The sequence below is a fragment of the Neomonachus schauinslandi genome, chromosome 7, assembly GCF_002201575.2.
Source record: "Neomonachus schauinslandi chromosome 7, ASM220157v2, whole genome shotgun sequence".
Taxonomy (NCBI): domain Eukaryota; kingdom Metazoa; phylum Chordata; class Mammalia; order Carnivora; family Phocidae; genus Neomonachus; species Neomonachus schauinslandi.
Window position 1 is genome coordinate 38,563,337 of NC_058409.1, and position 108,881 is coordinate 38,672,217.

Here is a 108,881-nt window from a genome sequence, read left to right on the forward strand (position 1 = left end):
TGCACATGTAATATTGCTAGATACTGACAAATTCCCTTCGCTCAGGACTAGGCCATGGTACCTCACCAACAGCAATGCATAAGGGTGTCTGTTACCTTGCAGCCTCTCTGATACATTATCAAACATTTGCCATTTTAATAGGTGAAAAATTATATTTTAGTTTAGTTTTAATTTTCATTGTTCTTGAAATCAAGCATCTCTCTATTTTTTAAACCATTTTGTTGTTGTTGTTTTTGAAAGATTTTATTTATTTGACAGAGAGAGAGAGAGCACAAGCAGGGGGAGCAGCAGAGGGAGAGGGAGAAGCAGACTCCCTGCTGAGCAGGGAGCCCCATACTGGGCAGACTCTTAACTGACTGAGCCACCCAGGCACCCCAGCTTCTCTCTGTATTATAGATATTAATCCTTTTTCTGGATTATGTTGGAAATAATTCGTCCCAGTTTTGCCTTTGCTATTTATTTTTTTGTCATGCAAAGTTTTATTTATTTATTTTTAATTAATTAATTAATTAATTAATTTGACAGAGAGAGACACAGCGAGAGAGGGAACGCAAGCAGGGGGAATGGGAGAGGGAGAAGCAGGCTTCCCGCGGAGCAGGGAGCCCGATGCGGGGCTCGATCCCAGGACTCTGGGATCATGACCTGAGCCGAAGGCAGACGCTTAACGACTGAGCCACCCAGGTGCCCCCAAAGTTTTATTTTTAATATTTATGTAGTCACACTGTATAAAATTATTACTTCTGGATTTGAATTGTAGGTAGAATGTTTTTCCAAGTATAGAGGAATTCACTGTTTTCTTCTAGTATTTGCAAGGTTTTATTGCTTTTACATTTGAATTTCTTATCCTGTTATATGGTGTGAAAAGCAGGTCCTCTTTTATCTGTTTCCATATGGTTGTCCAGTTATATAGAGAATATTTTTGTAAAGAAGAAGTAGTCAACGGTGTCAAGGATTGATAAAAAATCTGTTAGTGGGGCGCCTGGGTGGTTCAGTCGTTAAGCGTCTGCCTTTGGCTCAGGTCATGATCCCAGGGTCCTGGGATCGAGCCCCATGTCGGGCTCCCTGCTAAGCGGGAAGCTTGCTTCTCCCTCTCCCACCCACCCCCCCCCGCTTGTGTTCCCTCTCTCGCTGTGTCTCTCTCTGTCAAATAAATAAATAAAATCTTAAAAAAAAAAATCTGTTAGGTTAAGAATTGAAAACTGTCAGTTGGTTTTAGAAACAAGGAGGTCAGTGATGCTATTGACCTTGCCAATATCTATGAAGCAGTGGGGCAAAAGCCAGATTGCAATGGGTTCAGGACTGAAAGATGGGGAAGTGGAAAAAGCAAGTATAGGTAACTCCTTGTGAGTTCGTAAATGAATAAAGTCTTTTTATTAAGCACCACATAACAATTTTACAATTCTAGATTTTAAAAATCTAGAATTTTTTTTAATAAGAAATAGTTTTATTTCAAAAAGTATATATTGAAGGCATCCTAAAATCTTAAACAGGATTCTGGACACCTAGGCCTATAGAACAATAAATAGGCAAATCTACTCCCCCTCTGGGGTTGGAACTAGATGTTGGACACCGAAAACGGTATGTCCTTTAGTACATAAGAGTCTCTGAAATCATATAAATATAGAATACTTTATAGCAAATCAGCATTAAATAAAAGTCACTGAATTTTCATAACTTAATTTGTCTCATAGACCGAAAGTTCTGTACATCCAACACACAGACGGCCCCACCCCCAGCAGGCCCATCTCTGACCCATTTCAGAGTATTTTTCAGTAAAATCCCTTTATTGGTCAGGAAAATAGAAACCATTTTAACTATGTAAAATAGAGGGAATTTGACCTTTGCAAGAATGAGAACATGGTACCTGATGTGGATACATGCCGCTCTGCAGGTACACAGCTTGGTAGGTGGTGTGTAGGCTGAGTTCAGCTCCTTCTTGCCTCTTAGCTTGGTGCCTTTGTTCAGGGCCTAACCTTCATAACTCTATCTGGTGGCCCTGGTTATCCCCATTTTAGAGACAGAGTGATTAAATAACTTGCCCAAATTCCTATAGTTAATAAATGGATAACTAGAGATTACGAATACTGACTTCTCAGTGAAATGCTAGTAATTTCTTCCTCCCTGTTTGAAAGCTCCAACTCTTTAGTCTTAGTAAACATAGGTAGAAAGAGCTTTATCCCTGGCTGAGGTTCATTGACAGGACCTGGTCACTACTTCTCTTGAGGTGAAATACTTCCCTCTTTTATACCCAGGAAGATTGACAGTAATGACTTTCACAAATCACATTGCCTTGCCATTTGGGACACAGAAAAGTCAGCTTTTTTTTTTTTTTTTTTTTGGTTAGGTATAGCTAACATCTAGTGGGAATGGAAAGGGCTAGACTTTGGTATACTGTGTTTTCCTCGTGACTGTTTACCATACTCCATATGTACTCCATACATAATTCACTGATGAAACACCATTTGACAGTGAAGGGCCAAGAAGACCCCTTAGTCTTAGGAAGGATTGTTCAATGTACCCTGACACAGTATTTGACTTGTATCCTTCACTTACTTCTAGCTCTCATTTTACACTTGTAAAAGTACTTAGGGACTACTGAATATATTATGTCCTCTAGAAGGTCTGGTTGATTATAATCAGGATCTTTCAGGAACACTATTTAAACAAGACTGATATCTAAACTAGGCTCTCAATGTATTCATTCATAATGGGGAGCAAGTAAGGCTTACATGTCTTATCCACTGCACCTCCTTTCTTAGTATCAAAATATTTCGGGGAAGTTGAATTATTAATTAAGAAGTTGCTAAGTGAGCATAGAATCAGAACATGTGCTGATGAAATATCATTACCTCATAATAGAGAAAACCTGTCTAGTGACCAATCCCCATATCCAAAGTCTTTCCATTTGCACCAGTGTTTTCCAAATGTTAGTCATTTGAATACCACCTTCATGATTTTTGTCATTCCTGCATACCATTAATATATACTTTTTCTTTAATTGAACACACTTTTTAAAAACTTAACTATTTAGCTTCATTCTAAGCAATTATATTTCTGAAATCCCAGGTTTGCTATGATTGTTAGTTTTTTAAAACATTAAAATTAATATTAATTATAATACTCAAATAACTATTAAAATGAAAATTGTCCATAAATTGCCTAAAATCAGTGGTATGTGTTCCCCACTTTGGTAAATATTGCCTTAATTATTATCGGAAAAATAAAGAGTTTCGTCTCTGAATCCTGCTTAGTATGCTGAAAACCCCTCTTTGATGACTTTCTTCTTTAGATGTGTTACTAGCACCATAGTATCTTAGCGGTGCTATAAACCTACCCCCTCCTCCATTTTGTGTTGATTTACAGGGCTCCAACCTGTTTTATTTATTTATTTATTTATTTATAAAAGATTTTATTTATTTGAGAGAGAGAGCGCGAGCATAAGCAGAGGGAGCATCAGAGAGAGAGGGAGAAGCAGGCTCCTTGCCCAGAGGGGAGGCTCAAGGAGCCTGCTACAGGGCTTGATCCCAGGACTCTGGGATCATAACGCCTAACCAACTGAGCCACTCAGGCGTCTCTGTAATATTTATTTAAAAAAATTCTTTTGTGTGGTTATGTGCATAGTAAGAGATTTCTCAGATATTTTCAGTACCTAGGAGTGAATATCTATTTTCCCCCATTTGAGGTGACCCATTTTTGGCCTACTGGTAGATTAAAAGAAAAATTTAACAGTCTTGATATGATACTAGGCACAGTTTACATCAATTAAAAAATCATTTGAATAATGTGGAAATAATACTGAAAACATAAGTCTAAAATGTCAGTTCTCTTTGGAGAATTTAATGCTTCTTTCTAAAGTGTAAAGGATATTAACTGCACACTTTGATTCTAAACGGTAAAAATCTTTGAGAAAATCTTATTACATGGGATGTACAGAATTTGGATAAACTGTATATAAGCTTTCCAGTGAATCTTCTGAGACAGAAATCTTAGAGTTTTATATTCCATTAGCCACTGCCGTTCTTTTTCCTAGACTGTTTCTTGAGAAATTGGCTAATTTTACTTGTAGCACTTAGCATAGTACCTGGCATATATTAGGTGTTCATTTAAAGCCTATTCAATAAATAAATGAATAACTAAATGAATTCCTGCATTTTCCCTATGTTGCAATTTAGTACTGTCACTAATTTCAGATCTGTCAGAAGGAACACAGAAAATAGAACATACGGCTGTCCCCCACTATATCTGAACACTATAAGAGTGTTCTTATGAAACCTTTCGCAGGTCACAATAGTATAAAGTAAAGAAGCAATTACCATGAATTTCTATGAAAAAATTTTGACACTTCTCAGACCAAAAAATGACCTCTCTTATACTTTTCTTATACCTTAGGACACATCTTGCTAATGGATGCGCAAAATAAATTGAGTTAAATCAAAGATGCTCACAAACACAGTCCAAAGCAACAGTGGTATGATGCTGAGATGCTTAGTTCTTGGGGAGGGAGCTTGGTGCCACTCGCTGCCTCCATAAGGCATCACTGCAGAAAAAACACTGAATGCTATTTTTGCTTTTGCTTTTTCGTAAAAGCAGAAATCCTCTTTGGATTTTTGGTTTGTGAAAACAGGCCCAAATGTAGGTCTTTCACAGAAGCAAAGTGGCAGAATGTGAGCTTTCTAAACACGGGAGATACCCATACTGGCTTTACTTTCTTGGCACACACATCATGGAGCAAGTATTTACTTAACTGTGTTTGTCTTTTTTCACTGTTTATATTCAATTTTTGAATTGTATTATTTTCATCCCTTATTTATCCTTTCCTTAATATTGAACTTAAGTTCTCATTAGAATTTACTTTATATTAACCAGGGATAGCTCCCCAAAATTATATAGAATGTTTCATAAAGAACTGCTTAATTGCAATACCTGAAAGCAATAACAATCTGTTTGTTCTAAGACTGAATAGCAGAAAATATTTGCTAAGTGTTTTCTTTAACCCAAAGAAAATGAAAACACTAATTTATAAAGATATATGCAACTTTGTTTATTGCAGCATTATTTACAATAGTCAAGATATGGAAAAAACCTAAGTGTCTATTGATAGACAAATGGATAAGGAAGTTATGTATGTATACACAATGGAATATTACGCAGCCATGAAAAAGGATGAGACTGGCGTTTGAGACAACATGGATGGGCCTAGAGAGTATAATGGTGAGTGAAATAAGTCAGATTGAGAAAGACAAATATCATATGATTTCACTCATATGTAGAGTCTATAAGGGAAAAAAAGACAATAAAAAGCAGAATCAGACCTATAAGTACAGAGAACAAACTGATGGTTGCCAGAAAGGAAGGAGTTGGGGGGATGAGCAAAATGGGTGAAGGGGAATGGGAGATACAGGTTTCCAGCTATGGAATGAATAGTCACAGGAATAAAAGGCACAGCATAACGAATATAGTGATGTATGGTGACAGATGCTAGCTACACTTGGGGTGAACATAGCATAATACATAAACGTGTTGAATCACTATGTTGTGTATCTGAAACTGATATAACAGTGTGTGTCAACTATACTCAAATTAGAGAAAGTTATTATCTTTAGCTCAATTCTGAAAAAAAGTTCATTTTAGAAAATATCTCCCAAGTTTTCTGTACCTAAAAAGAATCTACTTGGTTATTCTGTCAACGCAATTTCATATCTTACTCTTTTTGCGTAATATTTTCCCATGACATAAAAAATTTTGAAAGAACACATTCAATTCAAAGTGAGTTAAAATATGTTAGAGGGCCCCTTTTTACAGATTCAGAGCAATGGGAGTATTGGTGGCTCTCCCATACACACGTAGTGATTTAAGGTACTAGCCTCCTCAAGGGTAGGATGTGAAAATTTGGTTTAAAAAGAGGAATTATTAAAAATGACAGTTATGTTAAAATATAATCTGGGTTTATCTTTGTTAAATATAATCTTTTAAAAACAATCCACCTTGAAAATAGTGCTAACTAGATAAATATTGACATATTCTTGGTGGAAAAGACAAACAATAATGGTGGTTCTAAAGATGAAAACTGTGAAGCTGAACCCAAAAAGTGTGTCATCCTCTATGTCTGAGTGTCAGCTTATGTTGGGATTTATATTACTGAATGAAATATTCAGGTATTCCTTCAAAGATTTAGAGAACAGAAAATGATGAAAGTAAAAAATGGAACCTATACATTCAAAGCATCCCTTTGTTAGGCTTTTTGGTAGAATGGGGAAATACTGAGAAATTTATTTTTTGTGAGGCAAAACTAGAATATCTGCTTGGTGAGAGCATTAAGCATGGAAATGACCCTTGGTCACTCTTAGGTTTGGCTAGTATCCCTAGGGGTATAAACCTGCGGACCACAATTTCAAGCCTTGATGAACGACCTACTCTAGCACAATTTTCGTATTCCTTCTGCATCAGAGGGCATCTCTTTCCCAAAGACGTGGACCCTTGACTCTACACGACAGGCTTTCTTTACAACAGCGAGACAGAACCTCATCCCAGCCGTCACTGGGAGGAAAAGGAAATCTGCCAGCTCCATGGGCCTAAACTATATGTTGAAGCAGCAAAAATCTCCAGATGTGAAGTAAGCGCCTCGGAAACGAAGAACCAGAGGGGCCAACTGCCAGGGACTGCAGTAGGAAAAAGGAAAGAGAAAGCTCAACAGGTTGAAGGGAGGGCATTACCCATCTTCCCTTTTATTTTTGGTGTTAGAAAAAGGGAGGTGGACATGTTTGGCTTGCAATACTTGCGCAGAGAGTATCTAGGGCATCTCCAGATTGAAGATCCCACCCAAGAATCTAGAGAGAAGTGGCTCATGGCCAGCCTTGTACCCACAGGCCCAACGGGCCACTATGGGAACAAGACAGTGGGTCTCACCACAGCGACCTCAAATGCGAGCAAGTAGGGAACGCGCGGCGTTGTTGGGGCGGGGCGACGCCGGCTGCCTGAGCGCTGATTGGCTGGTGGCGCCCGTCGCCTGGTGCCATTTGTTGCTGAAGCTGCGCACCTGACGCAGTCGACTGCGTCCTGCACGTGCAGCCGTTTAAGCGGCGTCGGCGCCTGCGAGGACCCGGGAGAGCAAGCAGCGGAGAGGTGAGTTGCCTGGCGTTTCTCTTTCTTGCGCGGGCCTCGACCTGCCCTTTCGGGCTTCCCGGTGGCGGTAGTTTGGGCTAGACAAAGAATAGATGGGGCAGGTGGGGCTTGGGGCCGTCCTATGGGGCTTTTCCTTATCCTGCCTGTGTAGGTCTTAAAGTCCGGTGGGCGCCCGAAGGACTCAAGGCCTACAGAGGAGGCAAAGGAGCTTTTTTTTTGCCCAGCCCCTGTGCAGCTTTTTCTCTGAACAAGAATGGCCCTGATATTTTCTGTGTATGCACGCTCCTTGGAGTAACTGGTTGTCCATTGTTGGAAGGATTTGGGCCATCTAATCCATGTCTCCTACCCCACTAAACTTAAAGGCCTTGGCCCCAGCTCCCTCTCTTCCCTTAAACTATCAAAGATAACCAAACGTCTTTACAAAGATGTGTGAAGAGAGAAACTGAGTAGTAGTTGAAAATTTTCCCTTGCCCTTAATATCCAGTAAGCTGTCTGGGGACGCTTGGAAGACGAGGGTAAATTCAATGAACAGGTTTTAGGGAAAACCCTAAGCATCAGTAAGGACATGATGATTACTAGGATGATTAAGTTGTTCAACTCATTTTTAAAGGTAAAAAAGATGGGTATAAGGTAAGAAACAAAACTTCCCTCTTTTTGGAAACACTTTTGGGGAAGATCAGCAGCTAGTTCAGTAGTTTCAGGAGGTGTATGTGAAATTATGATAATTTATGCTTTTAGATATATGATTCTGATCTAATAGGCCAAATGTGTGTGTGTGTTGTTGTTTTGTTTGTTTGTCTTTTTAAGATAAAAATAGAACTGGAAGCCACCATGGGAGATGAAGATTGGGAAGCAGAAATAATCAAACCTCATATGTCTTCCTATGTTCCTGTATTCGAGAAGGTAGTAACAGTGAAAGTTTGTGGTTATTAAATGCTACAGATTTTATTGAAGTTGAAAAATCACTGTGGTGGGAATGTTATAAATTACAGCCTGTTTCAGTATGCTGTGCTTATCTTCATCCGATAGTTATTAACTATCTTAGGGACAATGAGGAAGAGGCACTCTAAGCCTCAGACAAAATAAAATAGGTAATTTGATAATTAACTAAAATAAATGTCATATTACTAACAATTTAAATGTTGGTGATTTAGGACTTACTGTGGGTGGAAGCAGGCTGGTACAAATGTGGTTGAATATGTCTGAGAGACACTTGTATTGAAAATTGAAAAATACAATTTGGTGTTGGGTGATACTTTGAATTTTGAAAATTGGTTTCATACATCTTCTTTCAAGATGAGTCTGTTAGGCTGATTGAGATGGTATCAGCACCTTGCTTTTCAAATGTACAAATCTTCCGGTCTTTTTCCTTAGTGGCTTTTGGAGAGTTACATTGTAATTTACAAGAAGAGGCCTTGGAGTAGGTTTTTGGCTTTCAGTTCTGACTTGAAACTTGACTTTAAAAATTCCATTTTAGAAGTTAATATATATATTTATTTAGAAGTTAAAATATTTTAAGGGATTGTTTTTTGCATAAGTGTAATCTACTTGAAAATGTCTCCAAAAGTTGATTTTCTTTTCTTTCTTTTAGAATTTCTAGTTTGCATTTATGCATTTTGTTGATCAGTTTTGACAAACACGAACATTTATTTTGAAATAAATTCAAGTGATGTCTTTGTGGAAGTTATTACATCACACAAACATATGAAATACATAATCCTATATTTGTCTTAACTGGATTTGGTCGGTATGTAAAGTTTATTTCAAAATACCGAAGATGATAATCTGAATTTATCATGTTTCCTTATTTGGAACTACTTTAGAAATGGCATCTTTTGTGTGTTACTTTTTTTATAGTCCTCTGCCTATCATAAAATTCTATTACAACATTGGGAAAAGAGGAGAAAAATCATTTAACAGTCTTATTAGCACAAACACCCTTATAAATTTTTAGTAAATTTTCTTCTTTTTTTCCCCCAGTGATATACATAATAGTATTTTTGATTCCAGCTTTTTCACTCTTCAGCACTATTCCATATTATTACTAATTTCGTAGAAGTAATTTCTTATGGTCACATAGTATTTCATGGAATGGATCTACCATAATATAATTGATTTTCTGTTGGTGGGAATTTAAGATGTTAGCTTTTCACTGTAATGTTGTCATGAATATCTACAGCTTATTTTTTGATCAAGTAATTCCAATTTTGAAAGAAAGTACTCGGTCAAAAAATATTTTATGGTTCCTTTTACCCCTGGTTCTCAGGTTTATTATATTACAAAGTTTAATTCACAGATACAGACTTTTTCACTTGAACTTTAACAGTCACCTAATTTTTATTTCTTCTTAGTCTGAGATTTTTGTCTTCATTAAGTATTCTTCAAAACTACACTAGACTGTAGCATGTTGTGCATGTTTATTGCATAGGATGTCTGAAATTGGGGATGGTTGACTGTCAGAACTTTCAGTTTACCTTTCTTGAAATATATTTGCTATTTAGTAACCTACCTTGTTTCTTAATATTAGGAATACTAAGTTGAATGTTAATGCTAATTTTACCTTATGATTCTTAACACGTTTGTGTGGGGCCAATTTGTAATTTTTTTGCATTGTCTGCAAACTTAATTCCTGGTGCTGGTTGTGCAATTAGTTATCTGGCCTAGTTGACTTGAAGGAACATGGTGCAATCAATGGCTTTGTTGTTTGCCTTGGTTGATAAAAAAAAGTGCAGAAAGTGAGGATGAATATATGATATGTATGTGTGGGAGAGATCTGAGGTCTTTTATTCAGGCTAGTTTCACTTAAAGGTGCCATTTTGATTGGCTGTTCTGAATTTCTATTTTAAGAGACAGCTGGGCTTTTGTTTTTTAAAATTTGTCTTGGCTCTGCAACTGTCTTGGATTGATACCAGACAATATCTGATCAACCTTTTCTGAGTACTTTTCAGGATCTTTTTTTGGAGATTTAATATTTACCCATGCTTTTATGGGTATATAATTTTGAACTAATAGGCCACTGTTCTGATAGCTGTTGGAACTTCCCAAATACAGATTTTGAAGTTGGTGTACCACCTGGGTGTGGAACAGTGAAAGATGTGAGGTTAAGAAAAATTTGATAATCTAGTAATGATGTAGTCCATACATCTCAGTTGTTAGGCAATGGCACATTGCATGTAAGCTTTTTGAGATGAGTGTTGGAGTGGATAAGTATGGTGAATAACAACGTACTGGATTTGCTTACTAGCTGTGTAATGAATACTGCTTGTTAGATGACCATAGGAGTAAGTCTCCACAGTGATTGCTTCTGTCTCATCTATCTGCCTTTTTGGTGGCACATTTCAGAAGGCAAATACTCTTGGGATTAAAGCAAACCTAGCTTGAGATAATTGGTCCATCCACAATTAAAAATTTTTTTTTTAAGTAGGCTCCATGCCCAGTGTGGAGCTCAATGTGGGGCTTGAACTCACGACCCTGAGATAAGACCTGAGCTGATATCAAGAATCAGGTGCTTAACTGACTGAGCCACTCAGGTGCCCCCACAATTATAATTTTATTAAGCAGCAGTAGCAAAGTTTATAATAATTGTCTAGATAAGAAAATAAAGTTTGGGGCTTCTCTCTTCACATTTGCAGTATGGTTCTGAAGTAGCAGGAAAAAATGTGGCCCTTGGACATCATTGAGTTGGCAGAACTAAGGAAGCTGAAATGCTAGAGCCTGAGGAAGATTGTGAGCAGTTTCTGCTTATAATTACCACCAAGATGTGGGAGGATATTGTGTGTCTTATTAGAAAGCAGAGAAATTCTTGTTTCTTGCTAAATGCATGCAACTTGTGGAAGTCAGTCAAAATAGTCATCCAAATAAAAGTCCAGGTGGCAAGCTTGGAGGAAAGATCTGTGACTCCTCTTTAAAATCTAAATAATGGAGTTGAGAATAGAGTGATAGAAAGGTAGGAGAAGGCTGAGGAGAAGGCTAAAGAAATTGCAAAGATGGCAGAAATGTTGGTGGAGCAGGTCTGGAAGATAGAGAAAACTGAATCCTTTTGAAAAAGATCAATAGCTTACAGCCAATGGATTCTAGTCAACTGATTGATTGTCTCATTCCAGAGAGAAGGTGAAACTAGAGAGCCATTTGTTTTCTGTTTTTCTCTGTCTATACTCTGTCCTCATTTGCTCTAGGTTTCTCTCATAATATGGGGTAGATGATTTCACTATCAGTTTTGATTGTTAAATGTTTTTGTTTGGGGAAATAACTTTTATTTGGAAAATGCTCTCACATATAGACATTAGGGCCTAGATTGTGAGCTCTTGCAGCCGTCACATTTGTTCCTGGCTTTGGTAGTTATCTCTAAATTTTGAGGTTCTTTGCTCTTTCTGTGACATGCTAGCTCTCTTGAACTTTGGATATGTGTGTGATACGTGAGACTCAGGAGTTGGGAGTTCTTCAGCTCTGGAAGTGCTGAAGTAGCTGCAGTAATTTTAGATGTTTTCATGTAGCAATTGCTGAAGAAAGGGAAAAAAGACCAGACTTCAACTGGGGTTGTATATAGGGCTGACATAGCTAGGACTGATCAATCAGAAGAAGGGATATAGGATAATATTGTCTGTATTTTGGGACTTTAATTTCTGTGTCAGACCAAAGAAGGAGACATGCTTTGTTTGAAATTTAAATTTTTAAAATTTTATGCAGCACACTATCTGACATAACCTGTGTGGTCTGTTTATTTGGACAACCTGTCTCAGCTTTATTTGACATGGAACCTAGAATAGGAAATGAGATCTTGGTATTCTGTATAAATTGATAAAATACTCTGATGCATTTCAGGGGATTCTGGGTATAAGATGAAAGAGATATTTGCTAAGAACTTGAAGGGTCTGGGGAAAGAAAACATGGAACTGTCTGCATTGGACCCCGCATTGGACAGGGAAGAGGCATCTTCAGGGTTCACAAACTGTTCATCTGTAAGTTCATTTGGATAGCAGACCTGACAAGTTTTTGAGATCAAAGCCTTACCACGTTAAAAATCAAACAAAACCTTACCATGTTGATGGAAGTATTCATTGGCTTAAAAACACAAAAGACAAAAAAAAAAAATGTGATATTCCAGAATTGAAAATACTGAGTACATACAAGGTCAAAAGAAATGTGTTCACCAGAATGCAAATGGATTCTTTGCAGCTGCATATGAGAACCCTTATGTGTAAAACATTTTGAAAATTCTAACTTGGCTTATCTGAATCATCCAATGAATTTTTATTGAGCCCTATTAGGTGTTGGGGATAGTGGTGAACATGTTAGATAAAGTGCATAACAAGGTATTAGTTTTCCAAGGCCAGAAGGTAGAAATCTGGGTGTCACCAGGGCTATCTTTCTTCTGTAGGCTCTAGGAGATATGCCTCCTCCAGCATTCTGGTAGCTATAGGCGTTCTCTGGCTTGTGGCTCCATCTCTCTCTACTCTGTCTTCCCATAGCTGCCTGTGTGTCTCTCAACTCTTTTTGCCTCTCATAAGGACACTTGTGGTGACATTTAGAGCCTACACAGATGATCTAGAGTAATCTCCTCATTTCAGAATCCTAAATTTAAGTATATTTGCAACAACTCTTTTTCCAAATAAGGTAACATTTACAAGTTTCAGGGTTTAGTACTTAATGTCTTTGGGTGGCCATATTTCAGCCCACTATAGATAGTATGGCTAAAGTACACTGAGATAAGACAACAGTGGTAGAAAATGAACTCAGAGAGGGAAAGGGAAGAGGAGAGGGAGAGGAGACTGAAAGTAATTGTGGACTTAAGAGTTAATAGGACTGGCTTGACCGGATATGGGGAGTGAAAGAGAGTAATCAAGGATGATGGCTAAGTTGTTTTTTTTGAGAGAGAGAAAGAGATAGAGAGCATGAGAGGAGGGAGGTTCAGAGAGAGAAGCGGGCTCCCTGCCGAGCAGGGAGCCCGATGCGGGACTCGATCCTGGGACTCCAGGATCATGACCTGAGCCGAAGGCAGTCGCTTAACCAACTGAGCCACCCAGGCACCCGATGGCTAAGTTTTTAAATTCTATTTATTTTAAGGAAGTATAGTTGAAACACAGTGTTACATTAGTTTCAGGTGTACAGTAGTGATTTAACAAGTCTGTATGTTATGGTGTGCTCATTAGTGTAGCTACCATCTGTAACCATGTAATAGCATTACAATACCATTGAGTATATTCCCTATGCTGTACCATAGGTTTTTTAAATTTAAGCAACTAGATGGATGATGGTGCCCTTTGCCGAAATGGAGGATCTGTGAAAGATGTACAAGCTTTTTCTCTTTTTTTATGCCCCAACATTTTATTTGTATGTATGTATTTATTTATTTATTTATTTATATTTTGTTCAGTTAGCCAACAGATGTACAAGCTTTGGAGGGGTCAAAACAAAGAATGTTGTGTTTGTTGTGTTCAATTTGGGTTGCCTATGAAAGCATAAGTAAAGATACCAGTCAGTAGGTTATATGAATTTGTTGCCTAGAAGAGGGATCAGGGCTATAGATATAAATTTGGTAATTATCTGCGTATTAATGGGATTTAAAGCTTTGAGATTGGGTAAAATTGCATGGTGTAAAACAGACTTAAAGGGATTTACCGTGGGTACTCCTGACTTGAGTGGCTTAAACAAAAAATGTATAAGAAAGTGGAGGCAGCAACTGTTGACATTTTGCTTTAAGAGGGGCAGAGAAATGGTACAGTAGCTAAGGGGAATATGAAGTTAATTTATTTTTAAGGTAATGAAAAAGGTTAAGGTTTTTTTTATGATGTTTTATTTCAAAATTTGCCTTGAAATTTTTAAATTCTGTGTATGTGGGATTTTAAATTCCACAGCTTGAAGATTAATACTAATAGTTTTTAAGTTCTTGAATGCTAAAGTGCCTCGTTACCCTTATTAGCTTTATAACACTTAAACCAGCCCTTTTTTGGATTCTCTTCATCCAATAATACTTTGGCCACTAGAAAAGAAAAAAAAAGTCTTCAGAATTTCACTTTAAAGAAGGAAAACTGGATCACTCTTCTTAATGGTTTATTTAAAAAAATTTTTAAACATGCTATGTCTTGTATTCTGACTTTCTAGTTCATCACAGTCAGGTTCTTAAAAACCTAATTATCTCACAGGATATTTGTTTCAATGTCTATGGTAATCATAAATTGGAACTTTTTACTGTAGTAATTACCAAAAGCCCAAGGCATTTCAATGATGGTGTATTGCCTTTCTGTTCTGAATAACTCAGAAAATACTTGGATGACTCTTGAGCTTTACAGAAGTAGTTTTTCAGGTCATTTAGTGTTTTGTGAAAGAAATTTTAGAAAATAAGTATGACTAGTGCACTACCTCTAGCTTTTGGTTTATTTAAAGGAACTCATTTGAAGGAACGTTGTGACTTCTAATGTTGTCATTTAATTAAGATATCATCTGTAAGTTTGAGGTCACCTGTCATTTTTAAATTACTGAATTCTGCTTTTCATGTGCAAGAATTTGGGAGTTCTGTTCTGTAAGTTTTGTCCTAAGTAGAGGAAGCTTATGTGAGGGGAAATTAAGAAGTCAGTTAATGATGATAAGGGCATCCTAGGAGTTCCAAGTGAGAAAAAAAAGTTATTCAAGTTGTTGTTAACACAGAGATACACTGAAAAATGTTGAAAGATTCCCAGATTAATTTGACATTTAGCTGTTGATTTAATAACAAAAGTTGAATTTTCTGAGCCTCACAGAAATGCAAATATGCCACTGCAAATGTAATACATACGCAATAATAGCAAATACATTTTTTGGAGACTAAGGGAAAATGGGACAGCCAGTATTTGAGAGCATCAGCAACAGTCTTCAACTGTTGCTATGACAAGTTTGATTAAAATTAACTATGAATATTCTGTAACTGACATGAACCACTTCTTTGTTTTTATACTGTACTTGGAATGTGTATATATATAGGTATATTGTTTTTAGTGCATCAGTGATGTTTTCTTTATTTTAGAATGAACTCCTTTTTAAAAACCATGAACACATTAATTTGTTTCCCTTTATATAAACACAATGGAAGTTTCTTTAAAAAAGATTTTATTTATTCGGGACAGAGTGCATGCACGCGAGGACAAGTGTTGGGGGGGGAGCAGGAGAGGGAGAAGCAGACTCCCTTTCAAGTGGGGAGCCCAATGCAGGACTTGATCCCAGGACCTTGAGGCCTTGAGTTGGTGACCTGAGCCGAAGGCAGACACTTAACCAACTAATACTAATAGTTGAGCTGCCCAGGTGCTCCAACACAATTGAAGTGTTTTTTTGTTTTTTTTTTTTTAAGATTTTATTTATTTATTTGACAGAGAGAGAGTTCGCGAGAGCAGGAACACAAGCAGGGGGAGTGGGAGAGGGAGAAGCAGACTCCCCGCCGAGCAGGGAGCCCAGTGTGGGACTCGATCCCAGGACCCTGGGATCATGACCTGAGCCGAAGGCAGATGCTTAACGGCTGATCCACCCAGGCGCCCCTTGTTTTTGTTTTTAAAGATTTTATTTTTATTTATTTGAGGGACAGAGACAGATAGTGACAGAGATAGCGAGAGAGAGCACAAGCAGGGAAGAGAGAGACAAGCAGGCTCCTGCTGAGCAGAGAGCCCAATGTGGGACTCGATCCCAGGACCCTGGGATCATGACCTGAGCCGAAGGCAGACGCTTAACCGACTCAGCCACCCACACGTCCCACGACTGAAGTGTTAACAATAAAAACCTGTAGTACTTTGCTGTAGAAAATGTTACCTCTTAATCTCCTTCTATGTTCTACTTTATTCTGTGCAGTATTATTGAGTATACTGTGAAATACTGAACTTTAAAAAATATATTGTATATTGGCAGGCATTGATTTAGTCAGTGTTACTTTGGTCAGATTTTATTTATTTAATAATAATACTTAATTATACTTTTCAAGTATATGGGGGTAGACTTTTAAGTCAGATGTCAGCAGACTCTTCCCATAAAGGGCTAGATAGTAAATATTTTATTCTTTGCAGGCTTAATGATCTCTGTTGCAACTTGGCTATTGTGGTGGGAAAGCAGCCAAAGACATACCTAGATGAACGAGGGTGGCTATGTTCCAATAAAACTTTGTGAAAACTGGTGGCCCACCAGATTTGGCTCATGGCTCTAGTTTGCTAATCGCTGTTTTAAGTGATATGTTAATATGCTATGCATTTGGGGCGCCTGGGTGGCTCAGTCGTTAAGTGTCTGCCTTCTGCTCAGGTCAAGATCCCAGGGTCCTGGGCTCCCTGCTCAGCGGGGAGCCTGCTTCTCCCTCTGCCACTCCCCTTACTTGTGTTCCTTCTCTTGCTGTCTCTCTCTCAAATAAATAAATAAAATCTTAAAAAAAAGTGCTATGCATTCAGCGTTAAAGTGAAGAGATTTTGGAATAATTAATAAAGTAATGAGTGACCCGGAAATCTTAGTCTGCTTTGTTTTGTTTGGAACAAAGCCCAGTTATTAAAATTTTATAGTATTTATGATGATGCATTTTTATTTTCAAAATAGAAAATGAATCTTTTCTTCCCTCTTACAGGATAGGTATTCTTCTGGAGCAAATGGAGACACTTTTAATAGGACTCCAGCTTCATCATCAGGTATGGGTTAAGGCAAAAAGATGGAACCCTTTTTAAGGTAAATGGCTTCATCTAGTGAATGAAGAGCAGATTAGTAGACATCTTGTAAAGAGTGTTTGTTAAATTTCTGTGAGAATTTATTGTTTGGATGTTTTAGAACATTGTTACTTGGAATGCGGTTGACAGACAAGTAGCATTGATGTCACCTGTGAATTTCCTAGAAATGCAGAGTCTAGGGGTGCCTGGGTGGCTAATTTGGTTGAACATCTGACTTTGGCTCGGGTTATGATCTCAGGATCATGGGATAGAGCACTGTGCCGGGCTTCCTGCTCAGCGGGGAGTCTGCTTCTCCTCCCTCTCCCTCTGCCCCTCGGGCCCTGCCTTCCCCCGCCCCACTTGTGCAGGCTCGCTCGCTCTCAAATGAAAAAAAAAAAATCTTTAAAAAAAAAATGCAGAGTCTAATGGTCCACCCAGAACTACTGCATCGCGGTCTACATTTTTTTTTAAAGATTTTATTTATTTATTTGACAGAGAGAGAGGGAACACAAGCAGGGGAGTGGGAGAGTGAGAAGCAGGCTTCCCGCAGAGCAGGGAGCCCGATGCGGGGCTCAATCCCAGGACCCTGAGATCACGACCCGAGCCGAAGGCAGTTGCTTAAGCGACTGAGCCACCCAGGCGCCCCCACAGTCTACATTTTAACAAGATTCCCAGGCAATTCTTGTGCACGTTACTTTCATAATTACATTATCTCTGGAAGACTGAACATTGATGATTTATAAATGTTTAGTTTTTGAGCTACCTGGGATAATGAAGGGGACTAGAAGTTAGGACAGCTGGCAGCCCTAAATACTGAGAAGTTGTTTCAGAACTTTTGCCACCAAGTCTTTCTCATCTTCCCTTTCACCTTGGGTTAAGCGGATCACTCTGGAGAAAGGATGGAAGATTACAAGAGAACTAGAGCTCATAGTGAAGTACCATAGTTCTTTGTTCTTTTGCTTGGGGGTTAAATATGTGGATTTTTTTTAAGTTGTTCAAAATTTGCTTCTCCTTCCTGGATCTGGTCCAAATGTGATTATATGTGGGACATATTCTTTGGTCATTTAGTGGGAATTGCTTTCATTAATCTAATTTCATTTTAAGTGGAGTTTATTTTTATTTCTTTTGATTTGTTTTGATAGGCTTCAGAGCACTAAAGAAAAATAGCTATACTTCATTTATTAGTATCATGGACTTCTTTAACTGATATTTCTCTTACTATGTATTTATTATGATGGGAATTGAACCTGATAAAATTCAGTGATGCCGTATCATTAAATTCATGAAAGTGAGAGCAGCAATCCCTAAAATGATTAAAAAAAATTAACTGAAAGAGAGTAATTTGCCTATTTCCTCTTGACTGTATGCTAATAGCAAAGAAGACAAGATGGGTTAATTCTTTATTAGAACCTTCTATTTTTGGACCATCATTTTAAGACTCTACGTTGAGCTTTTTAAAAATTTTGCATGCTGTTTTCTGTAACTCCTAAAAATATTGTACCTGTCCTCTGTTTTACTTTTCAAATTTGAATGACTAATGGGGTCTTTTCCAAAATTATTTTTAACTTCGTCCTCTGATTTACCATCTGGAGATGGCGAGGTGCTTCTCACAGATTTACTGTAGAGAATGTGTACAGGTCTTCAATAAGTAGGTGTTTAAGTCTGATAATTGGGTTCAAATTGAAGTCCAGGCTTCATACTGGCTGGATGACCTTGGTGAATTTGCCTAGGTTCTCTAAACTATGTGTTTTCTCATTTTTAAAATGAGGATAATACCTTTTATGTTTATATGTGTTAAATAAGCTAGTTAATATATATAAAGGCCTAATGTAGCATTATGCCTGGTATCTGTGGTCCTAAAATGATAATTTTCTTGCACACATCTAGTAACAATTAGCTATCTTGAATTGATGGTAATAAACTCCTTGGATCTTAAGTTTTTCTTTTTGGGTGTTAGCTTACTCTTCTTTTTTATGTCTGCTGTTAGTTCACATAATTTAAATTGTTTTTGGAATGGGTATAGATGAGCACAGTTTTGAGATGGAAATCCTGCCTTCTAGACCTAGCACCTATAGGTTCTGTTATGTCGGGATTTTTACTTAATTTCATTTTTTTCTAAAAACAAACTTGGCAACACCTACCCTGATTCCTAACAGGGTTGTTGTAAGGATAAAGATCAAATGAGGTATAAAGTCATTTTGTAAAGTGTAAAGCTGTATACCAATGTAGAATGCTTTTGTTGAAGGAGACAGTACTTTGTGTTGTTTGATTAGATCTATTGTACTTTATTTTATTTGGCCAAACAGGTCATATAACTGTTGGGGAAATAAATTACGTATAATGAGAATTTGTTTTTCTCTCCAGACATGGTTGAAAATTTATTAAAATAGATGAAGCCATATAGGAATATAACCATATCAGGTTTTCATTCTCAATTCCAAGTGTGGCTAAGGCTTGCATGATACAGCATCATAGGCGTTTTAGTTAAGCAGTTACAGTGCTTACAAAGCTTTTATACTCTTGACCCTTTCTTTACTAATAGGCATAATACAGTATAGCTCGTACATGTTTAATTAAATTTGCTTGACTTGAGTGAGGTTTCATAATACAAGATTCCATGCTCTTATTAGGAAATCATTTATCCTCTTGCCTCCCCCACACTTATTTCTATGGTAATTTTAATTTTTGGCCTTCTATCTTAGTATTTGGGTTTTTGTCATAGAATTTGGGAGAAGTGTGGATCTAGATACTATAGTAACCAAATGGACAAGTATCATGTGGATCTTAAGTGCAATATGGGTTAGATGAAGAGTTACTTGAAATTATAGCAGATGAAGAGAGAGAAAAAAAATCAGTAGTGGTGAAGTAATATAAATGTCAAAAGATAGAAGAAATCCTGGGAAACATATACAGGAATTTCAATTAATTGAGTAAAGGATATTTTAGTCTGTTACTTGAGGGTAAAACAATTCCTGTTGACTCTTAAGAGCTTGCAGTGTCTTATATATGTTACTTTCTTAAGTATTTGAGTACCACTGTATTGAAGTCAGCTTTATATGCTGATTCAAGATGGAAACATGACTGAACACCTTACTCCTTTTTCCATTGGTATCTTTATGCCACAGCTTGGGAACTACCAATCTTAGACCAGTGCTGTTCATTAGAACTCTGCAGTGATGGAAATATTTTTTAATTGCACTAATATAGCCACAGGGTACACTTGAAATGTGACTGATCAGTACAACTGAGGAATTGAAGTTTTGATTTTGCTTATTTTTTTTTTTTTTAAAGATTTTATTTGAGAGAGAGAGTGAGAGAGAGAAAGAGCACAAGAGGGGGGAGCAGGAGAGGGAGAAGCAGACTCCCTGCTGAGCAGGGAGCCCGATGCGGGACTCGATCCCGGGACTCCAGGATCATGACCTGAGCCGAAGGCAGTCGCTTAATCAACTGAGCCACCCAGGCGCCCGATTTTGCTTATTTTTAATTAACTTAATTTTGAATTTAAATGGCCACATATGGCTACGGATGGTAGTATTACACAGCATAGCTTTAAAATTTGAACCAGCTTAAGCATGGCTGTTCTCATCTTGTATATTTGGAGAGAGCCTGGCAAACATTAGAAGTTGGTGTTTAGAGAATTGCTAATTTTTCTGGCTGTGTCCTTGTCCTTGTAATGTCACCTTCCCTTTCCTGTTTACTGTGTGCCAAAAGCTAAGCTACTTTTAAAAAAAAATTTTTTATTAACATATAATGTATTATTTGTTTCAGGGATATAGGTCTGTGATTCATCAGTTTTAGGCAATTCACAGCACTCACCATAGTACATACCCTCCCCAATATCCATCACCCAGCCATCCCATCCCTCCCACCTCCCTCAACTCCAACAACCCTCAGTTTGTTTTCTGAGATTAAGAGTCTCTTAGGGTTTGTCTCCCTCTCTGGTTTTGTCTTGTTTCATTTTTCCCTCCCTTCCCCTATGATCCTCTGTCTTGTTACTCAAATTCCTCATATAAGTGAGATCATATGATAATTGTCTTTCTCTGATTGACTTATTTTGCTTAGGATAATACCCTCTAGTTGTATTCACGTCGTTGCAAATGGCAAGATTTCATTTTTTGATGGCTGCATAATATTCCATTGTATACATATACCACATCTTCTTTATCCATTCATCTGTTGATGGACATCTAGGTTCTTTCCATAGTTTGGCTCTTGGGGACATTGCTGCTATAAACATTGGGGTGCAGGTGCCCCTTCAGATCACTACATTTGTATCTTTGGGGTAAATACCCAGTAGTGCAATTGCTGGGTCGTACGGTAGCTCTATTTTCAACTTTTTGAGGAACCTCCATACTGTTTTCCAGAGTGGCTGCACCAGCTTGCATTCCCACCAACAGCGTAGGAGGGTTCCCCTTTCTCCGCATCGTCTCCAACATCTGTCGTTTCCTGACCTGTTAATTTTAGCTATTCTGACTGGTGTGACGTTTTGATTTGTATTTCCCTGATGCCGAGTGATGTTGAGCACTTTTTCATGTGTCTGTTGGCCATTCGGATGTCTTCTTTGCAGAAATGTCTGTTCATATCTTCTACCCATTTCTTGATTGGATTATTTGTTCTTTGGGTATTGAGTTTGATAAGTTCTTTATAGATTTTGGATACAAGCCCTTTATCTGATATGTCATTTGCAAATATCTTCTCCCATTCTGTTGGTTGTCTTTTGGTTTTGTTTACTATTTCCTTTGCTGTGCAAAAGCTTTTTATCTTGATGAAGTCCCAATAGTTCATTTTTGCCCTTGCTTCCCTTGCCTTTGGAGACATGTCTCACAAGAACTTGCTGTGGCCGAGGTCGTAGAGGTTGATGCCTGTGTTCTCCTCAAGGATTTTGATGGATTCCTGTCTCACATTTAGGTCTTTCAACCATTTTGAGTCTATTTTTGTGTGTGGTGTAAGGAAATGGTCCAGTTTCATTCTTCTGCATGTGGCTGTCCAATTTTCCCAACACCATTTGTTGAGGAGACTGTCTTTTTTCCACTGGACGTTGCTTACTGCTTTGTCAAAGATTAGTTGACCATAGAGTTGAGGGTCCATTTCTGGGCTCTCTATTCTGTTCCGTTGATCTATGTGTCTGTTTTTGTGCCAGTACCGTACTGTCTTGATGATTACAGCTTTGTAATCCAGCTTGAAGTCCAGAATTGTGAAACCACCAGTTTTGCTTTTCTTTTTCAACATTCCTCTGGCTATTCGGGGTCTTTTCTGGTTCCATACAAATTTTAGGATTATTTGTTCCTTTCTTTGAAAAAAGTGGATGGTATTTTGATGGAGATTGCATTGAATGTGTAGATTGCTCTAGGTAGCATTGACATCTTCACAATATTTGTTCTTCCAATCCATGAGCTTGGAACATTTTTCCATTTCTTTGTGTCTTCCTCAATTTCTTTCATGAGTATTCTATAGTTTTCTGAGTACAGAATCTTTGCGTCTTTGGTTAGATTTATTCCTAGGTATCTTATGGTTTTGGGTGCAATTGTAAATGGGATTGACTCCTTAATTTCTCTTTCTTCTGTCTTGTTGGTGTTTAGGAATGCCACTGATTTCTGTGCATTGATTTTATATCCTGTCACTTTACTGAATTCCTGTATGAGTTCTAACAGTTTTGGGGTGGAGTCTTTTGGGTTTTCCACATAAAGTGTCATATCATCTGCAAAAAGTGAGAGTTTCACTTCTTCTTTGCCAGTTCGGATGCCTTTTATTTATTTGGGTTGTCTGATTGCTGAGGCTAAGACTTCTAGTACTATGTTGAATAGCAGTGGTGATAGTGGACATCCCTGCCATGTTCATGACCTTAGGGGAAAAGCTCTCAGTTTTTCCCCATTGAGTATGATATTTGCTGTGGGTTTCTCAGAGATGGCTTTTATGATATTGAGGTATGTACCCTCTATCCCTACACTGTGAAGAGTTTTAAACAAGAAAGGATGCTGTACTTTGTCAACTGCTTTTTCTGAATGTACTGAGAGGATCATATGTTTCTTGTTCTTTTATTAATGTATTGTATCACATTGATTTGCGGATGTTGAACCAACCTTGCAGCCCAGGAATAAATCTCACTTGGTCGTGGTGAATAATCCTTTGAATGTACTGTTGGATCCTGTTGGCTAGTATTTTGGTGAGAATTTTTGCATCCATGTTCATCAGGGATATTGGTCTGTAGTTCTCCTTTATGATGGGGTCTTTGTCTGGTTTTGGGATCAAGGTAATGCTGGCCTCATAAAATGAGTTTGGAAGTTTTCCTTCTATTTCTATTTTTTGAAACAGTTTCAGAAGAATAGGTATTCATTCTTCTTTAAATGTTTGGTAGAATTCCCCTGGGAAGCCATTTGGCCCTGGGCTCTTGTTTGTTGGGAGATTTTTGATTACTGCTTCAATTTCCTACTGGTTATGGGTCTGTTCAGGTTCTCTATTTCTTCCTGGTTCAGTTTTGGTACTTGATACATCTCTAGGAATGCATCCATTTCTTCCAGATTATCTAATTTGCAGGCGTATAGTTGCTCATAATATGTTCTTATAATTGTTTGTATTTCTTTGGTGTTGGTTGTGATCTCTCCTCTTTCATTCATGATTTTATTTATTTGGGTCGTTTCTCTTTTCTTTTTGCTAAGTCTGGCCAGGGGTTTATCAATCTTGTTAATTCTTTCAAAGAACCAGCTCCTAGTTTTGTTGATCTGTTCTACTGTTCTTTTGGTTTCTATTTCATTGATTTCTGCTCTGGTCTTTATTATTTCTCTCTCCTGCTGGGTTTAGACTTTATTTGCTGTTCTTTCTCCTGCTCCTTTAGGTGTAGGGTTAGGTTGTGTATTTGAGACCTTTCTTATTTCTTGAGAAATGCTTGTATTGCTATATACTTTCCTCTTAGGACCGCCTTTGCTGCATCCCAAAGATTTTGAAGAGTTGTGTTTTCATTTTCATTTGTTTCCATGAATTTTTTTAATTCTTCTTTAATTTCCTGGTTGACCCATTCATTCTTTAGTAGGATGCTCTTTAGCCTCCATGTATTTGAGTTCTTTCCGACTTTCCTCTTGTGATTGAGTTCTAGTTTCAAAGCATTGTAGTCTGAAAATATGCAGGGAATGATCCCAGTCTTTTGGTACCGGTTGAGACCCGATTTGTGACCCAGGATGTGAACCATTCTGGAGAATGTTCCATGGGCACTAGAGAAGAATGTGTATTCTCTTGCTTTGGGATGGAATGTTCTGAATATATCTGTGAAATCCGTCTGGTCCAGTGTGTCATTTAAAGTCTTTATTTCCTTGTTGATCTTTTGCTTAGATGATCTGTCCATTTCAGTGAGGGAGGTGTTAAAGTCCCTTACTATTACTGTATTATTGTCAATGTGTTTCTTTTATTTTGTTATTAATTGGCTTGTATAATTGGCTGCTCCCATGTTAGGGGCATAGATATTTACAATTGTTAGATCTTCTTGTGGGATAGACTCTTTAAGTATGATGTAGTGTCCTTCCTCATCTTTTATTATAGTCTTTGGTTTAAAATCTAATTTGTCTGATATTTTGGTCTGTTTGAAGAAACTGTATCCCAAAATTTTAAAGAAAGAAAAACTTATATGTACACAAAAAATAAGGTTAAATACCATGAAGGGATAAAATGACTGTAAAAATGAAAATTAAAGATTTTAAAAAAGGAATTGATAAGATGTTGGCTGAAAAGGGAAGAAGAAAAATTCAACTAAAAAAATAGAAATAGAAAAAAATAAAGAAAATTTTAAAAATTAGCTTTGAAAGACTAAGAATCATGGGGAAAAAGCCATGAATTATTTTTTTAAATTTTTTATTGTTATGTTAATCACCATATATTACATCATTAGTTTTTGATGTAGTGTTCCATGACTCATTGTTTGTGTATAACACCCAGTGCTCCATGTAGAATGTCCCCTCTTTAATACCCATCACAAGACTAACCCATCCTCCCACCCCCCTCCCCTCTAGAACTGTCAGTTTGTTTTTCAGAGTCCATCGTCTCTCATGGTTCGTCTCCCCCTCCAATTTCCCCCCCTTCCTTCTTCCCCTCCTGCTATCTTCTTTTTTTTTTTTTTTAAGATATAGTGTATTATTTGTTTCAGAGGTACAGATCTGTGATTCAGCAGTCTTGCACAATTCACAGTGTTCACCATAGCACATACCCTCCCCAATGTCTTTCCCCCACCACTGCATCCCTCCCACCCCCCACCACTCCAGCAACCCTCAGTTTGTTTCCTGAGATTAAGAATTCCTCATATCAGTGAGGTCATATGATACATGTCTTTCTCTGATTGACTTATTTCGCTCAGCATAACACGCTCCAGTTCCATCCACATCGTTGCAAATGGCAAGATCTCATTCCTTTTGATGGCTGCATAATATTCCATTGTATATATATATACCACATCTTCTTTATCCATTCATCTGTCAGTGGCCATCTTGGCTCTTTCCACAGTTTGGCTATTGTGGACATTGCTGCTATAAACATCGGGGTGCATGTGCCTCTTTGGATCCCTACATTTGTATCTTTGGGGTAAATACCCAGTAGTGCAATTGCTGGATCGTATGGTAGCTCTATTTTCAACTTTTTGAGGAACCTCCATACTGTTTTCCAGAATGAAAGCCATGAATTCTATGTGCTATAATCCCCTAGCTCTGGGGTTTTGCTGTTCTCATTGATTGGTAAACTTGGTCTTGGCTGGCTGTTCTTGCTGATCTTCTGGGGTAGGGGCCTGTTGCAGAGATTCTCAAGTGTCTTTGTTGGAGGCAGAATTGCCCTGCCCTTGTCAGGGGCCAGGCTAAGTAATCTGCTCGGGTGGGTTTGCTCTTGGTAGCTTTTGTTCCCTGAAAGCTTTCCCTACAGATTTGGCGGTCAAGAATGAAAATGGCGGCCTCCCAATCTCTGCCTGGGAGGAGCCGAGACCTTGGGGCCCCACTCCTCAGTGAGCCCCCAGATAGAAGGAGTCAATCACTCTCGTCTCCCCCGTCTCCGTCGCACTCCGTGCTCACCTGGCCTGTGACCGAGTGTTTCTTCTCTGGCACATGACCCCGTGTGGAGTCTCCAAACCCAGCAGATCCCTGTGGTGCGTTCCTGCGCTGCTCCTCCCTGGGGAGGAAGGGGGGTCTCCCCGGATCTGCCGCTTGTTGGGTCCCTGCTGGAAGAGCAGTGGCCCGACTGCCGCGGATCATGGTTTGTGGCACCCCGAGCTGAGTGCCCACTCCTTGGCTCCGTCTCTGCAGCCGGCTTTCTCGCTCCGATACCTGGGAGCTCTGCCCCACTCTGGCACCCCCAATCTTTCTGTGATTGTGAGGGTCCTGAGACCACACTGTCCCAGTGAGGGTTCCACCACCTGCTTAGCCACTGGAGCGACGTCCCTCAGCGGAGCAGACTTCTAAAAGTTTGGTTTTGAGCTCCACTGCTCTATCACTTGCCAGAAGTGGCCATCGGCGGCCCCCTCCCCCGCCGTCTATCCCCGAGAATATCACCTCTGATTCACTTCGCCGCACGTCCTACCTTCCAGAAAGTGTTCGCTTTTCTGTTCAGAGAGTTGTTGCTATTCTTTTCTTTGATCTCCTGTTGAGTTCGTAGGTGTCCAGAATGGTTTGATCCCCATCCAGCTGAATTCCTGGGACCAGACGAAATCCAGGTCTCCTACTCCTCTTCCTCCTAATTATAAGTTTTTAAGTCATAAATCATGTTGAGTTACTTCATGTACTTTTATCTCTGGAGATACTTTTTTTCTTTTTAATATGTTAATATTGTTAATTACCTTTTTAAGATGTTGTGTTGTTAAAATACTCTTGCATACTGGAATAAACCCCAGTTGGTCATAATGTTTTATCTATTCAGTTTCCTATTGGATTTGTTTTCCTAATAATTGTTATGGAGATTTTACATCTCCTTGTGAGTAAGAGAGATTTTCTTCTGTTCTTGACATGTCAAAGTTAGGTTGACTTGGTGGAATGAGTTGGGGAATAAGTCCTCTTTCTCTTTCCTGGGAGGGTTATATGTCATTGGAATGATTTGTTCTTTGAGAGTTTGGTAGAGCTCACCTATAAAACTATATCTAGGCATGATACAGAGATTTAAGTACTGATTTAGTTTCTCTGTGACAATTTGGTTTGTTTATCCAGAGGAGAAATTAATATACTTTCAAAAAGTATATTCTCTTAAAGCTAGGATCAAGATATAGTTTGTGGCTTTACTATAGTATATGATTTGTGCTTGTTTCCCTGTGTCCTTGGTGGTTTTTGGTATTAGCAAACTTAAACTGTTTTCCAGTCAATCATATGATTGAAAAAAGCTATCTCCTTCCTTTGATTTCCATTTTGTTTAACTGAGTAAGATTTAGTCACCATTTATTTTTCTTTTGGAGAACTACCTTAAGTAGGCTACTAGGCTGTTTGTCTTTCTTATTGACTTATAGAATTCTTCGTTTGTCATGTGGGATGGCCCATTGAAAAGGTTTAAAGTTTGTGTACCACCAAGATACTTACTTTGACTTGCTTCAAATTGTTACTTGATTTAGAAATGGATGATGGACCTTCTCGAAGAAATCATTTCATGAGAAGTGGATTTGCCTCTGGAAGGAGTATGGGAAACAGAGGTAAGTATCTTTGTCTTTCCTGAATCTTATCAACTTGAATGGTGGAAAGAATAGAGACTATTATGACTGTTTAGTGCAAAGCTAAATCTGTTATAAATCACCGCACAGTAGATTTTGGAATAATGAGTGTATAATTTTTTCAATTAACAGTTTGCTTTTTGCTTTTTCCTTTTCTGGGATAGTAGGAAATAGTTAAATTGATAAAATAGATGGGTTTAATTGATTGGTTAAAGATAGTTGCTTTACAGAGCTACTTCTTAATGTGTTTATGATTACTGATATCCAACAATTGGCATAGGAGGAATGTTTGTAAAAGCTTCAGAGATCTGGGTGAGGAGAATCTTTTTTAAGCTTTTATTTCTCAAGAAAAGGCAATTTGGAAGCATTTCTGTTAGCTTATTAGTATTAGGAGGTTATTTTCCAAGCTTGGAACTTTTTATTTTTAGAACAACCAGTATTTGATTTGGCAGATAATGATATAGCAAAATACCTTCCTATAGTCCATTTTTAAATTTGATAATAAAATGCTGATAGTATTCTGCTTTATATTTTAATATAGTGCTATAAAATATTAGAATCTCCAATTTATTTAAAAATCCATATGACCACTTCTTTTATAATGCATAAGTTAGGGCTAATTGGTAGTTTTAAATACATGTAACACTTATTCTTGAATTCATAAGATGTTAATTGAAAAACTTTATTTCTAGGTATTTTTATTCATTGGAGACACTAAAGGTTTGATGTGTGGTATTTCTTTCGATACTTGGAAAACTTAATTTCTTGTTTAGATTCAGTTAACACAGATGTGGATCTATAGATATATGTATTTTTCAAGATTTTATTTATTTGAGAGAGGGAGAGAGAGCCATAGGGCGCACATGTGCTGGGGAGGGGCAGAGAGGAGAAGCAGACTCCCTGCTGAGCAGGGAGCCCCATGTGGTGCTCCATCTCAAAACCCTGAGATCATGACCTGAGCTGAAATCAAGAGTCAGATGCTTAAGCTAGTGAGCCACCCAGGCACCCTGAGAAATGTTTTAAATTAATTAATTAAATTAATTAGCTATTTTTAAATTTTCAAATTCAGAAAGTATATTCATATATCTTGTTTAAGTTTTACATTAATTGAAGATGCTTTTTTTTCTTCTTTAAAGATTTTATTTATTTATTTGACAGAGAGAGACAGTAAGAGAGGGAACACAAGCAGGGGGACTGGGAGAGGGAGAAGCTGGCTTCCTGCGGAGCAGGGAGCCCGATGTGGGGCTCGATCCCAGGACCCTGGGACCATGATCTGAGCTGAAAGCAGACGCTTAAGGACTGAGCCACCCAGGAGCCCCTTTTTTCATCTTTTTTAAAAAAAATTGAAGTGTGGTTGACACAATGTTATATTAGTTTCAGGTATACAGCATAGCTGTTGCACAACTCTATAGGTTATGCTATGCTCACCACAAGTGTAGCTACCATCTGTCACCATACAACGTTATTAATAATACTAATGACTATATTTTCTTTGATGTATTTTTTATCTGTGTGACTTATTCATTCTGTAACTGGAAGCCTGTATCTCTGAATAAAGGGTTTTTAAATGAGAAAACCATCACTGAGACAGATTTTACTACACATTGTTAAGTCCATATGTTTAGGTTGAAAAACACATTAAACTTCTGATCAAAACTCTTGGTTGAATGTTAATACTTTAAAAAGTTACCATTGCTACATATAATCTTGGAAATTCATAGACCCATGAATGTAACTTCTTTCCCTTATTGTTAATGTAATATTTTAGTTTTAGTCTCTATGATAACTTTTTCTCAGAGCTTTTGTAGCTAGTAATTTGTTTTTGAAATTGACTATTAATTGCTTATAATATAGAATTGATCACTTTTCATGTTCTCCAAGTATGACCTAAATAGTTTTAACTTCTTGAATCACACGCATCTTTAGAATTTGATGAAAATATGGATAATTGCTCATACGTAATTTTGCACATGGCTTTAGGAGTTTTGCAGATCCTTTAACTGCCCTGTATTAGGGTATTACACAGTTAGATAAGACACAATTTATGAAGACCACAAGATAATGCTTTAATTTTTCTAGTGATAGTTTGAAGTGGCAGTTTATGTCATTTTGGACGTCTTTTGTTCCAGTTTTTTGTTTTAAATAGCCATGCTTCTTGCCGTAGCAACTCTGCTCTCAAAATTCTTAACTAGTGGTAGAGAAACACATGGAAAGAAATAAAGAGAGAGTGGGAATGTGGAGGAAGGATTGATTATGACTTGAGGTCTGAAAGAAGACTTCATAGAGGAGGTAGCCTTTGAACTGGGGTTTTGAAGAGTGAAAAGAATTTTGATAGGAAAAATAGGAAAGTAGGGAATGCCATGCTTAAGAAACGGTGTATAGGAATTTTCAAAAATATTTGAAGTTCACAATGTGGAGTAGGGAAGTTGTTTGGTGTGAATTAAAATGTTGGGTGCTCACCGTTGTGTAGTGGGAGATAAAGCTCACAAGGATAACGTGAAGAAAGACCCTGGAGGGGTGGAGATGTGACTAAGGGAGTGGTAGTTGCAGCTTTTATTTATTATGTAGTTCCTTCCTAACTTGAGTTTTAAAAGTGGAAAGATTGAGAGCAGTTTAAATGCTAATAAAATGAATAAGTAATAATTAAAAATAAGACAAGCGTATAAAATTTTCAATAGCAGGACTTTCATACAGGGGCATAAGTAGCTGGCTCTAATCAGGGTGAGGTTTTAATATACAGAAAATCACAGAGTTGTATTTCCTGATAAAAGGTCACTAGTAAAATAAAAACTAGTAGAAAGCTGTATTTTATCAGTAGTATGTTTATGTTTTTATATTGGTTTTATAATTCAGGAGTTTTTAAATAGAAGTTGCAGGATATTTTATCTTTATAAGTTCCTGTACTTCTTTCTCCCCCATCCTTGGAAGTCCCTTTATGTTGGAGATTCATTCATTCATTTAAAATTTTTATTTTTAAGTCATCTCTACACCTAGCATGGGGCTTGAATTTACCACCCTGAGATCAAGAGTTGCATGCTCTACCAGCTGAGCCAGCCAGGTGCCCTCCCCTACACTTTTTTTTTTTCCCCCTCCCCTACACTTTTTAAAAGATTTTATTTAAAAAAAAATTTTTTTATTGTTATGTTAATCACCATAAAAGATTTTATTTTTAAGTGATCCCAAAGATTGGTTTAATTTCTAGTTTTTGATGACACAGTTAATTTTATGTTTTAAAGAGTTTTAACTCTATCTGAACATTTTCAGATGCTGGCGAGTCTAATAAAAGAGAGAATACATCCACAATGGGTGGTTTTGGAGTTGGAAAGAGTTTTGGAAACAGAGGTAAACTGCTTATGATATCTTATAATCACAATTTGAGTGAACCCTAGTTTTTTTTCCTTTACTCAAGACTCCCTTCCTCTGTGCCCTGCAACAAGAGATCCATCTTATATACTTCCAAAGGTAAATTTCAATCTCCATCTACTTGAGCAAAGAACCAGTAGAAGCTTTGAAGTTCTTTTTTTCCTTAAAAACTTTAAAACTGTATATCAGAACTGGAACAGAATTTAAGATCAAGACCAGTAATGTGTAGGTTGAAGACTTCTGAAGCATTTTGGAAACCTAGCAGTCAAGGAGGGTAGAATGGAGGGAAGGAGCAGTTATGGAGGGCAGTAGATAGAATATAATCCTTTTCTGAACCAACTTGAAGGATTGCAAATTCTGAAATGGAACTAAATAACTCAAAACGTAGGTTTTGTGGTAATACACTCTTTCTGTACAGATTGTGTTTATTTTGAAATGATGTATCTTTTCAAGGAAAAACTTTTTTGTCATCTAATCATATATTGAGGCTTTAGGGTACTTTTGTATCATAATTGTGTATTAAATTTCTCTGCTAAAAAGGGATGTTAAAATTTTTGAACCTGAGATATTAAGTGACTTTATGTATACATTCTACATATAAATTTAACATCTGTCAGACAGTAATTGATTAGTCTCTGTATTGCAGAAGCCATGACTTAATATATTTAGTATTTTGTAGTTTAGGTTACATACTGCTTGACAGCCATCTTATAGTGACCTTTAACTTAATTGTTTTTATTTTTTTTAAGATTTCATTTATTTGTCAGAGAGAGAGGAAAGAGAGAGCACAGCAGGGGGAGCAGCAGGCAGAGGGAGAAGCAGGCTCCCTGCTGAGCAAGGAGCCCCATGTGGGACTTGATCCCAGGACCCTGGGATCATGACCTGAGCCGAAGGCAGACGCTTAACTGACTGAGCCACCCAGGCACCCCAAAACAGGCCATTTATTTATTACTTATTTATTTTATATTTTTAAAATTTAATTTTATTATGTTGTTAGTCACCATACAGTACATCATTAGTTTTTGATGTAGTGATTCACGATTCATTTTTTTCATATAACACCCAGTGCTCCATGCAGTACGTGCCCTCCTTAATACCCATCACCGGGCTACCCCATCCGCCCACCCCCCTCCCCTCCCCTCTAAAACCCTCAGTTTGTTTCTCAGAGTCCATAGTCTCTCATGGTTCGTCTCTCCCTCTGATTTCCCCCCCTTCATTTTTCCCTTCCTTCTCCTAATGTCCTTCATGCTATTCCTTATGTTCCACAGATAAGTGAAACCATATGATAATTGACTTTCTCTGCTTGACTTATTTCACTTAGCATAATCTCCTTCAGTCCCATCCATGTTGATGTAAAAGTTGGATAGTCATCCTTTCTGATGGCTGAGTAATATTCTATTGTATATATGGACCACATCTTCTTTATCCATTCGTCTGTTGAAAGGCATCTTGGCTCTTTCCACAGTTTGGCTATTGCGGACATTGCTGCTATGAACATTGGGGTGCATATGGCCCTTCTTTTCACTACATCTGTGTCTTTGGGGTAAATACCCAGTAGTGCAATCCTGGGTCATAGGGTAGCTCTATTTTTAATTTTTTGAGGCACCTCCACACTGTTTTCCAAAGTGGCTGTACCAACTTGCATTCCCACCAATGGTGTAAGAGGGTTCCCCTTTCTCCACAACCTCTCCAACATTTGTTGTTTATTGCCTTGTCAATTTTTGCCATTCTAACTGGTGTAAGGTGGTATCTCAATGTGGTTTTGATTTGAATTTCTCTGATGGCTAATGATGACGAACATTTTTTCATGTGTCTGTTAGCCATCTGTATGTCTTCTTTGGAGAAGTGTCTGGTTCATGTCTTCTGCCCATTTTTTGACTTGATTATTTGCTTTTTGGGTGTTGTGTTTGAGAAGTTCTTTATAGATCTTGGATACCAGCCCTTATTCTGTAATGTCATTTGCAAATATCTTCTCCCATTTTGTGGGTTGCCTCTTTGTTTTGTTGACTGTTTCCTTTGCTGTGCAGAAGCTTTTTATCTTAATGAAGTCCCAAAAGTTCATATTTGCTTTTGTTTCACTAGCCTTTGGGAGATGTATCTTGAAAGAAGTTGCTGTGGCTGATGTCAAAGAGGTTACTGCCTATGTTCTCCTCTAGGATTTTGATGGATTCCTGTCTCACACTGAGGTCTTTCATCCATTTTGAATTTATCTTTGTGTATGGTGTTAGAGAATGGTCGAGTTTCCCAGCACCATTTATTGAAGAGACTGTCTTTTTTCCATTGCATGTTTTTTCCTGCTTTTTTGAAGATTATTTGACCATAGAGTTGAGGGTCCATATCTGGGTTCTCTATTCTGTTCCATTGGTCTATATGTCTGTTTTTGTGCCAGTATCATGCTGTCTTGGTGATCACTGCTTTGTAATATAGCTTGAAATCAGGCAACATGATGCCCCCAGCTTTGTTTTTCTTTTTTAACATTTCCTTGGTGATTCGGGGTCTTTGATTCCATACAAATTTTAGGATTGTTTGTTCCAGCACTTTGAAAAATGCCATTGGAATTTTGATCGGGATGACGTTGAAGGTGTAGATTGCTCTGGGTAGTATAGACCTTTTAACAGTGTTTATTCTTCCAATCCATGAGCATAGAATGTTTTTCCATCTTTTTGTGTCTTCTTCAATTTCTTTCATGAATGTTCTGTAGTTCCTAGAGTATAGATCCTTTACCTCTTTGGTTAGGTTTATTCCGAGGTATCTTATGGTTTATGGTGCTATTTTAAATGGAATCGTTTCTCTAATTTCTCTTTCTACAGTTGTGTTGTTTGTGTATAAGAAAGCAACTGATATCTGTGCATTGATTTTATATCCTGCCACATTACTGAATTGCTGTATGAGTTCTAGTAATTTGGGGGTGGAGTCTTTTGGGTTTTCCACATGAAGTATCATGTCATCTGTGAAGAGAGTTTGACTTCTTTGCCAATTTGAATACATTTTATTTCTTTTTGTTGTCTGATTGCTGTTGCTAGGACTTCTAGTACTATGTGGAACAATAGTGGCAAGAATGGGCATACTTGTCGTGTTCCTGATCTTAAGGGAAAGGCTCTCAGCTTTTCCCCATTGAGGATGATATTCACTGTGGGTTTTTCATAGATGGATTTTATGAGCTTGAGGAATGTTCCCTCTATCCCTATACTCTGAAGAGTTTTAATCAGGAAAGGATGTGGTATTTTGTCAAATGCTTTTTCTGCATCAACTGAGAGGGCCAAATGCTTCTTCTCTCTCCTCTTATTAATGTGTTCTTTTTTTTTTTTTTTTTTTTTATTTTTTTTTTTCGTGAAAGTCAGAGAGAGAGGCAGAGGGAGAGAAGCAGGCTCCCCGCCTAGCAGGGAGCCCGATGCGGGACTCGATCCCAGGACCCTGGGATCATGACCTGAGCCGAAGGCAGACGCTTAACCATCTGAGCCACCCAGGTGCCCCTTTATTAATGTGTTCTATCACATTGATTGATTTGCGAATGTTGAACCACCCTTGCATCCCGGGGATAAATCCCACTTTGTCATGGTGGATGATTCTTTTAATGTATTTTTGGATCCTATTAGCCAGGATTTTGTTGAGGATTTTGGAATCCATATTCATCAGGGATATCAGTCTGAAATTCTCCTTTTTGATGGTGTCTTTGCCTGGTTTTGGATTAAGGTAATGCTGGCCTCATAGAATGAGTCTGGAAGCTTTCCTTCTGTTTCTGTTTTTTGAAACAGCTTCAGGAGGATAGGTATTATTTCTATTTGAATGCTTGGTGAAATTCCCCAGAGACTCCATCAGGTCCTGGACTCTTGTTTTTTTGGGAGGTTTTGATCACTGCTTCAATCTCCTTACTGGTTATTGGCCTATTCAGGTTGTCAATTTCTTCCTGTTTCAGTCTTGGGAGTTTATAGGTTTCTGGAAGACATCCATTTCTTCCAGGTTGCTCAATTTATTGGCATATAGTTGTTCATAATTTCTAATAATTGTTTCAATTTCCTTGGTGTTAGTCGTGCTCTCTCCCCTTTCATTCATAATTTTCTTAATTTGGGTCCTTTCTCTTTTCTTTTTTTTTTTTAAGATTTTATTTATTCATTTGACAGAGAAAGACACAGCGAGAGAGGGAACACAAGCAGGGGGAGTGGGAGAGGGAGAAGCAGACTCCCTGCCGAGCAGGGAGCCCGATGCGGGACTCGATCCCGGGACTCCAGGATCATGACCTGAGCCGAAGGCAGTCGCTTAACCAACTGAGCCACCCAGGCGCCCTCCTTTCTCTTTTCTTTTGGATAAGTCTGGCCAGTGGTTTATCGATCTTATTAATTCTTTCAGAGAACCAGCTTCTAGTTTCGTTGATCTGATCCACTGTGTTTCTTGTTTCTAGTTTATTGATCTCTGCTCTAATCTTAATTATTTCTCTTCTAATGTGTGGCTTAGGCATTGTTTGTTGCTTTTTCTGTAGTTCTTTAAGGTGTTGAGTTAGTTGGTGAATTCGGGATTTTTCTCTTTTTTTGAGTGAGGCTTGGATGGCTATGTATTTCCCCCTTAGGACTGCCTTTGCAGTATCCCATAGGAACCAATGTGTTTTCGTTCTCATTGGTTTCCATGAATTGTTTAAGTTCTTCTTTGATTTCCTGGTTGACCCAAACATTCCTGAGCAGAGTGGTCTTTAGCTTCCAAGTGTTTGAATTTCTGCCAAATTTTTTCTTGTGATTGAGTTCCAGTTTTAAAGCATTATGGTCTGAGAATATGCAGGGAATAATCTCAGTCTTTTAGTATCGTTTGAGACCTGATTTGTGACCCAGTATATGGTCTATTCTGGAGAAAGTTCCATGTGCACTCGAGAAGAATGAGTATTCTGTTGTTTTAGGGTGGAATGTTTTAGGGTGGAATAGCTGTGAGGCCCATCTGGTCCAGTGTGTCATTCAAAGCTCTTGTTTCTTTGTTGATTTTCTGCTTAGATGATCTGTCCATTGGTGAGAGTAGAGTATTGAGGTCTCCTACAATTGTAGGATTGTATTGTTATGTATATAATATAATATATATACATTGTTATGTATATAAATAATGTATTGTTATCAATGCAGCTCTTTATTTTGGTTAACAGTTGGCTTATGTAGGTGGCTGCTCCCATGTTGGGGGTGTAGATATTTACAATTGTAGATTTTCTTGTTGGATAGACCCTTTAAGAATGATATAGTGTCCTTTTGTGTCTCTAACTACAGTCTTTAGCTTAAAATCTATTTTGTCTGATATAAGAATTGCTACTACCCCAGCTTTCTTTTGAGGTCCGCTGGCATGGAAGATAGATCTCCATCCCTTCACTTTGAGTCTGGATGTATCTTTAGGTTCAAAATGAGTCTCTTGTAGACAGCATATGGATGGGTCCTGTCTTTTTATCCCATCTTCAACCCTGTGCCATTTTATGGAGCATTTAGGCCGTTGAGAGTGATTATTGAAAGATATGAATTTATTGTCATCATGTTGCCTGTGAAGTCCTTGTTTGTATAGATTGTCTCTGTAAATTTCTGTTCTGTATCATTCTTGGGGTCTTTCTCCTTTTATAGAATCCCCCTTTAATATTTCTTACAGGGCCAGCTTAGTGGTCACATACTCTTTCAGTTTCTGCCAGTCTTGGAAGCTCTGCATCTCTCCATCCATTCTAAATGACAGCCTTGCTGGATAAAGTATTCTTGGCTGCATGTTCTTCTCGTTTAGTACCCTGAATATGTCTTGCCAGGCCTTTCTGGCTTGCCAGGTCTCTGTGGATAGGTCTGACGTTATTCTGATGTTCTTCCCTCTGTACGTAAGGAATCTCTTCCTCCTAAGTGCCCTTAAGATGGTTTCCTTGGTTCTAAGATTTGCGAGTTTTACTATTACATGCCGGGGTGTTGGCCTGTTTTCCTTGATCTTGGGAGGGATCCTCTCTGCCTCTAGGACACGAGTGTTTCTTTCATTCCCCAGATTAGGGAAGTTCTCAGGTACGATTTGCTCAAATACACCTTCTAGTCCTCTTCTCTCTCGACCCCCTCAGGATCCCAGTAATTCTGACATTCGAACGTTTCATTGTGTCACTTATTTCTCTGATTCTATTTTCATGGATTTTGAGTTGTTTTTCCCTGGCCGCCTCTTTTTCCTTCTTGTCTATTAATTGGTCTCCTAAACCACCAATTCGTTCTTCTGCCTTGCTTATCCTAGGTGTTAGATTATCTAGATCAGATTGAATCTCATTGATAGCATTTTTAAGTTCTGCCAATTCAGCTTTCATTTCTGCCCTTAGAGACTCTGTGTTGCCATTAATCGATTTCTCCATTCTAGCTGTTGTCTTCACAATTGCTAGCCTGCATTCCATCTCCAACAGCTTGGTTATATCTGAATCCATTTGTAAATCTGTGGCATAAGTCATAGTCTCTGAGTCTTTCCTATTTGAGGGGTTCTTCCTCCTAGTCATTCTTTTGGTGGGTGCTTGAGGGAATGTATAGAGTCCAAATTATTGACCACAACCCCAAGCAAGATGCACCTGTTTTCTAGGGACCTTAGGGTTGCTGGTCTCTTGTTCTCCCAGCCTGTCTTCTGGGGGAGGGGCCTGCCGACTATTACTCAGGCAGCCCTGTTTGGGCAGAGTTGCCCTGCCCCCTGTGGGGGGGGATGGGCTCAGTGAAAATTGGTTTTTTGGGGCTTTTGTTCTCTGGTGGCTTTCTCTGGCGGCTTTCTGCTCTCTTCTGAGAGAGCAGAAGAGACTGTTTCCAACCCTCTGCCTCAGAGCAGAGAGATCGCAGTCTGTTCTTCAGTGAGCACTCCAGGCCACGCACACCATCTCCATTTGTGTCTGTGCTGCTATAAACTGCAGCGTCCTGGGTTGTGCGCCCCTCTGCAGCACTCCCAGTCCTTGCCTCCAGGTCGGGGCACGTCTCTGCCCTTTGTGCTTCTAAAACGACCAGCCGCCCCCAGTTCACACTCACGGCCCCGCAGCTCAGGGTTTCCATCCGGGGAGCTGCCCTAAAGTCCTTTCCCTGTTGCTACCAGTCTGCGAGTCTGTGCCCCGTCCCCACAAGGCGCACAAGGTTGTTGCTCACCGGCGGTGTAGGATCCCAGTGGCTCCCTCACCCTGCCGTTTATCCTCTGATATCTGCCCGCGGAATCACGGCTCCCCGCTTCATACCTCCAAACCAACCAGAGATCCAGATCTATCTGCTTACATCTCAGGCTGATTTCGTGGGTGTTCAGAGTGGTCTGGTAGATACCCAGCTCAATTCCCAGGACCGGTTGGAATAGGGTCCCCTACTCCTCCGCCATCTTTTCAGCATCCCCCAGAACCTATCCACAACAGGCCATTTAATAAAATCCCAGGTAGGATGACAGGAGTCCCAGCGGGCAGGCAGGCCTCGTAGAGCCACCCTGAGTCTCCCAACACAGCCCTGCCTGACCTTTAATTTTAGTGGATATTACTCCCTGACTATCTTTGCACTAAAGATCATTTTATTAAGATTCAATATTTTAAAATTTTGTGAAATACTACTGATGAATGCTTTTAAAATTAGAGATGTATCTATATGCTCCAGAGACACATAACTCTAGATACAGGTTTTTATTATATGAGAAATTTACAAGCAGAACTACAAGATGTAAAAAAATTTTTGTAAACAAAAAATGTTGGAAGAATTTCCTTATTACTGAAATGGGAAAAATTATTGAATATTAAATTATAATTTAGTTGTATTGTCCTCTGGCAGATGAAGAGATTATAAGATTTTAAAAACTTTGATATTTTGAATAGAAAGTATATAGTGTTTATGTTGATATATGCTGCTGTTCTGACCATCTACATATATATGACATTTGAGGTAATAGAACACTGGCTGGACCTTTTACCTTAGTTAATTGACACAAGGCAGAAGTCATAATGCAACCTGAGTTTTCATTCAGTGTATGTATATGTATGTGTGTGTGTGTGTGTGTATATATATATGTATGTGTGTGTGTGTGTATATATATACACACACACACACACACATACATATATATAGCTCTATGTGGTTTATTTTATTTTAAGGGGGCACCATAACTGGTAGTCCCTTTGGTTTTTGGTTTTTGGTTTACCACAGAGGTACAGGTAATTGTTTTCAGAAATTTGCATGTTTAATTTTCTATTTTGTATAGGTTTTTCAAATAACAAGTTTGAAGAAGGTGATAGCTCTGGTTTCTGGAGAGGTAAGTTCAGTGTTTTCTCTAGTGGCTTTTAAAATTTAATGTTCAGTGTACATGCTAAAGAGAAACTAAGATTAAGTGTCATGGTCTTTTTCAGTTCTAATTTATTTAAACTCAGTTTTATAAAGCAGCTGTTGCCAGAGCCTTAACCAAGAATTCAGGCATCCTAGTTTGACCTTTCTCAGCCTGCCTTAATCTATGAGGTGCAACTTTTGAATGGTTTGCTACCTTAAGAAAAAGTAGATAATGGAAAGAACATGTCAAGAATCAAAACTCCATGTCCATATATACGTGCAGTTTGGGACATGCAGGTCCCTATTCAGACTAACATAATTCTTGACAGTGGAAAAAGATTCTTGAGAATGTGGATGACTACTGAAATCAAGACATTTCTGTCAAAGGTACTGACAAACTGGTTTGAGGAATACCAGAGGATGATGTGAATAGAGTAATGTTACCAGAATATAGATTACAGTAATTAATAGTGCTTTCCTAGGAGAACCTCATTAAGTAGATTTGGGTGAGGCCTTGCAACCTGTATTAAAAAGCATCCCTGGTGACTCTGATGCCTTTTTGTTTGGTCATCATTTATCTGTGGAATCTTTTTTCTTTTTAGAGAGGAGAGGGTAGGGGCAGAGGGAAAGAGAAAGAATCTTAAGCAGGCTCCATGACGAGTGCTGAGCCCACTTGGGGCTACATCTCAGAACCCTGAGATCATCACCTAGGCTGAAATCAAGAGTTGGACGCTTAACCGACAAAGCCACCCAGGCGCCCTTATCTGTGGAATCTTAATAACATAACTTTGGAGTTGCAGACTTTGTTTCCTGTCCCTGCTCTGCGACCCCCTAGTTGAATGACTTAGAGCTAGTTGCTTAATTTCTCAGAGCCACAGTTTGCTATTCTGCAGAATGGAGGGCATCTCTATTATAGGTTGTTAGGCAGACTTAATGAAAATGTGTATGAAAATATGAAATTCAATACCAGACACATTCATGGTAAACAGTAAATGCCATCTATCTTCATTAAATATTTGAGTCTTAATTTCATTATACTCTTAATAGTGATTCTCAAAATCAAAACCAAGCTTAGACTGATCACCTTAAAACCCTTTGGAATTAGGGTGCCTGGGTGGCTCAGTTGGTTCGGCGATTGCCTTCGGCTCGGGTCATGATCCTGGAGTCCCGGGATCGAGTCCCGTGTCGGGCTCCCTGCTCTGCGGGGGTCTGCTTCTCCCTCTGACCCTCCCCCCCTCTCATGTGCTCTCTCTCTCTCTCTCTCATTCTCTCTCTCTCAAATAAATAAATAAAATCTTAAAAAAAAAACCCTTTGGAATTAGATGGGGTTTTAATATATCTACTAAAACTATTTTCCCTAAGTTATTGTTAGTCTCATTCTCCCTGATTTTCTGTGCTTTTTTCATTTTATTCAAATGAAAATGTACATAACATAGAACAAATATTTAACAGAAGAAAAAAAATGACCATTTTTTTTCTTTTCCATTTCTATTTTACCTAATCTCCCTTTTTAAAAATCAGTGAATATTCAAGATCATTTTCACTTAGCCAAGACCTTCCCCAGTTGACTCCTACCAGTGGTAGACCAGAGCACTTTTGAGCACAAATTCTAGTTTCTCATGGCACCTGAGAGAACTTTTCTCCAGAATGGTTTGCTTTCTTCCCTTGGTCTATTTTCTATATGTATATTTCTCTTTATATATATGGATTGAATTCTTTCATTCTTAAAACTGTTATTGGCAAGCCCAGAAACCAATTTTGATATCATGATAGAAGCTTTTATTCTGCACACAAATAGCATCTTTTGTGGTTGTTATTGTCCCTGCAGTCTAGTTTCCTCCATCTGGTATAGTTAGTGATAAGGACTGTTGATTTTGGATTTGGACACCCTAGGTTTGAGACCCAGAGTCTCCTCTCAGTTGTATTATCTTGAAAAAACATATTTAACTTCTGTATTTCATTTTTTCTATTTATAAAAGAGGATAATACCCACTTCACAAGGTTTTTGTGAAGATTTAAAAAGATAGTACATGTTACTCATTTAGAACAGTGCTAGACCATACTGAATTCTAAATGTGTTATTACTATTAATTATTATTATATAACATATATTTATATGAATATATACTTATATTAGATACCTAATATATTTATGTACTAAATATATATTTAATATAATTAATGTATCATATTATTTATGTTTATATTTTTAAATATTTATACTTTATACGTGTTATATATATTTTATATACTTTCTGTAATTTTTATGTAATGTAATGTGGTTGTAGCTAATCTTGGGATAGTGTCTCTTTTTTGTTGATGCTTGGCTTTATTTCCTAACTCTACAGATTTTTTTTCAATAACTGTATTTTGAAATAGTATAAGACTCATTACAAGTTAGAAAAATAGTACAGAGAGTCTCCTTCACCCCTTTCCTAATGTAATTGTACTCATCACCCAACTTCTCCCAATGTCATTAGCCTATTTTAATTCCTAGTGTGGTCAAAATATAGGTTTGTTTTAGGGGAATAACTGGACAAAGTTAATGTGAGACCTCTTTGTCCTTGTCAGGTCTCAAATTAATTTATAGGTTTTTCTTACATAAGGCAATAAATGTTAGTTGTCCTCATTATTCCAGGGCCGGCAACCTTCTTTTCAAAATTCTTTCCTTCCTGCTAAGGTCCCTTGTAGTATTAAATCCTGTTTCCCAAATAATTGTCTTGATATCAGATGACTCTTTAGGAATATTTAGTAGTTGTTGACTTCATTTCAAGTAGGAGCCTGCAATAAGAGCTCTGGGTTATTTCTTATTAAACAATATTAGTTGTTAAGTAGATTAGTACTTTTGCACAGGAACTTAACTCATAGCTTCTAAGCGGTCTAGTCACTTGATGTCATTACTATGACTTTTAAAGTTCTCAGATTTTAAACATTTAATGACATGTACAAAGGTCCCTTGAAATCATTTCTGTATTTCCCAGATGTGGCTTTGTTGGAATCTTCTAGAAAGCTTAAAGTTATTCAAATCATATTAGTAACATTTTTAAATTTTTAAAAATTACTCATTTATTGTTCTCACTCTATACTTTTAAAAAAATAAACATCTCTGGGGCTGGATTCTAGGGATCTATCTATTTAATTTTTTTCTAGGAATTTATTTTTAAAAAACCTTCCAGCTAATTCTTAGGCAGCCTTCAGTGTAGTGATCCTCATTCCATTGTTGAGAAACTGGTAATGTTACTTGATATTGTCTTAAAAACAGAAAAGCCAAGATATCCCCCAGTTGTTTCATTAGGATGATTGGGGAAAAATTTGCATATGTTTAAAAAAATCTACTAATGTCTGAGATATAGTAAGAAAGGCAAATTACAGAAATATTGACATTTATTATAAAAAGAATAGTCATGTATTTCTAGTGGCCGATGGCCTACATTTAAGAACCACTTGACTATTTTAATAGTTTAGGTATTTCTGAAACCACTTTTAGTCATACCAGTATTGATGAAATTCTTCTTCTTCGGCTTGTGCGTAGCACTTGGGAAATAGTGAATTCTCAGTTATACACTTAACATTTAGGTATGTTAAATGATTTATAGGGAATTGACTGAATAATGTCTTTATATTTCTGTTGCTAAAATTATTTCAAGAATTAAAATGTTCATATTTTAACTTAAAAATACTTATTTTTCTCACTAACTTATCCTGTGATAGTGCTATTCTTTAGATATTACAACTTTAAAGTTAATTACTTAGATGCTATTCACATGTTAAATTTTTATTCAAGAATCTAATAATGACTGTGAAGATAATCAGACACGGAACAGAGGGTTTTCCAAGAGAGGCGGTAAGGACCACATTTTGGAACGATTTGTACTTATACTTTCTAATGTCACTGGATTTTTTTTCCCCCCAAAGATCTCCAGAATGTGCTATGAAGTACAGAATAGGGACTGTGAGTTCTGGTCAGTCACAATATCTATGAACTGGGATGTCTTTGTCTCTGAATAGAATATTTGGATATATGGGAGAGTGAAGAAATTGTAGATTATTTTTTATTTAGGTCTGGCAGTGCTCTACCATACTCTGCTAATCCTGCCTCTAATAAAGTTGAGATTAGATGGTATAAACATTACAGTATTGAATTTTTTTTTTAAGATTTTATTTATTTCACAGAGAGAGACACAGTGAGAGAGAGAGCACAAGCAGGGGAGTGGGAGAGGGAGAAGCAGGCTCCTGCTGAGCAGGGGAGCCCCATGTGGGGCTCGATTCCAGGACCCTGGGACCATGACCTGAGCCGAAGGCAGACACTTAATGGCTGAGCCATCTAGGCGCCCCACCATATTTAATTCTTGATAACCTGTGGGTAGACATGTTAAAATAACAACAGTAAAACCCACAAAAAACATAGTGAACTTATAAAATTGTTAAAGTTGTGCAAATCTGCTTATGATAAAAGTTTATTCTTAGGAACCATATGATAATCAAGATACATCAGTGTTTTTACAGTAACTTGGGAACATCATTTGATAGTTAGCCCATTAGATAGTTAGCCCATTGAATACCAGGCCCTTCTTAGTGCCAATAGGACTTGTGGGGACTTCATTATAGCATTCTTAGGGAAGTGAGGTGGGGAGGAATTTGGTGGTGAAGGAGGTTTGGCTATTTGTCTCATAAATTGAGGGTTTTTTAATGATAATTGCAGGGGGGCATGTAATGATGTGGAGGAAATTTAGCTATAAGAAAAAGCCAGACTCACCTTTTAAAATTGCCTTTTTTCCCTCTTTAACAAGCAATTTTTAGCACTTAATGTTCTTAAAACATTGCTTTTAGTTTTAAATGTTTGGTTGTTTTCTGCAGAACAGTGAATATCTATCTTCCTCAGTGTTTTCTTTAAATTAATCTAATTCATGTTTAAGTGAGGCAGTCAAAAGCCAGTTGCAGCTCTATGTGCTTGATTGTGGCTTATTGACTAATACAGGGTGACTAGCAGGGAAACGGTCATTTTTGCATATCCCTGATTGCTGTTCTCTTTAGCTGTATACATTTGAAGGTAGGAAATTTGCACATGGCAGTCACTCAGTAAATAACAGATGTGCATAAATATAAGCATATTTAAGTTTATATTGAAATATGACTTGATATAGCACCAGACATGTGCATGCGTTGTACCTGTATAGCTCAGTGATATTTCACTGACTGAACACACCGGGGTTTATTGTGTTCACAAGCATCCAGATCAAGAAATAGAAATTACTGGTGCCTCTAGAAGTCCCTTTTATGTTCATTTTCTTTCACTGGCAACCCTCCCATTCCATGGTTAACTTCTATTCTGACTTTTAGCAGCATAGGTTAATTTTCTGTTTTTGTACTTGATATAAATGGTGGAATCATACAACATACAACTCTTTTGTGTCCATCTTCTGCTTAATGTATTTGTGAGATGCATTTATAGTGTTGGTTGCAGTTGTAGATCATTACCATTGCTATATAGGCTCTCTGGTTCTACTCTTATGCTAATGATGCTGTTTGGATGTCTTCCAGCTTTAAGCTGTTTTGAAGCAGCTGCTGTGGACATTCTAGTACATTTCTTTTGGTGCCATTGATATATATTCAGAAGTAAAATTGATGCCTCATGGATTTTGTATATTTTTTGCTTTAATAGCTGTTGTGAAATCTTTTCAAGATAGATACACTAAGGTATACTCCCACATCCTCACCAATATTTGGTATTTTCTTTTTCTTTAAAGTTTAACCATTCTGCCGAGTATGTGGTAGTATATCTTATTGTGGTTTTAATTTGCCTTTCCTTGATGGACTAATGAAATGTCCAGTGCTTCATAAGTTTACTGGCCATGTGTACATCATCTTTTGTGTAGTGCTGATTCCATTCTTTTGCCATCTTTTCTGTTGGGTGTCTGTTGTTAACTTTTCATTGGCAAATAATTTAAAACTTACAGAAAATTTGCAAGAATAGTAAAAGTAACTCCTGGATAACATTTATATTGGGAGTCTCTTTGCTTCCTCTTAAGTCATGAAGATAGTCTCTCCTATTTTTTTTTTTTTTTAATTTTATCTTTTGGAAGGGAAAATGAAGGGGGGGAAATCAGAGGGGGAGATGAACCATGAGAAACTATGGATTCTGAGAAAAAAACTGAGGGTTCTAGAGGGGAGGGGGGTGGGGGGATGGGTTAGCCTGGTGATGGGTATTAAAGAGGGCACGTACTGCATGGAGCACTGGGTGTTATACACAAACAATGAATCATGGAACACTACCTCAGACACTAATGATGTATGGTGATTAACATAACATAATAAAATAAAAAACGAAAAAGAAAAAGAAAAAAATAAAATTTTATCTTTTTAACTTGTACATTCAGATTGTAATTCATCTGGGCTTTATTTTTGTATATGATGTAAGATAGGGATCATGGTACATTTTTTCCTCATAAGAGTATCCAGTTGATTCCTTATCACTTACTAAAAGACTTTCCACTCTATACTACAAGGACTTCTTTATCCTAAATCAGGTGACAGTATATATGTGGAACTGTTCCTGGGCGTGGTTCCTTTCCTTTGGTCAGTTTCTAGATCTTTGCACCTTTGCTATATAGCCTAATTACTACAGTTTCATAATAGATCCTAATATCTGGTAGTGTAAGTCTTCCAAGTTTATTGTTCTTCAGTATTACTTGGGTTATTCTTTTTTTTTTTAATTTATTTATTCATGAGAGACAGAGAGAGAGAGAGAGAGAGAGAGAGAGAGAAGCCGGCTCCCAAGGAGCAGGGAGCCCGATGTGGGACTCGATCCCAGGACCCTGGGATCATGACCTGAGCTGAAGGCAGACGCTTAACCATCTGAGCCACCCAGGTGCCCTTGGGTTATTCTTAGTTCTTTGCATTTGCATGTGATTTTTAGAAGCAGTTTATCAATTTCCAGGAAAAACCTAATGGGATATTTTGGGGATTGCATTGAATTTGAGGAGATTGACCATTTTTACAATATTGAGCCTTTCAATCCGTGAATATCCCTTTTTAAGTAGGTCTTTAGTTTTTCCTAGCTCTGTGTTGCACTTTTCACTAGAGAGTCATTACACGTCTTTCTTTACATTAGTATTTGATATTTTGTGTTGCATATGCTTTTTATTTATCTAATACTCCATATAACAGTTTCACCATTTTAGAGTGTATACTTCAATAGTTTTAAATATACTCACTATATTGTATGCCCATCATCACTATTTAATTCCTGAACATTTTCTTTCTCCCCCACCCAAAATCTTGTGCCTGTTAGCAGTTAGTCCCATTTCTCTCTTATCTCCATCCTTTGGCAACCATTAATCGACTTTCTGTAGCTATGGATTTGCTGATTCTGGACATTTCATATAAATGGAATTATGTAATATGTGATCTTTTGTATGTTCTTTCACTTAGGATGATCTCATAGTTTGTCCATGTTGTAGCATGTGATGGTACTTAATTACTTGTAATGGCTAAGTAATATTTCACTGTGTAGCTATACCATATTCTGTTTATTCAACAGTTGATTGATTATTGGGTTGTTTCTACTTTTGGGCTATCATGATTTATACTGCTATCAACCTTTGTGTACAAGTTTTATGTGAACATATGTTTTAATTTTTCTGGTGCATATACCTAGGAGTAAAACTGCCAAGTTGTTTTCCACAGCAGCTGCCCCAATTTAGCTTCTTCCAACAATGCAGGAATATCCCAGTTTCTCTGCATCCTTACCAGTCTTTGTTATTGTGTGTCTTCTTGGTGGTTGTGATCCTTGTGGGTGTAAAATGGTATCTCGTTGTCATTTTGATTTGGGTTTCCTGATGACTATTATGTTGAACAGCTTTTCCCGTGTGTATTGGCTATTTGTATATCTTTTTTGGAGAAAGGTCTTTCTAGATCATTGGCGTATTTAAAAAACTGTGTTGTCTTTTTATTGTTTAAAGAATTCTTTGTGTCTTGGTACATGTGCTATTGGAAAGACAATTTGCAGATATATTCTCCTTTCTTTGTGTTACCTTCTTATTTTCTTGGTGTCCTCTGAAGCACAGAAGTTTTAAATTTAGATGCTGTCTGGTTTATCTATTTTTTCATTTGTTGGTTGTGCGTTTGGTGTCATATCTAGAAAACCTTTGCCTATTAAAAGGTCATGCAGATTTTCACCTGTTTCCTTCTAATAATTTTATTGTTTTGCTCTTTGATCCATTTTAATTTCATTTTTATATATGGTGTGAGGGAGGGGTCCAACTTTATTCTTTTGCATTTGAATATCTAGTTGTCCTAGCACCATTTGTTCTTGTTTTATATTGATAGGGTGGAGGTGTAAATCTCTTTAAATTTATCCCACTGGGAGTTGGTTAAGCTTCTTGGATGTGTGAATTTATATTTTTCATCTAATTTGAGAAATTTTCTGCTCTTTTTTTGTGGTAAAATAACTATGACATAAAATCTGCCATTTTAATTATATTTAACTGTAAGTGGCATTAAGTATATTTACAGTGTTACGCAGTTGTCACCACTATCCGTTTCCAAAACTGAAAGCAGAAACCTAAGCAGAAATCTATATCCATTATATAGTACATCCCCTTATCTTCTTCCCCTGAGTTTCTGGTAAACTCTATTCTATATTCTTTTTGAATTTGCCTCTATTCTAGATATTTCATACAAGTGGAATCATACAACATTTGCCCTTTTGTGTCTGGCTTAATTCACTTAGCATAATGTTTTCAGTGTTTGTTCATGTAGCATGTATCTGAACAAAGTACATTTCTTTTTATGGCTGAATAATTATCCATTGTGTGTATAATACCACATTTTACCCATTCATCTATTGATGAACTTTGGGTTTTTACTTACTTTGGCTATTGTGAATAATGCTTCTATGAACATTCATATGTATTTATCTGTTTGAGTCCTTGTCTTTGCACCTTTTGACTGTATGCCTAGAAGTGGAATTGCCAGGAGACAGGACTGAAGTAAGTTGAAATATGCCACAGAGTTCATTGTTCTTACTGAGAATCAGCTTAAAAAATATTCTCTGGGTTACTGCAAGTTTGATTAATTTTCATTTTAGAAAGTTAATTCTGACAGTTTTTGTGCATTTTATTTTTTGGAGTAGCAGAATTCGGAGTTTCTTACTTTGCCATTTTTGCTGATGTCAGTGATCCATATCATTTAAAAATTTTCATTTTGTTTGCTAGTATATAGAAATACAATTGAATTTTGTATATTGAAGGTTGAGTGACCTCGCTAAATTTATGGTAAGTACTTTTTTAAATGAAGAAAAGATGTTCATATTTCTTATACACAAAGTTTAAATGATTTATAAACTTACTCCTTTCTGAAGATTGTTACCAAACATCTTTAAAAGGCTGCAAGAGATTGTCACCTGTCCTTTATGAAATGCAGAATTCATGGAAGGACTAATGTCACCTTTAAAAATATATTAATGTTATTTTATAAAAAGTGACATTTAAAGTGGTAAATTTTGAAATATTTCAAAAACTCAGAAAAGCAGAGAATATTCTATTACAAACACTTGTATACCACTATCTGGATTTAACAGGAACATTTTGTCATTTATACTTCAAATATAGAAAAAAAATTACATAATTATTAGAAGACCCGTCTTCCCTTTGTATTTTATATCTCCTTTTTCCCAGAGGTAACTTTTTTTAACATTGGTGTGTAGTGTATACTTCCTATTCATACTTTTATAAAAGTTTATTAGACCTATCTTTTTGTGATTTTTTAATAAAAGATTTTACTTTTAAGTAATCTCTACACCCATTGAGGGTCTCAGACTTAAAACTCTGAGGTCAAGAGTGGCATGCTCTACCAACTCAGCCAGCCAGGCACCCCCCACTTTTTTGTGACCTTTTTTTTGGATCTAGTTCATTCATTTTAACTTTTATAGTGTTTTACTTACCATTTAACCTATTTATTTAAAAACAAATTATTTTTAACACCATGTAGGATACGTAGAGTTTCTGTCCCTACTTTCTAACAAGGAAGTCATTCAGACTTTTAATTCTGTATAACTTCATGTTCTTTTCACCTCTAGTTATAAGACTTCTTACATAACTAGAAACTGGCATCAGCTATGGAAAAAAAGAGCATGTTCATTTAAATGTTTGTGTTTCTCCTGTGTATGGAATTATTAAGCTATAGATACTAGAGATACTGAGTCATTATGTAGTCATTTGCTCAGTAGAGAAGCTAGTTTGGAAAAGGAACCAAATTGAATTTACAGAAAGCAGTAGTGAATAGATTAAACAGATTAAACAATGATGAGTAGAATAACTGAATCCAAAGATAGATCTGAGGAAATTCTCTAAATTTGGGAATGGAAAACATGAAAGCATTTAACAGTTACAGAAGACAGAATAAGAAGCTCTGTTATTCCAACATATATCTAAATATCTCCTGAGAAGAGAACAGAGAAAATGGGAGGAGGAGAGAGGGAAAAGAAAACTATTCAGAGAATAGTTGAGAAACTTTTCCAGAGTTAAGAAGGAACAAGAATCATGAGCAAATTTTAAAAAATTCACACTCTTATATGTGTATTGACATTGCAAAATTACAAAGATAAAAATATTTAGAGCTAACAGAAAAAGACCCACATATAAAAGAACAAAAGATTGGCAGCAGAACTTTTTTTTTTTCCAATAAAGGTAGAGAACATAATAGAGTAGAATGTAGAATCCTGAGGGAGAATAGTTCTGAATCGAAACTGCTATATCCAGATAACTTAGGTGTCAGAGAGAAAGAACACCATTTAGATAAAGATGGTGTTGAGTACTGTCAGGCCACTGAGGAAAGAACTACTGAATCATGTATATTAACAAGAAGGACACTGAATGCAACAAGAAGTAGGAAGCAGTGATGAGCATAACTAAATAAATACACGTTTTAAAATTGGTAAACATATTGGTAAACCTAAATAAGTATTGGCTTTAGAGGATAGTAATAATGTCATTAATTTAGGGGTTTTAGAAATAAGAAAGAACTAAAATACTAGCAAATGAAAAGACTTAAGTTCTTTGTCAGCTCATTAGGAAAGAGAACAGATTGAAACTAATTTCAGAATTTCTTAAAAATGGTAAAATTGGTATGGTAAAATATAATGTATAACTTACTAGTGGAGGAAATCCAATAGGATAGAAGGCCAGGACTTTGAGGAAGGAGACAAGGTTGAAAATAAATATTTCTTAAATATTCATGCTGAAATTGAAGGATACCAGTAAAAGCATAAAATACAGCCTTTGGGAAATCAATAGGAGGACAGAAAGGAAAACAAAAAAACATTGAAAAAAACTCGGGGAAGGGAAAACACAAAATAGGATGATTGAAGTAGGAAATTGATACATTAGTAATCATAATATATATTAACAGTAAATGTATGTCAATGCAGAGTTGAAAATAAAGAGAAAAAATGTCAGTTTAATATTAACCCCAATAGAAGTATAGGAGACAAAATAGACTCTAAAGCAGATATATTAGGAATAAAGAAATAATTACTTAATGATAAAAGTCATGTTCACTGGGAAGATATTACAGTTCGGAACATGGTTTGAACTCTAACAAGATATTCTTAAGTATATAAAGCAAAAGTAGACATAATTATATGGAAAAATTGGCAAATTTTAAACCACTAATCATGGGATTTTTTTTTTCAAGATTTTATTTATTAGGAAGAGAAAGGGAGAGCATGAGCAGGAGGTGGGGCAGAGGGAGAGAGAGAAGCAGGCTTCCTGCTGAGCAGGGAGCCCCACATGGGGCTTGATTGCAGGAACCTGAGATCATGACCTGAGCTGAACCACTGAGTCATTCAGGTGCCCCCCCCCACCACTAATTTCCCCTTAGAAAATTGATAGAATGAGCAGACCAGATGGGGCATCTGAGTAGCTCAGTTGGTTAAGCGACTGCCTTCAGCTCAGGTCATGATCCCGGAGTCCTGGGATCGAGTCCCGCATCAGGCTCCCGGCTCAGTGGGGAGCCCGCTTCTCCCTCTGACCCTCTCCCCTCTCATGCTGTTTCTCTCTCTCTTGCTTTCTAATAAATAAATAAATAAAATCTTAAAAAAAAGAAAAGAATGAGCAGACCAGAAATGATTAAGACTATGGAGACTATAGAAGTTTTGAATACCAGTTATTAAGCTTGATGTAATATTTCTGTTTGGAATAGTAAACCCCATATTATAAATTACACATTCTTCTGCAGCATATAGAAAATACACACAGTTTTACCATCTATTAAGGCCAAAATGAAGTCCCAGATAAACTGTAGAATTTATCACAAACTGTGTCCTCTTGTTAAAGTTTCATGAAAGTAGAAATCCGTAATGAAAAGCCTAACCATTGTGATTTGGAAACTGAATTTATCAATTTATGAATTAAAATTCATCTGGCAATAATAAGGTATTTAGACCTGAATGGACATTAAAACATGGAAACTTAAGGGATACAGCTAAAGCAGCTAACTTTTTGAGGAAAGTTTACAATCTTAAATGTATGTAGTAGAAAAGAAATTAGTGAGCTCAGTGTTCAACTTAATTAAAAACTCAGTAGAAGGAAGTTAGAAAGATAATAGACATGAATGAAACATACAGTGGAATGTTATTCAGCAGTAAAAATGAAGTACATTTTCACACATCAACAGAAACAAAGATGGATTAAAGAAGCAAGGTAAAGAATATATTCTATATGATTCTGTTACATAAAGCTCAAACACAAAACTAAACAATACATTGCAAAAAGTTATGTACATAGTTGGTAAAAATTAAAATAAGAGCAAGGAAATAAAAAACAATTCAGGATATTGGTTGAGAAAGTGGGGGGGAATTTTACAGGGCAAAAGACTATCCACGGGTTTCAGAGGTATTGGGAACATTCTTAGTTTTAAGCTGGGTAGTGTAGGTCCATAGGTTTTCATTTATTACATTTTAAACTTGTATATATGTTTTATATATTTTAGTTATTCATGTGCATACACCAAAGTAACATACCTTAAAAAGAAGCAGATCAGAAAGAAACTGTTTCTTGAAAAGAGATAAACCCCAACAAGGCTTATTCAAAGATAAAGAGGCACAAATAAATAATTTAGAATTAAAATGTAAATGTAATTATCGGTAGATTATTGCCAGATTGAGGATCTGTAAGTTTTAGGTAGTAGATGTATAACTCTGAATCTACCTTGAATTAACTCTGCCCTATTTTATAAATAGGTTTTGAAAAGACACATAATTCAATATCAAGAAATATATAGAGAATTTTTACCTTTATTGGTCAGTTTCTTTGGGTGTAAATAGTGGCAAGTTCATAAACTAAATCTCACTCTCTTTATTTCTGCCCAGTTGACATTTTGGTTTTGATTTGATCTCGTTCTGCTCTAGGTGGGATCAAATTTTACTTGAACTGTTAATACTGATTTTTGGTATTCAGTTGAATTAATATGTTATTTATAGCAGGAAATCAGACTTTATATATGCTTTTATGTCTGTGCTTTGAGTAAGATGTTTTACTATTTTCTATAAGGAACAAATACAAGCCTAGATTTATCTAATCCTTCTCTGCATTTTAGAGATCTTGCTAATGATGCAGTCGTGGCAACTTTCATTGTTTTACAAGTGAAACTTTTTCTTTTAGTAATTTTTAGTTTTAGTTTTTTTTTTCTTAAGTAAACTCTACTGCCAACATGGTCTTAAACTCAAGACCCTGAAACCAAGAGTCATGTATTCTATCAACTAAGCCAGCCAGCCACCCCTAGTCATTTTTAATTTTGATTCTCAAAGCAAGCAGTGTTTGTTTTTTTTTTAACTGTAGCTATGTCTGTTTATGTTAGTAAAGTTGAACATTTATAGTTCAAATATGGCATTTCTTTTTTAGTAACTGTTAATGCCTTAAAATATGTAAAGTCATTAAATTATACAAGGCTTAAATTAAATTTGGCCACCATTTCTCCAAGATTTTTTTGTTGTTGTTTTGTATTGTTCTTGTGTGTGTGTTTTAACATTATAGGCTATCAAGATGGAAATGATTCAGAAGCTTCAGGGTCATCCAGAAGAGGTGGAAGAGGTAGTTTCCGAGGTTGCCGTGGAGGATTTGGTCTAGGAAGTCCAAGTTAGTAGTGACTTGCAAATAGTGTGCTTTATCTGTTAAGTTTTATTTTTCATCATTTCCTTTTCATACATAAGGTTGTTGAGAGGATTATATGAGAACAGCTTAGCAGAGTGACTGGTACATAATCACCTACATTGTATATAACATTATTTTTTTAGACACATATCTAATTGCATACTTGTTAGTTGGAATACATGAATCTTTCTAGAAGTTTGTGTGACTCAGCTCTTTAATCTTATTTACTACTTCTAAGTGTTTTAGAGCCTTGATAATGACAGCCAACCTTAGAAAGAGGTGGCCTTCTCTAAAGTTCTCCTACCCCCCCCCCCAATATACCTTCTTTCACTAATGTAACTTTCTACCTTAAATTACTCCAGCCATCATTTCTTGGAGCTAGGGGTATTGACTTCAGAAGTCACTGTTGGATTGCATTTGTCTCTTAATGGAAGAGGAAAGATTAGTGGTTTTGGAAGTTAAAATTAAATCTCTAATAATGATTTAATAAATATATAGGAGATCAGTGAATTGTCACTTTTAAAAAAGTGTTCAGGACTTGGAAGGTTTGATCTGGCAACAGTGGGAGCAAGGGGGTGCTATTCTGGAGAATAAGTAATGAGATGATGCAATGTGAAGTTTCTGGGGTAGTAACAGTTTACTTTTTGGAGGTTATTTAACTTTTGCTTATATGATATTTTAACAGCATTGGCCCTAACTGCTTTTATAAAATAATTTTAATAAAATAAAAACTTTGAGGAAGTAATTTGTAATTAAAGGAAATGATTTGTGGAGAAATCCTTTGTATGGTACTTCGAAAAATTGCTCATTGTGATTCCTTTAAAATTTAAACTATTTTGCCTCACACATTTAACTTCTGGCACTATGACTTGATTTTCTTCTCTATACTGTATGATTTTAAAACTTCTTAAAAGTAACATAATCTCATTTTATTATGTATAAATATAGATAGTGAATATGAACAAGATGAGGGGACACAGCGCACTGGTGGCCTTTTTGGTTCTAGAAGACCAGCATTAAGTGGCGCAGGTGAGAAATAGAATTTTTCTTTCTTTCTTTTTTCCTTTTTTTTTTTTTTAAAGATTTATTTATTTCAGAGAGAGAGAGAGAGAGAGTGTAAGCATGAGCTGGGGGGAGAGGCAGAGGGAGAAGCAGACTCCCTGCTGAGCAGAGAGCCTATTGTGGGGTTGGGTCCCAGGACCCTGGGATCATGACCTGAGAGGAAGGCAGATGCTTAACCAACTGAGCCACCCAGGCACCCCAGAAATAGAATTTCTTATTGAATGTTAACAATTCATATATGCTTTTAACTCTACAATTAGTAACTGAATAGATACATTTAAGTATACTGGGTTAGCTCATGAGTTTCTCTGCTTTTTAGATCTGCAGGCAAAAATACATGGGCAGCTTTGCCTTCCTTAGAAAATTTGTGCACTGTGAATTATTTCTTCTCTCTTATCTACCAGTTAATTTGAGGTGTAAAGTATACCTTTAATTGGAGGAAGGAAAGTGAAGTTTGTAGTGGTTTCAAAGAGAACTCTGAGTTAGGGGATTTGAGGAGAAAAAGAAAAAACCCACCACATTTGTTGATAAAAATGTGCAAATGTGGATAAACTGGTACATTCAGACAATAGAATATTATTGAACACCAAAAGGAAATGAGCTCTCGAACTATGAAAAGATAAGGAGGAACCCTAAATGCATATTACTAAATGAAAGAAGCCAATCTGAATGGGCTACATACTGTATAATTTCCAACTGTATGATGTTCTGGAAAAGAAACAACTCTGGAGAAGGGTAAAAAGATCAGTGGTTGACAGTCGTTGTGGGGAGGGATGAATAGCATGGAACATTTTTTTTAGGACAGTGAAAATACTTTGTGTGATACATTAATGGTGGATACATGTCATTTTGTATTTGTCCAAACCCATAGAATGTACACCAAGAGTGAGCCCTCATGTAAACTTTGATTATGCCATGTTAGCTTAGGTTCATCAGTTGTAACAAATGTACTACATTGGTGGGGGATATTGATAATGGGGGAGGCTGTTCAAATGTGGGGGCAGGAGGCTACCGGTGTATGGGAAATCTCTGTTCCTTTCCTTCAGTTATTCTGTAAATCTAAAACTTTCTTTAAAAAGGGGGGGGGGGAATCTTTAAACAAAATGTTCAAATGAGGAAAAGATTTAAATTAAATGTAGAATTAAGAGATGGATGGATGAAAGGACCAGGAATCCTTAGCACTCAAATTTGAATAGAAATAGCTATATGGTTTATGTGTTCAAGGAGGAGAGCTGTGTTTAAAAAAAAAAAAAAAAAAGGTGAGCTGTGTTTTCTCTAAATAATCTGCAAAAAAAAAATGCATTACAGGTAATGGTGACACTTACCAAAGCAGAAGTGGCAGTGGAAGTGGACGAGGTGAGTTCTAACTTGGTTTTCCTATATATGGTTAATTAACATAGTAATCCTAATTTCATTTTTGACGTTAAAGGTAACTGTTACTGCTTTTATACATTTTGAGGAGTAGACATATGCTCAGCCTGTTTTGGAGAGTTATTTAATATTCCTCAGCGTAACAGTTCTATTATAGGAATTATATACCATAGATGTATTTGCTCAATGTATGCACAAGGGTGTTCACTAAAGCTTCATTTATAATAAATAAAAACTGAAAACAACAAAATATATCAATAAATAATGGTTTAATAAATCATATCACCCTAAAGTGGGATGCTGTGCAGATGTTGAAGATTGAAATATGTCTGTATGTACGTGTTCTTATATTAAAACAATATGTTTTTTCCTTATGAGATAGTTATTTGATTTGGTATAAGGCATAAAGAAAGCTCAGTATACATGATTTTGTACTATGAAAATTTTTTTGAGTTATAAAAATTTAATGTTATAATATAAAAATTAAAATGCTTTCCAGACTAGGAAAATAATAAAACTTACTTGATGTCTCTGAAAAATCCTCAGTGATTATTAGTAGTCTGAGAGCATTCAAAGAGACGACTCCCTTGAACTGCCTCTGTTTCCCCACCTTGATTCTTAGATTCTTCATTATAGAAAGAGGTTATTAATGGTTAGTTAAACCATATCTACAAATGTTCAAATCTTGTTGGGTAAAGGATTTCAAAACCTGTGGACGTTCAGACAAGAAAGAGAGCTTACATGTGAAAATGTATCTAGTTAGATTTTCAAATCTAATGCAGTCCTTATTCTTTTTTGTGATAATACCGGAAAGTGGTGCAATAGAGGACTAGTTATTTAAAACCATGAAGGTAGTGTATGGAAAAGAGTTAACATGACAGCCCTGACTGCTATTCTTTGAATGTCCTGCTTACAAGGTTGGTTTTTTCCCTGGTATCTGGGAAATTGGATTTGGGGAGGGTTCTCACCACCCTAACTAGTTTACGAATGGCTTACTGTGCCTGGAGTGTTTTTACAACAATGTAGTTTTAATACCAGCTTTTCTTTCAGGAGTCTGGAATATTGGTATGTGCCAGGCAGAAAGTGGCTCTAATGAGCTTCTCTGGTAGGCAGCATTTCCAACATGTTGTTACAACTTGTTGCTAGGGAAATTAAATGTATCCTGTGTGACACCAGTGGAAGAGGACTCTTGGAAGCTGGTGTCTGGTTATCTCTGGACTTTGCCCCATGCACCTTTTTCCCTTTGCCCATGCTCCCTGTCCTTTCACTGTAATAAATCCTAGCTGTGAGTATGACTATATTCTGAGTCCTGCTGAATCCTACAACCTGGGAATGGTAGTGGTATCCCCCAATACAGATGGACTTTTAGTTCATTTTAGAAAATACATTCCTTTGCTGAGGAATATAGCAACTAGGAAAGGGACTGAGCAGCTTAAACAAAAACTGATAACATAAAACAGTATCATCCACATAAAATCAGCATTTTGAATATTAAAATTGTTAAGGATTCTATTAATCGTGTCTTATTCATATGAAGGACTTTAAAGATGTCTGTCCATTTTTAGAATTTGTTCTCTTTGAAGACAAGCAATGAAAATAAAGATGTGCACAGCCTTGGATCTTGACTAATTATCAGTATGGATTTCTTTCATTAGGTGGTTACAAAGGTTTAAATGAAGAAGTAGTAACAGGCTCTGGAAAAAGTAAGTTTTACTTTAGAATAAGGTATTTGATTTTTATAGTGAAAGTTCTTACATCCCTCAATTAAAAAAATATTTATCTCTTTTTTGGGTTTGATTCCCTTTAAGATTATTGGAAGTCAGAAGCTGAAGGAGGAGAAAGTGGTGACACTCAAGGTATATTAATTTTTGTATGAGCCATATGAACGTCTGTTGTATTTTAATAAAAATGAAAAATAAGAGCAGAGTTAACCTTTTTTTAAATTTGAAGTGAATTTTAATGGTAAACAGTGGGAAGTTCTTCAGTATTTACAATTTGATTTTCAGTTTTTTTCTCTCTCACTTTTCTTCTGGTCCTTGTCATGTAAGCTCTGTCTTTTGTTTGAATCCTAAGGACCGAAGGTGACCTACATCCCGCCACCTCCACCCGAGGACGAGGACTCCATCTTTGCACACTATCAGACAGGCATCAACTTTGACAAATATGATACTATTCTTGTAGAAGTATCTGGGCATGATGCGCCACCAGCAATTCTGGTCAGTGTGATAATCATTTCTGAATTGACTATAAAGCAAACTTTGTCACGTATATGGTTCATTTCTGTAGGTTGTTATTACCGAATATGGAAATTTTATTTTTAGCAGATAATGGTTTAGGTTAGAAATTAAGAACCACATCTACCATATACTACTTGTAGAATTAATGGCTATGTTGAAAGAGTATTAAATTTCATCCCCACATTCCCAAACTGGGATGAGAACTTCATTTAAACTTATTAAAAAGGATATTTTTCCTAGGGATTGAAGATTCCTGCTTCTTAAGTGTGTGAGAAAGTCTATCTTAGGAGAATGATATTCTGAGGAGTGGGAGGTTCCTACAGTCCCCTGTTGTTAATGGGCCATTGTTACTGATCAGGATATTTATATTTTACAGGTTTTAAGGGTCCAGGAAAAAATGTCTTTAGAACTAGTGTCTATAAGGGTACTCTTTAATTCTGTCAAGTAATAATATACAGGCTGTAGATAGTACTTTTGAGTGGGGGCATATTGATAAAGTAACCTTAGTATATAAAGTGGAATTAACAAAAACTTGAGACTAACCCAAATGAAATATGTTTATGGAATGATCTGCATATGATAATATGGAATTTAATCATACCCTTCTCCCCCTTTCTTTAGACTTTTGAGGAAGCTAATCTCTGTCAGACACTGAATAACAACATTGCTAAAGCTGGTTATACTAAGCTTACTCCTGTGCAAAAATACAGTATTCCTATTATACTAGCAGGACGAGATTTGATGGCTTGTGCTCAGACAGGGTCTGGAAAGACTGTAAGTCCTTTTTTTCACATGTATTCTGCCCCATAATCAAATTATTAATAGTTTTTGAACTTTGGTTCTTCTCAAGTAGTTTGAGTCTTTTTTGTTGGATGGAAGGTTGACGATTTCAGTGAACTGTTAAAATGGGTATTAAAGAGGGCATGTACTGAATGGAGCACTGGGTGTTATACGGAAACAATGAATCATGGAACACTACATCAAAAACTAATGATGTAATGTATGGTGATTAACATAACATAAAAAAAATACTGATTTTTTTTGCTTCTGAAATCTGGTTTTATTGGGGTTTGCATACTTTTTTTTTAAAGATTTTATTTATTTATTTGATCGAGAGAGCACAAGCAGGGGGAACAGCAGAGGGAGAGGGAGAAGCGGGGGGCTCAATCCCAGGACCCTAGGATCATGACCTGAGCCAAAGGCAGACACTCAATCATCTGAGCCACCCAGGCGCCCCAAGGGGGTTTTGTATACTTCTAAAGAAAGAATTTTGAACTATTTCTAGAGTAGCATTGCAATTCATAGATGTTTAGTCCATTTTAAGACTGTTCAACTCCTCCTGGAAGATGATAGTGTCTAAAACAAAAGGGGTGCCCTGGGTAGCTCAGTCAGTTAAGTGTCTGACTCTTGATTTTGGTTCAGGTCATGATCTCACGGTTGTGAGATTGAGACCCTCATCAAGCTCCATGCTGATCATGGAGCCTGCTTGGGTTTCTTTCTCTCCCTCTGTTTTTGCCCCTCCCCCCCCTCAAATAAATAAAACAGGATGATGGAGGGTCAAAGCACCAGAGGTTATAAAATGCAGAGAAAGAGAGAAAATAAGTTGCATAATAAAGCTGATAAAATTTTGGAGTCAAAAGAATGAGAAATCGCAATATTCATTGTACCTGGTCTTTAATATGAAGTAACTTCAGGTTATGTTATCTAAAAGAACTCTGATGAGATCAGGTTGGTCTTAGGACTTACCTCTGGGGTCTGTCTGTTAAAGAGGGTTCCCTGAGATGAATCTTAAAGCCTATCCTTTCTGAATCACATGCTATTCATGCTATTTTAGCTTTAATCAGCCTCTGTGGTAGAATTGAAAGGATAATAAATGAGTTGTATAATACAGCAGCTGATGAATGACTTACACATCATTTTGGAGGTAGATTTTACTGTCTAATTTGCTTAATGAGAAAACTCTAGCACTCTTGCCACATTAACTTCACTAAGGGTGAGTAATCCAAATGAATGATTTCCCAATTTTTGCTGTTTGTGTACCACCTTTGTCGTGCATTCTGTGATACTTGTAGCTCTACTCCAAAAGGAATTCATTTAGAGTAATTGCTAAATGCAGTGATTTATATCAGGTTATGTGTACAATACCCTCTATAAATAAGTTTATGTTAAGTATTTAGAATTCGTGGGTATGCTTTTTAAATAACTGAAATATATCTATCAAAAGTTGAAGTGTTAAAAACTCACTGAAATAAAAATTGTTTTCCTCTCTCATCTTAAATTTACCAGCAAGGTGGAAGAAGAATCTAGAAGCTGTAAGGGAATAAGGAATAGGTTTATTTCTACAGGGAGAAGGATGATGTATTATAAATTTGTAAATTATGTAATTCAACTTCTAGGCAGCTTTTCTCTTGCCAATTTTGGCACATATGATGCGTGATGGAATAACAGCCAGTCGTTTTAAAGAGCTGCAGGAACCAGAGTGTATTATTGTAGCACCAACTCGAGAATTAATCAATCAGATCTATCTGGAAGCCAGAAAGTTTTCTTTTGGGTATGTACATCTGGAACCACTCAAAACAAGCTTTTCTTTATAGAGATTTTTCTCACTTATTTTGGGAAGAACTCAGTGCAGTCATGTAATTAGTGTTACTTGATTAAAGTGTACTTTTTCATAATCTTCTTTATGGAATCCCTGTTTATTTTTATCTTTAAAAGAAGCATGTTTATTTTTAAAAAAACATGCATATTAAAAATCAGATGATAATAGAAGTAGAAAGATAAAATAGTGAACATGTTGATGGTATTTTTACTGGTAGTTTTGAATGCATGTTTAATGCACTTAGGGTGTTCCTAGTAATAATCTGTTCACATGTAACTTCATAATATAGAAAATGCTTATATCATAATCACCCCAAATTTTAATCATTTTAAGATTGTTTAGGGGTACATATTTTATGTCTCTATTTTGGAGCATTTAGGTTGTTTCTAGTTTGGGGCTACTATAAATAAAATTATAATGAACAGCTTGCTAAATAAAGTTTTTCTATTTTTATGTTTTAACTATTTCCTTAGAGTAGGATTTTACAAGTTTAATCTTAAAGGGTATGACCTTATAGCTTTCACCAGTATATATTTCTATCAGCAGTATATGAGAATGCCAATTTCACTATACATTCTGCCAACATTTGGTATTGATTGCTGCCTAACAAATTACCTAAAACGTAGTTGGCTCAAAATGATAAATATTACCTAATATTTACTGGGGATAAGGAATTGGGGAACAGTTTAGCTGAGTGCTTCTGGCTTGAGGTCTGTTATAAGACTGCAGACAAGATACCAGCTAACAATTGTAGTCATCTGAAGGCTTGACTGTACTGCTCCCGTAAGGATCCTTGGTTGTCCTTAGGAAGTGACATCTGGCTTGCTTAGAGTGATGACTGAGAAGGGGCAAGGAGGAAGCTATAGTGGCTCTTTTAAAACAGTCTCAGTCACTTCTGCCATATTGTGTTCATTACTCAGCAAGTTACTAAATCTACCCCATACTCAGGACTAGCTATGTCATTTGCTGGAACCAGTGCAAAATGAAAACGCAGGGTCCTTTGTTCAAAAATTATTAATGAATTTTAAGACAGCATATAGAGAGCATTAAACCAAGCTAAGGGCTCTTCTTACCTTGGGACCCTATGTGACTGCACAGGTTGCACATGTATGAAGCCAGCCTTGCACACACTTAAGGGGAAAGAGAGTTAGGATCTATATTTGAAGAAAGGAAGGAATATGGAAGAATTTTGTGTATAACCACCACAGGTATCTTCATTTTTTTCATTTATTAAGAGGTTAAACTACTTTTGGAATGCTTAATAAATTTTCCTTGTTAATTAAACATTGTTATTTATCACTTTATCTGATATGATCTTAGTGTTTTTTTTGCAGTTTTTTTTTTAGAGCTTTCTATGTAGAAATTGTTATTAACATTTTATTTTCTGTGAATTAGTTCATTTTATTTTTTTAAGTAGGCTCCACGCTGGGCATGGAGCCCAGAGTGGGGCTTGAACTCAGGACCTTGAGATCAAGACCTGAGCTGAGATCAAGAGTCAGATGTTCAACCAACTGAGCCACCCAGGTGCCCCTGAGTCAGTTTATTTTAAAATGAGAAGAAAAAACTAAAGTTATTAAAAATCTAATGTCAGATCTGTACCTCTGAAACAAATAATGCAATACATGTTAAGAAAAAAAGGAAGAAGAAGATAGCAGGAGGGGAAGAATGAAGGGGGGGAAATTGGAGGGGGAGACGAACCAGGGAAGACGAACCATGAGAGACGATGGACTCTGAAAAACAAACTGAGGGTTCTAGAGGGGAGGGGGGTTGGAGGATGGGTTAGCCTGGTGATGGGTATTAAAGAGGGCACGTTCTGCATGGAGCACTGGGTGTTATGCACAAACAATGAATCATGGAACACTAAAACTAATGATGTAATGTATGGTGATTAACATAACAATAAAAAAATTTTAAAAATCTAATGTCAAGCTTAACAGATTTTTTTTGGAAAAAGTGGATATATATTGCTTAGGCCAGTGTACTATGTTGCTTTTAGGCTTTTAAGTCAAGTAAAAAATAACACATATTTTCTCTTTTAAAAACAAAAACATGTGCATGGTAAATTCAGATAACATGCATGCACAAAATGAATATTTGTACATGGAGATTTGTTGTAACATTGTGGCAGAAGACTGAAAAGTATCTAAATGTCTGTCATTCAAGGACTGGTTAAGTTATGGTACACTTAGAATAATAATGGTAATAACTAGGTTACTGAATCCTTAGCATTTACTAAGTTATAAGTATTTTTTATGTATACCTTATTTAGGCCTAGCAATAGGAGAAAGCAAAGAATCTGTTTAAAGTAATGAGTTTATTTAATTAACAAAGTTTTGGGGGTGCCTGGCTGGCTCATTCAGTAGAGCATGCAACTCTTTTTTTTTTTTTTTTTTTTTAAGATTTATTTACTTGAGAGAGAAATCTCAAGCAGTACGAGCCTGATGCAGGGCTTGATTCCACGACCCATGAGATCATGACCTGAGCCAAAATTATGAGTCGGACACTTAACTGACTGAGCCACCCAGGAGACCCGAGCCTGCAACTCTTATCTCACGGTCATGAGTTTGAGCCCCAAGTTGGATGTAGAGATTACTTAAATAAACTTAAAAAACAAAACAAAACATAAAATTGTCCTGTTCTCTTCACTCCCCCCCCGCACTTAATTCTCCTCTTTAGAGTCACCTACTCATAATAGTTTTGTATGAATTAGTATAGAAATAACTGGTGCACATGTATGCACTTTAATCCTCCTCTCAGCAAATGGTAGCATACTAAGCTGTTGTCACTCTATTTTTTTTAATGGTTAATGTTGGAGATAATGCTTAATCTGGAACTATACCCCTTTTCTTTTTATGAATGCACAGTATCCCTTTGGATGACTGGATTATAGTTAGAACTTTTCTACTGTTAGATACTTAGTTTTCAGTCTTTTGATCCTAAAAATAAAGCTGGCAGTGAATATTACTGTAAAGTCATCTTTCTCCATTTGTGAGGGCATACTGAAGGGTAAATTCGTACATGTGAATTTATTGGGACAAGAGAAAAGTTTTTAAATTTTAAGAGTGATTAAAATTGTGAAAGAGATTAAAATTGTGAAAGTTTATCCTTTTGAGTGCCAATTTGCCCACACCATGGCTAATGTGGTATTATTACACTTCAGGAAAAATGTGTTAGTCTTCATTTGTCTTCATTTTTGAAGTAATGTTGACCTTAAAGAAAAGTTTAAAAGCCATTTGTATTTTTTATGAACCACTTGTTCATGTTTTTGGCCAATTTTTATGAGGTGGTATTTGTATTTACTATTGTTTTTGAAGAGCCCTTTATTGGATAGATTGCAGGTTTTTTTTTTTTTTTTTCCATCATTTGTCATTTGCTTTTCAACTTCTTCCTAGGAAGAATTTAATTTTTTTCAGGTAGTTGAATATGTTAGGTTTTTTCTTTATGGATTTCTTTTTATATCTTGTTAGAAACAAATGTATGCTTTTCACATAACTAGAAAATAACATGCATTTTTCTTGTTAATAGGACCTGTGTAAGAGCTGTTGTTATATATGGGGGAACCCAGTTGGGGCATTCAATTCGACAAATAGTACAAGGCTGTAATATATTATGTGCTACTCCTGGGAGACTGATGGATATCATAGGTAAAGAAAAGGTAGGCCCTAGAGAGGTAATAAAATTGTGGATTGATTAGTAATTTTTTTGAATGGGAAAGGGAAAGTGATGCAAAGAGATAGGGGTTTATTTGAGCACCATATGTTAGGCCCCCATAGGATTCTCTGAATGCATTCTTTTTTTTAAGATTTATTTATTTATTTTAGAGAGAGCATGAGCACGGGGTGGAAGGGGTAGAGGGAGAGGGAAAGACAGTCTTAAGCAGACTCTATGCTGAGCACAGGGCTCAATCCCACAATTCTAAAATCATAACCTGAGCCAAAACCAAGAGTTGGACACTTAACTGACTGCGCCACCCAGGAGTGCATTCTTTGAATGCGTTCTTACATAATTAGTAAAATAATTCCAACAGTAGATAAATAGTATTTCCTAGTTTGTATTTGAGAAGACAATGAAATTATGTAATTTATTTAAAATCCCTCACTTAGCTCTAGTGATAGAGCTATGGTTAGAATCTGGATCTGACTGAAGTCTATATCCCATATTCCACTACACTGGGAGAAATGGAGTAAATGATTCTATCTAGTTTCATGTAAGTCGTGATGACATCTTTTCTTCCTGAAAGAAAGCCTGGTTATTAGCATTTGTCTCTTTAAGCACAGGAATGATTGTTAAATTTCTGAATCTTTAAAAAGACATTTAGGTTTATGTATTTATTTTAGGTATTCACATAACACATTATCACATCAGTAAATCAGTGCTTTAAGTTCACTTTGATGAACCTCATTTGTTTTTTTTACACTCTTCTCTGAAGGGATTACTCAAAACATGGTCTTTCTTTATAAAGATAGTTTTCTTTGGATACTTATTCAGACTATCCAGAGAAATCCACCTTGATTTCTCACTAAACAACTTACATGGTTGTACCAAATTAATTTGTTTTCCTTGAAAATGTTTGCTTCTCCTTATAGCAGTAAGTATTCATGCGAAGGTGACAGAAGTTTCTCAGTTGTTCCCAAGTGATTAGAGAATGGCGAATTTATTAAGAGTTTAAAGTGTTAGAGCTAAATTTACCACTTATAAGACATTTGAATATGTCATGCTGTTAGGAAATTTTTCCTTACATTAAAGAGTCTGATTTTATCAGATAATAAGATCTACATCTGTGTAGTCCAATATGGTAGTCAGTAGTCACATGTGGCTATACAAATTTAAAAATGATATAAAATAAAAAATTCCGTTCTTTAGGCATAGTAGCTGTGGTTCAAGTACTTAATAGCTATATATGGCTAGTGGCTAGCATGCTAGTGAAGATCAAGAATTGTTCATCAATATTTAAACAGTACTAGTGTTATCTAAGCATACCAATTCTCATTATTTTATGCATTGATTTCTAATCTTCATGCTTAAGAATTAGTAGTTGGAATTGTGAGGAACATTTTAGTTTAATATATTGATTAATATTCATTTTCTACTCTAACTCTTGAAAATATTCTTAAAGATTGGTCTCAGACAAGTCAAATATTTAGTTTTGGATGAAGCCGATCGCATGCTGGATATGGGTTTTGGACCAGAAATGAAGAAGTTAATTTCCTGCCCTGGAATGCCATCAAAGGAACAGCGTCAAACCCTTATGTTTAGTGCAACTTTTCCAGAAGAAATTCAAAGGTAACATTTTTTTCCTTCTTAAAAATAATTGTTTTGTACATAAATGCTTTTATAAGAGGAAAAGCAATGCGAATATATTATTTTTGAGGGTTTTTTTTTACGTGAAGATTTTAACATAGAAATGGATGTATTCCTAAAAAGTTTACTGTATTTTTCATCTCATTGTTTCTTGCCTTTATCCCTGGCTTTGCATTAGTGTCACAGCACCTAGCTAGGATTTAATAAGTGCTTATTAAATGAAGTTATTTTTATATTTATGTCTTCTTTTCAAACCAAAATTATAGAGCTTGGGAAAATTGGGCCTTTCTTAGAAAATTCATGTACCAATTGTTGACACGTATTGAATATCTTACTATATATACTATATGGCTTGGTGAATTCTGAGATTAGGATGACACATCCCTTCTAGAATTGTGACTCTTCTTCCTGCTCGCTGCTCCCTTGGCCACAAGGCGCCTGAAGTGATCAGAAAGCAACTTTAGCTCGTAATTCAGTAAGACTCCTCCTGTTGACTGTGACAGAACTTTTTGCTCTTTGGGAACCAAGACCTCCAAACCTGCAGAATCTATAGCTTAAGGGGGATGGGAAACACAGATTTCCTATGTGGGTCACTGGGAGTGATGGTAAGGGGGCCACTCTTGCTTTGTACCCCTTGGCTTTCAGACTGAATGCACCATATAAAGATTTCTGATTGAAAGTTACTGTGCCCTGCTGAATGATATGCTACCTTTGTAAAGAAACACTTCCAAGCTGGCCTGTGAGCTGTTCTTTAAGTGGATGTTCCACTTTCTGTCAGGCTGACAGCTTCTGAATGTTGTGGTGAAGCGAGAGAGCTAGGGTCCAAGAATGAATCTCGTGGACAAAGGAGAGAGTAAAGCAATAGGGTTTTATTAAGTAAGGATACAGAGAAAGCTCTCTAGAGTGAGAGGGGTCCCAAATGGGTTGCCACTGAGGGCTTTTAGTGGCAGTCTTTTATTGAGAACTGACTGTGAAGCTTGTGTCCTTCAGATTCTTGTGTCATCTTGGTTTGAGCAAGGACTATTGATAACCCCCTTAATGACTTAATTCTTTGAGGCTTGGTCATTTTCTGTGATATATTGTAGCCGCCAAAGAATACTCCCTAACATCCAAGGCCGGGTGGTCTGTTTCCTTATACCTTGTTAACTCTGTCTTAGCACTTCTGCCAGCCAGGAATAGTCTCAGAGCCTAGCCAGGGGCCACCTATCTTTCCCTGCCTATACCTTGATCCTTTCCTTACTCAGTGGTATGATATGACCTATAGACCTTATGGTTATGGGCCTGCTCCATTACTTCTTTTGCTGTAAAGTGGGTCTCCCTGTCTGATAGAGTGTTAAATGGGATCAGACACTTCACAAGTCATCTGATAGTGGGGCTGGCTATCGATTTGGTTTACTTAAGAGAGGTTTTAAAAAGTCTCTCTGTAAGGTTAAAAAGAGCTCTTTATTGGGGAAAACGTCTAAATAATAAAGCATTTGATCAGTTAGGATTTTTTTTCTTTCTTAGTAGTATATAAAATAATAGTTTCTTATATTAAATGGTGTCTTAAATTTGAAAAGTGGTATCTGCATTTCGTCTTCATCTTTGGCAATTAATAGTGTGTAGGTAATTACCTACCTAAATAGCAGGTAATATTCTATTGCCTCTCTGTTTTTTGATTCACCCTGAAATAGGAAGGTATTTGGATATTGGCCAGTCAAAATGACTAATGTGTACTCTCATCACTAATATCTGTTGAGTGCTTTTTATGAGCCATATTTGATTATAAGTCCTGGGGATATATGGTAAACAAAATAGAAGCCCTGACCTTGAGTTGCTTACAGTCTTAAGTTACTGAAGACTCCTCGCTTGCTTCACTCTCTGCTTTCAAATGTTACAAGTTGCCCATTGCTGTGTTGAAAGTACACTTTTATCATTGCATATGTCACTAACCCATTGCAGCATCCATTTCTGTGGCTTATGTTTTTTTCTGTAACTGTCCCAGATTTATTATCTCTATCCCTAATCTCTTTCCTGAGCACCAGACTTGAGGTTTTAACTCTTTAAGAGTATCTTCTTCAGGGTGCCTGGGTGGCTCAGTTGGTTAAGCGTCTGCCTTCGGATTAGGTCATGATCTCAGGGTCCTGGGATCCAGCTCCACATCGGGCTCCCTGCTCAGCTCAGCGGGGAATCTGCTTCTCCCTCTCCCTTTCTCCCTGCTCCCTACTCATGCTCTCTCTCTCAAATAAATAAAATCTTTAAAAAAAATATTTTCTTCTTAGATTAATTACTAGTAACTAATGTCCATTATGTCCAAAATGGAAGCTATTCTTCAATACCCTCTTTCCTATCCAGTTTTCCTTGTTGGCAGCATGGTCTTTCTAAGCCAAAATCCTTTGAATCCTATTGATTCCTCCCTCATATTGCTTTAACTTTTTCCCTTCAAAAATACTCATTTCGGTAGTTAGCTCTAGAACATTTCAAATCTGTTAGTTTCTTCTCTATTTCCCACCTTAATTTAAGTCCTTTTCAGTTTCCTTCTGTTCATTGTTAGTGGCTTTCTAACCTGTCTCTCTGGACTCTAATCTCAATTTTGTGTTAGTAATGATTCCAAAGTAAAGTCTGGGTTTTTTTAGACATTTATTCAAGATAAATCCTCCCAAGTCTTCCCATCTCCAGAAACTAACCATTTTCAAACTCTACACGTGATGTAATCTTTCCTTCACCTCCTACTTTATTACTTGGAATCATGTATTTCTTGTCTATTAAAACTATTTCCTGTTGGCTGATCAGGCCAAATTCTGTCTCTCCTCATTATCTGTTCTTGTTTCTTCTTTCTCTCTGCTCAGAATGCTTTTCCCTAATCACCACTGTTCTACTTTCTTGCTTGTTGCTGCTTAGATCCAGGTTCATACTGGAAAGCTCTTCCAAATACACATCATTTCATCTATTTCCTGCCACTGTATTTGTGAAACTGTTTTAAACACTTTGCACATTTTTGGGAATATAGGAAGTGTTCAGTAGATGTTAATTATTAAAACTAGAATATTAATTAAAATATATTAAATATTTAAATGTTTAATGTGTGATTATACAAATATTAAAATATTAAATACTTAAAATATAGTAATTATTTTTTATATAACTGTGTTTGTCTTGCTGATGTGAGCATCTCAGTGGCAGAGAACATCATATCCATTCTTGTACTCCCAGTACCTTGCACCATGTGTGCCTGACACAGACACTCACTAAATGTTTTAGTGAATGAAAAGGATGATGGATAATAAAGAATTCCAGATGGTTTTGAAATTTGTGGTTGAGAGGGTGCTTGACTCTAGAAGGAGGGATATCAAAAAGAAGTTTTTCTTTTTCTTTTATTGTAAGAGCAGGTAAGGAGAAAGAAGCAGCAATGATTTATTAAAATTCTGGAAATGCGGGTGCTTGGGTGGCTCAGTTGGTTAAGCGACTGCCTTCAGCTCAGGTCATGATCCTGGAGTCCCGGGATCGAGTCCCGCATCGGGCTCCCTGCTCAGAGAGGAGCCTGCTTCTCCCTCTGACCCTTCCCCCCTCTCATGTACTCTCTCTCATTCTCGCTCTCTCAAATAAATAAATCTTTAAAAAAAAAAAATTCTGGAAATGCTGAGTTTGAACTATTTTCATGATATTTTAGGAGGCAGCTAGAAAGTAAGGGACTGCTAACTGGGAGAAAGGAGGACTGATGATAGATTTAGACCTTCTCCTTAATCCTAGAAAACTCAGCTCTTTGGCAGTTCCCTTTCTCTCCTTCCCTGTGTTTCTGGATGATTTAAAGCAGACCTTAATTGTGTGCTGTCAGTGAGTTATGTGTGTGTCAACATGCTGATACCCTCAACCTTTGGGGTGAGCATCAGCCCCTAGGCCCTTCACCTCTTGCCTGATTTTTTTTGCTCAGTTGTACTTTATAAATAATATCATTTTTTATATGTGTTACAGCATGAAAAGCAGTGACCTAAGATCTGGTTTGCCATAATTGTTCAAAGTATAGTAATTTAACAAATAATGTTATCAGAAACTAACTCCTAGAAATAATATACATAAAAGCATTTGTGAAGAACAGAATTTTTGCCCTAGGCTTGCATTTCAGCTTTTAACAAAAAGTCCTGTTTGTTGTAGTCTGATATTTAAGCATACATATTTTATATAGTTTTACATGGCCACCACATCCACTTGAAATTACTGTATCCATAATTTCACACAAACTTTTTCACTAACAGTTGTTGAGTATATAACAAAATTTTAACATTTTATACTGATCTTTGGAATTAGTACTTGGATGACATAAGTTATTTACCTTATCTTATTATAGTTGTTACAATCCAATATTGAAGTAACACTTGCAGAAATTCAGTGCATATTACGAGTATTAATGGAAGAGGATAAGTTAAGGAATAATCTTTTGTCTTTTAAGGTTGGCTGGGGAGTTTTTAAAGTCGAATTATTTGTTTGTTGCTGTTGGACAAGTGGGTGGAGCATGTAGAGATGTTCAGCAGACCATTCTCCAAGTTGGCCAGTACTCCAAAAGAGAAAAACTTGTTGAAATTCTACGAAACATAGGTATCTTACATTGATATATTTTTTCTCATGATTTTGATTTTTAAAAAATGACTAATTTTTAAAAATTACTCTAAAAATTGTTTGGCATGAGCTTTTACATAAGTGTGTTTTTATTGCTTTTTCTCTAAAGCTTTCTTTATAAAAGGTTTTATGATTCACTTTCCTGTGTAAATTATGTAGCAGTATAGTCCTTTCTTCATAAAGATTAAAAATAGGAAGGATTTGAGACTTAAACAGTATTTGACTAAAAACTATTTCAGTAGAAATATATATATATTTTGTTTTAAGAAGTAAAAAGGCCTACTAACATATCTTTACATCAAACTGTGTTTACTCCACCAAAAGTGAATTCTTTGTTTTTAGTTCCCAGTTTTTGCTTACTAAGGCTTCCCATAATCATAGATTCAGAGAATTTTAGAACTGACGGGGACTTTAAAGATCTAGTTCTGTTTCTTCGCAATACTGATGAGAAATTTCTCACCCTCCCCCCCCCAAAAAAAACCCACCGATTTTTATAGGAGGTCATACTTCTTTGTTTGATTGAGATAGACTTAGTTTGTGCCCGGAAGTAGAACTTTTCAATATCACCAGCTAAGTGTACTTACATGCTGTACATTCCCCCTTCCCTCCTTCATTTTAGTAATTGTTTCAATTTGAATGTCACTGTTGGGATGGGGGAATGAGAAGAGAAGGCAGGACACCATCTAATTTCCATCAATGAGGGGGGAAAAAAAGGAAGTTGATTTAGAAGGCACTTTTATTTATTTATTATTATTTTTAAAGATTTATTTATTTATTTGACAGAGAGCACAAGAAGGGGGAGAGGCAGAGGGAGAAGCAGACTCCCCACTGAGCAGGGAGCCTGATGCAGGGCTTGATACCTGGACCCTGGGATCATGACCTGAGCCGAAGGCAGACGCCCAACTGACAGCCACCCTGGCACCCCTAGAAAGCACTTTTATAGGCTTGTAGTCTTCAGTTTTTGCTAACCTTATTAAAAAAAACAAAAAACAAAAAAACAACTTTTTAAAACCAAATACTCATCTTGAGTTTGAGAAATATTATTGGTTTGCTTCATCTGATGTTTCATAATATACTGCATATATGGCCTATAAGATTAAAATAATGACTTCTATGGGCCATATACTGTTCTCATTGTTTTACATGTGTTAACTCATTGAATTCTCAAAACAACCTTCTGAGGTAGGTTTTGCTACCCACATTTTAATATTGAGGACACTGAAATACAGAGAGGTCAAGTGACTTGCCCGGTATTAATTGAAGTTCCATATGCGGAAGAGATGATCAATATGTAGTTTTGCTGAAGTTAGAGCACATTTCTAGTGTAATAACCTTAAGATATTTTTATGTGTGAATTTGTGAAATAAATATTATTTTAAGAATAATCCTAATGAGGGGCGCCTGGGTGGCTCAGTCGTTAAGCGTCTGCCTTTGGCTCAGGTCATGATCCTAGGGTCCTGGGATCGAGCCCTGCATTGGGCTCCTTGCTTAACGGGACGCCTGCTTCTTCTTCTCCCACTCCCCCTGCTTGTGTTCCCTCTCTTGCTGTGTCTTTCTCTGTCAAATAAATAAAATCTTTAAAAAAAAAAAAAAATCCTAATGAGAATTTTTCAGAAATGCTGTTTTGCCTTTGAGAAACCTTTGAGGTCAGTGTATGAGCACTAGGGGTATACTTCTGTATTATTTAAACTTAAATGTTTTGTACCTTGGAGTTCATTGTTCTTGTAATTTATGCATGTATGTATGTATGAGTGTATGTATGTATATTTTTAAAAATCTGCATGGAATTCAGTATATCAAATTTTACATATTTTTGTTAATACAATCTTTTTTTCTACTCTTAAATCTGCTAGCCTATCCCCTGCACCTTTAAAATGTATAGGTTTCATTATTTTATAGTAGTATAACCAACTGCCTTTTTCATAATTTAATTTCAATTGAACATGTATCAAAGATTTTATTGAGCTAGTTAATTAATAGGAGAACTAGTAAGATGTTACAGCCAGTTCGAAGAATTCAAAGAACACATGTATGTGGAGGCTATTAGAAAGGCTCAAATAAATTTACACATAAATGTGAAATTGGTCAATATCCACAAAGCAATAATCAGCTGCTTCTGAGGGGAAAACTTCATTTATATTTTTATAGATAAGAATCACTTGCATTGCTATCAGTTGCAGTAGAGGTATAACAGAAAAAAAAGAGTAAAAGACGCATAACCATGAAACGTGTTCCAGACAGTAATTTTTTTGCATATTTCAAAGTCTTTCACAGTTTTTCATGACAGCCTATATCCTCTCATGATCACAACAATCTCAGAGATTATTCTTGGTCACAAGAAACGTTGGTCTCATGTTTGGCTTATCTGCATAGATGCAACAAGATTGTTAATTAACAGCATAGGCCTCTTTGAGTTTGCTTCACAAATCTAGAGCCAGACAATACTGCATAATTACTAAGATGACAAAATTAACTTCTTTCTGAAAGTTTGCATAAGAAATCTGACATTGACCTTTTAAAAGCCTCTAATTATTATTTGCTTAGATAGGAAACTAAGTCTGGGAAACTCTCAGTCAAATTACATCTGTAATACCTAGAAATTTGAGTGAGCTCCTATCTTCTAAAGGTCCCCATGATATTTCATGTAATTGTTCCATTACATCTGTTGGCAATATGCCTTCATGATTCTGTCTGCTTCTGAACTAGTCCTAGAAATTCTGCTTGTCCAGTGATATGGTCTAAAAGTCATTAAAGCAGTGTCAACATAGAACCTTCTACCCAAGACTATTCTTCTGAAATATTGGTAGTTTGAAGTGCCTGATACAGGTTTTTTTTTTTTTTTTCTACAAGCTTGGAGAGTCTGTCCTTTGTTGAAGATAACAAACTGTGCTATCTAGCTTACAGCACAGCCTTTGGGAAAGCATCAAAAGAAAACAAGACTTAATGATCATGGTTAATTTGTTACTCATAATGGTTAAATATAGAAGATTTGATGAGAGGGTTCATAATAAAAATAATGCTACTAATAAGGAAGTGTGGTTGTTTCTGTGGCATGCAAAATAAAGGAAATATGTTATTTTAGAATATTTGGCATGCCAAAGAAATTTTAGGGGAAATATTGAAATAAAATGAATTTAAATAAAAATGACTATGTCTGAAAGATTTAACTGACTTATAACTGTAGGAATCAGTTGCCATTTTGATTTTTCTGCTTGATTAATAGATCTGAGACCTAATGAAATACCACCTCTGAGCCTTTTTTTCTTGCGGATCTCTTATCTCAGTTAATGTTAGTTCCATCTTTCCAGTTGTTCAGACACAAAGTCTTGGAGTCATCCTTCATTTCTTTCTCTAACTGCATATATCTTATCCGTCAGCAAAATAATTTTGGTTCTACCATCAAAATAATTTTGGTTTTACCATCAAAATATATTAGCTCCTCAGATAAAACAAAGATCAGATCTTGTCACTTCTTTGCTCAAAACCCAGTGGCTTCCCTTCTCAAAAGAAGTTCTTTCAGGGGCGCCTGGGTGGCTCAGTTGTTAGAGTCTGCCTTCGGCTCAGGTCATGATCTCAGGGTCCTGGGATCCAGCCCCGCATCAGGTTCCCTGCTCAGCAGGAAGCCTATTCTCCCTCTCCCACTCCCCCTGCTTGTGTTCCCTCTCTCTCTGTGTATCTCTCTGTCAAATAAATAAATAAAATCTTTTTAAAAAAAAGAAGTTCTTTCAGTGGCCTTCAAGACACTATGTGACTTAACTGCCATTACCTCTCTGTCTTCATGTTCTACTGCTCTCATGCTCATCCTACTCCAGCCAGATTGTTCATTACTGTTCCTTACATGCAACCAGGCACACTTCTGCTTCAGGCCTTTGTACTTGCCTCTTTTCTGTTTGTTTGTTTGTTTTTGTTTTTAGCACATCAGGAACACCCATAACTCAGAGTGTTTATATTTATCCTTCCCTGTGCCTTTTACTGTGCTTTCCCAATTATCTCAGGAGTTCACTATATTGTTTTATTCTTATTTTTACTCAGATGTCATCTAATTAGAGAGGGTACATCGGAAGTAACCCTCTTGAGACTCTTTATCCTTGTGGGTTTTTTTTTTCCTTTTTAGGACTTAATGCATAATATTTGTTTATTATGTGCCTCTCCACAATGAAAGCAGGGGCTTTATTTTATTGCAGTATTTCCAACACCTAGAATAGTGACTGGCGTCTCTTAGGCACTAAATATTTGTTGAATAAATGAAGCCAACTAATAGGGAGATGGGGGAGAGAGATTATGAACAGTAATACAATTTTCTTTCCATTACTATAAATTATCCTTTTCCCTCTCTAACATAGGGAAATATGTGAAAAAAATCTCTGGCCTATGCTTGAATTTCTACCGATTAAGTACTTTTAGCTAACCAATAAGTATTTTTGACTCATAAGACTCTAGGATAAAGTTTATTAATTTTCTTGGTATATGATACTTTGGGAATAAAGGGGTTTGACTTAAGAGAGAATGTTGGAACATGGAATATTGTAGAATTTGTCAACCCTGGGTTGGATGCCTTATAAATACCTAGGGCAGTCAAGGCAGAATGAATGATTGAATTATCTTGGGAGGTAAGGAACAAAGGCATTTATTTAACTAGAGAGGTAGATAAAGGTAATGAACTGAAATGAACTGCTAAGAGTTGGCAGGTAGGTATCATTTATCTTGCCCTGAATCTCTACCTTGGTGTTGGCCTGGGAGGGCAGTGGGTAAGCTAATTTTTTTTTTTTTTCTTTTGGTCCCTAAAGTAGAAAAATAGTCCTTGATTCTTTAACTTTGACATTCATTCATTCAGGAAATATTTGAGTTTCTATTTCTATTACCTTTCAGACCTGGTCTTGGGAATACAGTGGTGGATGAGACTATTTCCTACTAACACCTCTCTGCCTTTTTTTCCTTTCCCTAATTTTGTAGTTGGAATATTAATCACTGTTACATTGTCTTATAGGTGATGAAAGAACTATGGTTTTTGTTGAGACTAAGAAAAAAGCAGATTTTATTGCTACTTTTCTTTGTCAAGAAAAAATATCAACAACAAGTATTCATGGGTGAGTAGATTAATATGATTTCAAAGGAGGGAGGTGACACTTGTATTTGCCATCAGTTAAGAAACATCAGTTTATATAACTAACATCACATAATCCTAGGATTTGGATTCAGAATTCTCAAGATCTAAACTGTTATTTTCATTTTAAGTTTTTATAACTAGGTGATGGAGTGAGATTAAAGGTCTGTCTTAGACTCCTCATCATGAGGAATGGTAACTTCTCAAGAGAGCTTGCTTAAGGTTCTCTGTTCCTTAGATCTAAGTTTTTCTTCAGAATCTAACCTTTCTCTTGCTTGACATTTTTTTATTGAATTGCATAAAAATGTCATATTAATACAACTTTATTGGCACTTTACTAGTGGATCTAAAATATTAATCTGTGAATGTACAGAAATCTGAAATTATAATTTAAAAAAACTTTTTTGATATTCTAATCAAATAGTTATATATTATTTGTCAAGACTAGAAAGAGATTGTTAATAGGTGAGATTTGATGTTTGTCATACTTAAGTTTGTGTTTTAGCTCTTTGTACTACCTGTTACCTTCCTTGTGCAAATGAGGATAACTATTCTACCCTCAAAATATTATTCTGAGAATTAAATGAAATTATGGCTTGAAAAGAATTAGTATAATACCTGGTATGTAAGAAATAGATAGTAATATTAAATGCTGATATTTTTACTATTATTAAAAATATATATATGTTGAACTTTAATGGTTCACTATAATAATTTTCTTAAGAGCTGTCCTAACACATGCTTGCTTTTATTTTTAGTGACCGAGAACAGAGAGAGAGAGAGCAAGCTCTTGGAGATTTTCGCTGTGGAAAGTGCCCAGTTCTTGTTGCTACTTCAGTAGCTGCCAGGGGGCTGGATATTGAAAATGTTCAACATGTTATCAATTTTGATCTTCCTTCAACCATTGATGAATATGTTCATCGAATTGGACGTACTGGTCGTTGTGGAAATACTGGCCGAGCTATTTCCTTTTTTGATCCTGAATCAGATAACCATTTGGCACAGCCTTTAGTGAAAGTACTGTCAGATGTAAGTTTTAAATGTTTAAAACTGAATGGATAGTATTCTTACCTTACCATTGAAAGTAGACATTAAATATATGTGTATATTCAGGATAAGTAAACTGTTCCAATCTTTGAGACTTGATGCATGTTGTATGTGAAATTAATGTCTTTTTTAAAGGCTCAACAGGATGTTCCTGCATGGTTGGAAGAAATTGCCTTTAGTACATATGTTCCTGGCTTCAGTGGTAGTGCAAGAGGAAATGTGTTTGCATCAGTTGATACTAGAAAGGTTAGTTGAGGGGAAAAATTCTGAACTTGGCTTCCAGGAAGTTACTCTTTGTGAATGTTGTGGTTAATAATGTGAAGTAACTATAACATTCAATAATTATCTAAACCATTTCTTTCACATCTAGGAGATTAATATTTCTTAAAATTTTATGTATATATGTATTTTTGGTCTTAAAAGTGAGGAATTAACAATATTTATGCTCAAACATCCTCCTTTCCCAAATTTGCTGGCATTTAAAATTGTAATTTGGATTCTTTTGAACCTTCTATAAGAATTCTTTGTTTTTAGAATTCTGATGGTATTATTAAGACAAAATACTAGAGATGAGTTTTGATGTGTCATTTTATAAGCAGCACCACTTTTATTCAGAAACATTGAGCGTACTAATCATTAAATATTTTTCCTTATTTATTGAAGTACAGAGCTTTCAGTTTTTCCATTTGCCAAATACTGGTTTAAGAAAGCTTTTTCTTGAAATATTTTGTGCAATTTAGACTTCCCAGGTTGATATGGGCCTTTTTTTTTTTTCCCCAAATGGATTAAATTTAGTTAAAGTTTTTTATTATATATTTGGGGAATACATGGTGGGTGAGTCCCCTTTCTGAGTCTGGGCAATGTAACTTTAGAGATGTAAAATTAAATGTTATTTTCTTTCTTTCTTTTTAAAGAATTACCAGGGCAAGAGCACTTTGAACACAGCAGGGTTTTCTTCTTCACAAGCTCCCAATCCAGTAGACGATGAGTCATGGGATTAAAGCTAAAACATCCTTCAAGTTTGTGGTATAGTTTTGATGCAGAGAAGAAAATAGTTTTGATTTTTGAGTTTTTAACAGAAGTGTGAAACCTGACACTCTTGTATCTTCTGTCCTTCTGTTCTTACTCCCACCCTTAAAAAAAAAAAAAATTCTTACTGACTAGTTATGTGAAATGCTAAAAATTACAACATTGCAGTTACTGATACAAATGGTGTTAACTGGAAAGATTAAAGCATTCTAAATGTCTTGCTTATTTCTAGTGTATTCTTCAGGGGTTTTAGACATGTTTCATGTCTAAATGCTTAATCTTAGTGTGGTGTTTATTGATCCTTTAACAAGCAGTAGAATTTATGATAAACTTTTGTTTATAAATTATTGAGTCTCATTTTTTACTTAAAAGGAGGCTTTAAAGCAATAGTATGTCACTGAAACATGGTAACATGATTTTCATGTAGCAGACAGTGAAAGACATAAGCCTTTTAAGGTGATTTTGATTTTAGATCATTAGATTTGTGATGAAAATGGTTAAAGGCAACGTGAGCTCTGTACTCAATGACATAACAAATGTTTGTTTTTATTCTATACAGACTTTCCTTGAAAATAAAGGATAAAACATGTTTCCCCCTTTGTTTTCCAAGAGCACTTTTAATTTTTCTTTGTTGGCATATCATAGTTCTCCTGTATTTTTAAATTTTGAGTCTTGTAAAACCAATGAAGTGAACAAGGTCTTACATAAATAAATATACATAAATAAAATATTAGATATTTATGTATAATAGACATTAATACACAGATGTAATGGTGAAAATCATTCTTCAAACTCATACTCTGTCAACAAAACACAATGCTGTTCACTCTTGCCATAATTAATATTTTGATATTTTAAGATTAATGAGAATCCTTTTTTCATTTACCAGTATATATCTTACATTCTAGACGTACTAAGTTTAAGTAGTTCTTAATCATTAAATAAATGAACCAAAATATTAAGACAGAAACAAGTGAGATGTAAATATTAGACAAAAAATGGTCAATTGTTAATGTGTTATTGTCCCCAATGTATATCTTGTTACATGAATTTGGTTAATAAATGAGGCATCACATATGAAAAGAGAAGGTCTGTTCAACAAATGTTGTTAGGACTAGATGCCTGCCCCATGCCATATTCAAAATCTGATCCACATGTATTATTAAAAATTAAAACTACAAAAAATACATTGTTAAGTATGAAACCTTTGAATTGGGGATGAGAGTTGACTTCATCTCAGAGGTCAGAAATCATGAAACAACAGATTCGAGCACAAAAGGATTAGTTGCTTATATAATATAAAGAGTAAACAACAGACAAGGAAAAATATTACTGTGACTACAATGGATTATCAATGTGTAGTTCTTTATATGTGGATATGTAGGAATACCAGTAGAAGAATGGACAAAGAACAGACAACTCAAGAAAGGAAAGTTCAAGTAATGAAAATATGGGAAATATTTAACTTGTATTCTGTAATGTCATTTCTGGGAAAGGTTAAATGAAGGAAAGTGTTTGGGTCGTTACTTGCAAAATACCTGTGTGTCTTAATTTCCTCCTCCACTTTGTTTTGTTTACACAGAGAATATATAGGCCATTTGTCTCCCCCCTCTCCCATTTCCTTAAAGAGTTTTTTGGCCTAATTGCTTTTAGAAATTTTTTTGAATTTGCATGATTTGTAAAATTACCATAATAGCATTACTGAATCAAATATAAAAAGGGAAAGAATATTGTACCTAATTCCACTATCATTACAAACCAACTGTGAATGTTCCTATGTTCACTTACTTTCTGCATTTCTAGGTATACATTTGACTGATTTCTTTAAAAAATATCAAAGTAACAGGTACAGGTATGATTAGAAAATAAAATGCCACAGAAGAGTTTATAATAGAAAGCAGTATTCTCCTGCATCTCCCTTTCTTAACTGCTATTTCACATCCCATATTCAGCAGGCTTTCATGATTTCTGGTAGTTGGTATTGTGTGTTTTATTTTTGTCTCAACAAATTTAGATTTCTCTTGGCTTTCCCTATAATAGGTAAAGATTTAACTTACGTCACTCTCACTTTCTTGGTAACTTTAATAGAGTAAGAGGTATACTTTATGAGGTAATGATAAAGGCTCCCTTTCTCTTTTTTATGGCTTTTACCCTGTATCACCTGTAAACTGTACATTTACATTTCCAGAGTTAAAACGTCCACTCTATTCTATAACCATAAAGTCTCTCTTCTTTTATTTATAGGTTGATTCTAAATTGGAAATCAGTAGGTAGGTTTTACATTATATAAATACTGTTTGATGAATGGACCAATTAACACAGTCTGATTTCCTTTCTTTTACTTATTTTTCCAATTTTATGATCTGTGTTTCCAGGGAGAAATTATAAATGTCAGGGTGAAATGAAAATTGATCAAAACCATTCCACATACCAGCTTGCTTTAAATTTGCATCATACTCATTTTGAGCAATTTGTTAATTCTGTAGTGTGTATTTTTTTTTTTTTCCCTAGGAGAAGAAACATGCTCTTTCCACCTTATTACCTTTCTAGGTTCAATGTTATTGTATTGATCCCAAAAGATACTGGTGTTTTAAAATTTTATGAGTGGGCTTTCAAATTCAGGCTAGTACTTGGTATTTTAGCAGACCATTCTTTTCTGGTCCTAGAAATGTTTTGTATTGTTTGTTTGATAATTTTTCCTAAGTTTTCTTCATTCTCTCTATAGCTCATATCTTTCATATATATATATTTTTTCATCTTTTTGCTTGTTATGTTCTGGTAGAATTTTTACTATTTTTTAACCCTGTGATTTTTTTTTTTTTTGGGCAATTATTATTTCCAAGGGCTGTCTTCATTTCTTTTGTTATTCATTGTTGCTATTTAATAGTGACTTTTTTGCTTCACTTAGGAATTTAACCTAAAAATAATTTTTCTTACATTAAGCATTTATTTTTCTGCTGCTTGGCATCAGAAACCTTAAGTCTTTATCAATTTATAAAGTTGTGTGTCTCTTGAATGCTGGCTTTACTCATGTTCAGCAATCTGTACCTTCCCCTTGGAGCCCCTGTAGTCTGAGTGCTCTTCTGTCTAACTCTATGGCAAGGCCTGCTTTCAAGAGAAGGCACAGGTTGAGATGTGAGTAATAAAGCTTAGCTTCCTTTCCTTAAAGGCTTCTGCATTTTTAATGAGCCAAAGGCTGTGGCCTAAGCCAAAGTAGGAAGCTCAAAATGTGGAATATAAAGCATCATGTGAAGGTTTGGGAATAATGGTGATGTAGTAGCAAATAAAGTTGAGGCCTGGTCCTGATTCCACTTAAGGTAGATTTACCGAGGTACTCCCATCTGTCCCTAGGTTCTTGGAGGAGAGGAGTTAGGGTTTTTCTAATTTTTTTAGCATGGATAACATCTCTATGTAGAGCAGCAGCCCTGGTCAGAAGTTTTCCCTTACCGCCCTTCCCAGGACTTTACACTTACCCAGTTTGCACAGTTACGTCTTTATTGACCCTCTGATTTGGGAGAACGCAGCTTTTCATTTTGTTTGGTTTGTGTGCTCTTCAAAGATTTTTAAATGTGTTGAAACTAGGGTACCTCTCTAGGCTTTAATTTCTGAGGGCCCTTTCACAGTCACTCGCCAGCGTGCGGCTGCCATCTATGGCTGGCAGACGCTGCTTACGCTCAGTGTCGGCTTGATCCCCCATCGCGCCCCACGCCGAACTGCGTGCTTAGTACCTCTTTGGTAAAAATTAGTCCAGTGTGGAACCGCATTGTGTCCCGAGGCCCTGGCAGTGAGGAAAGGCGCTCTCTTACGACGATCCGGCCAGGAGAGAGCTGAGCCTCGGCAGTCAGACGGCTCTGGGATGGCTGTGGCCACTGTGAATCCGCCAGTGCTGGAAAGCAGCTTCTGCCTCCGTCCCGGCTCGCGGAGGCTACTCCCAGGGGCGGCCCCAACCGGTGCGCCTTCCGCTCTCCTGGACCTGGCAGAGCTCACTCCGAGGCGAAGCCGAAGCCAGGAAATGACAGGAGCGAGGGCGTGGGGCGGCGGGAGCCTTCGGGGCGGAGCGGGAGGTTGGCCTGAGGGGATCCAGGGGGCTGAATGGTCGCGGAGGGGTGGGTGCCTGGGCGACGGGTGTGCCGGTCGGTAGTGGGCTGGCCCTGTGGGCTTTCTCTGGACTCTCATTAGCATTCCTAAACTTTTGCGATCACATAAATTACAGAGCCCACTTGTACATTAGATTTCAGGGATCTTATCAGCCTCTGTCAAATCCATTCATAGACCCACGCAAAGGGTCCGGAACCACAGATGAAGACTCCCACTCTAGAGACAGATGTGGTAGTGCCATGAGGCACTCATGTGAGGCGAGCATGGGGGATGACAGGGTGGTGTGCTGGGACACTACAGACGCTGGAAACTGAAGTGAGCTAATGATTTGTCCTCAAGTTTGGGGGCTGGTGGTTCAGGTAAATCTGTTAACCCTTTAAATGATTCATTAATTGTTTTGCTGTAATTTAGGGGATGATTGGCAAATTGTCAAAGTAGAGTATTGGAATTTCCTTTTCCTGTGGGGGAATTTTCAGTGTGAGAATCCACCAAAGGATTTTTTTTTTTTTTTTTTTGGTCTCCATTAGTTAGGGGTTTTCTGGATTTGGAGTCTAATGGGTTTATGGGATTCCTTTTCACTATTCAGGAACAAAAACCAATTTTCTTCTTCTGAATATATGAACTTATTAATTATCCCAAAGTCTTGGATATGTCTATTTTAACTTGATTTTTGTCTTAGTTTTAGGAGGAGGGTTACCATGTGGGGGATTAAAACATTCTCAACAGAAATCCAAACACTTTATTTAAAAACTTCTATGCATAGGAGGAGAAGCTCCTATATAACAAGGTGGGCGGGGATGCTTTATAATAAATAGTTGGAGTAAACTTAACATTGGCTTTATTTGTTGACTTGTCTAACACAATCAGTGATCTGCTTTAGGGTTTGGTTGGCTTATATATAAAAAGAAGACAATAACTGGATTTTTCTTCCTGTTCATCTCCAGCCAATGAAGAAGTCACATAATGCATGCAGTTACAATATTTTTTAAGAGAGGCAGCCTTGTATAAAAACGCAGAGTATCATAGCTAAATGTTGGTGCACTTGTATTTTAATGTTCAAGTCTTAGTCTAGTATTGCACTAGCTGCTTTGTCAGTGTTAAATGGATAGTTGAGAAACAAGTCAGATCACATTTGCAGCTCTAGTGGTTGAATCTCTATTATAAATACTACACGGGCATGAATGATGCCTGTTAATTGACCATTTTGGCATCTTACTGTGTACCTCATCTGTTAATTTTTTCAATCATTCTTAAGATGTTCACCGCTGGAGATTTATTATGATCATTCACACGTGGTAATCAGCCAGGTAAATGCAGTGCAGGTTCTGACAGTTTCATCTTAATATATTTGTTCTGAATTATCTTACTATGTTACCAGTCATCTGGGTTTGTAGAAAATTTAGTTGCAGTAATTTATTTCAATTCTGTAAATAAAAGTACTGTTGATACAGTGCCACAAAGTTAATACCAGCATTTGACATAGAATGTAGTGCCAAAATAAGTATAGTTTGTCATAGTGTGGATATTAGGAATAAACTATATATATATATAGTGATGCTAATCACTTATTTGAACTAAATGATAACAGAGGCTTGTAGTTTCCTCCTCTGTGTATAATGTGGTAGGAAAATGAACACTACTGTAGTGAAAACACTCAAGTTGACCTAAGTTTGAACCCCAGCTCAACTTCTCACTTGTGTGCTCTGGGACAAGTTAACTGTTTAATTTCTTTATTTGAAATAAAATTTACATATAATAAAATGCACAAATCTTAAGTGTATGGCTTAAATTTTCACCTGTGTATACTTCTAACCATCACCCAAATCAAGATAATGTAACACTTGTATCACCTTCTTGCCCCTTTCCAGTCAAATCCCTACCTGGAGGTAATTACTATTCTGATTTTTATTACCATAATTAGGTTTACCTGTTCTTGAACTCTATCTAAATGGAATCATGGAGTATGCCCTCCTTTGTGTCTGGCTTTTGGCTAACATAAAATCTGTGAAATTTATCCATGTTGTGTTTTGTGTGTCAGTAGTTTATTCATTTTTTTTAATTGTGTAGTATTCTGTCATATGAATATATTACAAGTCGTTTTTCCAATTTCTTGTTGATGGGCACTTGGGTGGTTTTCAGTTTTTTATGAATAAAGCTCCTATGAATATTCTTATACAAGTCTTTTGGTGAACATAGCACTCAGTTCTCCTAGGGCTGGAGTTGCTGGGTCAAAAGGTAGGTTTAGGTTTACCTTTGTTAGAAATAGCCAAAGAGTTTTTTCCAAAGTGGTTGTACCATTTAACATGGCCACCAGTGTTTTGGGAATATTTAATTTGCTCAACATCCTCACCATTACTTGGTACTTCCAGTATTATTAATTCTAGTCATTTACTGTGGTTGTAATTTATATTTACCTGGTGATTAATGATGTTGAGTGCCTTTTCATATGCCTGTTGGGCATTTTTGTCTTTCTACCCCTGTTTACATATTTACCTAGTCAAGTTATGCAAACTCTACACCTTGAGTGGGAAAAGGGAGTGAGAAAAAACGGAATCAAGAGATGGGGTGCTATCTTGCTGCTCAGTGGTGACACCAAGTGCTGTGAAATTGTTCTTAAACTTTGGGTTACTGATTATATCTATTAGGGTGACACTAGCTGCTGTTAAAAACCCTAAGACTTCAGAGACTTAAGAGAGAATTACTTTTTTTTTTTTGGCCCACCATGAATGTCCAAGGAGGGAATTCCTGGTAGGTAGGTGGCCTTTCAAATAGGTGGCCTTTCAAATATTTATTTAGGATTCTAGGCTTCTTCCATCATGTAGCTTTGTGATCTTTTGATACATGGCTTCCAAGGTCTTTATGCTTCTCTTCATCAACCCAGAGAAGGGAAGAGTTGGGCAGGGGAGGGAGGACATGGGCATATATGGAAAATTTTGATGGGTTAGGCAAGGAAATGGCATATACATCTCTTTTCATCATATTCCAGTGTTGAGAACACAGACGAATCTAACTGTAAGGGAGGCTGGGGAAAGTAACCTTATCTGTGTTCCCCGGGAAGTTGAGAATTGGCCAGCAGTCTCTGCCAATAGTGACAAAATGGTATGTTCTTAGGAATAGTCAATGGATTTCTGTATTAAACTGAGTCAGGACAAAGACTGAACTACTTTGTTAGCTTCAAATAGCAATGAATCTGTATAAATTGTTAAGCACGACACTTCCCATTCTCTTTGTGTAGCCTGACAATGCTGTAGGAGTTGGAGAGTGACTCTTAGAAGTACAGATAATGATAACTTAATGAGTTCATTCTGTGATGGCTAAAATGCTTTGCTGAAATCTCTTTTCCATTATAATTTTATTTATTTAATATCTGATATTTATAAAATTAATTTAGCATAAGGTAACTACTTTGTCTTTTATTAATATTTCAGGACTTTGTGATTTTAAAACTTAAAGTGTGTAAGAAGTTTTTAGTGGCTTGTTAGAAAATGACTTCTGATACTGTCCATGGGGAATTGCAAAGCTGTTTCTTTAACACCTTTCCCTAAAGTTTCTAAGATACTCCTAATATGTTAGAGTGCTGAGTCATTCAACTTTTTAAAAATTGTTATATTCTGAACCAGTAAGAGATGGATTATCTTGAATTCTCTAAACCCTGGGTCAACAATTAAGAGTCCAGTGCACATCATTGTTAGAGGGAGGAGGGAGAAGAAAACAAGGGAAGAAAGAAGAAAGGGAACAGAAGGAAAATGAGCATGAGTTGAAGTCCATGCAGTAGAGCTTCCTAAGTAACCCTGTGTTTAAGCTTTCTACAGGTAAAGTGTTGCTCTAGAGTAGTGCTGTACTTCAGAAACACAATGTGAGCCATATATGTAATCAATACATCCCAAATATTTCTGCATATAATCAATATAAAAATTAATGAGGTAGTTTACATTTTTTTGGTACTAAATCTTTGAAATCAACTGCACATTTTATAATTAGCTCACATCTCATTTTGGATGTGATTTTCATTGGAAATACTTCAACAGTATTTAGTCTTTATAAAATATACATAATATATATTGTGATTCACATATCCAATATAGGTTCACATACCCAAGTTGTTCCAAACATACTTAAAAGTTTTCCAATAGCTGAAGCAAGTCTCAGTTTTAAAATTTAAATTTAGGTTAATAAAAATTTATGTTCTCAGTTGCACTAGCCATGTTTGAAGTGTTCTATAGCCACTTCTGTATCCATAGTGCAGCTCTACAGTTTAGACTGAGTTTGAACTCTAAGCTCTAGGAAAGCATGTCCTTCTCTCTGGCATTGAGAAAGTACTCAAATATTTGTGGTTTGAAAATATTATCAACATATTTTCAAGTAAGTGGAGTTGAAGGTGAGACATAATAAATAAGCTAATTTAATTGAACAGCTGGGGGAAGCCAGGCTTCTTTTCCAAAACTTAATTATTCTTAATTAGTTTTCAGAGTGCAGCTATTTAGACCAGAGTGGCTATACCTTATTGGAAGATGCCTCTTTCCAACCTTATGGCTGGTAACTGGTCAAATTATGTATTAATTGCCGCACAGTGGATTAGTTAAACAACTGTGGGGGAAAATATTCAAGATGTCCTTTCTGTAATCCACTAGTTTGGATTTGGGGTATACAAATCAAAGGATAATGAATGTAGTGAAAACAATTAAGGTTGAAAATATGAAAAATAATCATACATCCCATTTCATGTCACTCTGAAGAGGAAAATACTTTGTTGTTAGAGGGGCATACACCTTTAATTTACAGAAAAAGAAAAAATCTAACTTGGAAAATGTTCCACAGTGTTAGAAAAGAACTCTTTATATTCTTTGAAAATGGGGATATTATACTCTAATATACATTTGTTTTGTCCACTAAGTACCCAAATTGTACTAGTTCAGTGTTCTACCAAAGATGCATTTCTTCCATAAAGCCTTCCTTGACTACCATAGTTCAGGTGCTACCTTCTTTCCTTGAATCATTTTCTCATGAGAATCAAATATTTTGTCATCCAAATACATAACTACAGTGTTATGAACTGTTTCCATTTGATTAATAAATTTTGTCATGTCTAGCACATCCAACTCAGTGTTTTAATAAGTAGCAGTTGCTCAACATTTTCTTGAGTCCCCAGAAAATCAGAACAATCCAAAAATTCTGGCTGATAAACCATCTTAGGAACCTCTGACTGTTCCCATGCTTTGTGTTCAAATTCCTTTACTGCATTCTACTCAACTCGACTGATGGCAGAAACTCAGCTGAGCTGCCATGTGCTGGAGTACTGGATTAAATAAGCCAAAATGAAAGTGATGGTCGAGCTTTTAATCACTTATTGTAATTGTATACACAGGAGTCTAAACCAGAGAAAGACTCCCCTGTTCCACTTATCCCTGTGAAATGGCCCACTGGTTGAGGGTCAGTTGCATCAGCATGAATATGGGGTATTGTCTCACTGTTGAGTGAGTCACAAACAGAAGGCTTCTGCAGATTTGTGGACTAGGGTGGAGGGAAGAGGAAAAAGGGCTAGGAGTGAAAAAGCATTAAGTCAGAGTGAAGGAAATTGTTTTCCAGTTTTCCCCCATAAGGAGATCTCCAAATAGAGTCACCTGGGCCTGGGTCCTTCATTGCAACAACGTTCAGAGATTGAAGTGCACTGGTTCTACCCCAAATCTGATGTGGCGAGGACAGCTTTCTCCTGTGAGGCCTGCCAGGTAAAGCCTTTGTAATGGCCTGTGTTCAGTCCTGAAATTTCATAGAGGGTTTTTTTTTTTTTCTTTTTGGCCAGAAGCTGGACTCCTCAAGTATGAAATCACTTCTCTTCTAAAGACTTGAAACTACTTTCATCTATTGCAGGAGGTACATTTTTCCTATGTTTGAGTATCTTTGATATCAGGATATCAAAGGTAGTAACAGTCGTGATCTAACAGTAACAAAGGTAGCCAGGTAACAGTTGTGATCTAATTGTGTGAAACCTTCCTTTGACACCTTTGGGTAAAATCAAAAGTACCAGCATCAAAAAGTCTTCAGTTTCAGTGTCTTTTCCCCAGTGTATATTCTTGCCTCCTGTATTGTAGAATAATTGATTGTGTAAGCATGGACTTATTTCTGGGCTTTCTGTTCCATTCCATTGATCTCTATGTCTTTTTTTGTGTGTCAGTACCACCCTGTTTTGATTACCACACCCCTGCAGTATATCTTGAAATCTGGGATTGTGATTCCTTCAGCTTTGTTCTTTCTTGAGATTCCTTGGGCTATTTTGGGCCTTTTGTGATTCCTTATGAATTTTAGTATTATTTGTTTTAGTTCCATGAAAAATGCTGTTGGTGTTTTGATAGGGATTATATTGAATCTGTAGATTGCTTTGGGTAATGAGGACATTTTAACAATAGTAATCCTTTCAATCCACGAGCATGGAGTATCTTTGCATTTGTTCATGTCATCTTCAATTTCTTTCATCAGTGTTTTATATTTTTCAGAGTACAGGTCTTTCACCCCCTTGGTTAAGTTTATTCCTAGGCATTTTACTCTTTTTGGTGCAGTTACAAATTGAATTGTTTGATGAGATGCAGTATCCTTTTGTATTGTCTTATCTTCATAAACTACCTATATCACGTCTTGAATTTGGCATTTTATGTCTTTGGCATCTCTATTTTAGACTTTCTTAGCATGTTCTGATGAGATAGATTGACGTATAGGGTATAGAAGAAGAAGAGAATATAATGGGATATTCTCAAGCAGAGAGGCTAATGTCTAATTGATCTTTAATCGTTGTTACCCCATATTTAATTATGAGAGCTTCCCATAATTAAGTAAATTATTTCTCAGCCACCTAAGAAGAGTAAGTTCTCTGTTATTTTTTTTCTGATGAAAGGCCCTTACCCTATAAAGGTCACACAGGTCTAAAAACACCTATTAAATCTTTCTTGTCTCCCCCCCCCCCCCCGATGTTTATTTACCTTTTGGAGGGATTGTTTGAAGATCTAACTATGCCAACCTTTTCTGGAAATGACTTGAAATCTTGCTTAGTACTTTTGGGAAATGTGACATGGCTGAAAATGAAACTTGCCCCATTTGGCTAGCCAAAGATCCTGAGGGAGTTGTAAAGAGACTAAACACATGAAAGGACATTTCACTGTACCCTGTGTCAGGACTGCTGTGAGCTGTTGCATAAGCTTTGTCAGAGCAGAACAAATGAATTAAACCATGAGATGTTCTATGAGCTTTTGTAGGATCACCTGGAGCCATTTCCTAAAATCCAACTGCTAAAACTGTCCTGGAATAAGGTCTGGGTATAAGATTCTGATGATACTGCAGTGCTACCCCCCTTTAGTCTCATTTGTCTTCAGTGCAGTTTGGAAACCAAATCCAAATGGTAGATAGGAGGAGGAAACCAAAGAATCCTGAGGGACCACATAAGGAACGTGGCGAGCGAGGGCCCTTCTGTAACAAGGAGATCAAATCCTGGGACAATGGCCCTGACAGCCTCGCCTGCCATGGACTGAACCAGAGGCTCAGGCATTGGAATCCCATTGGAACAAAATGGACTTTCTCTTCCTTATTTGTTACCCCCACTTTACTTTTCCCATGTATTTCTCTGTTCTAACCCTCCCCTTAGCCCTGGCTTATTCTGATATGCACCCTTGACTACTGGCCAGACCTACTTTAGAAAGAAATATCACAGATAGATGTAATTAATAAATTTTCTACTTTCTCTCTTGAAATCTGTTTAATTACAGCTGCATAATAAATTACCCCCAAACTGAGTGGCATAAAGCCACATTATTTCACTCTTTCTGTGGGTTAGGAATCTGTGTGTGGCTTAGCTAAGTCCTCTGTTTCTGGGTGTTTAACAAAGCTGTAGTCAAGGTGTTGGCTGGGATGTAGTCATATCAGGGCTTGACTGGGCAAAGATCTGCTACAAAGTAGCTCGCCGAAATTACTGTTCACAAGTTTTAGTTCCTCTCAGGTTGGTTGGACTGAAGGCCTGTTTCTCACAACCTGTTGATCACAGGCTTCCCTGTGAGTTCTTTGCCATGTGTGCATCTCTGTAGCACAGTCCACAACATGGCTGCTGGCTTCATTAGGGCAATCGAGAGGGAAGAGAGTATGAGAAAGAAGCTAGAATTTAAAAACTTGATCTCAGAAGTGACATCACATCACTTGTGCTGTATGTATTCTGTTAATTAGAAGTGAGTTACTAGTTCTAACTCGAACTCCACAGAGCATTGAATAACATGTGAATAACAAAAGGCAAGATCAGTGGGAGACCTTTTAGAAGCTGTGTACCACAGAATATACATTATTATATAATGGTATAAAATTGAAAACAAGGGTATGGATGTGAATCCTGTTCTGTACTCTTGAGTGTAGTATCACAAATGAAAAATTTATCTTTAATCTTCCATCTGTCCAATTGGAATAGTAGGAACCTTATCTCAGTCATTACTGGGGATCCCTCTCACCCAACACATAAACTTAGAGTTGGCTGAGATTTTAGGTCATGAGCACTATCAAAGCCCTGGGCAGGCCCTTCGCATCAAGCTCATGGAGCCTACAAATTCTTAATCTCTCCCCAGTCTGAGGTTGGGTGGGAGCTTTCTTACTCTTACTCTCTGCTGCCCTTCTAGGCACTCCCTCACCCTTCCCTGAGGTAACTTTTCCATTAATCTGGGCTCTCCCTAAAGACTGGAAGAGTCATGGACTTCAGGTGGACATTTCCAGTTTGTTCACATTCCTAAGTTAAAGAAATAACAGTGATCCTGGTTTCTTGCTTGTAATGGGAAGAAAGGAAAAATAAAAGTGGAATATTAACATCCCAAACTATCCTGTTGGACAACATATAAAGAGAAAAACTTTTTAGACACCATTTAAATATTTTTCACCAAGCTGTTCATATGGTTATCATCTTAAAATTTCTGTTCGATAGCTCCAATATCTGAGTCATGTCTTAGTTTGGTTCTGCTGACTATGTCTTGACAAATATTGCTCAAATTCCAGTCATGTGTAGAGACTCAGGTAAATAGTTTTTATGCCTGGAAATAGATGTACTTGTTCTGGCAGGCCATTGGTGTATGCGGAGTTGATTTAACTTCGCCAAATTTTGAGCTGGGTTTGGGCTTCAGTGTACCACAGGCTGCAAATTCCTTTAATTGTGGGCTGCTATTACCTTGTGCTTAGGGTGAGGTCTGGGCTGTTCTGCACAGGTCCACCACAGAGGGGTTCTCTCTTTCGCCACGCTCTTGCCTCTTCCCCAGCAGAAGACCGTGGTTGCTGCTTACTTGGTGCTAGGCTTGTGGCCATCTTAGCATGACCTACGTCGTCCTAGACAAGGCTTGTACTCTTGGGCCTTGGAGGTGAGGCTTTCTCAGCATTTCTGCCTTTCCTACCCTTTGTAGCCAAACTCTGCCTTAGATCTGCAGTTGGTCTTGGGCAAGAGATAGTCTCCTATTTATTCCAGTGGTAGCAGATTTCCGGATCTTAGTGCCAGATCTGGGCCAGAGCTGCTTTCTTGCCCCTCTCTGATGAGTTGAGAGGTTTTGCTTTTACCTCCTCCCCAGTGGCCAGTGGATCTTCTCCTGTGTCCTGGGTGAGAGGATTTCCTGTCCTCTCCCAGAAGCAGCAGGTTTGCTTTTATTCTTCCTACAGAGGCAGCGGAGTTTTGTTTGTGCATTGGTGGTGAGAGGGTTCTTTGTCCTCCGATACTGGTAACTGATTATATCTTGCCATTTGCTTCACTGAGGAGGGGGTGGGGGTGGGTGAGATCCATCTCCCACCCCATCTCCAGTCTTTCTTGTGAACACTCTTGTGGAACACTCTCTGGGAAAGAGCTTGTCTGTGCCTGGCTTCTCCAACTATTTGAAAAAGACATGCTAGCCCACACTTGGCCTTAAGGATTCGTTACAAGTCTTGCTGACCTCTTAGCTGCTTGTAGGGCAGCCACTTCTTTGTCCTGTCCTTGTTAAAGGTGAAAAAATTTGTATGTTCTGTCTCTCCTTGCAGAAACTTGTCCCTCTCTAGAATTCCTTTTATTGGTTGCCTTAGGACTTCAGCTCTTTGATGGGCTCAAGTGTCGTAAGGGCTGTTTTTGTTGTTAAGCTGGAAGTTACATTTTCTTGCAGTTTTCTACGGTCTAAGCGGAATGCTAAATTCAGTTTTCTGTAACATTGAATCAGCAATGATACTTTCCACAAACACAGATATAAGTAATGTCAGAGGCAAAGGTTATATTACAAAAACAGAACACTAAAGTCCCCACTTTAGTGTGGAATCTCACAGAGTGTTTTTTGCCAAAACAAAAGCAGCACCAGCAACACACACCCTGTAATAAGATACATAAATCTGCCAGGAAAGGAACATTTATCCCAACTTGGTTAATATTTGTTTTTAGTGTCTTCAAGATACTTATTATTTGCATAAATATTTTTCAGTTTTTTAGTTTATCCACCATACAAGATGCTATGTGTGTCAACTGTTTTTCCATTTTTTCAGAATTCCATAGTAAATTACAGTTTGAGTCCTATGCCCTCTGGCTTTAGCTCTAACTTGCTCAAAGCTGATTTGCTGACATCAAATGAAATAAGCACACCAATAATAATACAGGCTGTTTGGATCCTATGCTTCTCTAGTACCTAGACCTTTATTTTTTATCTGTTCTTCTGGCCCTTAAAATAAATGCACAGTGTGTGCATACTGTAAATCAGTTCCCATTCCACATTATGACAGGTTCTTTTGGGTAACAAATTTGTTCTTTCTTCCCTTTCCCCTCACATATACTACAGACTTCCAGAAATATATCCTTAGAATTGGAAGAAAAATCCAGAAATTAATCTCATTTATGATAAGAATGATACTTTGATTCAGTAGAATAAGAAATCATGGATGAATGCAAAGCAAATTCCGTATAGAGTAGGTATTTAAATGTATAAAGATTTGGGCGCCTGGGTGACTCAGTCGTTAAGCGTCTGCCTTCAGCTCAGGTCATGATCCCGGGGTCCTGGGATCGAGTCCCACATTGCGCTCCCTGCTCGGCGGGAAGCCTGCTTCTCCTTTTCCCACTCCCCTGCTTCTGTTCCTTCTCTCACTGTGTCTCTCTCTGTCAAATAAATAAATAAAATCTTAAAAAAAAATGTATAAAGATTTAAATGTATAACGAAAAAAATCTCAAAGCCTGTCAATTGATATTGTAAATAAAGAAACTATAAAAGAAAATTTGAAGGGTGAAGGGGATTAAGAGTACACTTATTGTGATGAGTACTTAGTAATGTATAGAATTGGTGAATCATTATTTTGTATACCTGAAACAAATATAACACTGTATGTTAATTATACTGGAATTAAAAAAATAAAAATTGAAATATTTAATAAAGGGTTCAAATAGAAAAATCAGAATGACTTATATGATAAAATATATTGTTATAAATAGCTAATATCCATAGATGGTGATTGAAGCCTCTAAGGAATGGGATGTAGCAAGAGAAGAGAAGGCCCAGGACAAAACTCCCAAAGGAGTCAATATTTAGTGGATGGGCAGAAGGGAGGTCTCCCAAGACTGAGAAGCAATTAGAGCTTGGAGTGATCAATTCCAAATACTATTAGAGACCAAGTAATGTCTCTCCTTTCACACTTAAAAGCCATCAAGGGCTTTCTTTTATTATTTGAGTAGAACTTATTTAAGGCAATGTGATTAATTATGAGGTAGAATTTGTACAGAGGACTATTTCTTAAATATGTGTGTTTTAAAAATTATACCTGTACAAATTCTACCCCATACTTCTTGAATCAGAATTTCAGGAGGTGGGGCCCTGGCATATATATATATTTGGGGGAAAATGTCTTTCACTAATGATTTTGATTACCACCCCTCATTAAGAAGCAAATCTGCAGATGGGACTGGCTATAAAATTTGCAGAGCTTTATGCAAAATGAAAATGTGGGGCCCTTTGTTGAAAAATAATCAAGAATTTCAAGACAGCAGTAGCAAGGTAGTAACCCAAATGAAGGGATTTTTTAAGAACAGGGCCCTCTGTGATGCATTTATGTAAGTGGCATGCCTTGTCTATAGAAAATGAACAAGTAAGAGATGGAGGGTTGCAAAGTGACTGAAGAAAATGATTCATTTATTTAAAACTAAAATCAGAAGAAGTCTATTTCATGATACAGATTACAGAAAATAAATTTAGACCAAATCTTCTTGGCCTTATGGGATATACAGAGGACTGACATTCTTCAATATGTGAGATTTTCAACTAGAGCGATCACTGACTGTTGTCTCTAAGAGTGAGAATGAATTACATTTCTGTGTTTATCAAAAGTGAGGGTGGATCTGTAAAGTTGGGAACCACTACTATATAGAATACATAATCTGGATAGGAAAGATTGCTGTTTAGATTTCCAAGACAGACAGCTATATGCATTCGTTGAACTAATATCTATGCAGTAGCTGATATACTGCCAAGTGCCAGTACTCCCAATATACTTTCCAAGTAAACATGGAAAACTTCATCTTTTTTGGGGGACTTTACTGTGGTTGCTTTAGTTTGGGGCATAGCATGTTTATCAATGTCTCTGAAAGGGAGGGGTAGGAAGCAGGATTGGGCAGAGGGATAACTGGAACTGAGATGATGCAGGTCCAACAAATCCTAAGAGTTTTCTAAACAAGCTCCTAGTTAATACTCACATGGCTGATTCCTAGACTCTACTTTGAAAAGCTACATTCTGGCACACATTGACTAGTTCTCAGCTGGTAGTAACACAATGAGAGAAGAAAGCGTGACTGTTATCTGTATACAGTCTTTTTAAAACTTTATAATGGTTTAGATGTAATGATGTGGAAAAACCATTTGGTATTTGTGAGACATGCTTAGTTATATGAAAATGCAAATAATGTTTTCCATTCATGGGTCTTAAACATTTTTGAAGTTTAATTAATGAGGTAAATTCTTGAAAGGCTTGTAGAGTTTCCCAGAAAGCACAATACTGTATTAGCTCTTGGCATGATAATGTAATGGATCCATTTGTAAGTGTCCTTGGAAAGTTGTATGATTCTATTATATTTCAGAAAAATAGATTTCAAAACCCCACTTTATTGTTTAATTTTATTTTTATTTGTTGTTTTAATTCCCATATAGTTAACATACGGTGTTTTATTAGTTTCAGGTGTACAATATAGTGATTTAACAATTCTATACATTACTCAGTGCTCATCATAATAAGTGCACTCTTAATCCCCATCACCTATTTTACCCATCCCCCCACCACCTCCCTTTTGGTTACCATCAGTTTGTTCTCTATAGTTAAGAGTCTGTTTCTTGGTTTGTCTCTGTCTTCTTTTTTTTTTTTTGTCTCCTTTGCTCATTTGTTTTGTTTCTTAAATTCCACATTTGAGTGAGATCATATGGTATTTGTCTTTCTCTGACTGGCTTATTTCACTTAGCTTTATACTCTCTAGTTCCATCCATGTTGTTGCAAATGGCCAATTTCATTCTTTTATGGCTGAATAGTATTCCACTGTGTGTGTGTGTGTGTGTGTCTCACATCTTTTTTATCCATTCATCTATCAGTGGATGCTTGGGCTGCTTCCATAGTTTGGCTATTGTAAATAATATGGCAATAAATACGGAAGTGCATGTATCCCTTTGAATTTGTGTTTTTATATTTTTTGGGTAAATACTGAGTAGTAAATACTGGATCATAGGGTAATTCCATTTTTAACTTTCTGAGGAACCTCCATACTCTTTTCCACAGTGGCTGCACCAGTTTGCACTCCCACCAAGAGTATATGAGGATTCCTATTTCTCCACATCCTCTCCAACACTTGTTTTTTCTTGTGTTTTTGATTTTAGCCATTCTGACAGGGGTGATGTAATATCTCATTGTAGGTTTGGTTTGCATTTCCTGATGATGAGTGATACTTAGCATCTTTTCATGTGTCTGTTGGCCATGTGGATGTCTTCTTTGGAGAAATATCTGTTCATTTCTCTTTTTTTTTTAAAGATGTTATTTATTTGAGAGAGCAAGGGAGAGAGCATGAGCAGGGAGAGGGGCAGAGGGCAGGGGAGAACTTCCCCTGAGCAGGGAGCCCAACAGGCATCTCGACCCCAGGGCCCTGGGATCAGGACCTGAGCTAAAGGCAGATGCTTAACAGACTGAGCCAGCCTTTCTGCCCATTTTTTAATTGGATTACATTCTTTTTAGGTGTTGAGTTTTGTAAGTTCTTTATATATTTTGGATAATAACCCTTTATCGAGATATCATTGGCAAATATCTTCTCCCATTCAGTGGGTTGTCTTTGAATTTTGTTGATTGTTTCTTTTGCTGTGCAGAAGGGTTTTATTTTGATGAAGTCCCAATAATTTATTTTTGCTTTTGTTTTCCTTGCCTCAGGAGACATATGTGGAAAAAAGTTGATACAACTGATGTCAGAGAAATTACTGCTAGTGCTCTTTTCTAGGATTTTTATGGTTTCATGTCTTATATTTAGGTCCTTAATCCATTTTAATTTCTTTTTGTATATGTTGTAAGAAAGTGGTTCGGTTTCATTGTTTTGCATGTAGCTGTCCAGTTCTCGCAACACCATTTGTTGAAGAGGCTGTCTTTTTCCCATTGCATATTCTTGCCTCCTTTGTCAAAGATTAATTGACCATATGAACGTGAGTTTATTTCTGAGCTTTCTATTCTATTCCATTGATCTATGTGCATACTTTTGTGCCAATAACAAAATATTTTGATTACTACAGTTTTGTATATGTGCTGCCGAAGTGAGCACTGATTACGACAGTTTTGTACTATAACTTGAAATCTGGAATTGCAGTGCCTCCAGCTTTGTTTTTCTTTTCAAGATTGTTTTGACTATTCAGGGTCTTTTGTGGTTCTATACAAATTTTAGGATCGATTGTTCTAGTTCTGTAAAAAATGTTGGTATTTTGACAGGGATTGCATTAAATGTGTAGATTGCTTTGGGTAGTATAGACATTTTAACAATATTTATTCTTCCATCCATAATCATGAAATATCTTTCCATTTGTGTTGTCGTCAGTATCTTTCATTAATGTTTTATAGTTCTCAGAGTACAGGTCTTTGACTTCCTTGGTTAAGCTTATTCCTAGGTATTTTTATTTTTATTTTTTTAAGATTTTATTTATTTATTTGAGAGAGAGAGAGCACATGAGGGGGGGAGGGTCAGAGGGAGAAGCAGACTCCCTGCTGAGCAGGGAGCCTGATGCGGGACTCGATCCTGGGACTCCGATCATGACCTGAGCCGAAGGCAGTCGCTTAACCAACTGAGCCACCCAGGCGCCCAGTTGTGGGTTTTTCATCTATGGCTTTTATTATGTTGAGTATGTTCCCTCTATCCCTATTTTGTTGAGGGTTTTATCATGAATGGATGTTGTACTTTGTCAAATGCTTTTTCTGCATCTGTTGAAAAGGTCATATGGTTTTTATCAATCCTCTTATAGATGTCATGTATCACATTGATTGACTTGTGAATATTGAACCACCCTTTAACCCTGGAATACATTATTGTAAAGTATTTTATTTATTTATCTGAGTGAGAACAAGAGAGAGCATGAGCAGGGGGGAGGGGCTGAGGGAGAGAGAGAAGCAGATTACCTGCTGAGCAGGGAGCCTGACACAGGGCTCCATCCCAGGACCCTGGGATCACAACCTGAGCCCAAGGCAGACCCTTAACCGACTGAGCCACCCCAACACCCCTAGCTGGGAATTTTTTGATTACTAATTTAATTTCATTTCTTGTAATAGGAGTGTTGAAATTTTCTATTTCTTCCTGATTTATTTTGGGAGGTTATATGTTTCTAGGTATTTATTTCTATTTATTTATCAGTTTGTTGCTATGTAACTTTTCATAATCTCATAATTTTTTGTATTTTCTGTGGTGTCGGTTTTTATTTCTCCTCTTTCATTTCTGATTTTATTTATTTGATTCCTCTCTTTTTTGATGAGTCTGGGTAAAGGTTTATTGGTTTTGTTGATATTTTCAAAGAACCAGCTCCTGGTTTCATTGATATGTTCTACTATATTTTTAGTTTCTATTTTGTTTCTGTCTGCTCTAATCTTTATTATTTCCTTCTTTCTACTGGTTGTGGGTTTTGTTAGTTGTTCTTTTTCTAATTCCTTTAGATGTAGGTGAGATTATTTACTTGGGATTTTTCTTGATTCTTGAGGTAGGCCTGTATTGCTATAAACTTCCCTCTTAGATTGGCTTCAGCTGTATCCAAAAGATTTTGGACCATTGTGTTTTCATTTTCATTTGTCTCCATGGAATTTTTTATTTCTTGGTTGACCCATTCATTGTTCACTAGCACTTTATTTAAACTGTATGCATTTGTGTGCTTTGCAGATTTTTTTCTTGGGGTTGTTTTTGTTTCATAGTGTTGTGATCAGAAAAGATGCATAGTATCACTTCAGCCTTTTTGAATTTGTTGAGACTTGGCTTGTGGCCTAATATGGGATCTTTTCTAGAGAATGTTCCATGTGCACTTGAAAAGAATGTGTGTACGGCTGTTTTAGGATGGAATGTTCTGAATATATCTCTTAGATTCATCTGGTCCAGTATATCATTCAAAGCCACTGTTTCCTTGTCGGTTTTCTATTTGGATGATCTGTCCATTGATGTAAGTGGGGTGTTGAAGTCCCCTACTGTTTTTGTATTATATTATTTCCTTTATGTTTGTTATTAACTGTTTTATGTATTTGGGTGTTCCCATGTTGAGTGCATAAATATTTACAGTTGTTATATCTTCTTGTTGGATTGTACTGTTTATGATTACATAGTGTCCTTCTTTGCCCCTTGTTACAGCCTTTGTTTTAAAGTCTGTTTTGTCCAGGGGCACCTGGGTGGCTCAGTCGGTTAAGCGGCTGCCTTCAGCTCAGGTCATGATCCCAGGGTCCTGGGATCGAGCCCCATGTCGGGCTCCCTGCTCAGGGAGACCTGCTTCTCCCTCTCACTCTCCCTCTGCCTGCTGCTCTTCCTACTTGTGCTCTCTCTGTGTCTCTCTGTCAAATAAATAAATAAAATCTTTAAAAATAAAAAAAAATAAAGTCTGTTTTGTCCAATATAAGTATTGCTCCTCTGGTTTTCTTTTAACATGATAATTTGCATGATAAATATTTCTCCATCCCTTCACTTTCAGTCTGCATGTTTCTTTAGGGTGAAATGAGTCTCTTGTAGGCAGTATATAGATGGGTCTTTTTTTTTTATTATTCATTCTGTCACCCTTTGTCTTTTGGTTGGAGCTTTTAGTCCATTTACAGTCAAAGTAATTATTGATATGTATGTATTTATTGACATTTTGTTACTTGTTTTTGGTATTTTTTTTTTGTAGTTCCTCTCTATTCCTTTTTTCCCTGCTGTCTTCTCATGATTAGTTGGCTTTCTTTAGTGAAATACTTGGATTCTTTATTCCCTCTTTTTTTCATATCTATTACTTTTTTTTTTATTTGTGGTTACCATTTGGTTTATATATAAAATCTTTTGCATATAGCAGTCTATATTAAGCTGTTGGTTGCTTAATCTTTAATTCATTCTTTACTCTTCTCCCCACCACATTTCAGATATTCGATTATCATATTTTATGTCCTTTTACTTTGTGTTTCTCTCGACTGATGTTTATAGATAGGATTAATTTTGCTTTTGTGCTTCCTATATTTACTACTCTTACTATGGTTTTTGTTTTCTACTCACAGAAACCCCCTTAATATATCTTGTAGGGCTGGTTTAGTGTCAAAACCCCCCCTTTAAAGTGTCTCATTCACATCATTGTTCCTATGGAGGTGTGATTGTGTGCACAATGGTTTTGGAGTTTTACTGTAGGTTTACTTTGTTAAATCAGTGGAGTTACATCCCATTCCTTCATTAGCCTATTCAAATCCCAAGTCCTGGAAGTGGGATCTTTGCTTTTTGCAGGTATAGAGTTAGAGTTAAGAACTGTAGAACAGGGGTGCCTGGGTGGCACAGTTGTTAAGCATCCATCTCTTGGTTTCGACTCACATTGTGATCTCAGGGTCATGAGATCAAGTCCTGTGTCAGGGTCTGCGCTCAGTGTGGCATCTGCGTGAGGTTCTCTCTCCCTCTCCCTGTGCCCCTCCCACTTAGGCTCTCTCTCTCTCTCTAAAATAAATAGATAAGTCTTAAAAAAAAGAAGAACTATAGAAGGCATAACTATGCAAATTAGAAATTTATTTTTTTGGGACGCCTGGGTGGCTCAGTTGGTTAAGCGTCTGCCTTCGGCTCAGTCATTATCCCAGAGTCCTAGGATTGCGTCCGTCTGCATCGGGCTTCCCGCTCAGCAGGGAGCCTGCTTCTCCCTCTGCCTGCCACTCCTCCTCCTGCTTGTGCTTTCTCTCTCTCTCTGACAAATAAATAAATAAAATCTTTTAAAATTTTTTATTTTTTTGAAAATCAGAATTTGTTAATCTAAAGGAGTGTTAATTCCTCAGGGTGTCAGTTTACAAGATCACCGAACTATTTCAATAATACTGTAATTGCTCAAAATTCAGTAGTAATTCTGGCTACTTTTTTGGATATCCACCTCAACTGGCCTTTCTCAGCTGGAGTTCTGTGAGAGAATTAAGCTTAATGCCCTAAAGACATCCATTGTATGTAATACTATATTGTGCATCTTGTAAATGAACTTCTCTATCTGGATTGGTCCTAATTATGTTCCATTCTTTGTGAAATGGGATAGTCATTTAAATTCTGGTTTGTAGTTCAGATGGGGAGCCTAGATGAGAAAGGCTGCCAGAGATTCTTCTAGTTTTAATAGAATTAATTTGCAGATTGCTGTGTAATTATCTCCTGTTATAATTATTAAAACAGGAAGAGGGAGGGAGTCAAGAGTTAAGGAAACAATAATGAAAACAGAAATCTCCCTTTGATCTGTGCCAGGAACATATTCCTTGATTGTTATATTATAGTTATTTTCTCTTGAAATAATAAAGAGCTGAAGTCTTCAGATGAGTGCCACAGAAATCTGAGGATGTTTTTCACCAGTGCTCATTCTTCAGCCATGTAGGATCCTGGGTGTCACTCAGTTATCCTTGTCCTCAGCAGGATCTAGTCCCTACTGTGCTCTTCTCATGAGATAAATGAGATCCTTAGATCCTTTTCTTGGCAGATGGCCATTTCTCCTATTTTAGTGGAGGAGATTGAGGCTGGCCGGTGGAGAGGACTTCAGTCTACAGATACATCCATTCAAGCCCATTCTTAATTCTGGGATGGCAAATAAACACATACACTCTCTTCTACCTTGCATCCCACCAATGTGCCTTTTGTCACAGTGTTCATTTCAGAATTAAGCTTCTTTCAGGAGACATGCTGTTTCCTCACTTCCTATGCACCCCTCCTGTTGTATCCACCTCCTGCTGCCGAAACCTCATTGTAGCTAGCTCCAAGAAGATGCTTCAGAAAGAAAATACATTCATTTTAACAAAATGTATGATGAATAATTTGGATGATTTTAGTATTAGGTGAAGGTATAGGCTCCTCATATCAATAAGAAAATAGCAGAAAAAAACTTCAGGGAAAATAAAAAGCTCTAGTAGAAAGTCATTGTACAAGTAGGAGGAATAAATGTGGCATGATTTTGAGGAATAGAGTTTAGGAAAAGATAATCCAGTTGACTTTGATTTTTGAAATACACTCAGTCTAGCAAGACAATTTGAGGGGCATGGGATTCCATTTCTTTTTCTATCTGTGCAAAACACTACTTGATTCTGCTGTGATTACCAATTATATAGTCATAATATTGGAAATGCTCTTTATTAATGTTTAAGTTTTAGAATCAAGGTATAGGAAAAGCATGCATGACCTGATTAAAATAATGGAAAATTTACAAACTTTGAGAGTATAAAAGTATAGCTGAAGATTTTCAGAAGAGGAGTAAGGGTGGAGAGAGGTAGAGGCAAGGCTGGATTAAAACTAGAGTAGCTACAGTCCAATAAATATAATGCAAGCCTCATTTTAAAAAGTAAAAAAAAGTAGGGGCACCTGGGTGGCTCAGTTGGTTAAAGGTCCAAGTCCTGATCTCAGTTCAGGTCTTGATCTCAGGGTTGTGAGTTCAAGCCCCACACTGGGCTCCATGCTGGGGGTGGAGCCTACTTAAAAAAAGAAGTAAAAAAAAAAAGTAAAATTATAATATATTTAACCCAATGTATTTAAAGTGTTATTTCAACAGGTAATCAATAGAAAAATTATTAATAAGAATATTACTTTCTTTGTGTATTAAGCCTTCAAAACCTGGTGTGTATAGTACACTTCCAGCACATGTCAGTTTGGAATTGCACTTTGCTTGCTCAGTAGCCACCTGTAGCTAGTGGCTACCATATTGGACCTACCACAGTCCTTGGCACATAGGACGTACTAATAGATGTTTGGAGACTGAAGGAATTGAGCAATTGGCATATAAGATATTGAGACCTAATCCAAGGCAGAAGGACTACAAGACCTACCCTGTGGAAGGATGTGAACGGTGCTTAGTAGAGCTATGCTTATTTCAGTCTTTGGACCATTTGATATTCTCTCTTTTTCCAACTTCTCCCCTGATGTGAATATATAGTCTGGGGCCTGAAACCATCAATGTTGTATTTATAAAAGAAAAGTTGGTTGCTTTCTTTTCAGTGTGCCTTTTCATTGGTAACATTTCCCAACTGTTACCTTTTCTTTCCTCATCAGTTTACACTTTGAAATGACTCATTTGTTTAGTAACTACCATTTTATGTCCACCTCCTTCTATTTTCTTAAAAACAAGTTACTCCCCAGCATCATTGTTATATTGGGGATCATTTGGTTGCAAGGAACAAAAATGTATTGAAATGTAACTTGGCAGCAGATTATTGGAGTGCCATAGCAGGTAATGTCATGGACATCCACAGGCAGAGAATGCACCAGAGTCTCATGTGTTCCACACAAACAGCTGGGAAGTCAGGTACTGAACTTTCCTCACACAAACTCTCCCCTTTGCTTATCTCTTTGCTTCGCTTCACTGTCTTCTTAACCTTCTCTCTTTTCTTGCATGTCTAGAACATATCTGCCAGCACTCATGACTCCTGAGAGCCTCATTGTCTACCACAGTCTAGCCTCATCTAGTCTAGTCATTTCCATATTCCTAGATGAAAGTCATTTTCTAGTCATTTCCATATTCCTAGATGAAAGAATTTGATGGGTCAGCTTTGCCTGTGAATCTCATGTAATTTGGGATAGAGGAGTATGTTAGTTTCCTTGGGCTATCTAACAAATTACCACCAAACTTGGTGACTAAAAACTAGCATTTATTTTCCCACAGTTCTGGAATTCTGAAGTCCCAAATCAAGGTGTCAGTGGGCTTGGTTCCTTCTGGAGGCCCTGAGGGAGAAACTGTACCATGCCTCTCTCCTTGCTTCTGGTGGCTCGGCAGGCTTAGGCTTCCTTGACTTGCAGACACATCATTCTGATCTCTGATTTCCTAGTCACAAAGCTTTCTCCTGTGTCTCTCTGTGTTTTCTGTCTCTTATAAAGACACTGGTCATTGGCTTTAGGATCTACCTTAATCCAGAATGATCACATCTAGAGATTTGTATCTTAATTACATCTGCAAAGACCCTTATTCCAAATAAGGTCGTATTCTGAGGTTCTGGTTGGATACATCTTGTGGGGGTCCAACATTCAACCTACTTCAGGAGGTATAGTGAAGGGATACCAGTATGTCTTCTAGACCCCATCCCAGGTGCCAGCAAATGTCTGGCTGTTACACATTTCTCTACCAGGAATGTTTATAATTTTGTATATTTACTTCCAAGTACTGTGTTCCACTTAAAAGTCCCTTTTTCTTATTTATTTGCTGGGATCCACTTCCCTTAGGGTAGAATTAATGGCTCCCTTTTGTCATTTTCTGTTGCACTTTATACATGCCTCTTTGGCTATATTGGTTTATAGCATTGTGTTTACATGTCTCTTTTCCCACTTAGTTGTGAACTTTTTCTGAGGGGTCCTCTGCCTTTCTCAGCTTTGTTTCCACAATGCCAAGCACAGGACCTGATGGCGAATTATGTTTGTGGAATTGGGTTGACATGCTGGAGTGCATGGATCAAGTCTCTTCTCCAACCTCAGTGTTACTTTATTCAAGCATATTAATGATCTGTTCTCTTCTCATGAGATAGTGACTTTGTGATATTGTGATATTCTTCTTTGTGATATTGTGCTCTGTTGTGTTCTGCTACATGCTCAGATCTGCCCATGTCTTCCTCTCATGTGGCCACCACATACTTAAACCCTTGTCATCATACTTCTGCTGCCATAATGTCAATGGGCCCTGCAGATTCGAGTTACTCTCCTGCCTCAGTTCACATTGATCTTCCCTGTTACACAGATGTTATTTGTGGTCATTGTGTTATATAAAGTCACTGACAACACTAAAATATCGAATAAGGAAGGAACTGTTCTCCCTAGGGGAAATACACGGTTGAGTTCCTGCAAACCTCTGGTTACAATGCTTTCATCAGTTGATCAATATATAACCTTGCTCTATGTGTGTTTTGGCTTAAAAATACTTTATTTAATATATATAGTTGATGCATTAACCTTGAACTTAGAACCAATAGAGGTGTAATTCATGCCTAAATGAAACTTACTTAATAGGTATTTTCTCTGTAAGGCACATCACTTCTTCCACTGGGGAACACTAGCCAGTGCTTTAGTGCTGTTCTTAGGAGCCATTTTAAACAACAAAACCACCTACAAAAATTTAGAAAACATGGCTCTAAATAGATCATGAAAAGAACTTACGTGCAGGTGACTCTGGGTTTTCACCAATGTATATGTTTGCAAATGACTGTGAAAGCACCTAGAGTATTGATTTTGGGAGTACAAATTAAATTTTAGAGAATAGGTGGATTTGCAAACACAGAATCCATGAATAATGAGGATAGACTGTGCCCACCTGGTTTCTCAAATTCTTGAGCCATTATGAGACACAATTCTTGTTGGCGTCTCTCTTAGGCATTTTTAGCTTTCAGTTTTCTCATTTTCACCAACTCAGTTACCATTTGATTCACTTCTCATTTTCCAAAAACTTGTTGATGTCTTTCATTCCATGTGTTACTGTCTCTGCTCCCATTTGTTTTGTCTTGTGGCTCTATACCTTTCCTGTAATTTTTGTGGAGTTTCCTGAGAGATTACAGATAAATATGTTTAATCAACAAATTCTTAACCAGAATTTTATTTCATACACAATACCTTTAGTCAAGTGTGACACATATAATAGGTTTACTAAATACTGGTTGAACAAATTAAAGAAGTGCTATTTTTATGCACAAGTGTAGCTCTGCTAGATAATACCTTACAATAGGGTTTTTAATATCTCATAATCTACTAGTTAAGAGACTACCTCTCTTTCTCCTTACTTCTGCTAAACTTTTTAACTTAGTGGAACATTGCCTGAAGAAGGTGAGGGCATGGGTTTAAAATAAAACATGAGTTTGGAAAATGTATCTTGTTTTAAAACATTTCTGAGGTGCCTGGGTGGCTGAGTCAGTTGGGCATCCGACTCTTGGTTTCATGGTCTCAGGGTCCTGGGATCGAGCTCTGTGTTGAGCTCAGAGCTCAGAACCGAGTCTCCTTGTCCCTCTCCCTCCCCCTCTGCAACTCTCTCCCACTCGCATGCGTTCTCTCTCTCTCAAATAAAATCTTTAAAAAAACCAAAAAACCCTTTTGTTTCTTTACCTTTGCATCGTAATCTCTTCCTTAGTCTGTTTATGTCCTTTATGGTTTTGTTCATTGTAAAAGAATGTAGAATTATAGTGCTCATGGGAATCCCAGAAATCATGTAATTTAAACTTCCGATTTGTAGGAAACTGAGGGTCAGACTGCCTTGGCTCCTTTCTTGGCTCCACCACTAACGTTGGACAGGTTTCTCAATTGTTTTGGCCTTGGTTTCCTCCTCTGTAAAATGGGAATAAAAATACTATCAGTGTTTTAGGATTGCTGTGAAGATCCAAGGAGATAATTAAAGTTCCTAGTACAGTGCCTGACATACCGTAAGAGCTCCACATAGTATTAGTCATCATTATCATAATAAACTGCTAAATAAGAAGCTTAGGGAAATAAGTGGCTTAGTTTGGGCTTTACACATAAAGAAGAATTATAAACCTCTTTTCCAAGTTAGCTACTATTATTTTCTTCCCTCCATCTCCTTCTTCATTTAAAGCTAATCACATGATTACATATTTCTCTTTTCCAGTTAAAGATATTCTCAGCATTTCATCCATTACCACATTTGTAAGGACTTCCTGAATAGAAAATTTAAAATTTAGTTGTTCCTTTTAATTGTTTATGACACTTTCCGATGGTATTTTTCCTGTAGAGTTGAGTAGTCTCACAGAAGCCGATTCTTTCCAGTTACCGTAATGCACCTCACTTCCCAGCATAAATGGGTTGAGTGCCACCCTGGCTTGGGTTTTGCTTAAAAGCAAAGAGAAATCTCCCAGACAACCAGAGAGGAAATATTCACACATCTCTATGTAGATAAATTTCAAAATCCCCTCTCTGCCTTGACTTGTGCTGTAGGGGACAGAACACCTTTGATGGGGAGCTTTTGAACCAGCAGGACATCTGGACACCACAGGAAGGTGAGTGCCACGTTCCTTTAGAGGAGTCTGAGAACTCAAGCCCTTGCACATTAGGCCTTTTTTTCTATTATGTGAGGGTCTTTTTCTGCTTTCTTCAGTGAAATTATGGGTCAGGACCCACCATGTGAATTACTCCTTAGTTAGACTGTTTTTTGCTAATTATGGGGAATCTAATCTTTTGGAGTTAATATTTTAAACTGTTGGGGTAAGGGTGGGGAATTATGGGGGTCAAAGTTCAGGGGATGGTGAAAATATGTGAATATATATAATGAATATCTTTCTGGAAACTCTAGAGAAAATTAGATCTAGGAGCATCAAAAGAAGATCCTTTTTGTGTACTGGTGTTTTGTGGCAGGAGGGCTGAGGGACAGTAAATCGCTAAAAGCTACTGTTTGATTTTGGTAGAAAGAGTCTAGGCTTTGGAATAAGACAGTCATGGGTTTGAATCCCAGCTATGCCAAAAATGATTTTTGGACTGGTTACATAATATCTCTGAGCCTCAACTTCCATATTTGTAAAGTGGAGATAATACAAGTCCACAGGGATTTTTAGAAGGGCAAGCTACAGGGTGCCTGGGTGGTGCAGTTGGTTAAGCGTCTGCCTTCAGCTCAGGTCAGGATCCCAGGGTCCTGGGATCAAACCTGCTTCTCCCTCTCCCCCTGCCCCTCCCCCTTGCTTGTGTGCTCTCTCTCTCTCTCTCAAATAAATAAAAATTTATTTTTTAAAAAAAGGGCAAGATACCGTTTTTATAATGTAATCAGCACTTTGTAGACTCTCACTATCACATCATGATTATGCTTTTGCCTGTCTTGCTGCTGGCATCTCAAAATGTTCTTTGTGTGAAGGCATCCTGCACCTCAAGTGGGTTTTATAGACTGAAACTGAATGTGGTTCTTTGACATCTTTTTAAATTTATATATAATTACATATAACATTATATTAGTTTTACGTGTACACCTTAATGATTTGATATTTGTATATATTGTGAAATAATCACCACAATAAATCTAGTTAACTTCCATTACCATACATAGTTAAGGAATGTAGTGGGACTTAATGAGGCTGGGCAACTTGCTGCTTGCTTCCTCCTTCCCATCAGTGGAGTTTACACGTTCTTAATTAAATTTATGGCCAAAGTGCTGTACCTAGAATTTATTCCTTCTTTGCCCATCCTTTAAAAACCCGATTCCATGCTATGCACATTTCCTGGCACAGAATGGGTATCAATATACGTTAGTTAGGTGAATGTATGGATGAATGAATGAATGAATGAATGAATGAAAGTAGGACCAGCCCTGGGAAAAATCACAGAGTGGTACATTTTTGTACAAGTGTATTCAGATGAAACTTTGCATCTAGGATGCAGCCTTGAGTGGGAATTACTGAACTGCCAAAGGACAGCTTGTGTGTGTTGGGGTGGGGGTAGTGGGTGGGTGTAATGGGGGACTGCTACAGAGTAGAACACCCATGCTATTTCTTTTGCTTTGGTCTGTGAGACAGGATGTGGGAAGGCAGGGATAATTTAACATGCTAACATTTTTAGCAGAAACTGGCAGAGGAAGCATCTTCTCCTTTGTTTCCTGCTTCTTGTCTTGTCCCCAGGCTCTGTGCGTAGCCAGCAGTAATTGCTTGGATGTGTTTTCAGTCCTCCTTCTCATAACAGTAGCTACTACTGGGTTTACACCTTTAAAGATAAGATACCACAGGTTACTTAAGTGGCATCACTATATATTCTTTTTTTTTTAAAGATTTTATTTATTTATTTGAGAGAGAGAGTGAGAGAGAGAAAGAGCACAAGAGGGGGGAGAGGGAGAGGGAGAAGCAGGCTCCCCGCCGAGCAGGGAGCCCGATGCGGGACTCGATCCCGGGACTCCAGGATCGTGACCTGAGCCGAAGGCAGTCGCTTCACCGACTGAGCCACCCAGGCGCCCACATCACTATATATTCTAAGAGTCCTTTAGTCCAATGTGGAATGTTCATAGCGTTGTTTGAGAATTCTGGGTCTCCATTAAATGCTGTATTCAAATGAGGTCCCACTAATGAGAAACTGTATATTTCTAGGAAGTGACCTTTTATTGAAGACAGTTGTTCAAAGCATTTAGAAATTAGTGCTGATGACCTGGGGAATGCAGAATATGGTTTTGATTTTCTCCAGAGCATGGCATAATCTTTTTTTTTTAAATTAATTAATTTTTTTTGATGTAGTGTTCCATGATTCATTGTTTGTGTATAACACCCAGTGCTCCATTAAATATGTGCCCTCTTTAATACCCATCACCAGGCTAACCCATCCCCCCACCCCCTCCCCTCTAGAACTCTCAGTTTGTTTCTCAGGGTCCACAGTCTCTCATGGTTCATCTCCCTCTTCGAATCCCCCCCCTTCATTTTTCCCTTCCTACTATCTTCTTCTTCTTCTTCTTTTTTATTTTTTATTTATTTTTTTTTGAGTTTTAATTTTTTTTTATTCTTATGTTAATCCCCATACATTACATCATTAGTTTTAGATGAAGTGTTCCATGATTCATTGTTTGTGCATAACACCCAGTGCTCCATGCAGAATGTGCCCTCCTCAATACCCACCACCAGGCTAACCCATCCTCCCACCCCCCTCCCCTCTAGAACCCTCAGTTTGTTTTTCAG

The 108,881-nt window shown here is 36.9% G+C and overlaps 1 protein-coding gene across 3 annotated transcripts; it reads left to right on the forward strand.

Annotated features, from left to right (window-relative positions):
* The first annotated feature begins 7,953 nt into the window (after window positions 1-7,953).
* On the forward strand, window positions 7,954-77,482 carry DDX4 (DEAD-box helicase 4). Of its 3 annotated transcripts, XM_021701864.1 has the most exons (21): window positions 7,954-8,025; window positions 16,688-16,748; window positions 27,322-27,399; window positions 30,682-30,759; window positions 38,956-39,006; window positions 42,802-42,861; window positions 53,051-53,152; window positions 54,116-54,196; window positions 55,538-55,585; window positions 57,256-57,303; window positions 57,409-57,456; window positions 57,674-57,816; window positions 58,459-58,611; window positions 60,234-60,388; window positions 63,962-64,091; window positions 65,553-65,719; window positions 70,164-70,309; window positions 75,318-75,417; window positions 76,193-76,463; window positions 76,617-76,727; window positions 77,405-77,482. In XM_021701864.1, the coding sequence occupies exons 1-21, from the start codon at window positions 7,954-7,956 to the stop codon at window positions 77,480-77,482; spliced, it is 2,181 nt and encodes a 726-aa protein (XP_021557539.1). The 3 variants fall into 3 exon arrangements, with proteins under 3 accessions (XP_021557539.1, XP_021557541.1, XP_021557540.1); XM_021701866.1 differs by lacking the exon at window positions 53,051-53,152; XM_021701865.1 differs by lacking the exon at window positions 42,802-42,861.
* The last annotated feature ends 31,399 nt before the right edge of the window (window positions 77,483-108,881 follow it).

Excerpts from the sequence above, each read along its gene's own strand:
- DDX4 (XM_021701864.1), top strand. The coding sequence starts at position 7,954 with ATGGGAGATGAAGATTGGGAAGCAGAAATAATCAAACCTCATATGTCT. Across the intron at positions 55,586-57,255 it reads TGGCAGTGGAAGTGGACGAG|GTGGTTACAAAGGTTTAAAT; the intron begins GTGAGTTCTAAC and ends TTCTTTCATTAG. Across the intron at positions 75,418-76,192 it reads TCAACAACAAGTATTCATGG|TGACCGAGAACAGAGAGAGA; the intron begins GTGAGTAGATTA and ends TTTTATTTTTAG.